The sequence below is a fragment of the Indicator indicator genome, chromosome 16, assembly GCF_027791375.1.
Source record: "Indicator indicator isolate 239-I01 chromosome 16, UM_Iind_1.1, whole genome shotgun sequence".
NCBI classification, from domain to species: Eukaryota; Metazoa; Chordata; class Aves; order Piciformes; family Indicatoridae; genus Indicator; species Indicator indicator.
This window is the reverse complement of record NC_072025.1, coordinates 20720962-20863433: the sequence shown is the minus strand read 5'-3', so window position 1 is coordinate 20863433 and position 142472 is coordinate 20720962. Positions and strand designations below refer to the sequence as shown.

Below are 142472 nucleotides of genomic sequence, written 5' to 3'. Positions count from 1 at the left end.
ACCACTTTTACTCAATACACTTTACTGATTTCCCTGTTCTCAACTGCATAATAATGCTTAAAATACCCTGAGAAGGTGCTTTTCACTGGCTACAATTATGGACACTTTCAGGACACTGCACTTCAGAGCTGACCCCCCCACCAAGGATATTAAGGATGGAGACACCCAACAAGAAGGGGAGGCAGAAATGAGAAGAGGATTTGCAGCTTTAGGTCCTCAGGTACTCTGGGGTGAAAAAGAGCAAGAAGGGCTTAAGTTTCCAGAGGGCTGGAGAAAGTACATTTTGTACAGAGACAAACAAAGGGAGAGAGACACAGCTAGGTCAAATGTGTCTATACTTGCTCCTTCCTTGTAAGCACCAGGGGAGCAGAAACTTCTTGGCAAGTTGGTCCCCCTCCCCCATGGTGGCTTTGAACTTCCCTGAGTGCTGCAGTCACAGGTTGGTCACACTGTCATAGGATGCCCAGCACCATCTCACAGGGGTGAACAGCTGACCTGCCTCCGTGGAGAGGCTTTTTGTCAGCAAGGCTCTGGAGCACATCCTTCCCTTCCCTTCTCTCCAGGGAGAGACAGAACTGTGCACTGATTTGGAAAAGGAGAGGCACCCAAAAAAAAAAAATTAAAAAAAAAAAATCAGCTAACTGCTTTTGGTTAGTAATGTGGAAAGAGGAGCCTGGCCAGCTCTTACAAAAGACACTTCTGACACTGATCTCCCAAACAGGAACAGGCTTGTTCTGGCTGTATGTGCAGGCACACACACCCACACACACAGATGTGAGGAGAAAACTCAGATCTCCTGGGCTGCAGCCACCAGCATTAGCCCAGCCTCCATCACTGCAACCCACCCCTCTGCCTGATGCTTGCACCGGAAGACCAACACTGAAGGGAACTCACCCTCATGGGTTGGGCCCAGAAAAGTAGGGAGAAAGAGTGGTGAGAGCCTGGAACGGGTTGTCCTGGGAGGTGGTTGGGGCCCCATCCCTGGAGGTGTTTAAGGCCAGGCTGGATGAGGCTCTGGCCAGCCTGATCTAGTTGTAGGTGTCCCTGCCCATGGCAGGGGGGTTGGAACTGGATGATTCTTGTGGTCCCTTCCAACCCTGACTGATTCTATGATTCTAAGAGATGAGAGTCCCCACCAGCAAACCAGACAGTCAAATGAATTGCCCTTTTCAAGAGTTGTGAGTGCTCCAAGTGCAAATCCCTCAGAGTTTGTGACAATGGATTCCACCACCCCCCACAGCCTATTAATAAAATAAAATAGCAATTCTGAGAATAATGGCCTATTATATGGAGTCTTAAAATGACAGAGCAATCAAAAGGAAGGTGAAATATAGGGCTGGGGGAATCAGATCTGGGGAGGGGTTGGAACCTCCCTGCATATCACGATAGATTGAGTGGTTTCTCAGACAGAAAAAACATCAAACAAGAGCAGCTTTGCCTTCTTTAATCCATCAAATGCACATTTTCAATTTGTTCCCAGTGCACATATGTCAATTGTTTGCACAGCTCACCAGAATTGCCCTGCTCTGCCACCTAAGCCTGCAAAAGAGACAGGTTGGACATCCCGACCTCCCACCCCTCCTACGTTGCAGCTGTCACAAGGTTGGCAGTGGGACAGGTGGCACCAGGGACAGCAAGGAGCCCACAGCACATGTTGGGCTCTTCCACTGTTAGAGCAGGTAGGCAATAGCACATCCTTTAGTATTTTGCCCAATAGAAGGTGCATAGAAAAACTGAATTTAAAGAAAAGCTTAAAAAAGGGTTGGAGATCAAAACTTTCTTGCCTGATGTTTTTGCTGTCCTTGGTGTGGTCTCTATGGAACCAAACTAGAGCCAAGTCTGTGTTTTATCTATTTTTTTTTTCTGCTTTTGTAGGAATTCCACAGGATCATAGGATGTTAGGGGTTGGAAGGGACCTCTGAAGATCAAGTCCAACCCCCCCTGCCAGAGCAGGACCACGGAATCTAACACAGGTCACACAGAGACACATCCAGATGGATCTTGAAAGTCTCCAGAGGAGACTCCACAACCTCTCTGGGCAGCCTGCTCCAGTGCTCTGTAATCCTCACAGTGAAGAAGTTCCTCCTCATGTTGAGGTGGAACCTCCTGTGCTGGAGTTTATATCCATTGCCCTTTGTCCCATCACAGGGCACAAGTGAGCAGAGTCTGTCCCCTTCCTCTTGACACCCAGCCCTCATACATTTATGAACATGTATTAAATCCCCTCTCAGTCTTCTCTTCCCCAGACTAAAAAGCCCCAGGGCTCTCAGCCTCTCCTCATAAGGCACATTGGAAATTTAAGAACTGTTGTCAGAAAAGTTAATACTTTTATTCTTTTCCTTTTTCATCTAATGATGATACTTTTCTTCCTTCTTTCCTTCTATTTTATCTTCCTTTCGTTTTCCCTCATCATTACCTAAAGGTTGAATTATCCAGCAAAGTCCTTCTCCATTATACAACCTCTAACAACAACAACAAAAAAAAAACCCTCTAATCCCTCTTTACATCCAGCCACTAGTGCAAAAATTGCTTATGTGACTTAATGATGCTCCTTCATGCTTCATTAACTTTTATCAGTGTGGAAATCAGGATTGGTTCTGTGTTCTGCAAACCTGTCACTGGAGATGAGCTTGGGAGAGCAGAAGTTGTTTCTGGCTTCCTTGGTGCCATGGGGTTTGCTGCCATTGATTTCAGGGGTGTCAGAAACATCACCCAGGGAGATTTCTAGCAATAGGCTGCTGAGTCTGATCCAGCCCCAATTAGCAGCTGCTTGATAATTGTTTACATTGGAGAGCTATGAAGTAAATTGGGGGCCCTGATCCAATGAACCATAAAAATAAATAATAACCATAAAGCTACGTCTGCACTATAAAATCTCACCCAGTGATTGCCAGTAATGATGCCTGTTATTTATATCTGCTACCTGGCTGGGGAGGGCTCTGAGCTGAGATACTCAACAGCATCTCTTAGCCATCTTTATGGGAAGGTGAAGGGTTGAGCAGGCACTATTATCCTGCCTTGCCCCCAGTGTCACCCAAATCAGGGCTGAGATGTTGTGATTAGATCAGTCATTGTGTCCCTGCCCATGGGGGCTTTCCCACAGGCAGCTTTCAAGCACTTTCACAAAGTTCCAGGAGTTAGCTTCAGCCTCTCCTCAAGCCCTAAATGACCTGCTGAACATGGTGCCAAGTCGAGGAAATATCTTCAGGTTTGCTTTACACACATCACTGGAACAAAACATAACCCCAGTCAAAGAGACTTTTTGCTTTGAGTCACTTTTCCCACTGCCTTATCTTCACTATTGCTTTAACAAACAAACATGTTAAAAAAGAATAAAAAAAAAAAAACATATCTGCCAAAATCATTTCCAAATTAGAACCTGCTGAGTTATAATTGCCTTTTCCCAGAAAGCAGCATGTGACAACTCACTTGAGTCAACCTGGGCTTGTAAAAAAATTATCCTGATCTTTGCCAAACCCTGGTTGTGGTTGGTTCTTAATAAACCACCAGGCAGGGAACAACTTCATGCTCATTTTAAAACTTCAGGACTGAAAACCACAGAAATTTGGGCTTCCCTTACCAGCTCTTTGGCCAGTTCCTGTGCAACTCAGTAGAACTGAGACCCCAGAAAGGCTTTCAGTGTCTTACTTAAGGTCCAGCCCTACGGACCTTTGTGTATCAAACTTCCATTGCCTTTGAACTGCAAAGGAAATGCTCAGAAGTTTTCTTAGAGCTACTCTAGATTGTACAAAAGGGGAACTTGAATGCTTTCCTACCCCTACCAAGCTTAATATAGCAGTGTTTGCAAAGAGAAGATGACAGAGTATGAAGTTATCATTTGCAAACAGCCTATTGATGTTTTCTCCAGAGCAGCCAATTTCATACACCACCAAGTCCTTGCCCATGTTCTATGTAATTAATGCAACACTCAAATGACATTTTATTTAATCAAGACAGAGCAGATCTTCTCTTTCAGCTGAAAGAAACACTGAAGTTATAATGAAAACAAGTTGATTTATCAACTACCAGCAATTTCTCTGTGTTTCTGGTGGGCCCTGAAAGCCATATGGAGCTGATGCCTTTGCTTTATACCTGCTTGCTCCATGTCTGACAGCCCTAGTGACAGGACAGTCAGGCAGTGAAAACTCCTCAGAATAGAGAAGTATTTCATTTTTATTACAGTTATTCACAAAGATTGTAACTAATTTTGCCCTTTTTAATCTCCTTTTCCCCAAGTAAAAGTGTGTTTTCATGTAAATTAAATAAAAAACCATTGTCAAAGGAGATCTGACCCTCTGGTCCTGCATCCTGACTCCAAAGGGGACCAGCCCCAGCTGTTTCAGGAAGGTTTGCTCCCAGTCCTTCCTGTAACAAGCCAGTTTGCATCCTTAAACAGCAGGGCTTCCCTCCCCTCCAAGCTTTCACAGGAGACCACTCAAATGTTTTACACTATGTTTTCAGAAAGGAACTGCAGTTCATAAGCAGTGGGCTCACTTTTCTGGGCAGCAAAAGAGCTGCCTCTTGAACCCCAAGGTGTTTACAGCCTTCTCTGACCTGGTCAACAGAGGACACATTACAGCAGAGACATCTACATCTGCCATGTCCTAGCCAAGACTCCTCAAGGAAAGTTCAGCTGCCTTCATACTGTATGTAAAGCACCACAGCTCCTTCTCTGGGGGCACTGCTGGAGTTGCCATTCTGCTTTCTAATGAGGGAAGAAAGTGGACACTGCTCAGCATAGGGAAGAGAAGGCTCCATTGGGACCTTAGAGCTGCCTTCCAACTCCTGAAGGGATCCTGCAGAGGGACTTTTCATCAGGGTGTCTAGAGACAGGACAGGGGGGAATGGTTTGAAGCTGAGGGAGAGTAGGGTTAGACTGGAGCTGAGGAAGAAGTTCTTCAGTATGAGGGTGGTGAGGCTCTGGAACAGGCTGCCCAGGGAGGTTGTGGCTGCCTCCTCCTTGGGGGTTTTCAAGGCCAGGTTGGACGAATCTAGTTAAGAGGCATCCCAGCCCATGGTGGTGATGTTGGAGCAGATGGTCTCTAAGGTCCCTTTCCAACCTGAGCCATTCTATGATTGTAAACTTGCTCCTTTGTCTGCTTCTTGTAAGTTAAAGCACAGCTGCAAAATTTGGGAGCAGAAAAAAGGGAGGAGGGGAAAAAAAAAAAAGAAAAAAAAAAACAACCACACCACACTGAAAACAAACCTCTCACCACACACATCCAAAATATAAATATTCCTGGCTAGTAAATGTCACTTGACACTCACATCAAACCTGTCATCAGCTCAAGTGTTTAAAAGGAAAAAAAAAAAACACTGCTGGGATTGGCTTCACAAATCTGTCCCTAGTACTAATTTCCAAGTAAGCTTTCTATATTAATTATGCCTAAGTATGCCACAATGACACATTAAATTTGCATGCAAAAACCTGGTAAAAGCCTGAACAAGCCAAGACTTCTGAGAAGGCACCACACAGAAGAGAAATGGATTGTTTTAAGTAACTACCCACTGCTGAGCTGGGGCACAGAACACCCTGGGAAGCAGCAAAACTGCTGGAGAGAAGTGAAAACATCTTGAGAACAACACTTTTGGGTCCTGCTAATGTTGGAACAAATGAGTAAACATCTCTTGAGGTTGGTATAAGGTAGCTCTGGGGTTAGTCAAATAAATCCAAGCACATACAAGTGCTGTGTCCAGGTCTGGTGTCCCCAGCATAAGGGGGACACAGAGGTGTTGGAGCAATTCCAGAGGATGGCCACAAAGATGATCCAAGGGCTGGAGCACCTCTGCCATGAGGATAGGCTGAGGGAGCTGGGGATGTCCAGTCTGGAGAACATACCAGAGGCACCTTAGAGCTGCCTTCCAATAGCTGAAGGGATCCTCCAGGAAGGCTGCAGAGGGACTTTTCAACAGGGTGTCTAGAGACAGGACAAGGGGGAATGGTTTGAAGCTGAGGGAGAGTAGGGTTAGACTGGATCTGAGGAAGAAGTTCTTCAGTATGAGGGTGGTGAGACTCTGGAACATGTTGCCCAGGGAGGCTGTGGCTACCTCCTCCCTAAGGGTGTTGAAGGCCAGGCTGGATGAGGCCTTGAGCAGCTGAGTCTAGTTGAGAGGTGTCCCTGCCCATGGTGGGGAGGTTGGAGCAGATGATCCCTTAGGTCTCTTCCAACCTAATCCATTCTGTGATATTTGCCTACTCTGGGGGTCCCTGGAGGTTGGAGCTTTTTCTACCTTGGTCACAGCTGTAACAAGCACATGGAAAATGCAGGGAGCAGAAACCACTCCAGTTGCCCAGAGGTTAAGCAGCTGCAGGGACTATCCACAGCTCAGTGAAGCTCTAAATCAAGCTGGCAAATACTGGCCCTGTTGTGATTTACATGGACCTTCCCAGAGAGCACCAGGATGTTTTTTACCTCATAACAGATACCATCAATGTGAAGCAAATTGCTTGCATAATTATGCATATTTGCACAGTGCTGTCAGCTGCAGCTGATGTCATTTGTCAGTTAGCTTTCTTCTCTTTTTTTCATCAATGGAAGCTCAGGTTTTTTATTTGTGACTCATTGTGCAGCATTTATTTTCTGCTGTTCCACTCTAGGTGTACTTTTAACACTTCCTTTATTACTACAGACTTGTCTTATGAGGATGGGGTGGAAAATGCATCTGGCTGAATTCAGCCTTCCCACTCCATGGAAAGTTGTCATTAATTATCATTTATGTGTCATATTAATCCCATGATGCTATTATTTATAAGGCAATCAATCACCCACACAGCAGTTACAAAAGGATCAAATCTTATCATGCCCTGATGAATCAGAGTTGAGTATATTTTAGGTTTCCCATAATCTGCTGGCACAGGCTACTTTCAAGCAAGGTGCTGTTTACTTTTAAATGAGTAAGGAACAAACATCAGGAGCCCATAGAAGGAACAAGAGGAGCTTCAAACCATTCCCCCTTGGCCTGTTGCTAGACATCCTTATGAAAAGTCCCTCTTCAGCCTTCCTGTGGCCTCAACACCCCATCCACGTTTGGTCATGTTATCAGAAAGATGCTTTCCCATGGCATGAAATTACAGGAAGTACACAAGAACGAGGCTGGCACAGGGTGGGGAGGACCTGTGCTATGTATTTCAGGAGATGACAAGCTGCAAGAAGGTAGCCTGCTCAGATCTGCCATTAGGTCAAGCTTCACCCAAGCCACACCAATTTGGAAAGGTGAGGGATGAAGGATCCTGGCTCTGGCCCATCATAAGCCGCATGGTTTGCTGGTTCTCATCCCACTTTGTTAGCCTTACAAAACAAAAATGTGGTGTGAAAAGCCAAAGTGTGGCAACAAGGGGACACATGGGAGCTGCCTACTTGGCTTTAAAAGCAAGCAGCTGCTGAAAACCAGGCTGTACCTGCAGCTCATGGACAACAGTCAGTTCACTGGGGACTGAAGAGGGCATGAAGCCTTTGACCTGCAGGTCACCACAGATGGATTTTTGTGAACCAAGTTCCTGCCTGGTTGTTGTTTGCATTTTGAAGTAAAATAAATAGGGGGGGGGGGGGGGGGAAATCTCACTCCAGCTCTTAGCTGCCCACCACAGCCTGACAGTCACCTTTCAGCTCTCAACAGCAACTCCATCAGCAGCTCTGCAGCTTTGGGAAGAACAAAACCTGCAGCCCAAGTGAGAGACGTGCTGGGGTCACCACACCCCAGCTCACTGCAACCACAGCCACAAAATTGTTCCCTGAAACCAGCTTAATACCCACAGTAAAAGCCTGAAATCCATTACTGTGATCCTAAGGGAAGTAGATCCAGTGGAAGACCCCCATCAAGTCAAGGTGGAGCAGGACTAGGAAGGTGGGAGGATGTGTGCAGAGCCCCAGCCCATAGTACATAAGCCTTCATCCTACAACATCAGCAAGCTGGATCCTCCAGCCCCCTTTTAGGTACGGGCTGCAAGGTCCTGGCAGGGACCTGGGAGCCCTGCTGGGACTCAGGGAGCCCTGTCCAGACCCTCCATGAATATCACACATTTAGGACTTGTTGCACCAACCTCACACACCCACCATAGAACCATAGAATTGTTAGGGCTGGAAGGGACCTCAAAGATCATCCAGTTCCAACCCCCCTGCCAAGGGCAGGGACACCTCACTCCAGATCAGGTTGCTCAGAGCCACATCCAGCCTGGCTGCAAAAACCTCCAGGGATGAGGCTTCCACCACCTCCCTGGGCAACCTGTGCCAGTGTCTCACCACCCTCATGGTGTAAAACTTCTTCCTCACATCCAATCTGAATCTACCCATTTCTAGTTTTGCTCCATTCCCCCCAATCCTGTCACTCCCTGACACCCTAAAAAGTCCATCCCCAGCTTTCTTGTAGCCCCCTTAAGATGCTGGAAGGCCACAAGGAGGTCTCCTTGCACTCACTCTGAAACCTGAGGAAGAAAACCCCTTGCTGCTCTCCCAGTGCATCCATGACTGATCTCCAGAGAAAGGCATGGACAATTAAGAGGATCTGTCAGTAAATGACTATCTCATGGCTCTGAACACACATTTTAGTTCACAGCTTTGGCAACCCAGGAGTGTTTGGGAAATACATTACACTGCTGCTCTGTCCCACCCCCAGCTTGTTTACCTAGCAAGCATGCTTAATAAGGAGCCTGATAAAAAGGCCATGGTTAGAGAGCACCCTGAAATCATGGTGTTGATCATGATTTACTGGGGAGGGGAGGAAGTAAGGCAGGCTTGAATTGAAAGCCAAACCAGAGCTCATTATGGACACAATAAACAGGACAAAGACAAAGGCACTCAGCTCCATCCCATACCTGGGATGAAGGATCTCATGCCAGAGCTCCTCGTGCTCAGTGGGTAGCTTCACATTTCCATGTGGATGCCTGGCAGTAGAAACATTCCACACATGACCTTGCCACACAGTGTGCTTGCTTTGGCCTATTTGTTCCCTTCTGAGCAGCACCACAACAGTGCACTGAACTTTCTTCAGACCACTGCATCCCAGCACAGGGGAGGTATTGCCTGACCAGCAGGCAGAACCACAGGAGTCCCAGGCAGCACATTTGGATCTAAATCTGGTCTACAACAGCATACATTGATCAGGTGAAGCAACAGGAGCTCTCCTTGAATCAGATTTCAGATTCAATTACTTGAGAAATTCATCCATCACTTCCTATCATCCCTGATGTTGCCTTCAAGACTTCCATGAATCCAGGGGTTTGGCACAGCATGAGCCAGGCTCTGGGGTGCAAGCACACAGACATGGCCCCTAGAGACTCAGCCAAGAGGTCTCATCCCCTTTCCATCCATCACCCACTCCAGTGCCCTACCATGCGAACAAGCTTGCCACTCCTCACTTGTTCCCAGCCCACAGAGGTGCAGTGCAGGGAAGTCACTGGTAACTGGAAATTAATGAAATCTTTCCCCTAGAAGCTTCCAGCAGGAAGCACTACAGAGCACAGCAAACTTCTGGCACACTCTGGTCTTTCATGAGTGGTCAGCCCAGCAAGGACATTTGGCTGATGAGCAAGTTCAAGCTCACCTCTGGCCAACCCTTACACTGACTCAAACCCAGGTTCCCCAACTGCTCTCCCCACCCATCCAAGTAACCAACCACTTTGTCATCCCCCAGGAGCCCTCCAGTACTCATTTCAAGCTTCCCACCCGTTTTTCAAACCAAGCTTAGTTCTTCCTGAATAATTCCGACAACTACAACAAAAAAATTATCCACAGAAGTCCCAATATCTTAGCATCTGGAGTGAAAATCTCCTTTAGGTGTGCATGGCCCAGAAGAGGACCCTCAGGTTTGATAGAATTCATGGTACAACTGGGCTGTCAAAACCTAAGAGAAGCTGCACTGCTCCTCAGGTCAATGCCATTGTCTCATACCACTTTTTCCCAGGAAAAGGGGGGAGGGTATAAAGTCAACAAGAGCAAAAGCACAGACAGGTCTTTTGTCTGAGCTGCCTGGCATTGTGCAGCCAGATGTAGAGTTTAAAGCAAAAGGCTTTTATGACTGCCTCACCGAAGCAGGCTCAGATGCTTAGGTAAGACATAAGAAAAAGAGGTTTTCCCTGCCTGCTTTTACTCCTGGAAGGAAAGAGAGGGTGACTTTATTTCATTTTGCCTATAAATGAGCTGCACTCCCTGGCTAAGGGCTAACAGCTGCCCAGACCAAAGGCAAACCTGACAGCAAGTCAAGTAAACCAGAGCTGACATCACTGCTTCTTTGCAAGCCTGACTTGCAAAATCACAACTGCCTGCACACTGCAAGCTTGGAGGGGTCCCTCTCCTCCCACACACAGCCATGCACCCACCTCATGCCCTGCCAGTACACAAGTGTCAGCAGAAACAGATCTGAACTGAAATTTAGTGAATCCAGCTAATTCATTATTTGAAAGACTTATGTGCTTCAGTTCTGTTTCATCTTGATGGTTGGGTTGAGTTTTGGGGTTTTATTTTTTTCCTTCCAAGCCAAGCACACCAGATGGCCAATACCACTCTCATTGCTAGGTACTAATCAGCCACTTCCATATGATATTTGCCATGAAGAATTAATACAATTAGGTCAGGATGTAAAGACATCACATTATTCATGGCAATGAGCCCAGATTTGCTTTTTTTTCCTCCTGCCACTGCCTGCAGCCTGGCTGAGGTCAGAATCCAGGTCCCTTTTTTGCTGCAGTGAGCTGAGCTGCTCCAGGTCTCATTGCATAGCACTTTTGCAGCTGCAACTCTTGTTGCCCTTTTATAAGAGATAGAACCAAACCCAGCCTCAAAAGGAACTCTTGCTAAGGGATCTCCAAGCACATGATTAACAGAAGGATGATGTCCTTGCAATCTCTCTCACTTTTCCAAGTTTTATTTTCCCTTTCAGTCACTATGAAGGAGATGAGCAACATGAATGTGAGAAGCACTGGGCAGGCTTTGCCTGGCCAAGCCCTTGGAGCTGGGAGCTCATGAGAGCAAGGACTGATGCCATGCACCTCATCATGGTGCTCCTTCCTGACTGGTCACCCAAAAATCAGTGGCTCAGCTACTTGTCACTGCTTCATTATTAATTTTTCTAAACCATTGATTTTTTTTTTTTTTTGCCTTCCTTTTATTTTTCATATCTAAGTAACTGAAACATGAAAATCATTTCCTGTGGCAAAGGTTCTCTTGGCAAGCTTGTCTAGGAAGGATAGTTCCTCTCTGTTCCCCTTCCAGGGCACATTCCCAGTTCATACCCACAATGAGTTTGACTTTAAGGGTCCTCCTTCCCGAGGTTCAAAGCTGTGAGCAAAGGCAGGACTTCTTAGTGATATATGGGGCACCAAGTCTGGATCCTTCACTCTGATAAACATACAAGGCTTGGCTTTGGCCAAGCTGCTTGCTTGTTTTCCTATGCCTTAGATTCCCTGCCCCTACCAAGAGTTCAAGCCAAAAAATCAAAACTATTCTGTGCAGTGAGGCAAAGATGGAAGCAAAAAGCCCTGAGACTGCAGCACACAATGGAAGTCAGCCTGGGAGCTGCTCCCGAGCAGCCAAGGGGCCAGGATGACTGGTGAGTCCCACACAGGGCTGCTCTGCCATGCCCACAGCTCATTTCCAAGCTGTCTCACACTGTGGTCAATCCCTGCAGGCCTTCCTGGGAGGCAAAGCCCCTCCTGCAAGCCAGGCCATGGCTCTGCTCTGCTTCCTCTGGCTACTTACAATTCCAGACATCTGTGTTTACTCCATGACCCATAACAGAGGGTTGTTTTCCCTGGAAGGGCTCCATCACTGCCTCTCTCCTGGTGCCTACCATGTGTCCATTTACATTTTTTTTTTCCAAGGAAGGTCTGTGTGCTGCTATTTTAAGCACCTTCCACGTGCTAGAGGCAATCCATGCTTTGGGACACACGGCAGGGACTGCAGAAATATTTCCTCTTGGTCCAAGGAGAGGGGAAAAAAAAAAAAGCCCAACATAATAGTGCTTCAAAGACCCCATTCCCTATGTACAACAAAGCACACAAGGCAGACAGTACTTAAAAAGAATGTGCTTTTGGCACCACACAAAGTGAAAACCCTTCAGAGAGTCAGAAAGCTTAACAAGTCAATCAGCTCATCTACTGCAAGGCAATCTCTAAGGCAAAATATACTCCTTGTAACTGCACCTCATGCTGTTACACAAGGAGAATGGGACCTGCTTGCCTGATCCCTGGATGGAGCACACTAGCCAAAAATCAATGGACATGGACCTAAATCCCAAACCTGTTTCTCAACAGACAGCTCAGCCACAACCTTCATAGCTGGTCCCACTTCCAGCTGCCACGCATGGATCCTCTCAGGGCTGCCAGCCCTCAAATCTTGCAGCTGAACACTCTTCTGTTTTCCTTCTGCATGAAAACAGGATGACCAAGTTGTCATCTCATCACTTGCCCTGTGGCAAGACACTAAGGGACACTAACTCACTGATCAGGACCCAGCCTCCTCCTTCACATTCACATAAATGCTTTCTCATGCTCTATCATTTTCATTTTGTGACTCTCAGGGGGGAAAAAAGATTGGTGGAAAGTGTTTGTTATTAGTACCATTATGAGATAGTAGGAGGGCTTAGAAGGCACAGGTAGCAACAGGGGCTCAGAGGAGTGGATAGGAGGAGGCAGGAAGGAGAAGGAGCTTGCAAGCAGCCTGCAGAGCAGCTTGTGGAGGAGGGCAGTGCCAGATCCCCACAACCCCTTCCAGCATGGAAGTGGGAGTTTGTTTCCTTCCTGCAGGCTTCAACTCCATTTTTCCCTGCACTGGTATTTCCTCATCACCCTGACAGCTGGGAGGTGCTTGGCTAGGACTGGAGCCCATCACAGAGGCCAAACCCCAAACCAGCACGTGTGTGCACCCTCCCTTATCCCAGTGGAGCAGGGAGGGGGTCAGCCCAGGAGAGGGTGGGGTATGGGGCAGAAGAGACTTTGAAGGCTGACAGCCTCAGGTGTGAGCGTGTGACTGCAGACATTCCTGCAAAGCAGGAGCAAGAGATTTGTTACCTGGAGAGGGCTGGTGCTTGATGAGTGATATCTTCATCCAGCTGTCCAAGAGGCAAGTTATTCTGCCTGCAGGCAGCTCCTGCTTCAGCAGGGCCAAGAGCCCACATGCAAGACTTCTAAGGTCCTTAAGCCATCTGTGCAAGAGGGAGAGGACTGAAGGGGGGAGGGAGTAGCTGGGGAAAGGGTGCCTCTAAGGGTGCCTCTCCTGCTTGTGTCAGCTGGTGGGGAAATGTGGAAGGTCTTGCAGAGCTCCTGCCTGCCTGCACACTGCGCAGCATGGGACCTGCAGGGACGTGTTCCCCTCCTAAGGAGCTCATCTCACTGCTCTGGCAGTCAGCCCTTGGAGGGGGGATTGCTGAGCAGCTACAGCTCTGGAGAGCAGAGAGAGTGGGACATATGGAGTTTGCAACATTTTTCTGCTTTCCAGAAGGTTTTTGGTTTGGTTTTGTTTCTCCACCAGTAGAGATACATTCCTCTGGATCAAGAATGCCAGGCTGATGAGGATAAGCCTGGGTTTGTGAGGAACCTGCCCAAGACAAGTAAGGAGTACCCCATGCACTGCTGGATGAAAATTAGAGGGAGGATTTTGGAAAAGAAGATTTGGGTATGTCATGGTAAGGAGCAAGAGCCTGAGGGAAAGGCCATGATGCAGGAGAGATGGGCTCTGAGGTTTCATCCCACCCATACAGCCAGATGGTCCTGCAGCCCTAGAGAAATGAGCACATTACCCTGTGCTCTGCTCTCCTTATCTGTAAATCCAGGCTGGTTCATTACCACTGCATTTTTAGAGTCAACACATGAGCTTTAATTTATTAGTGCCCATAAAACCCTTTGCATTCCAGGGTGGGAGTTTTCTGCAGCAGAAACCTCACTGCTGCCTTCTGCTGCCAAAGCACGCCTGTCATCTCGTGGTATTCACCAGACCACAGCAAGACACTTCCTTGGGTAGCACCAAAGTGAGATTTTCCTAGGAGGTAGTTCATTTTTCCTTCCTCTCTCATGGGTCTTGGGCATTACAAAACACACCTCAGAGAACCCCACCTCCCGAAACATATACACTCATCTGCAAGACTTGCAACTTAGAAGATCCTTCTTTCACAGCCCAAAGCTTGGCACCTCTGGTGCAAGTGGAAGCAAGACCACTCACCAGTGCTGGGGGGTTCCTTCTCGTCCCAGAGGAGGCCTGGACCTTGGTGGGAACAAGATGATGGCTCCTGATGCTTCACAAGAGCACATATTGCTTGGCCATCAGACAGGAACAACCTCCATTCACTCCCTACCCAACCTGGATTTCAGTTATGGGATTGCACTCTTGTCTTTCCCCTGCAAAGTCTGGGAAGGGTAGAACCCTGGGATGTTAAGAAGAGGCAGGCAGGCAGATAGGCCAAAGAAAAATCACAGTAAGAGACACAAAAAGGCACTCCCCACTCGCTGTGCTCAGTTGGAGCTGCTCAGGAATACATCCAGGTTTGGCTAATCCCCTTGCAGAAGCACAGCTTCTGAAGGGCCTTGAGGCAAGATAGCTTCAGCTATCAGAATGAAACCCAACCACACTCCATCTCCCCACCTGAGGGCATGTCAGTATTACACTGGCTTCTGGAGTTCCAGGGTTCTGGCTCAGCAATGTGGAGGAGAGGAAAATGGATGATCCTGCATCTTGTCTGAAAGCTGTTAGCCCAGAGGGGGTTTCCTAAGTCTACACCAGGAAGAGGAGTGAAGATAGTGCCATGGGAAAGGGTAGTTCCTGGTATTTGCACTCAGCCTTACTGGAAATTTGCTTTCAGGCTGGACCCAGAAGCCATTGCCACCACATGGGGAGAAGCAGGGGACTAGGGCAGAGGAAAGACCCTGTGAGCATCATGAAAGGAGCCAGGGAGAGCCTGGTGCTCTACAGCTGCATGCCAGTTACAGGTTTTCTGCTCCTGAACATTCCCATTTCTTTTCCAGTAAAAATACTTCCACTTGCTGCAGTCCCCTCAAAGTCATGCTGGAGGCTCAAGGAACCCAGAGGAGCCCAGGACAAGTCACCCCCCAGCCAAATTCCCCACGGACCACTGCAAAGGGGTTAAAAGGCTTCGCATATGGCTCTCATTGCTTCTCCTTTTATCCTGGTCATGCCCAGCAGGCAAAGGAGAGCTGGAGGAGGTGGGGAGAAGGAAGGGGGTTTGGAAGAAGGTTAAACTTGAAGGAGGAGGGAAATAGCCTGGCCATGGCTTTTTTACCACAGCCAGCAAGAATGCTGTTGGCTGCCTCAGGGGACTATTAGGGGACTATGGTGACTTTCATCTCCAGGTCACTAGTTCAAATCTGGTCCAAGTCAGGGGACAACAAAGGTATTATGTGAAATTAATTGCTGGTCTCAAGTCCAATTCCTAGTACATGTGTGCCCATTTCAGTAAAACTTGCACCAGCTAAAGGCCAACTCAAGCAGAGGGGCAGAGAAATGAAGGGTGATGAAGCTCCTGCCTCAGCCCCAAATGGAAACCTGCTGAAGGCAAAGGTCAGTGCAGTCAAAGAGCACTTCTTGTCCCTGCTCTCTCACTTACAGAGCTATTGTCCTCTCACCACATATGCTTTTGGGGAGAAAGAATTTCAAGAGAAAGAATTTCAAGACATCTCTGAGTTACTGACTCAGGACATGTGAAGTAACCCCTAACATGGGGCTGGAATCTTTCTTTCCCAAAGTAAAATGTCTGAGACAAGGATGGTTGAGATTTTGCACAGCTGTCAGCACAGCAGCTCCTCACCCACGAGCACAGGAATAAGTGGGGACTGCAGAACCCCTCACTGCTTTGAACAGTCACTGGGCAGCAGTGCTTCTGGCTCCCAGTGAGAATCAGTGCTCTCACTTCTTTGCAAAGAAAGTGAATGAAAACCTTTGAAGAAAGCCACTTATTAAGGTGTTTAAAAACAAAACTGAATACCAAAATGCTTTTAAAACTCACATTCAAAGTTCAAATGCTGAATCAGTTCCCTGCTCTGTTGCAGAAAACTATCAGACACAAGAAGGTCCACAGCAAATTGTCCATGTTAGCAAACCAACAGTTCAAACCAGCTGGGTGTCTGATGGTACCTCCACACCCTGGGTGGGACACATCATGAACCTGCTTTAGCTGTTCCCAGGGCTTCTGAGAGCTGCCAGGAAACATTTGTACTGGACACAGCAGGGCATTTTGTAACCTTCCTGGAGAGTGTACTTCCAGACATGGGATGAGCAATGTCTTCAAGAAACCCCAGCATTTACTTCCCACTTTTAAACTGGGCAACACACAGCTCTGCCCAATCCACAACTGGAACAGGCAGTCAAGGAGGGACAGCTCTCCATCCCCTGCACAGACTCACCCCCAGCTGATGTTCACCCATGACACACACCAGCTCCCTCCTAGCAGCAATACTTTGTTTAATTTCTCTGCTGACAATGACAGCAGATGGTCTCAGCTGGGAAATGTTGCCTGCCCCTAGAGTTCCAGCTGCATCTCTCCTGACTGCTCGCCTCTCCCAATTAGAAGCAAATCTGCCTCCTGTCAGGCAGCAGTTCATTCTGCCCCTGCAGCCCACCCCATACTGGCTCCCATTTAAAAATAAAAGATTGCCTTTTCTGAGCTGCTTATTGCTGCCTGCACTGACAATAATTCTGTGGAAATTGGTCGTTGCCACTGCTGATGGCCATTAGCATGCTGACCTGCTCTGACTTCCCCATCAGCCTTGAATATCAAATCAGTGATTAACGACTTCCAGTAATGACCCTGCCAGGAGCATCCCTGTGTTTCTCCAGGAAGGTACCCTCTGAACTGGATCATTACAGGAGCTTATCGTTTGTCAGCAGTTTAAAAGCTGATAAGTCAGCAGCTCGGGGATGAGACGGAGCTGACTTCCTTGATGTCTGTTGTTACCTTTCCTTTTCCACCAGCAGAGGCAGATAAAATTCATATAGCTATGGCCAGTCATATGACCAAACTCTTGTGTGGTCAACACCATCTGAGAGAACAGCATGAAGACAATTCCTCCCTACTTGCCTATTTCTGAAGCCCCTTCTGAAAGCATCTCACCTTGACCACCTAAGGCTGTGATTCAAAAGCGACATCAAGTCCATTTGCTGCTCAGTTGTAGCTCAAAGGTATGATTAAAAGAATTTGAGAGCACAAATCCAATTAAAAAAAATAAAAATTCATTTTTCCACCTGCAAAATTGTTGGCAGATCCATTGTGACAGTTTGGGCACCTATATTACATTCTGTGGTGCATTAAGCAACATCTGGCTTCCTGCACACCTGCTTCCCCAGTACACCGGTGTAAAACCAGGGCAAGTTCTGTACCTGCCAACAGGTGATCCAGATCAGATGTATCACCAACTGGTCCAATGCACAAAGCCAGTCCTAATGAGTGTGAAACTAAAGCTTCAGAGGCAGGGCACTGGGCAAACTAGACCTTTGGTCTGCCCAGGTACCTTAGCTGCTCTTAGAAGAGTGAAGCTTTAACAATACAACAAATCCAGGGCCAGAAATCCAAATCAGAGGCAATACAACCATGCTAACAAAAACTTCCAGTCAACCCTTTGATACCTTTACAAGGGCTTACTAAATAGTTCCCTGCAGCTACATCAAGACCAAGAACTGTAAGGAGCAGGTGAGCCATGCTTGGAAGCTGCCTTCACATCTGCAATGCTTTATGATCCTGGAAAGAAAGAGAGGAAGAGGAGATACTGTAATGAGGTTATTACTAGTGCCTGGCACTGCAGCCAAGCTGTACAGTGCCTGCTGCACTCTTTCCCCCTACAGGAAAGGGAAGCCCTCTGTGTGAAGGGTTTAAAGGGCTCTGTAACGAGACATCAAAGGTACCCTTTTTCAATGCAGAGAGCCATGGATCAACGTGGCAAGCAAAGGGGAAACTTCCAGCCTTTTCAGCAAAACAAAAGCTAAATCAACTGCAGAGAGTCTTCACCACCAGATGTGCCTTCTGTGCTTACAGTCTTGATCATTCTGGTAGAACAGAGCTAACACAGACTTGCTGCAATGCTTTTGGGTGCCTCAGTTTCCTTCTGATTTGCAGAAGATTAACTCTGACAGGCTCAAAGGCAACCCAAAGTTCCAATTTCCTTTGGATCCATCTATTCTGACTGTGAGCAACAGCTTTGCCAACCAGATCCCAGGAGGAAGGAAACCATCTTATTTGAAGGCACATTCACTTCAGTGTTACCAGCATGCTCAGAGACATACACAAAAAGAGCTGCACTCCCCTGACCCTGTTTCTCCACACAACACTGACACATGGAGCCAAATACTTCCCACAGCAGCAGCAAGTACAGAGCTATCCTAAGCTCAAGGAGCATCCTCATGCTAGCACACAGACATATCTTACTGCAGGCTCCAAGGAGCCTACCTTCCAACCTCTGCAAGTCACATAGACATCTCTGCATCTTGCAGCTGCATCCAAGCAAGAAAGGACCCAAAGCCATAACACCACCCTCTCTACAGCCTCTAGCTTCCACACACTTCCTTCCTAGCCCCTCTTGCTTGTTGGAGAAAGGAGCAGCAGACACAGAAAGATGGAGCTTGAGTTTTCCTTACGAGTAGTTGAACAAGTAAACACTCATGAGGAAGCCCTTACCCAGAGAAACGTTCTTCTATCCATTTTTTTTTTTTTGCCCAACACACAGCTGTCTTCGTGTTGTATTTCAGTCCTTCCACCTGCTTCATAGCAAATTTCCAAATCACAGTAACCAAAAGGCAAAAAGGAAAAAAAAAAAAAAAAAAAGTAACAAAAAACCATGCCTCTTTTAAGCAAGAGCTATTTCCTTTTCCAGCCTCCCTTTAGCAAGTTCAGGGAGGAATGCTCCAAGGATCCAATCAAAGCTTCTTATCAGTTAGGTTAATTGGCACCCACCTGAGCCTGTCTCCCAGTTGTGACCCATTAACAATCAAGTAAGACAACCCCAGGCCCTGCTCTCCTCACTCTCTCAAGTCTCCTCTCTGTCAGTGCACAAGTCTGTGCACACACCCTCTCATGGCTGTGTGGTTGTCCATCCATCAAGCTTCTGGAAAGGCTGGGATGATGACAATGAGTGTAATGAGCAGGCCATGTTCTCAGGGAGCTTTGCACATAGCTGCTCTCCTAGCATTTAAATTATGGAACTAGCCTTGCTCCCATGTCATGGATAGGCCAACACCACCTTTCAGAGGGAAAGGGAGAGATTTGGGAAGTGTGGAGTGCTCCCACAAAGAGCTAGATTGCTCTTGGTTCCATCAGGTGGGGGACCAGTCTCTGGAACCTTCCACTATGTGCTAGGTGCAATACCCCATTGACTGTGAGAACAGCACCTCCAATTTTCATGGCCCTGGGTAGACCTAAGTCAGCTTTTCAAGGGCTTTTGTTGTTTTATCTAATCATAAGGGTCAAAAAGAAAATAAGAGCAACATGGGAAACAACAGAGCTTGATAATCTTCTTTAACTTTCAAAGTCTTGATTCACTTTGGTTGGCTGTTTGGAGATAATATTTTGGGTCACTAAGACACAGCTGGGTGAGGCAGGGAGCTGGCACCTGTGTCCTCTCCTCTGCCACTTCCACAGCAGCCTCCTCTACAGGGTCCCCTAAGGCTGCAGTCCCTGTTCAACCACATAGCCCTGGGGGCTGGAGAAACCAGCCCTCATCTCTCCTTTCCTTGCCACAAGCCTCACTTCATGCTGTCAGCATTGTGCTGACCCTCCTCCAGCTGCTCCCTAACTGCATCCTAAATCCCCTGTCAAACCCAAAGGAAAACAGTGCTTGGTCTTTCTGCCCAGAAAGTTTGATCTAAATCCACCTTCCTGCCTAAATCAACGTTCAGGACCTGTGTCTTGCTTGGTTGTGCAGCCCTGAACAAACCAAAGCTGCCAGGCAGCAGCACATGCTCCCTCCTTGCTCTCCTCAGTGATGTATTTTATGCCACACATCTCCAAACAGTACACCAGCGTTTGGTCTGGTTTTAACATATACATTAAAATATCCATGCCTGCATTTCAATGTGTATGTAAAAGCAGGGGGACATGGAAAGGAAAACCTGTCAGCTGACCTAACAACTCACAGCCAGCCAGAAAGCATTTCTTCTTCCATCTTTCTGGGGTCAGTGCACATCTGACTTTGAAGTAATAAACAGTACAGACATTTTCCAGCCATCCCTGAAGGAGGATGCAGCAGGAGATTGGCTTAGTGAACTAGTTTTTCTCTCTGCTGCTCATGTTCTGGGTGAAACTGCAGCAGTACTTCCAGAAAAATCATCTGTTCCCAGGCAAAAATCACTTTCTTCTCCCCTTCTGTCCTCTGCTGTTCCAGGAGGTTCAGGGAAGTCACCTCAGCACCAAGTAACAGTGCCACCAATCCCACTGCTGCAATCCAGCTCACAGCAGAGGAGGAACCAGCTCTGCCCTGAGAGATGGGCTCTCTGCCTCTGCCTGGTGCATGGATACCATCTGTCTTCAGTGGCTGAAGTCATTTACTTCCAATTTTCGAGGTGTTTGCACTAATGATACTAATTTATGTCCAGCATATCAGACTCCTAGGGATTCTTGTTGGGATTGACCTTCTGATCACTCCCCCTTTTAAGCCTGAATGTATTCTGCTCATGTTTTGACATCAACACCATTATGCCTGAAGCCTGTAGTGACTGTTACTGCTGCTTTTATGAGCCACCTCCTAACTGACCATTTGTCCTGCCTTCCCAGATGCTGGACTCCCCATCACCATGGGCATCATCCTGCAACTGGTCAGCCACGCACAACCTGCTCATGTCTGCAGTGCCTTGGTGGTCCTGGGCATGATGTGCAGGGGATGTGGATGTGTTCAGGATGCCCCAGACCTCCTAAGCAGAGACAATGGTGAATCATGAAGTCAGAGAGCTCATTCACAGGTAACAGACTCTCTCCATCAAGACCTCTCTCAAGAGTTTTGCACCAAACCATGAATCAGGGAGTGCTAACTCAGACAAGGAGAAGTACAGCAGCTTGCACAACAGACCTGAGATCTCCCCCACCCTGGGCTTTGTGGGCTCCACTTTCTCCATCCTGTACAAATAATAAAAGATGACTAGACAGATGGCCTGGAAGGAAGAATCTCCTGAGATCTCTGGCCATCCTCAACACTTACTCTTTCAGCAATCTCAGGAAAGTCATTTAACTATCCCACCTCTGCTTTCCCTCCTGTAGCACAGCTCATCTGTCACACAAAGGTTCCCACCAATGCAGCTCATCTTGCAGGTGACTGTGAGCAATGCACTCCACTTTGCTCTCTCCCAGCTGCATAGTGACCAGCATGAGCCTGAATCTCCTCATGTAGCACGTCTGAGACTTCATTTCTACTCATGGCAAAGCAGCAGCATCATCTTCTGGAATCACAGAATGGTCTGGGTTGGAAGGGACCTCCAAAAGTCATCTAGTCAAACCTTTTCTGCAGCCAGCAGGGGCATCATCAACTAGATCAGGTTGCCCAGAGCCCTGTTGAGCCTCACCTTGAATATCTCCAGGGATGGGGCCCCATTTAGCCCCTCCTAAAAATGAGCTAAATTGTCACCCAACCCAGCAATGGAAAAAAAAAAAAAAAAACAGGTTGTACATATGGTTTCCTTCCATGTGTGTATTGGGTAGTGAGGAATAAGTTTCCCCTTCTTGGATGGGAGGTAGAAAATTATTTCTACTCTTCTCCTGAAAGACTTTCCAGTGTTTTGTTTTGGTTTTGTTTTTTTCCAAAGAGGAATAATTTCACCTACTGCTGAGCCACAGCTTTTTCTAGGACTAACTTGGGCAGAGAGCTGGATGAAAACTCATCACACAGTTCCTCCCAAGGGGAGAAACAGGTGAAGGGGCCATCCATCACCACATCAAAGCGGAGCTCAGCCCTTTGTAGTGCCCCTGAATGAGCCTCGTTTTGTCCTCCTAACAAGTGGGTCCTGCGCGGAGCTGGCCGCATTGATTCTCCAGCGGCTGCTTTTAACGGCCGCGGCAAAACCAATCAGCTTGATGGCATCGATGGCTTTTGAGACGTTGACTAAGGATCTCTGGAGGGCGGAGGAGACAATACAACCTGGAAAGCTTTCCTTCCTTTCAGCCTGCCCTGCGCTTCCCCTCTCGCCTTGTTCTCCCTCTCCTCTTTATTAAGCCGCTTTTGTGGGGCTTTCACCCATTCTCTCCCCTAGTGAAAAAGTCCAAGCGAGTGAATCTCCTCCTCCTCTTTTTTTTTTTTTTACTTCCTTTTTTTTCCCCCCTCCTTTTCTATCATCCTTTTTCAAAGTAGATCTTGGGAGGGTTGGCAGGGCTTTCAGTGCATCGGGGTCCCTGCCATGCCGCTTTGTTGGCTGCCCCAGCATTGTGCTTCCCAAGGCAGTGCAGGTGCAGCAGGGTTTTGTCCGGGTGTTAAACGCCGGCTAATTAGCTGGAAGGAGGCGAATGGGGATTGCGGTGCTAGCATTCATTACACAGAGACATTCAGGTTCCACAGGAACTGGGATCTGCCCAGTTAGTGCAATCCCGGCTTGTTTCTGCCCGCACTGCAAGACAGGAGAGGCTGTGGGATGCAGGATCACACCCCATGTGGGTTCACTCAGCTCCTCTCCACTTGTATTTGCCACTATCTGGGAAGTTATCTCTGGTGGGGAGAATAAATTGTCATCAGCTCTCTACAGCACTCCCACACCCTGGGAACGGTGAAAGGAGACATTGGCTCAGGAAGCTGAGGAAAGGCACAAAGCCCTGTAAAAGATACCCAGATAATCTGCATGCAAAATACTGCAGAGAGCCCTGGCATCGAGGGCTAATGAGTGGGGGTCTGCCCTGGCTGCAGCAGTTTCTCTTTGCAAGCTCCTATAATGCACACCATATGCATTCAGCCTGGATGTTTAGTTTGAAAGACAAGAGCCTTCACTTGGTTTCATCTGTCACTAAAAATGAGAAAGAAGCAGCATACAGCAAGCAAAAGCAGGAATACTTTGATCCAAACCCAGTAACAGATATGAGTTTCACCCTGGGTATTAGTGTATGATAGCTCCAAGGTGTTTGGCACCAGTACCCTTCAGAGCTGCACTTGAACACACACCAAGTGGATCTCACTGATGGGCCAGGCCCAGAAGCCAGGGCATGAATCTCTGGTAGAAAGAAAATTAGAAAGGGAGGTGAGGGTTGTATGTCCCCTTGGGTCCCCTGACCTTGCATTTCCAGAGTGAGACTTGCTCCTTATGCACATCTCCCATCTGTAAGCCCAGCCAGGTCAGAGCAAATTCCATGCTGATTTAGCAGCGTTTTACATTTACTTTGGATTCACTTTGTGCTGGTGTGAATAACTGCATAAGGATCAGGCAATCAGAGGAGCAAAGAGGTGCAAGTAAAGCAAAATAAACCATCCAAAAATCTGTGAAGGAGCAGTCCCAAAAAGTCAGGGATTTTTGATCTGCAGATGTTATGCATCCATATCAAATCTCACTCCAGGCAAAAGCTGCTCAGACAACTCTGCTGCAGTTCAGGTTGAAATTAAAGGTCTCAATACTGCATTTCCCTGTCAAGCAAAGGACACTTTTGCAAAGCTGGTGTTTGTAGGAGCTCTCCACAAAGGGTTTCAGGCACCATTAAATATTCCTGGCACCATTTTCAGCCATGTGTCCCAGAGACACTTAACTCTGTATTTAATTCAGGTTTAATAGGCTGCGATTATGTTAAATAAATACCAGCTGAACTGATTATTTAATACATAGTTATAGCTCTTTAACAGCCATGCAACTGACTGTTACATCTCAATAAATGCGTGGTTTCCATCGATCTCCTAGTATTTTATTTCACATCCCATAATTTTCCTGTATAACTCTTGGCCCTTCAAAGCATTGCTGGGGGTCTCTCCAGCCCTGCCACACTGATCTCTGCAGCAGCAGCAAGAACATGCTGAAGAGCTGCTGCCTTCCCAGCGACTCATCTCAGGGTAGGTTACCACCAGCAGCTTCTTTCCACCTCTTCCTTGAATTTTCAGGTGATTCAAGGGACTTATTGCAGGTTAGGTCACTACAACCAGCTTCTTTCCACCTCTTCCCTACATTTTCAGGTGATGCAGGGGACTTATTGCAGATTAGGTCACCATAATCAGCTTCCTTCCACCTCTTCCTTGCATTTGCAGGTGATGCAGGGGACTCATCACAGGTTAGGTCACCATAATCAGCTTCTTTCCACAGCTTCCTTGCATTTGCAGGTGATGCAGGGGACTCATCACAGGTTAGGTCACCACAACCAGCTTCTTTCCACCTCTTCCTTGCATTTTCAGGTGAGGCAGGGGATGTATCACAGGTTAGGTCACCACAATCAGCTTCTTTCCACCTCCTCACATTTTCAGGTGATGCAAAAATCCTTCTTCACATCCCTTCCAGCCTTGCCCAGCTGCTCAGGGCTAGTGAAGCAGCTGCCTCCCTCCACCCCAGCGTTGGCCTCCTCACAGGAAGTCAGAGATCACTCTGCTCTCAACAGGCTGTAAAGAGTTTAAAGCTTCAAGAGGCTCTAGAAATGCATAATCTGGATTTTTATCCTTTAAAATTCATAGCTGCTTGCCCACTGATGCTTCCCAACCACTCTCTGTGTTTTTCTCCTCGTTATCAGCCTGCCTGCAGCTCCTCTGAAGGCATTTACTCAGCTAAGAGGCATGGTTACTGCAGGGCCATCAGGCATGGGAGATGATCAGAACAATATATAAATAAGAAGTTGTTTTTAAAACCTGCCCACTCCCTGCAAGGCAGCCGACTGACTAACAAGCTGATATTAAAAGCACATTTGCTGAGGGCTGACAACTGCAGGAGGGATACACACAGCTCCTGCCACAGAGCTGTTTACCCTAACTAATCACTTAGCTCCTCCAAAGACAGCATCACCATCAAAATGATACATACCTGCATTTAATTACTTTCCAGCCTTACTACCAACAGAATGAGGTTTTAATGGCTACCTTTTACACAGGCTTTTACCCAAGCATCCACAGAAATCACGAGCAATGCCATTTCCATGTATTATAACCACTGGATTTCCATGCCCTGCCAGAAATATTAGGGTGTGCAGTAAAGAAGGAGTGATTTGTCTGATTTGTTGTATGTCATTGGAAGGTCAGCCAGCCTGAAAAATACAGATGTCATTTGAAAAGTGGCACAGGGGGGAGGAAAAAAAAAAGAAGAAAAAAAAAAAGAATGAAAAAACACAGGGGGGTTTTCACTATGCATGCAGTGCTGCCTACCGTTTCAGAATAATAAATAAGTAAATAAAAAGACAAACCCCTCCACATTCCTGGTTGTTGTGAGCTGCTCTTTCCTATTCAGACCCCAGCCCACTGAAGCCAGTAGTTATAAATGCTCAAGAGCTAATAAACACTTCTCAGGGTTTAGCAGTGGAGAACCACATGGCAAGGAATAGACAATTCTTTGTTGTCATTGTACATAACCCCTTCCTTAAAATGCCCTGACATGACTCTCAGGCAATAAATCCTTTCCTTTGCCAATGTGCTAAAGCTATCTATGGACTATTAAAGCTTTTTTTTTTTCTTTCTCTCCCCCTCCTCCCCCCCCATATTCCATATCCCTGGGACAATTTTATTCACAAGCAAGCACACGTGCATGTGAAAAGAAATGTAGCTCTTGTCCTTCTGAGTAATTCCTTTTGCAAGTTAATACTTCTCAGAGCAAGAGGTGATGTCTCATCCTCATCCAGTCAGCACAGCCTTTATTTGCTCTGTATTTTCCTGACACAGTCACAGAGCCCTGCACTGCTCCATCCTATGGCAGAGGCATTAATTCACTACTTCCTGCATTATACAATCCCCACTTCCTTTCCAGTTTTCTCACTCTAATGATGCTATAATAAAAAACAGAGGGAGTAATGAAATTGGGAAACAGTGTAATTTCTAGCTGGCAGAGGGAGTTGCTGGAGTAGAGTACAGCTCTGGAGGCTGCTTTGCTACTAGCTTATTAGATGAGGGGATTTGAAGAGCTTCTGAATGACTACTTGTGAACTGCCAGAGTGGTGTCACTGGATCTCAGCAGAGCCAGGGCTGGCTCAGTGATGGCCAAAGCCAGGTAAACCACAGAATGAACAGCTGGGAGTTCTGTTCCACATGGATGGAGAAATTCCCTCAAATGGGAATTACTTCAGGCAGAGTGAAAACTGCTGTGTGCTCCAAAACGAGGAGTCCGAGACGCAACCAGGCTCTCCCGTTCCTCTTGCTGCACACCTGCCCTGTCGCTGGGCACGGGCTCTGCTCCAGGGCAGCTACTCCTGATTGCACTGGGATAAACAGGATCTGAATCAGGACATTAAAATGAAGGTTTTAATGAGCAATTTGGAGATAACATTTCCTTTCAACACACCCAGAGACACACCCTGCCCCATACACTCTGCCCCTCAGCTGATTTTCAACACTGCATTCATGCACCCACGACAACTCCTTATACAGGAACTGCCTTGTCCCAAAGGAAGTCCTCATGGTACAGTTAAAGATACTGATCTTCTGGCTGCCTTCAGTTTCCAGAACATCTAGTACCCAGAACACTTGGGAAATGCTGCAGTATCCTTCAAACCTTACCTGTGGGCTGAGTTTGTCACTGGAGATGTTATCCAGCCAACCTGAAATGCAACAGAGTTTTGTGAGCTCAGGACTGGGGGTGCCTCAGAGTTGCACCTACAGTTACTGCTGGATGTCACTGAGAGCAGAGAACTTGGTGATTTAAAGAAAACCCAGGCATTTCCCACCCACAGCATCCCTCAGCACTCTCCAGCCATAGGAAAGGAGATGGTAGCTTGGAAGCTTTTCTCAGCCAAGCAGAAGAAATACCCTCCTGCTTCTACTGCACAGCCACAGAAGCAAACATGAGGAAGGGAATGTTGTCTTCAGACACAGTGACATGATATAAATCTGGCTTGTAGATGCGCAGCCTTCTAAACCAGGAATGGAGAAGCTCAGCAGGTACCAGTGGAAGGCAGACCATGCAGGAGACTGCTGTTTCAAGGTCTCTACTCCCTGGGCCCCCCAAGCTGAACCCCCCAAGCTCACTTACCTCTTCCATCAGCTCCCCCCAGCTGCCCAATTTTATGCCTCACCTTCCACCACAGGAGAACATTTAGCTTCAGGGCAGGCCTGGTATCACTCTTCTCCAGAGAAGCAGGGGGGTTTCAGAGGAAAACAACTGCTCAGCTCTGCAGAAAATAGGACAAAAATCACAAGATGGGAGATCTCTTTTCTGGACACCAGCTGGAGCACCCTTCATGTCAGGGTGGGACCAACCGCACATCTCCTTAAGGAAGAACCAGGCAGAGGGAAAGGGAGAACGTGGGATCTCAAACAAGCTTTGAGAGCTCCCTCTGAGTGGCCAGACTTTTGTCTCATCCCAAGACACCTCACATGGGAGAAAACAAGAGAGAGTAACTCTGTTCAGCCACCTCCAATGAAACAGGAGCCTGCAGCTGAGCCCTTCAGTGCTGCCTCAGAGCTCCTGCAATTAGAGAGAGCTTTGGGGGCAATAAACAGCACCCAGCTGGTTGCAGCACAGCCCCCAGCAGTTGGGTTTCAGTGTCTGGAGTCTTTTAAAACTTTACAAGCATGGACTTAACAGGGAGTTGCATTTACACAGGTGATGGTAAACTGCAGCTGGGAGGAAGGGGTGGCTGGAGTGCATGGTGTTGGATGGATCCAGAGACAGCAGATCTCTTGCTGGTCAAAAGATGGTTGAAATTAGATGCAGCCAACTCTGATTTCCAGCATGGGTGGAGCTGAGCTCCTGGGAAGCAGGAGGGCTGCATACCTGGTGTCAATGCAAAGAAAATTGGCCTCATGCACCCCCTTCCTGCAGTAAGGGAGGAATGGATGTCACCATGCACCCCATCACCCAGACCCCCTCATTTGGCTGTCAGCACTCTCCAAAGGGCTGTGCACCTGCAGCAATGGCTACAGGAGAGATTATTCCCTGTACTAGGAAGCAGATCCCAGACAGCATCAGGTACTCAGGACAGCAAACAGAAATGTGCATCATCCGGCTTTCCTCCCAGGGGAATTCCATGCCACCACTCCTGCTTTTCAGTCCAACAGCTGTCACCCAAACCTGCCAGCATTTCCAAGCACAGCCATGAAGGGAAAGGCAGTTGCTTGATGCAGCACTATTCCAAAACTCTGCCCAAATGCATGATGGATCCAGTGGCTGAGTATTTTGACCTTCAAAACTCTCCCTCAGCTCCTCCAGAGTCCATAGGCAGATATGATGGAGGGGCATGTGGGCAGAGATAGGTGTCTGGTGGCTGATGGTATCAGGTTGCACAATTTGCTTTTAATTTATATCTCTCCTCCCACATTGCACCTCCTGGGGGGAATAAAGTAGATCTGTAGATTAAAACAATGGCTTCAGGGTGGGAGAGGTGTAGAGAACACACAGTCCTCTTCTCACAACACACATCAGCCTCTGCTAAATACCTGAACAAACACCAGCAGCTCCTGTGGGCTTCAGACTATCATTTGAGCTAGGAAGTGATGCAGGTAGCCTAAGAAGTTAGAACCCAACTAGAACTGGGAAATCCAGGACTGTACTAAACCACAAGCCTGGGCTAAAGGGATGCTCAGGCATGCCAAGAGTCAAGGAACTAGAGACAGGGCAGGTGCGATACAGCAAGAAGGTCAGAGCAAAGCTCAGTCACATTGGATCATCCTGCAAACTCCTGGGCTCTTTTGGGAGGGGGGACTCTGAACAATGAAAGCCAGCCTGGCATAGCAGAGTGGGTTGGCTGGGAGCAGGGACAGCCACACTGGGAAGCTGAAACTGGCCATTAGGACAAAACAACCAGGAGCAAGACCCAGGAGAACAGCTACACAGAATGGCACATTGCAAAGGCAAGAGCAGCTGGTGGGACTGGCCAACACCTCTGCCAGCAGCTGGGACTGCCTAGTCCCAGGCCTGACAAGACTGTCTGAAATTAGTTCACAACAGGACAATCTTTTCCAGACTTTGATTTATCCAGACAATCTCTTCTCTCCACTTGTCAGCCACAGTTTGTTGTGTTTCATTTACAGCTCCTTCTACTCTGCAAAACACAAGCTGCTCTTGTCTTTGCAGGCATTGGCAGCCTGTGGTAGTTAATCCTGAGAAGCTGGCCATTTTCTCAGCTTTTGCAGACAGTCACACCTGACATCTGCAGACCGAACCTCCTTTGGATGCTCTTATCACCAGACTTCACTGCAGCCATACTCAGCTGTCCTGCCTGTGCAGGCTCAGCCCTCAGGCAGCAGCAGCTTTCCTCTGAAGTTATCCTTTGCACAGACATCAGCAGCTCACCTTGGTCCCACGTGAGCAGAAGGATACTGGCACTGCCCTCCACCTTCATGTGTGTGGCCACCAGTTGGCATGGGCATAGGAATACTACTAGATTCAGTGCCACTGGTAAAGGATCTCTTTGTCCCTTCAGCATCTCTGCCTCCTCACCACAGCATCACAGAATGGCAGGGGTTGGAAGGGACCTCTGGAGCTTATCTAATCCAAACCTCCTGCTAAAGCAGGTGTGCCTAAACCAGGCTGCACAGGGCTGTGTCCAGCTGGGTTCTGAACTTCTCTGGTCAGCCTGCTCCAGTGCTCCTGCAGCCTCAAAGAAACATCTCCAGAGGTTCAACTGAAACCTCCTGTGTTCTAGTTTGCACCCATTGCCCCTTGCCCACCACTGAGAATAGCCCATCCCCATCCTTTTAGATATTTATATATACACTTGTAAGATCCCCTCTCAGTCTTGTGTTTTCCAGGCTAAACAGCCCCAGGTGTCTCAGCCTCTCCTTGTCAGAGAGAAGCTCCAGTCCCCTCACTACCCTCATGGCTCTCTGCAGTAGTTCCTTATCTCTCTTGAACTGGGGAGCCCAGAACTGGACACATCCTCCAGGTGCAGCCTCACCAGGGCAGAGCAGAGGGGAAGGAGAACTGGTCTGAAGTCCTGTAAGGATGGGAAGCCAGCATGGGGAAGAGTCCCACATCAATCAAATGTTCATCCTGTTTGATTTCATTGCAAGGTCTCTGCTCACACCAAGGCTTGGGTAGGATCCAAATGCTTATTATTTCCAGGGTAAATACTAATTAGGATAAACATAATCACCTTAAAGAGTTAGGGAAAAATATTCAAAATCATCTTAACTGGAGCACTACTCACCCCCAGTGACTAATGGAGAGAAGAAGGAGACCTTTTCATTGCTTTTCCTCCCACTGCTTGCAGGCACAGCCTGGTCCTGTGAGAAAACCATGGCCATCCATCCCAGCACATGAAACCCTGACAACTGGTTTGGCTCTCTACCTTGTTACAAAGCACAACAAGACTACAGCCAGAAATGAAGGGCAGCCTGAGACCAGCAGTGTTATTTGAGCTCCAGAAAGTAACTGCTGCTTAGAAATAAAATAGAAATGTTCAGAAATAAGACAAAACAAACAAACAGAGCAGCATCAGTACCTTATGACATGGTTCAATGGTCAACAGCTGGACTCTATGATCTTACAGGTCTTTTCCAACCAAAACAATTCTATGGTTCCATGGATGCCCATCCAGCAGGTGAACAAACCACCTGAGGGAGCTGGCTCTGCAAGAGGATGGGCAGCCCCAGGGGCCCAGGACAACACCCAGGCAAAGGGAACAAAACTGGAATTTAAGCAGAGCTGGCCAGGAGGTCAGACTGAATCAAGTAACAGTGGTCCCTCTCAGTCTTGTGCTTGGTGAATGTCAAATCCCAAGAAGCAAGTCTCCTGATGTGGAGGACCCCCAGGCTTTCAGGTTTGCTTCATGGATGAGTGAGCCTCAGGAGAGGTAGGAAGGGGTCAGCCACACTCTGTGCAAGATAAGGTTGATATCCAGCACTTCCATTTGATTACTCAAATCTAGCAACTCCAGGAAACCCTTAGAAACTTCTCCCTGAAGTATCTCCACTAGTTACCTAGAAACCTAGACTGAGTTTTATGAGCAGAAACTATGTTGGGAGGCATGTTTGCCTCATCTGCTTTAAAAAAGGAGCTATTTTCCCCACCCAGCAATTTCATTAGCTGAGAACTATTTATGGGCTTTAACTATTCTTCCCTCCTTTGCAGTGTGGATTTCCCAGTCACAAGAACATCCCTAGCCCCTTTCACTTCCAGCACTATGGCCTCACCCAGAGGTAATCTGTCCAAGCTTCTGTGGTATCTAAAGGGCTTTCTGGGAATAAGAAGCCCTTTATGAGCCTAATACCTCTGCATGTTGTCTTTATGCCTCAGAAAAACCTACTCGCAAGATGGATTTTGCCTGGGAGGGGAAGCCCTCCCAAACCCACTGGGATTAAATTCCAGACCATAATTGAACCCAGTGAGTTTCTCAGCTGATTGTCCTCTCCTTTTGTCCCAGGATCTTGCTGAGCTTTCTTTGCAGCCTGCTTGCTGGATATCAGGGCGCAAAGAGCCCAGCAGCCAGCACATGCTCCTTGTGCAGCAAGCAGGGCTTTCTCCTTTCATTCATCATTTATGGGCTGCAGGAGCAACTGCCCAACCCTAGTGCCTCTCCTTAACAAAGCCAAAGGGGCTCAGTGGCAGGGGAGGAGGCAGCCTGTTAGCCTTTCACCTCTGGAGGCCTCTGCTCAAACCCTGGTTCAGGTTACCAAAGAAAGCGACTCTGATGGGCTCCCAGCCACCATCTGCAGGGCTCAGCTCCCTCCCCCAGCAGGCAGGGCAGATGAGATGTGCTACACACCACAACTCCACCCCAGCACCCCATGACCCTGCACAGGATGCCACACTGGGGGCTTTGCTTCCAGGGGGCACTGACTGGACTGATGGTTTCATGGCTACAAATTGCCCCAGCTCTTAGGAACATGGCAAAGGCAAGCAGCATCCATGGCAGCACAAGGTGAAGGTGAGGGCAGCCTGGGTGGCATTGCTCCATTTATTGGATTTCCCTTAGGTTTGCCACTTTTTCCTCCCTGGTCTAACTAGACCAGCTTAAAATTTACTGCCACTTGCTCTGTCATTCCACTTCTCTCTCTGACAGATGATGCAGATAAACTAGGTTTTCTTTTTTTTTCCCTGTACTTTTAACTATAAAAACATTAGAATCATCACTTTACATAGGGAGGAATCTGTTTTCTGTGAAGCTGAGCTGATGGGAGCTTTCTTTCTTCAATTACACCAGGAAAAAGCAAAAAATTTGTTCTGAAAGAAAGGGAAAAAAAAGAAAAACAAAAACAAAGACCAACCAGGACCCAAAAATCATCTCAAGCTCTTCAGACTGTTCCTGGAGACAAGACTGAGCTTGACACAAATGTATTTTTACAGAGGAAAGGTTTTACTATTCTTCCTTAAATTCAACCATAACTATCAGGAGTGAGTTTCTGCAACAACCTTCCAGGAAGAGTATCAGGGACAAAAAAACAACCTCAGAGTTGAAGGTAGAGCAGTTTAATGACAGTTTAAGATGTGGCTGCCAACAGGAGAACTTAGTTTTAAAATTTATCTGGGTTGTGGTCTGCTTAGGGATTGTTTGCATCTACAAAATGCTCTGGTTTGGTCAAGGTGAAGCTGAGGTGTTCTTCCAAACCAGATGACCTCCTAGCATTCTCCCTCCTTCCAGGGACAGCAGACTTCCTGTCACTTTCAAGTGTTCTGCTTCTGAGCTATATGAAAATTGGGGTCACTGAGGTTGGAGGTATGGTGAGGGGAAGCATTCAGATGCAAGCAGCAGCACCAATGAGGGACAGGGTGCAGGAGGACAGATAGAAGTGGGCTGCCTAAATGAACCACCAGGTTTGTCTCTTCACCCACTCTCAAGGCCAGATCCAGCTACCATCCATAGATCAGTTCCCACACCTGTTTTAGGTGAAGCCAGTCACTCCCTGCTACATCAAGCACACCAGAGTTAGTCCTCCCTCCATCACCTACCTCCAGGGGCTTAGCAACTGCTCCTGTAAGACCTTCATGACCTGTGCAAGCTCAAACCTTACTCATCCCACCGTGGGTCCTACTCATCAGACAACAGACAACCTAAAGCCTAAAGACCTAAAGACTTTGTGTTCTGTGTGAACAGAAAGTCTGTGAGTTTGGGGGTCTGGGCCTTTGAAGCCACCCATGAAGACCATGAAGGCCATGAAGACACCCCATGGGGGCTGAGCATGGACCAGTGAGTTTCCCCTGCCTTGGCTCACGTCCCTGCTGTTTTGCAGGAGGTAGGGACCACCGTGGCTGTCAAGCAGATAGAAGCCACTGGTGCTATTTTCACTTCAGCTATTTCTTTTTCCCTTCATGAAGGCAAAAAGCAAATAGAAGGCTCCCTGCACCTGGTGAGGAAGGGCTGTTTGTTTAGACAGCCAAATGAAGTCATCGCTGAGAAATGATGCCCTTGCACCCCCTGTCTTACTCACTTGCCAGAAACCATAATGGAGTGAAATGACCCAGCACCAGCCACAGCTGTCTGATGAGCAAGGAATGCTTCTGCCTCCTCCTCCTTCATCTCTTCTAACAAAACTCTCCTTATCGTTGCCATTTAACATCAAAAACAAACAAACAACAACAAATCTCCCTAGGATGAAAGGGAGGTAGAAATCACTGCCCTATGAATTTGCTCTGCAATTTGCCCTGGGAACCTTCTAATGAAAGCTACAGCACCTGAGCCTGCCCTGCTGTGGGGTCTGGCCAAGGACTACAGCAACCCCCAGCCAGAGCAAAGCTGCTTTAAAAGCAGCTCCATGCCTTAACACCACTCTGCTCCTCAAGACAAATGGAAAACTAAGCATTTTTAATTTGCATTTTAAAACAAAGGCTTCTAATATCCAGACCATTAACTTGGTTATGAGGCTTTCACAGCAAAAAACTTGTTACCCACTATGTGTTTTGTTGTCATTAAGATATATTAAATACTATTAATTGTGATGCCTTCTATTATGCTGTTTGGAGACTTGCCACCAGCCCACTTCCACCCAACCTGGATTACGCTGTGAACCTTGGAGGCATTTTAAACACCTCGTGCAAAATTCATGAAGGTGAAGAGAAGCCTCTCTGTATTCCCAACATCTTGAGGGGCTGGGGAGCCTTCCTGCAACCCAACTTCTTTCAGCACTGATCCCTAGCAGCTCTATCCGACCAGCCAAGCCCCCCGCTCCAGCCCCCCTCAAGCCCAGATGATTACCACACTTTATCTGCACCTTCCTTCTAATGAATATAGGCTCAGGGACATCTCATGCATTATTTACCAAGGTGTGCTTATTATGATTGCAATGATTTAAGGCAGTTTGTTCCAGGCACAGCTCTGAGTGATTGCGATCAATAGAAGAAACAAGAACAAGCCAATCTGCATGGAACAACAGCCCTGCTCCTCAGGGGCTGCGCTTCCCTGCTCCTCAGGGGCTGCGCTTCCCTGCTTAACCCTTCCCAGCCCGGCAGCAGAAGAGGCCAGCACTTGTTTGATAAGACACACACAGCTGCTTACCCTCTCTCTTGCCCTCCCTACCTCAGTCAAGGGCAAGAGGCATTCAAAGAGGTTGTGCAGCTCCTTTGTTTCTTGGGGCAGGATCCCACACTCTGCACAGCATCCCCCGTGGTATTCAATATGTACCTTGGATGTGGCTGTAATCTGCTTATTAGCATATGTCACATCTCCACCTCCAGGCCTCATAGACCAAGCCTCCATCTCTTTTCCCAGATACAGATTTAGAAACAGCAGCTTCTGCTGCTAGGTGTGGATAGCTCAGGTTCAACCCTCAAGGATGACTAAGGAGGCAGGTATGAAGCAGTTACTGTAAACAAGAAGCTGGATAATGATCCTTCCTCAGCAAGAACCAGAAGGAGGAAGAGAGGGATGAGGAGCAGTTTTATGTATTTTCTGGGACCAACAGAGAGGTCCCAATTCTTTGCACCTGACACCTCCTAATGTTCAGAAGTATGGTTCAGAATCCCCCCTGTGCCCCTTGGGAGCTGACCAGATCTCTGAATCAATCAGGACTACACAGTGGTGCTGCTGCACCACAACTGTGTGAGGTCTCAGGTGCCCCAAACTTCTCCTGTGTACCACAGCTAGCACCTCTGGGCAGGGTAGCTCAAGGAGGGTGGTTTTAAAGGCAGCCAGTAAAAACTGCCTTAGATTTATCCCAAAACTCCTCACACAAGGTGAGGCTGGAGATAGCTTTCCCTGCTGAGTAGACAGCTGACCTCTGCTCCTATGCAACCATGGGAGCTTTGGATGGGACCCGACACACAGGAAATATATTCATTACTTCAAAGGGGAAGCAAACAGGATGTCTGGACAAAGCACCAAATAAAAGGCTAATGACACAAATGGATATTTAATACAATGACTTCCTCTGATTATCCTATAAGGAAACACTTCAAACGCTGTCCATTTCGTACATCCTGCAGCATTCCAATATGCTTCAGAGGCTGGGAGGGAATTTTCCACACCATGCACTGGGCAGGTGGGGCTGTGCTCTTACCTGCCCACTTCAGATAGGATGGTGCAGCACACACAGCCTGCCTGAGCTGCTGGGGGTCCCAGGATGCTCTGTCAAGCAGCAAGATAGCAGCACCCTTCCTCCTCCCCATCACCTGCTCGGCATCCCCAGCATGGGGAGAAGGGTGACGAGGCATTGCTGAGGTGGCTCTTCACATTACAAAGCTATCCCTGGTGACAGAGAGGAGACCAGAGTTACATTTTCCCCTCTACTCTATTCCTGTCATAGGCAACAAAGCATCAGGAGCTGAAGGTAACACCAGCACTGGGATATCACCACTTGGGTTCAGTCCCCAGACTCTATCTCTCCGACTGTCCCACAGCCTGAGCTATCCCCAGGACAACTAGTGGGGAGGGGGTCACTGAACAAAGTTGAACTGAAATCCTTACCTGGATGAAGCCAAGACAGGATTTCATTAGCTTAGCACTTGTTCCACATGCTGGTGTTGATCTCTGGAGAAAAGACAACTGAAGCCTTTTGCTTGATGGCAACTGGGGGGGAGAAGAGACAAGAACGAAACAGTTCATCTGAAAAATTGTTTCCAGAGTCACCATGACCTGATGATTGCTTTGGGTTAAACTAAATCCAACCCAGCATAATTGGCCAAGAGGCCAGAGACAGCAATATGTAAGAGAATTAAGATTAGATCCCTGGTTTTGATTTTTTTTTTTTTTTTGCTATAGAGAGAAGCTTGAGAAAAAAAAAAAAAAACTCTGCAAAATTACTTCTGATTTCTCTTTGATTTTTTTATGTGAAAAATGCAAAGAGAGAATTGAGCTCTATATGGTTACTGAATAGCAAAATGATGACACCATTAGGAACACAAAGCTGAAATGATTGAGGACAGTTCCTTTCTAGTTTAAACTGGTAGGTTTTGTTAACAGCTATTTCATTCCAGCACTGTGTTTAAAAGAGGTCATTGTTAATATTTTGATTAAGTTCATAAACATTATTCAGCAAACCTACCTCTACAGAGCCAAGGAAGACCTCCTAACAAAACCAGAAGAGAATGCTTGACAGTCCTAAAAAAAAGCCAAAAAATCTAAGACAGGGAAATACACAGAAGGAAAAAAAAATAAGGGAAAAAGAACAGGAAAAATCCCTCAGCTTGAGTAATCTTTAGCCATTCCAGCAAAATTAAATACATAAATAAAATGAAGACTAATTAAACAGCAAATTTCATTATAGGCTGTTTTCAAGCCACTGTTGTTCCAGTAAAGGAAATCTATAGTCTGGGGAAGACAAGGAATATTTTTCTAACGCTTTTTGAAGTCTGATTTTCTTCCAGCAGTTTATACACTGTTTTCTGGGTTGAGTCCACTGGAAAAAGGAGTAAAAAATTTAAATTAAAAATCCAAACAGAACTAAATCCTCTTCTTCATTTCTTAGCAGCAGCATCCTTGGAATAAAACTTGTTTTCCTGATGCAATAAAGACAGTTTTGACCAGTACAGCCATTGCTGGTAATAATCAGACCCTGGTATCTCTGTACATGGTGTGAATTATAGTTATTTCTGTATCAGTGATGCAAGAGCAGTTTTCTAACCATCTTGAGTTGTTCCTAAGCTCAAGGGAAAGAGGTTCATTCAATCCCATCTTTACTGTACAGCTGCTTCAGGAAAGAAGCCAGTTAGTGTTCCATTCCAGGCCAAGAAAAATAATTTCTAGGGATGAGATAAGGCAGAATTTGATCCTGTGCTTACAGCTCCCATTCCAAGCAAGGCCAAGCTAACAGACCTGTGGGAAAGCCTGGGTGTCTTGCAGAGCATAGGTGTCAAGGAGAAGACAGCCTGCCCCAAAGGGCTAACCTTCCTCCCTAACACCCTTTGTGGAGCAACACAAGTGATTAACTGGTCTCATTATTTAATAGCTCCAAGCTCCTTATTGATTCCCACCTACTGCTGACATGAAGAAACTACAATTAGCTGCAGCCAGTTTTCACCCTGGGACAAGGCTGCTTGCAGCAATCTTCCTCAGGCAGAGGGAGAGCCTACAGCCCCAGTAGCTGCTCAAGTAGGCCAACACCAGCGGAGAAATCGAGGTGCAAAATCAGGAAACCACCTTCATTCGGATTCAAGGCCACCTCCTTCTCCCACAAGAGCCCTAGACTCCCCTGCCTCCTCCAGCCTGGGAAATAACCTCCTCTTCCTTCACAAACAACCCATTTCAACAGGCAGCAGCTGATGCTTGGCCACTTATTCACATCCACCTCCAGCTGCTGGCTGATCACCCAGCAGAGGAGGTTAAGTGTCACTGGAGCTGAGCAGCAAGATTGGACCTGCCCTTCTCCAGCTGCATCCGTTGTGCTCTTGGGGCTGGGCCAGGCTCAAGACAGAGGATCTGATGGGGTGGAAAAGGAAATTCTGTGCATTCCTTCTCCGTAGCCCACATGCCAAGAGAAATGCAGCGATGAGCAGCCAGACCGGAGCACTCCTCTGGGGTCTCCCTTCTAGCTGCAGAAACTGCAGTGTGACAAAAGCAACCTGATTGAGCTGGGTCCAGGGAAACTAGGCTGCTGGGGTTATGAAATCATCCCCACTCCAGTGCAAGAAGTGAAATGTTAGGAGGAGCATAAATCCTGGGATACGCCCTCCAAGGACTGAATTCTGGCTTAGGAAAAACACCTGCTCTGAACTGTTCTAAGCATGAGACTTTAATTTACTTTGACCTTTTTGTGTTTCTCCTTAGACAGGCACAAAAATATAGTCCTCAGAAAAATTTCTGCCTGGAAATGATGGTCCTTTTTCCCCAAGTCCTTGTCTTCCAGAAATATGCTGCTAGGAACAAGTGAACTGCCTGTTGGGGAGGGGGGAGCACATTCTGCAGGGGGAATTCTCTCAGTGCTCATCCATGCTCATACCAGCTATATCCTAACAAACACAACTGTAATGAACTCAAAACACAACAGCATGAAAATCCAACATAAATGCAATGTGACCTTGGTAATTAACAGTTGAAAAATCCGACTTTGGGGTTCCTGCTCCCTCCTGCTGGTGCATTATGAGGCTTGCAAATGGAAATCTCCCATGAGCAGAGTCATGGTGGCTAATCACAGTGCCCTGACAAATGTTGGTGTGAGCAGGGTCCCTTCATTGCCCTATCTGCCTTAGGGGTTTTTGAGGGGATTGTTCTCCATCCTCACAACAGCACCAGCTTCATTATTTCATCCCCTAAAGCTCTGTGCAGTTTTCTGGGGTGCCCCACATTCAGATCATGTCCTTTCAGGAACCATGCACCCCAGTTAATTTTAATCCCACAGCAGTGGTGGGGATGAAGACTATAAAGGACAGATGAAGTACATCACTGTTGTAAGAAGTGCTGGAGAAGGGTCTGCTCAATGGCCATGCCTAAGGGTGCCTGTCAGGTATCCAGAGTACAATCAGACCTTTAAAACTTCCAGCATGAGGAAGTTGGAGCCAATAATGCTCATGCCACAGGGTGAGAAGATTCATCCTTTCTAAAATATAACCTGTGCCTTCCCACTCAAGTCATTGGCCAGTACCACCATGGCTCCATTCCATCCGTGGTTTCTGGCTTGGATGGGACATCAGCTCTGGCCTGGGATAGTTTGGAGAAAGCTCACAGTCAGGTTTGAGTCCAGGTATTTCTGGCAAATCCACCTCTGATTCAGCAACAACATTGGGTGTGGAGGCCTGGCTTTGGAAAGCTCACCAGCTCAGCTAAAATCACTAGGGACCAGAATAAATCTGAGAGGTGGTGCCAACAGCCAAGTGAAACAAACTGCTCCGAGGAGTCTTCCAGGAAGATGGTCAAGCTGTACTGGCATTGACCACACAATGTTTTCTTCACCACAAAAGCAATGCTTCTGCCATTGCTGCCACTAATTTCACTCCATTGCTTGTACAACAGCTCCTGTCTTTGGACATCTGTTTCCTGTAAGGGTTTCTAGCAGTTCCATTTGCACTCACTTGGAGCCACGTGGCAGGTGACTCAGATATACTCAGTGGTCACCTCTAGTTGCTGCTAGGACTCCTATCTTAGGAACAGTTTCAAGCTGAGATGACTCAGAGCTTGAGAAGGTCAGGCTGGGGGCACAGGTCCCATAAGAGAAATGGGTCACAGAGCAGTGGAGAATCCAAGTGTGCAGGCAGTGGTTGGTAGGGATGTCACAGGGGACCCTTTGTCCATCCAAGGGCCTAGTTAACAGCTGTAGCTGATGCCAGTAGCAATGCTCCATAATTCATGCTGGCTAAATGGCTTTGGGGGTTTAAACTTGCTTGCTCCAATGCCTCTTTCAGCTGGGTATGATCCTCTCAACAGCCTGCCTAAAACATCTCAAAGCTGTCTCCTACAAACAGAAGTTAGTCTCCATTCAGTGCTGATTCCTGCTAAAGCACTGCTCAAAACTCAAACCTTGTCCCTCCAGCCTGAATGGCCAATGTCAAACTCTGGGATAAGTATCAGCAACAACCTGTGTGCCACAGGCAGAGCAGAAACCTCCTCAGGAAGCATAATGCCTGTGGGTGCAGCAGACAGAGCTCCTTCTGGGCTGGCACAGGGTTTCAAGGACAAGGGACAAGCTTTTCTTCCACGTTTCTTCCCAGGAAATGGTTGTGACCAAGGAACAGCCTGGCAGTACATGTGCTGAGGGTAAACAGCTGTGCTCCTTTTAACACACTGCAAGCAGGGCTACTATAACAAGGACCAAACTCTGTGTCCTAAAAAGGTTTCTCCAGCCCTATGTCCTCTGGTCCTATTCCTTTGACCTTGCCTTTCTGACATGAACACATACCACACATTTTTCAAAAAGCAACCAGCAAAATGAGACATTTCATCTGCATTTGATCCTCCCTGGGAGAAAAGAGAACAAAAACTCCTAATGCACCTTAATCCCATTACCAGAGCACTGCTGAAAGATGGATGATATTTGGGATAGTACCACTTGCAAGGGACAGGAAAGACTATGAAGGAAAGTCTTATGAAGGCTCCCACAGCCCACCCCAGCAGTGGCTGCCTAGCAGTGAAGCAATTCTCAAGTATCATTTGTCCAGCATAAATCAATCCATGGCAAGGTTTGTTTGTGATCACAAAGTACCATGGCTCAGACTCCATGACATACCTGTGTGACATGGCAAACCAGGCAGGGAGGTGGCCCAGTGGTTTGGGTGATGGACAGCAAATGCACACTGTTCTGCACATGTTGAGTCAAATCCCCCCTCATCTGCAAGCCTTCTGTCTCCATCTCAGCAAAAAAAAGCTAGAATGAGACAACAGTCTGGAGAAGGCTCCACGGAGACCTTATTGTGGCCTTCCAGTATCTTAAGGGGGCCTACAAGAAAGCTGGGGAAGGACTTTTTAGAGTGTCAGGTAGTGAATAGGACTGGGGGGGGAATGGGGAAAAAATAGAAATGGGTAGATTCAGATTGGATGTTAGGAAGAAATTCTTCCCCATGAGGGTGGTGAGACACTGGAATGGGTTGCCCAGGGAGGATGGTGTAAGCCTCATCCCTGGAGGTTTTTAAGGCCAGGCTGGATGTGGCTGTGAGCAACCTGATGTAGCGTGAGGGTGTCCCTGCCCATGGCAGGGGGGTTGGAACTGGATGATCCTTGAGGTGCCTTCCAACCCTGACAATTCTATGGTTATATGATTCTATGAACTTGCATCCATGGGACCTTCAGGAGGCATTTATCCAAGGGAGAAGAAACCCTCTAGCAAATAGGATGAAATATAACTAAGCACAGTCTAGCTGAAGGGTGACAGCTCCCAGGGGAGGAAGGGAGAACGGAGCAGCAATTTCCATCCTGGGGCTGGGGCAGGTGGCAGCAGCAGCCGCAGGGCTGTGTACAGACTTGTCCTCATTTTTGTCCTTTGACCTTCTGCCCCCCTCAGCAGCTGAGCCTTGTTTACTGGCATTTTGGCAGCCCATCTCCTGTTTCCATTAACCCTCGGAGGATAGAGGAACAGGTTTGTAACACTGGGTGGTTTGGTGCTCTGCAGCATGAGCTGCTCTCAGGCAACACCACGGGGAGAGGCTGAGCCAGTGTTTATTGATGGGGGAAGCATGGAGACAGCAACCTGACATGGGCTTGCTGCTTTGTCTGCTGCACAGCACACTGGGAAGGACAGAGAACTGATGACTCTGAAGTCACCAGCTTTGCCTTCAGTGTTGCACATCTTGGGGAGAGCTTTCACTGTTCTGATGATTAGACAGAGGGTGTCAAAAGCAGCCCCGCTCTGCCTTCAGGCTGTGTTTATTCAGCACAGAGATGAGACATTTTCAGAATTCCTCCATCAAGTCTGACCTTGTAAGAGAACAAAATCCAAAGGACCTGTCCCCCTCCTGCAAATGACACCACGAAGACTTCAGTGGTCCTGGATAACCATGCCCCATGGGTTAAATCCAAGAGTTTAACATAAAAACAAAGGAGAAATATTGTCCTGCTGACAATAAGAGCCACTGAATCCAACTGATCTGAGCCATGTCTGGCTAAACAGATCAGAGATGAATGATAACTGCTACAGGCAAGAAGGGACCTCTCCTGTGCTCCTTGCTGTTTCTGATAACACTGCAGTTACTACAGCATGGCTGGCACCCAAGCTCAGGGTTGTTTGTGAAGACAGTCCTGAGACAATCCTGAGCCAGCCCAGCTATGAGCCAGAGCAGTGCTGCACCATGAATGCCCAAATAAACCCTGCTCCAGGGGGCCTGCAGCTAGGAGAAGCCTCCCCAAGTCCTCACATTTTCAATCCATAGTGAGAAATGAGCTCTGCTTACCTGCAAGATCATCAAGTTTTAGAGATACTTACATTTATGGAGTTTGCCTTTTCCCTTTTTCTTGATGGAATCTATTGTTAGCCACAAGGAAGAAATTCCTTCTTTGCAACACTGCCAACTGCAAGCCATCAGCCCTTGGTTTGGAGACATCCCATTAACCATTTTACAAGATAAATGCTGAGCCTAGTGACAAGCTGCCACATGGTTGTTCAGGACAGACAGACAGACAGACTGTATCTCCTTTTACTCTGCAAGTGTTTCAGTCCAGCTGCAGTCAGTCAGCCTGGCTTAGCTGTGGGTATATATTTGTCACAGAGGGACCTGAAGGATAGTGAAGGGCACAGATTCATCATTATTCCTGCAAGTACAAGTTCAGCCTCCCCACCCTGTGCCTGGGCATTACCAAATGCCACAAAGAACGAACCGAGGATTGAAAGGACCCCTCGGTCCCTGCAGTGTCCTGCTTTGCTGCTGGTCCTGGGGACTGCGTGCTGCCCTTCTCTTTGTCTGTGATGAGACTCGGCAGGTGGTGAGCCGCTCGCTGGACCAGACAGCAGCCTTCCCTGCAGCCCCGCAAGCGTCAGGGTGCTGATGAATATCCATCTAATTGGAATTAGGCATTCTCCAGCCCAGCCCTCCAAGTGGAGAAATTAGCTAGTTTATTCCAATAAAGATGCTAATATGGGGAGCTTTGTGAAGGGCGAGAAATTCCCATTGTCATTCAGAAGCAATTTGTAGCGGATCTGAAGCCTTTGTAAAGGTGATGTGCTGGTGGCTGGGTTTGTATAATACCCGTGCCCGAAATTCACAGCTGAGCATTCTTCCCCTCCATATGCTTCAGTGCTGCCCAATTTGTATTCCCTGGGTGAGGAGGCGCTGGAGCGGAGCTGCGACTGGGAGCAAGTCACCTGCAGCAGCGAGGGGAGGGCGGCTGGTCCCGAGCATGGGGGACAGCACAGCCGCGCATGGTAGGGGCTCCACGCTGGCCTGATGAGGATGCCAGGCTAACCTCTCTGTCGGTGTGGGCAGCAAACGAACTGAAATTAGCTTCTTTGGGGGAGGAAGGTCTTAGATGCCTTCAGCTGGTAGTATTCATCATTTAATGCTTCTCTGGGGTCTTCATGCCATTTTGCTGGCATTGAACCCCTCCATGCAGCTCCTTTGCTTTTTGGAGCTCCAACCTCCAATACTATTTCTAGAGTTAAACCATCAGCCCTGGATGTGACTGAGGCTGAAGTTACCTCCATCTCTCCAGCACAACATCAAAATCCTTAGCTGAATTTTCCAATTGAATTTTCCTCCAACACTCTCTCTTCAGATGTAGCCTTCTGATCTGAATACTACACAGGCTGGTGCCTTGCATGAGGCACCTGAACTACCTATGGAAGCTTTAGTTCTCCAAACTGCTTGGCAGGTGATTAAAGTTTCACTGACCTTCTAGCCAGCGCTAGGTCTCTGCAGCAAACCTTATCAGCATTTTAGGGATTTTAGCACTTTTGCAAGCTGCAGCCTAAATTCACATAAAACCCAAATGCCTCCCTAAGCTGCTCTTTGCAGATTGCTCTAGGAGATATAACGATAGCAAAATGTTTCTCTAACAGCTGCCTGGAAATGGAGGTAGAAATCTGTACCACGGAGAGGGACTATTTTTGCTGAGGGGGGCATCCTCTGGCACTGACCTTATATCCTTTGCTCTTTCCATCTCGTGATGCAAAGCTGAGGAATGAATCACAGAATGACAGCAGAAGCCATGAGCAGCTGGAGCTGCTCCCCCAGAAGCCCAGATGCACTTGACTCCTGTCCATCTCTCTGTCTCTGTGGCCTTATCTGTGCGAAGCCTGGCACTGAATGCAATGTTTGCTGCGGACTGCAGCGCTCCGTCGAGTCCATAAAACTGACAGGGCCTGCTCTGCTATAAATGTCCTGCTAGGGCCCCCACTCAGGCAGGTATTTCAACTTGTGCCTAAATTTAAACGTGAGATGGCTCTGCTGAACCCGAGGGACCGCTCCCATGCCTGCTGCAAATACCTTGAGGTCAGATGGCTTAGGAGCACAGGCAAGGGGGGAGGAATATTTCCATCTGCTCAGGATCATGCTTTTGCCCACAAGCCCTGGCCCCACTTAGAAAAGGACACAGCTGACCAGGTCAGAGTCCATAAATGCTCACTCTTAGCCATGGTGAGAAGGACTCCTTGGCTGTGCCGCTGCTGATGGGTTTGTTCCCAGAGGTGTGAAGCTCAACGGCCTTTTCCACAGCATCTGTGCCAGATCTTCACATTTTTCACCAGGGACTCTGGCAGACAAGCAATGTGCCCACACACAGCTCTCCGGCAGCAGTGAACTGCTGGTGTGGCAGAATTACAAATTCCCTGTTGAACCAAGGCTTAAATATTTTTTTTTTCTAACAATACCTGGCAACAGAGAGGACTTCTGGTGTTTCTCATCAGCCATGCTGTGCATTTACTGCTCAGGCTGCAGTAGAACTGATCTCAGGTTTTGATGCTTCAAGCAAGTATCAATTTAAGAGATAGAAGAATATTAATAAATGGCTGAATGGGAAAAAAGGAGCCTTGGTCCCCAGCCAGGGTAGCTGATGCATCTAGGAGATTTTGCTTGGCTGTGAAGCCTGGCTTGCCATGGGTCTCTTGTGTGACCAGAGCACAGATGAGGATCATACAGAGTAGGAGAGCAGTCTTGGCTGAGCTCAACTTTATGCTCTGAAACAAGCTAAATTCAGCTCTAAACCCCCTTGAGCAGGGATTACAGAATCTGTTTGCAATCACTAAGCACTACACAGTTGTAACTGTACACTTCTTATCTTATTTGCAATGTTGATATGAACTTTAATGAAAAGGAGAGAGGGGGGGATTGTTTCTCAGACATTTTGGCCAGCTCTGAAGCAATGCTTTGCATTATCTCCCCTGAAAGGATATCTCTATTAGAACAATAGATTTGGTTGTTTTTTTTAACCTCTTGAAAAATGCTGTGAAGATAGTATTTTATTTTTGGTTTCCAGTTGGCTTCATTTGCTACATGAGGCTCAGAACTGGGGAGCTGGTTTTGATGGTCCTTAATCAGGATGGAGCCATGGCACCTTCCTCCCAAATTCCACAGGGAAAGAAGCAGAGAGGAACCAATTTTACTGAAATGTCCCAAAGAGGTAGGCCTGGCCCAAGCCAAGGAAAAGTATAAAGATCAGAACAGAGACCAAACAGCACATGCTGACAGCACCTCCACACCTCCCACCTCTCACAGAGAGGGGAAAGGAAAGGCTATGTGCTCCAGGCAGCAAACATCCAGCCTTGCAATCTACCCTACATGGGTTCACTGCCTGACTCCAGGCTACAGACATCCACGTTCTCCCCATGGTGAAGAAACTCCATACAGAGCTAAATGCACCCAAGAAAATGCAGGCTCTGTCACCTGCCTAGGGGTCAGGTCTCACCATCTTCTGTGGGTAACACTGTATAGATGTGAGTAGCCTTGTGGCACTGGAAGGACAAACACATCTCTGCTCCCCAGCCCTTCCTCTCCTCCGTTCCTCATGCTTCAGCTCTGCAGTTTAGGCTCTTGGGGACTCTGTTTTGGTTTAGCCCATGATGCATGAATGCAGGAAAGAGGCTGAAGGGAAAAGATGTCCTTCCCCAGGCACATGGTCCCTATGAGGCACTTCCTAGTGCCACCATCAGCCCTACCAAGGCAGCTGGGCTGTCACCTCCTGAATGACGCCATTGTTCCTGCCTCCAAAATAAAACAGACATGGGAGGCGTTTCCACCCAAAGAAAGCCAGTTTCCACTGGTGACTTCTCCCTGCTTGCTTGAGAATCCTCCCTCCCTTTCAGGGCCCCTGTAGCTTTCCTTTGTGCCTCTTCTAGGATGAAAAGAGGTAGTCATTGATTGTATTAATAATTCAGAGCCTAATCTCACGGACGGGTGTTCGCGACCCATGAGGTGGCAATCTTTCATCTTGAGATCAGGATCAGCCATATCTTTTAGAGGTCAAGGAAGATGGCTGCAGTGTGGAAAACGCCTTCAAAATAATAGTTTTAGGCAACTCTCATGCATGGATGAGGATGGCAAATGCAAAGCTCCTGAGTCTCATACTCTCCACTGGCCCTGCAAAGGTTGTGATGTCCACAAACCCTTGAAGATTACTTTCACCAGCTTCAGGGAGCTGTGGAATAGTCTCTGCCACATGCTCCAACAACATTCCCCAGGTCACCTGAACTCTCCTGCCCCTCAGGACAGCCGCCTGCCTACTGTTGCACTACCACCCCTCTTCTCCCATGGCCAAGCTCCTCCTTTAACTGCCTACTCAGTTGTGTTGTCTTACTCATTTCTGGTAGGACAAAGTGTGCTGGCACTACTTGCTTGGTTTGGTTTGTGGCCAAACTGTGCGGGGAGAGAAGCAAATTCACCTTTGGTATAAGAGGGTGAAACTGGTCACAGGCACTAAACTGAGGATTGCCAGGACAGGCAAAAGTAAATCTTAAATATTTTGGATGTAATTTTCCCCTGGCTGTACTTAACACACCAGGAGCAAATTTACACCAGTGCTCTTTGGAGCCTATCTAAAAGTCCATTCTCCATGGAGTCCTCCTCTTCTCCTATGACCAGCTGTTATCCGCTGCATCTACACCAGTGCCCTGGCAGCTGGGTGTTGCTCCCAGCCCCATGGGTGAAGCTCAAGCAGCAGGGTGCCCTCGGAAGGGCTACACCGGCACCCACGCTCTGCACCTTGCTGGGGGTTTATGGCGGAAACGGCAGGTCGAAGGCATGCACCTTGTACCTGGAACTGAAGGTGCCAACTCCTGCTGCAATGCCAAAGATTAACGGCGTGCTGATAAGAGCTGGGGGAAGTGGTCGGCGGAGACTTCTGAGAGCTCCCTCTAAGTGCCGGCTGTGCTTTGCTGGGAATCTCCCGCTCCGGGGCTGCCGGTTCCCAACAGGAACCAGGCTCAGCACCAATTTGCTGCTGCGACGATGCTCTGCTGCTGTTACCAAGGCACTTCCAGTGTCCTGTGCATTAGCATTTCTGCTCTCTTGTGCTTTGTCTTCTCGGGGAAGCACTTCCACGGGACAGCCACAGACGATGCGTTTGTGGCGGCAGTCCCCTTGCCCGAACAGTGGTGGCACAGTCCCCAAGTGCTCAGATTAGTAACGCTCCAGTGTACAGCATTTTACAGTCCGGGACTCCAGCCCAACCCACTGTGCACACCTGCAGGAAGGCCTGGGCTTGCCATCCCTTCTTCCCCCTCCTCTTTGTCTAGTGCCTTCACTTGGGCTCCTCTGAATAAGCAGTTTACCTTCTCCCAGGCAGGGCTTGTGCCTGGTTTCCTGTCTGTGCAGCATCCCAGGCCTGACAGAAGCAGCTCTGTCTGTACTACAGTGTCCAGACACCACAGTATCCAGAACTGTGAACTGATTTGCAAATAATTATTATGGAAGGAAGCCCTGCCTTCCAGAGCTGATAATTTATCTGGTATACATCAAGCTTTCCCCAGCCTTTTCTCTGTTCTTGCTTTAACAATTCATCCCCAAACACGTCATTCCTTTGTCAGGACTATACACCCACAGTATCCACATTTAAGAGAAGGACCTCTTTGATGGCAGGGTTTCTGTAGCAGGGCTGTTTAGATTTGTTGTGATTAAATCACATCCATTTTCCAATTTGTACCTAACACACACTCAAATCCCTCCTTAAGCCTGATATGTACAGGCACATTCTGTCTTTGCTGCTGACTTAATCAAGCAGCAGAGCTGCTGTGTGCTCTCTGCAATTGTCTCTTGCACAGGAAAGAGAAAAAAAAAAAGAGGACAAGGAAGAAAGAAACACTTTGCAAAAGGCTGCTATTATCCACGCACTACGGCGACAGCATATTTAGTGTGTTTGTGGCTCTGGGGCTGCAGTAATTAATTGTGTGTCTGACACTGGCTGGCACAGCCTTGCACCCAGAGCTTTCCCACCACAGCAGCAGAAAAGCAGGCACCCCAGTACCCACGGATGCCAAAATCAGACCCCCTCCCCCAGGCCTCTGGGGGAAATGGGTGCTCAGTCCAGATTTGCTGGGGGAGGCTGGAAGGGAGGGAAGGCTGCCCAGCTGCCGAATGCTAGGCAATGATGGGTGCAGGGATGGCTACAATGAGGGGCTGTTAGGGCAGCCTGGGGAGCTCCATCCCTCTCCCAGCCCCTGTCCTCGCTGCAATTCCCCATCAAGAGCAAGATGCTGTCAGCGCCTACACATGCCTCAGTCGCTGGAAAGGGGGTGTCACCCCAAACCCCTCTTCCCCTGCATACCCTCCCGCTGCAGGTGGAGCATCTGGGAGGGAGTGTACCCTGCAAGCTCCCTTCCACCTCCCCCAGCCCTGGTTGCATGCACAGGGAAAGTGGGTGCTGAGGCTGGGGAGCGGGGAGGGGCGGGGGAGGGGGATTGCAGCCAGGACACCCCCCCAGCTCCCTCTCCGCCTGGCCGGGGGCTGCGCCTGCCCTCCCTCCGCCGCTGCCTGCTAACGCCGCTGCTCAGCGTGTGCAGAGGGAAGGAGGGAGGGGGAAAGGAGCGAGGGAGGGGACCTCCCTATCTGGCTCTATCTCCTCCGCTGCCTCTCACATGCTCCGGGGAGGGTGATGAGGCTCCCCGTGTCCCGCTGAGTGAGGCTGCGCTGCACCCCGCCGGGGCTGCCCAGCGGAGGGCAGGGGGGGGCTGCCTGCGCCCTGCGGTCAGCCTTCCTTCCCCCTTCCCCCCCCCTCCCCCCCCCCGGCCCTCGCCTCTGCTGTCTTTGGTTGGTTTTTTACCGGCTTATTTTATTTTATCTAGTTTGATTTTATTTAGTTTGATTTGATTTGGATTTATTTGATTTGATTTTATCTTTGTTTTATTTACCCCACCTGGAAAAAAAAAAAAAAGAAAGAAAGAAAAAACCCAACAAAGCTGCCGCTCCCCGCACCGACCCCCGCGGCGGGCTGGAGAGGCTGATGCGGCCGCTAAGGTAAGCGGGGGTGGGGGGCTGCGCGGGCCCCCCCCCGACTCCCTGCATGGCCCTTCCTCCGCGGGACCTGTTGAGGCTGTCGCTCTCGGACCCCGGCTGCCTCCTCCCTCCCTCCCATCCGAGCCCTTCCGATAAGAAGCTTCGATTATTCCTTCCCCTTTTCTCTGCCCAGCTCGCTCCCTCCGTCCGGCTTGACACCAGCCTGGCGTGCATGCGGGTGTTCATTTACCCTCCCTTCGGGTGGCTGCCACTCAAAATGCGCCCTGCTGGGCCAAGTCAGTCTAATAATTCCTTGCAGCCCAATACCCTCCACCCGTTATTTGCCCCTTCCCGTTGGGTAGCTCATCACGGGGCTGATGGCGCTTATCGAGATCGGAGCGCTTCGATTGCAGAAACAAAGCTTCCCCATCCCTCCCGCTGGGTTGCGAAGCGCTGGGGTGTAGACAAGCTCCGAGGGAAAGAAGGGGATGACAGCTGGACAGATGTGGGGCATTGGCAGGGATGGCCGCATCTGTGTGCAGGGAGAGGATGGGTCGCTGGAGCATGGCTGGCCGGGGGAAGACTTTGCTGCTGGTGGGCTGAGGCCATCAGTGACTAGCCCATAACCTCAGCCAGCAGCCGGGGAGGGGGTCAAATAACAGCCCTCAGCTCAGAACAGTGCAGAGGCACCAGTCAGAGGGGCCCCCTGTTGAGGCTTGCTTCCACTCTTGGGACTTGCACGTTGCCCTCCCTAAACATTCTATAGGTTTAAGGAAGCCGGGCTGTGTTTGCAAGACAGGTGCTTTGTGTTGTGGTGTGGTTGCAAGGCACGAGATGAAAGTTTGGTGTTGTTTTGATGTGATTCTTGATTGCTGCCTGTTGGAGTAATTGCATCGCAATTGCTCAGAGGTAGAATCAATTTCCCCAAATTGAGATTTTAATGGGAGCTCGCAAGCTGCTGTTATGTCATGTGGTTACAGGCGGCGTTGGATTGCATTTATTTTATAAACTGGATACTTTTGCAGACGGTGCAGGGATAACAGCACCACCCAGTGGGGCCCAGCCCAGCCCCAACCCCGGCTCCAGCCCAGCAACCCCAGCCTAGTGTAGTCCTAGCCCAGCCCCAGCTCCAACCCCAGCTCCAGCTCTGCCCCAAATCCAGCCCTGAGTGGGACACACCCAAGACAACTGCACAGAAACACCTGGTTTCATTTATCGAAATGCCTATAGAGATTCTGGATTAAAGTTCTTTGGTGTTTTAGGTTGGTTTTTGTTTTTTTTTTTTTTTCCCTGAGAAGGAATCTCTCAGATGTTCAGGAAAAACTTTTCAGTCAGCTGATGACACTATCACTTCGTGTTTCATGACTGAGACCCCAGGAAAGGTGTCCTGCAGTGAGTTACATTTCTGGCCACTACTGTCAGGAATTGACAGAAGAGGAACTGGGAAAGGTGGTTGGGTCTCACAGGTTGTGTTTTTTTTTCCATAGGGTGTTTCAAACACCCCATTCTCAAAGGGCTGAATATGTAGATCTACAAACACTTGATGCCATCTGCCACCTTCAAATGAGATCCAGGAGATGTCCTTAGCTGACCTGTGGGTTAGAGGGGGAGAATTAGGGAGCTGTGTTTGCTCCAGATACCAGTAGCTTTTAAAATCAGGAGAGACTGTCCCATTACACAGACTTGTTTCTGTCTCTGCTGATGAACACCCAAGTTCTCTGCAGTTCTGTGCTGTTCACTTTTTGGCAGTTCAGACTTATCCATCTTTTCTGCTGAGCTGACATTTGGCCATTCGAACTTGCTCTTGGGAGCCTCCCCAGCACAGTGCGTTTTTATTTCTTTTTAGAAGGGAGCCCAGATGTGAAGAAGATACACTAAAGAGATACTGCTTGATATTTACCCCAACCAGGAGACTGGGCCAGGAAGACCAGCTCCCTGCAGAGAACTAAATATACAGATGGTGAATTCCAGCCAGCCCTCCAAACACTGCCGAACAAGGGATGGTTACAGGCTCCCATGTGTAGGAGTCAGGCCTCACCCCACAGGGCTTTGCTAGCAAGGGAAAGGGAGAGACACGAATGAATGCCACCAGTCAAAGTTGACATGACGAACTCCTATTTGCCTGAAAATATGCCTGCTTGTTTTGCTTTCTGTCATGGGTGAGACTGGAAGTTTTCTACCAGACCATCTTTCCCTGGTCCAGCCTGGCTGGTTGTGAGCATTAAGAGATGACTTTTATGGCTGTGAGCATGGAGCAGGCATTTTGAAGAGAGGGCCCACAGCAAGGATATGCTCAGTGACTTCAGCTGGGGCTGCTCTGAGTTAATCTGTGGATGCAAAGATGCAAGTCAACAAAGCATTGTTTTATGTATTGGTGTGACAAAGCTGTATTTTATTCTACCTTCAACCCACTGGCCTCTTGTTACTCAGCCAGGTTGGTGTGTCTGATGTTCATGGGGGCAGCTGTGGGGAGGTAGGTTAGCTGCACCAGCAAATTCTTCTCTGTTCTTTGCTACACATAAGTGAGTTGGTTTCCAAAGCCCAGCTCCATGCCATCATCTCTGCCTGTCCCATTACTGTGAAAGTTGAGAGCAGGGCACTAGTAAGACCTTGGAGGACACCTTTCCTGTCAGCTGCTTTACCAGGTGTTGTACTGCAAGGCAACAGGTTAGGAAAGAAGGGGGGTTAGGTGCATATTTGGCATCTTCAAAGTGCACAGCTCAGGGAGAGCACCTACTTGTGCTGTCAGCCAGGGAAAGTGTAAAATTATTTTAAAAAAACCCTGAATTATGAGTAAAAGGAAGGTTTTTAAAGTGAACTGCAGCATTTTTCAGTATTGCAAACATTAGATGTGTGGCTGCTACTGAAGAAAGATGAATAGTGTTTTGGATTGGGGGTTTTTTTTTTGTTGCTTCTTCTTCAGAGTTTTTTTTTTTTTTTTCTTTAGTGAGAGACTTGTTCAGAGCACAGGTGTTTGGTTTTAATTCCACAAGCATTTTGGGATCAGTTGTCAAACCTTCCCAGAAAACAGTCTGGGGGTTTCCACTACAAACACAGTTTCTTCCACTTTTAGTGAGCAATTTGGTTTTTGCTGTTCACCCCAACCCCTACCATTGCAGAATGTTTCAGGATTGGGTTCCTTATCCCAGCCAGGCCACAGGCAGTGTTCACTGAACACCTTGTCCCAAGGCAGAACAGGCAAAGGCATGTGCTGAAGCTGTGTGAAGGTAGCTGTGTGAAGAGTGGCCACACAGAAAGTTCATGGGTGAGTCAGGAGCCCTGACATCCATTCCTCTAACTGCTAGTTCCAGTCCTCAGCATACCCATGTTTACTATTTTCACCATATAATTACAGGTAGTGAATAATTCTATTAGGAAGGCCGTAAGGGGAAGGATCATCTGTAAACCTTAGGGCTCCAATTAGACACGTTCATTCAGCCCCATGGCATGACGCAGGGCAGAGGGGGGAAAAAAGTTCAGATGAGTGATCCCAGCTGAGTTTCCCCTGGGAACTGGGAATCTTCCCACTTGTCCTACAGATACCTCCGAGAAGGCTGTCGGCTAACCCCGGCTGTGATTTGCATGCCATCCCTCCGTAACGACACCGAGCACAGGAATTAACGTTAGTGTGTGTGACCACGGAGACGCCTTTGCCCCTGGAACGGAGCCGCTGCAGCCCAGGCTCTGCTGTGCCTCCGAGGTGTTTGCATTTTAGCGGTGGGTGGTTTCCCGCACGCTGTTTGTGAAGAGCGGCGGGTTCGGCGCTGCCGAAACGGGGAGCCCCCAGCTGGATTTGCAGAAGGAAAAGAAGCTGGGGAAAACATGGTCACTCTGTGTTTGCAAGCCTAAGACAGCCCCACCAAGCAAGGCAGAGATCTGCATTTCATGCAGCCTGCGATTCGAGCAAGCAGTTTAAAGCCTTTGATTTGGCTAATCAGAAAAGGGGAAGGTTCTTTGAAAAACGTGGAAGGAGGAGCAGGATTTCAGAGTCACACCTTATTTGGGGCCTTTTCCTGCTCTGCAGTTACGGTTTGGACACATCTGTTGTTTTCTCCAGCGAAATCCGCTGCTTTGATCGGTGCCAAGAACAGCAATCCCATTTGCAATGCATGATGCAACTGAGCAAAAGCAAGGAGAAATTTGTCCAAACTGGAGCCAGGGGCATCAGGCTGTTGCTTTATGGCAGCGCAGTTTTCCCTACACCAAAGGCAGAAGCTTCAGCAAGGGTCCCATTTAAAAAAGAATGCTTCAAAAGTGGATTCCAGTCCTATTGTTGCCCTGTGGCAGTTTGCCACAAAACGGCAATACCAAAGTGGTACTTCAGGTCAAAAGCACCAAAGCAGCCTCACTGCAGCTATTTAGCAGCTGGATTTTAAAAGTTCCTAGTTCAGATGGTTTTTTTGAGTTAAATAGATCATGCTCTGTCTCACCAGCCAGGATAACAGCAGAAGTGATGCTTTTCAGATTGAAATAAAAGCGAAAGTTGCATTGCAACAGCACATGGTGCAAGCAAGAGGAAAGGATTTGGGGTCTGAAATGCCATCCCCTGGATCTCTGTCCCCTGCTTGGCTCTCTGCAGCTCATGGACCCTCTCCCACCCACCCCACCCCACCCCCAGGCTCCTTCCAGCTTCCCCAGGCCCCTTGCATCTCCAGCTGCCTACACATCCCATCAGCAGGCATTTCTTCTTGGGTGGTAACAGCAGCTGGCAGGGTTTGGACATATTTGCCCCTGTTTGACATCCCCCACAAAGAGGTGCTTCGAGTAGGCGTTCCTCCCACACTGCCTTAGCTACAGGTCTGGATCCGGCCTGCCAGCTTTCATCTTCTGCCCAGCTCAGCCCCGTCTGGCAGCTCTTCTGCACACAGAGCTCCTTCTGACTTTAGTGGACATCACTTGAGTGCAGCTGTAGGAGGATCAGGACCAAGACAGATCTCCGGTCAAGCAAGCAAGGCCTCAGGATTTTTGGATCCCATCTGGGTCCCAGATGGAAAAGTTACAGCATTTGAATTCCAGTTGCAGGCTGGATAAAGCCCCAGTGAAGCTCCTCCTTCATTTGGAAGCAAGGGGGCTCAGATCCTGAGAAATAGATAAGTGTTGTTAGATCCCTTCATGGATGTTTATTCATGGATGTTTACTCCCATCTCCTCTGCCTTGCTTCACCTTCCATGGGAGATTTGTTGTAGCTGGATCACAGATTCAAGTCTGCAACAGAGGAGGTGACAGAATCTTCTTGGAAGCATCAAGCTATCATCACTCCAGAAAGTAACCTTATGAGTGGTGGTAAGGCAGATGGGAAGGGGATTTCCAAGGACAGCTAGAAGCAAAGTCAAGGAGGCCTACACCAAGCTGTAGGAAGAAAGACCTGGTGCTGCTAGAGGGCATTTACAGAACTGGGAGAAGAATTGTATAGGATCCCCAAGTGAAAAGGAGATGAAACATTAGGATGGCAAGGGGGCACTCAGTCGAAGGAGAGCTGAGTGTAACAGGGAAGTTAGAGGATATTAATTAAGCATATTACACCCACGAGCACTCTCATTCAGAAGTGAAGTTATTTTAGTTTACTGTGGCTAAAACATCCTTCATGAGAAATTTGTTAAGGGGATGCCTTCCTCCTGGCCTAGCCCCTTTCTTGGGCGGAGCAGACCCATGGTGGGGCTGCAGATCCAGCCTGCCTATATTCTTATGCTGTGGCATCGCAGTAGGCAGAGCAGAGCAGGATTCTGAAGCCCAGTAGGCAATGTCTGTGTGTTCCAAGCTGCTGCTCTGTCTACACAGTCAATGAGCAGAGAGAATGCTCTTAGGACTGCCCTGAGGGATATAACCTGCCCAAGGGATGCTTACAAAGAGTGATGCTAGGGCAATTGTACCAACACAATGGTGAGACCTTCTCTCAGTGAAGCTGAACATTCAGGTCTATACATGGGCTGGTGGTACAGACTAGGTTGTTGCAGAGGTCCTGAGAGACCATAGCTACACCTTAGTCCCCTCCATCAGTACTCAGTGGGCTGGCAGCTGGATTTGAGGAGCCTTGGCAGTTGTTCCCTTCTAGAGAAGTGTCGATCTAATGATAAATGACATTTGCTGTTTCTGAGTCACCAGGGTTTATTTCATCTCTGCCAGTGCCTGTGCAGGTGAATGACCTGGAAAGGTTGTGAAATGCTCACACCTACCTGGCAGCCAGGGCTGGAGTGGCATGGCAGAGCTCCTTGTACAGAGAGGACCATATCTCAGTGAGCTGGGGGCTACAGCATGGCTCTGAATCCCTGCTCTGTCCAGCATCTCCTGCCTCAGTTTCCCCCCTTTGCCATACAATGGCCTTTTTGCCCCAGATGGCTTCATTTCGAGCAACTCCAAAGCACTCTAGTTAGGCGCATGGGAGAGAAGCAGGGAGGGCATGCTGCGTGTCGAGACCTTAAGAGGGTATGAAGAAGCCCTTCTCCCAAGTCGCAATGGAGCTACCATGCATGGCTGGGAGAGACAGCGCAATGTCCCAAGAGCCCTTCCCGCAGCCCACACTGCGTGAGACCGCTCCCCTCACGGGAGGGTTTGGTGGCTCAACCCCCATCAGTAACACCCTCGCCCGGGTCTCCGAGGCTCTCCCCTGCCCGCTGCCCGCCATGGCCGCGGCGCTCGGCAGCCGTTCCCCGCCCCTTCCCCGCCGCCAGAGCAGCATGGCCGGGGAGGCGGGCGGAGGGGAGGAGGCGCAGGCAGAGGATGCCGGCATTGGAAGGCAGCCGGGATGATTGATGGTTTGGGCTGTTTTGTAATGGGAGGGGAAGGCGAGGAGGAGGAGGAGAAGGAGAAAAAAGTCTGTGTAATCTTGCAGTGCGGGGGCCACCGGAGCGCGGAGCTGGGGCCGTCCGTCCCTGCATCGCTCCGCGCAGCCATGTGGGGCTTTTAATTTTGGTTTTGTTTTGGTTTTTTTTCTTCAATTCTTTTCTTTCGATTCATTTATTTTTCCCTTTTGTTTGTGTGTTTGTTTTTCTGGTTGTGTTGTTCGTGTTTTGGTTCGTTTTTTTTTTTCTTTCTTCTTTTTTCTTTCTCTTTTTCTTTTTTTTTTTTTTTTTTTTTTTTAATACTCTTCTTCCAGGGAGAGGATAGTGGTTAAAGCTCGAGCTGGATGGATGGGTATGGGGAGAGGGGCAGGATCCACAGCCCTGGGACTTTTCCAAATCCTCCCTGTCTTTCTCTGCATCTTCCCTTCAGGTAAGGAACAGCCTCTTTATTTTGAAGCATTTTTCCTTGTATTTCTCGCAGCCCTTGGATAGCCACCTCCGTTGCCCCTGTCTCTGGGCCTCTTTCTCTCTCCCTCTCTTTGCAGCAGTTTGCCACATGTTTAAAATTCGCAAGTGGGGCTCAGTTTTGGGGTGGTGTGTGCCCCCCCCCCCCTTCCCATTCCCTTTTCCATAAGCAGTTAAACGGTGGGTATTTTTCCTTGACCTCATCTTCTTTGTCTCACTGCTGCCTCATCCCACAAGGAAGGAGATGGTCGAAATCAAAGCAATCCCCGGCGAAGGTTGTTTCTGACAGCGTCAGGCAGGTTGCGTTGTCCTCCCGTTCCCGGCTGTGCCTTGAAAGGAAGTGGGGGGGACGGGAAGGGACCCACACATGAACACTCTAGATGCCAGACTTTTTTCCTTGAGTGCACTGGGGGGTCCCCGTTCCAAGCCCCCCGGTAAGGGAAAAGCCAGACCTTGCGAAGGAGTTGCGAAGGAGTTGCGAAGGAGGTGAAGGGGGTCGTTGCTTTGTGATTTGGGATGATCGGATGTCCGGGGGGTGGGGGGGCTCACGGCCGCAGGGAGCGGGGAGCGTAGCTCCCGGGCTCACCTGGGGCAGGCAGTGCGGCGGAGGATGCGCGGGCGGCACGGAACGGGCTCCCCCCGATCCCCGCTGCACCTTCCCCGGCCTCCGGCGGGAGGTTTGAGGGGGGCTTAGCGCCATTATTTCGTTGGGAAACTTTCCCCGACCAGGCCCTGGGAGCTGTTGTGCTCTCCGAGAGCGGGATGGCAACCAAATGGTCCGGCAAAGCATCGGCTCCCCTGGGCGAGCCCTTCCCCGCTCACCCCCGGCCGCTCGCACCTATGGTTGGGCTCGGCCTCCCCCCTCCCCATCCCCAGTTTGTTTGTATTGTGTCAGAAAAGGAGAGAATTTCAGAATTACAGCTGAAAACGCCATCTGTTTCCAATGAATCCCCCATAGTTTTTCACAATGTTTTTGGCAGATCTCTGCCTGCAAATTCCTTCAAGCCCTGAGTGCTTGTTTTTGTTGGGGGAGGGGAAACCCAGTCCACAGAGGCGGATTTGTTCCTTCCAAAACTCTCCAGTTTCTTTACCTCCTTTTTTTTTTTCTTTTTTTTCATTTGCGCGGGGGGGGGGGGGGGGGGGGGGGGGGAAGGAGCAAGCAGGGGAAAGAAAAGCCCTAAAGCTTAAACCTCCCCGTTTATCTTTTTAGTTTAGCAAAGCTTTCTTCCTTTTCTCTTTTTTTAAATATATTAATTTTTTCATCGCCTCTGCCTTTCTTTTGCATAACCGTAGGTGAAGCAGTCTTGCACACACATGCAGCAAATAAATAACTGCTTCATGCCCTTCCTTCCCCCCTTGCTCTCCCAGCCCTGCTGAAGGAAAGCGAAGCCTTTTCAGCACTACCCTTAGCACTGAGGTGTCGCTCTGCACCCCACTTTTCCCAGGGACTTCCCAGCAGGCTGGAGGCTGAACCCCTTTTTCCCTTTTTTTTTTTTTTTTTAACCCTGGGAACTCTGGAGCTGCTCCCATGTGTGTTGCTTAACGCCCTTTTCGGAGCGTTTTGAGTTGCAAAGCGTCGAGGCCGTGAGATTTACGGTGCAAGAAAGAACTTGATAGGAGATCTGGCTGCCTGCTTTGTTTGATTCTGCCTTCAGCAGTCAAATAAGGTGCAAAGAACTGGCAGAACGAGGCAATCTGGAGCCCGCGGGAGCGGGGCGCAGGCGGAGACGGTGCTCCCCGTGTGCAGGGGCTGGGAGCACGCCGGGGGCTTTCGGCTAAAGCTTTTTTGGGGTGGGAAGCTAGGAAAAAAGGGGGAGGATTTATTCCTTGCCGTATCCTTTGCCCCTTTTTTCCCTGTGCTTCCTGGGAATTGGCTGATTCCCGGCAGGTTCCCAGGCCTGAGGAAGCTTTGCCACCCCTCCTGAGAGCCCTGAGTGAGCGGGGCTGCTGGAGGCTGCCCAAGTGGGTGCTCGGCGTGTCAGATCAGTGCCTTGCTGAGTCCTGCCCTATTTATTTATTTGCTTAAACTCCCCCCTACGCACACACTCTGGGCTGGATTCCCGCTTGTGCTGCTCTCACACCAATGGCTTCACCCTGCCGCCTCTTGGGCGGCCCCCACCATCCAGCACTCTTGGGCTGGGAGCACTGGAGTGGGTCCCCTCTGTGTGGGTCAGGGTGACCACTGAGCATAGGGCAGCTGGGGAGGGAGGCTTGAGCACAGCAGGCCGCTGCTGACAGTTTCCCCCAGCAGAAGTCCTGCTCAAGGCTTACACCAAGGCCCAGTGTTGGATGCTCGTGGGTTCTCTCTCCTGGCTGGGACCCTGATTTCCTGGGGTGCTTGACAGACAGCCCCTTGTGCCTCCCAGCACAGGCTGTGCTCAGTTTTCTTGCAAAAAAATCCTTTGGTACTCTTTTGTACTTCCAAAATCTGGCCATGGCTATTTTGCTGCAAATGCCAAGCTTTGCTGTCTCCCTCATCCTCTACTTTGCTTTGGCTTTGCTGTTTCAAAAGAAATTGGGATTTCCTGCCCTTGGTCCAGCTGGGCAATGCAGTTGATTCCAGAAAAGGGTCCTTCCCTGCTGGAGGTGTACCGGCTGGGTTGATAAATGGCTTTTGTCTCAGCGGCAGGGAGGGATGTGATTGCAGCATTAAGCTGAAATTGAGAAGGGGGGCTTAGAGGCTGTTAAAACAACACCTCCCCAGTGCTGTGAACGGGGAGCGGGGCTGGGGGCCAGGGAAGGTGGCGGCAGGGAAGGAGTGCGCCTGTGTGGGATGTTGTCAGGGCAGAGAAGAAGGGAGGGATTCAGATGTAAACCTAGAAATATTCTGGCTTCCCTATTTTGTTGCTTTTGCTTGGAGCCCCTCTCATACTTTAGAAGAAGTTCTCTGCATTGCTAGCAAGGTTCCATGCTAGGGCTGGAAGACAGTGCCTTGATTTAGTGTAGATGGGGTGGATGTGTTGCTTTTTTCCATAGAAAATCCCAAAATTCCTTTCCAATGGTGACTGGGAACAGGGGGATACTAATAGTGACTGGGGTAATTGTGGCCACGGCTGAGGTTTCCTTCTTTGTGGCCTGAACAGCTGTGCACATGAAAGTGCTCGCAGGGCTGGGCAGCCATAAAAACTTCCTAACCTAGGGGCTCTGCTGAGTCTCTGCACCAACCTGCTGTCCCCAGAGAGCTGGGCTGCAGTGCTGGATCAGGCCCTGGCGACGACAAGTTTTGTGGTCTCTCTTCTGGCTCCCTGGTGGGTGCATCCCATAAAGTAACCCTAGGCTTTGGCAGAGCAGTACATGGCCCGGGCAAGCCCCTCCTCAGCCCATCCATCAGTCTTTCAGGGGAACCCACAGCTGGGCCCTACAGCTCTCAAGGGATGACTAATGGAACAGCAAGGAAGAGCTTGCTTAGGCTGTGCTTTTCCCAGGAAAGGTTGGACCAGATGATCCTTGAGATCCCTTTCAGCCTGATACTCTGTAATTCAATGAAAGTCAAAGGCATGGGTTTGGTCTATATGGATGAATTTGATTGCATTTGATATGCTTTTCCCATTGGAGCAGACACCGAACTTGGAATAAGGGAGAGTGTGGGAACCCAGGACCAAAAGAGCATTGGTGTCCCAAGTGGTTTGGAGGAGGCCACGGAGAACTGAAGGCTGCTGCAAGCCAGAAGTGGGATTTTGAGGAGGATGGAGGATGTTTTGAGATGCAGCTGTGGTGAGACAAGATGAGGGAGTACCCTGGCCTTTTTCCGGCTGTCCTGACAAATCCTGTCTGGATGCTGCAGATCCAGAGTGAGCTGTGCAGGCAAGGCCCTGAGCACAGCACCCAGAGTGCACTTGTAGGAGGAGAGCCTATAAATGCCTTTAAAAAGCTTTGTCCCCTACACTTGGTAACTGCTGGCATGAGAAGAAGAGGATATTTATTCCCTTGTCCGTGAGCTCTCAAAATAACAGGGCGTTCGATTGTAGCCTCAAGATTGCTTTGCACTCAAGTGCAGCCCGGCTGAGTAAATCACTGCTTCACCAGCTGAAATTCCTGCAGCAAGGGGGAGAATTGAATTATGGCCAACTGCAAAACCAGATGCCATCCCCTTGATGAAGTCATCGGGCTCTTACTGCGGGAGAACTAGCTGGCTCCTACACACACGCAGCCCTCGTAGGCGCAGACTGAGCTGCTCTGTCTAACGGCCTGGCCGTGCTGTGTGGGGCAGCTGGAGGCTGGCGTCCCTGCAAGATGCAAGAACAGTAAGTCCTTCAGGATGGAGCCCCAGAAGAGTCTTGAGTCCCACTTTCTGTTGCAGGATCATCCAGGGGAGTTTGCCATTTAGTTCCCAGAGAGCAGAGCTGTTCCTGCCTGTACAGGGTTTTTATGGGTCAGGCAGAGAGCAAGCTTCACTTGAGCCTGAAGTATTTTCTCCTCCCTCAGTTTCCTTTTCTTCCTGGACAGCTGTTGACTTTGGTCTCCAAAGCCCTAGTAATGATCTATGACATTCTGGTTTTCAGACAAGCTACCTTTTTTTTCTTGCTGTGTGACACATTCCAGCCAGCACTTTTTCTGAGATGACAAGGATGTGTGGCAGGACATTCTAGGGTTGGATCCTGGCTCCAGGCTTTGCCAGCCCACAGTGATGCGAGAGCATCACAGTGGCATGAGAGCATCACTGTGCTGGGAATGAGAGGGTGGAGAGCTGGTGGGGGGGTGGGGTGTTTCTGTTAGAAAGTTACTTTCTTCTCTGAAAACTAAGCCCTGAGCTCAGCAGGGGCTATCCATCAGATGCATTTTAAAATAAATAAACCTCCGAAGGTCTGTGGCTGTGATAGAGGAACAGATCTTGTGGCATCTATGGAGAGCAAGTCTGGTGCTGGGTGGGAGGCTAGCCTGCAGGAGGGGTTCCACAGTGTTCTCAGGTGCAGCTCCAGCACTAGTTGGGTGCCTGGTGGGCTCGTGGGGCTGCTGTTTGCCAGGCGGGCAGCTGCCACCCCACGCCCTGCATGCAAGCCCACGCCTCTGACGGAGCTGCCGCAGTTTTTTGGCAGGCCTTTAATTGTATAAATTTGCCTCATCCAGATTTATGTGCTCCGGGCTTTTCTCCATCTCCTCGTTTCGTGTCTCATTTACCTCTGCGTTTGAAGGGTTGAAATTTCACAAGAGCACAGCGGGGATGATTATTCCTAGAGGGAATCCACACCTGTGAGCAGAAAGCGTTTCCCTGCCAGCCCTGCCGCGGCCTGGGTGAGGGGGAGGAGGGTGAGGGACCCGCTGCTACACCTGGGGGGCCCCGGGCGCTGGTGGGTGGCAGCCCTGCCTTCAAAGGCACCCTGGGAAAACAGCTTTGGCGTGGGGAGAGTGATGCCTGCTGGAAACTTGAAACACTCGGTGATGGGGGTGGCTGGCAGAGGTGGCCTTGTCTGGGTAAGGCTGTTTCAGAGGGATGGCAACATGGGTGGTGTTGGCTGCAGGAGGACGTGGAGGGTGATGCTTCATGCAGGGGATAGGAGGGTGAATCCAGCTCTCTTCCTGTTGGGCTTGTCTTGGGAGAAAGCCTTCACATCCTCATCTGTAACAGGGAACAGCTCCCCTCAAGATTTGCTGGCTCTTGAGGATTGTGGGTGAAAGCAGCTGGGTGCTCCCCAGCTGTAAAAGTCAGGTGTGCAGCTCCAGCACTGCTTTCCAGCCCACAGCACGCTGTGGCGGGGAGCCAGCTTTGTTAGCGCCCTTCTGCAGATGGAGAATCAGAGAAGATCACTTCCCTCCCTCCCTTTGTCCTCCATACACCAGCTCAAGGTGGAGCAAAACCTGCATCCTCTGAACCATCTGCTGGAGCTGCTTCCTCCCAGCAGATGAAAGCTCAACAGTTGCGGCAAAGGCAACACTGAAGCCCGAATCCCAGGACTGGAGTTTGAAGAGCAAAGTCAGCAGCACTGCTGTTGGTTCATCCTTTCAGCCCATCATGCCTTCTGAATTTCCCGGGATTTTTCTAGTAATTCTCAGAGCACCATCACCAGCCACTCCTGGCTAGGAGCTCCACAGTCGATGGCCTTTCTGATGGTGTCTGCTCAGCTTTTTCCCTGCCTGAGGACATAGAGGTGAGGCTGGAAGAGCAGTGCTGGCAGAGGGGGCTGGGGAGAGCTGCATTCATCCCCGCTAAGCATGCCGGGTCAACGGTAAGCTGACTCTCCCAGCCAGAAGAGCTGACTAAGTGACAGGAACAATCAAGGGCTCCTTCGGCAGCATCCAGCGGTTCCTGCTGTAGTTCGTGAAGACACTGACTCTGCTCTTTTCCTGCCTCTGCCTGCCCCATGTCTCTGTGATGCCCGGAAAATAGAGATGGGGGACTCTGAACTCGGTGCTGGGGACAAAAGGGAGTTGGCTGAGGCAGGTCTGCCGGATGCTTTAGTGATTGACACAGGTTGAAACGAGAAAACTCCTTTTTTTTGCTTGAAAGAACTGAAGAAAGCCTTGCTCCAGCATCCTCTTGAGCAAGACAAGGACTGGTTTTAAAGAAGCTGCATGGATGTGGCACTTGGAACCATGGTTTAGTTGTCAGGTGGTGTTAAGTATTAGGTAATAGGTTGGACTTGATGATCTCTTTTCCAATCTGGTTGATTCTATGATTGGGGGATGCTCTCAGATACATCTAGAGTCACTCTATCAGCACGTCCTTTGCCTGGATGTAATGCATCTGCTGCTTTTGCCGGTAAAAGAGAGCACAAAACCTGGGCTCCGGCATGGAAGGTGGCTCCTTGGAGCCAACTTCTCCATGCACGCCCTTGCAAAATATGAGCTCCAGCTCTTTAAGAGAGTCAGGTTTATTTTTCTCCCTCAGTTCCCTCCTCTCAGTCCTTCCCCCACTTCAGTGCAACTGAAACCTGATCTAATCCCTTTGCACATGGGTAATTTATTGGTCTATTGGGCTTTTCTTGATGGCAAATTGCATTGTCTTTCTTCCTGGGTTGAGGCTTTGGAGCAGTTTGCTGCATTCCTGCAGCTTTTTTCTCAGGGCTGATCTTTCACACCCCCTCTGAGCACAGTCAAATCAGTTTTATTGGACCTCTTTGTTATGCAAACAAGGCAATAATAACCAGGCTATTATTCTGCAAGATTGTGCTTGATTAACAGTTCAAAGGAGGTCGCTGGAAGAGCCTGTCCGCTGCCATCCCGCACAAATCCTTTCACCAAGCTTGGGTCAGGTGGCCCTTGGGTCTTCCTCACCCCACGGTGCCCTGTGGGGCTGCAGGAGGGCTGCCCCTGCCCGTGACACCCCATCCATCAGGGCTGTGGACAGCACTGATGGGCTTGTTTCTCTCCCTGGTGTGAGAGGCGCCGCTTGATATGTGTCGTAAAGCAGAATCACGGAATGGTTCGAGTTGGAAGGGACTTCTAAAGGTCGTCTAGTTCCAACCTGCCTTCCACTAGACCAGGCTGCTTAAAGCCCTGTCCAAACTGTCCCTGAACACTTCCAGGGATGGGGCATCAACCACCTCTGGGCAGTCTATTCTGTTGTTTCACCACCTTCATTGTAAAAAAAGTTCGCCTTTTTTATCTGTCTGGTCTCCCAGCCCATGCAGGCATCAAGATGTGAGTCCAGCATGGCCAGACTTGCCCACTGGGGAAGTGCAATAGGCTGGACACAGAGTCCAGCCAGATGTCTTTCATCCCCTCTGGTTTTGTTTTGGATTCCTAAAACCTTGCTGGAAGAGGTGTCATCAGCCAGGTTTTTAAGGAGCAATGTGATCTTTCTTTCTTTCTTTTTCATTTTTTTCCCTTCTCTCTCTTTTTTTTTTTTCCCCCTTTTTAAGACTCCTCTGGGGTGGTTTTGGTGCTGGTGGTGGCTGCTGTCTGCCTGGGAGCTGGAGCAGCCCACATCTTGAAGCTGGCAGATGTCGCTGGTATTTAGCACCTCTGAGAATTGTGCCTTTCGTTACCGAGGTGTCAGCATAAATATGTTTATTTAGATTACTTAAATAAATATGTGTTTAGGAGCCTAAGCCTAGGTGCTCAGATCTGAGGCCAAAGGTAGTTAGGTTTTACTGTGTTCTCCAAAAAAGCTTTTGAGTGCATGTGTGAGGCTTGCAGGCTGACACTTCAGTCCATACATTGGGGTGGGCACGGGGTGATGTATTTGCATCACGTGGGGGTGATGAAATACTTTCCAACCCGTTAGTGACCAAGAGGATATTAAACAACATCTCCTAGCACTGAACACTTGAGAACTAACAGGTCTGGTTAACATGCACCCAAGAGTCTTAAAAGAACTGGCTTTTGTTTACTGAATACTTTTGCTTTTGCTTACCTCAAGTACTGCATCCAGTTCTGGTGTCCCCAGCGTAAGAAGGATGCAGAACTGTTGGAGTGAGTCCAGAGGAGGGACACAAAAATGATCCAAAGGCTGGAGCACCTCTGCTATGAAGATAGGCCGAGAGAGCTGGGCGTGTTGAGCCTGGAGAAGAGAAGATGCCAGGGGGACCTTAGAGCTGCCTTCCAGTATCTGAAGGGGATCCTACAGGAAGGCTGCAGAGGGACTTTTCATCAGGGTGTCTAGAGGCAGGACAAGGGGGAATGGTTTGAAGCTGAGGGAGAGTAGGGTTAGACTGGAGTTGAGGAAGTTCTTCAGTAGGAAGGTGGTGAGACTCTGGAATAAGCTGCCCAGGGAGGTTGTGGATGACTCCTCTAGGGTTGTTCAAGGCCAGGCTGGATGAGGCCTTGAGCAGATGAGTCTAGTTGGGAGGTGTCCCTGCCCATGGTGGGGAGGTTGGAGGAGATGATCTCTAAGGTCCCTTCCAACCTGAGCCATTCTAGGATTCTATGAAATTAGTTTCCAGATTCTCTCTGCTACAGAAGTTGCAGGAGAAGAGATTAATTGTTTTGGGTCTTTTTTTTTTGTGCTAATTTTCTGTAAAAGCATGATTTGCTGAACTGAAGTCCAGGTGACCTGACCCCAACTGGAAGGAAAATAGGGGGCAGTGATAATTAAAAGGCTGTTAGTTAGATGTGTCTGTGTGTAATATGTTTGAACACTTAATTTAACAGCATACAATATAACACAGCAGTGACAATGATCTTAAAGGTCCTTTTCATCCAAAATGATTCCATGACAGGGACAGAGCAGCAGGACCTCACTTGTGTGATACCCCAGACTCCTAAGCAAGTGAGAACACGGGATGGTTCCTGGCTTGGAGGAGCAGCACTTTGGAGACTGGGAGTTCCTCAAAAGGTCACAGCACATAGAATCATAGAATTGTTGGGGTTGGAAGGGACCTCAAGGATCATACAGTTCCAAACCCCCTGCCATGGACAGGGGCAGCTCACACTAGACCGGGTTGCTCAGAGCCACATCCAGGCTGGCCTTAAAATAAGCTTCTGTGGTGCCCACTGTGGTACAGTGTCCCAGGGAAAGAGGTGACCTCTGGAGAGCAGTGAGCTGTCCCATACCAGTGTGGCCCATCAGGTGGGAGGTTTTGCAGGAAACAAGCCTGCAGGGAGGGGGGGAAGGTTTGATGGTGGGGCTGGGCAAACACCTTCCAGTGAGGACTTTAAAGTGCAAACCATTTAGCTTATCTAGAGGATTGACAAGTGACTTGATTAGGGCATGTAATATCTTTGTGGGAAACAGGCTGGTTACTAACGGACCTTTTACTGGGTCTTTTCATGTGCTTACAATGAAGGCAGATAAAATCCACTTAGAACCAAGACCCGTGTTTTGTAAAGGTGATAAACTCCTGAAACAGCCCATGAGGAGAGGAGGGGTGGCTCTCCAGACCCTGCAGACCAGGGAAGTCCTCATGGGAGGTGTACCTGAACAAGCTTGGGGCACCAGGCTACATGTGGGTGACGGGGTTGCTTAGCCCAGGTGGTTGAACGATTTTTTCTGGCTTTAAACTTTCTGAAACCAGGTTGGATGGGGCCTTGAGTAACCTGGTCTAGTTGAGAAGTGTCCCTGCCCATGGCAGGGAGGTTGGATTAGATGATCTCTTAAGGTCTTTTCCAACCTAAGCCATTCTATGAAACCATTGGTTTCAAGATATTGAAGGAAATTTTGTCTCCGGTTTGAGTGGCACCAAACCCTTGAAAGGAAAAGATGATGGAGAGGCTGGGAGGTGGCTGGGCTAGGAGGGGTTGAAAGACTCTTTGTGATGGACAAGGGTGGTGGCATCATTCAGACCCCAGGCTATCTTAGAGATCCCAGGAGAGCCTCGCTGGGTTCCTGCTTGAGAGGATTTGTTTCTGTGCTAAGTCATCTGTGGCTGAAAAACAGATCCATTGTGAGTCGATGGAAAATAGATTATGCAGAATTGAATAAACATCATTTTTTGGCCTGGCTACAGATGAGCCTGCAGCGCTGTGCCAAGGCTGCTGCCAGAGGGGAGGAGGCAAGGCATGCCCGTTGGAAGGGGAAGAGGGTCCTGTTTGCTCAGCCTTTATCAGGTGTGGTCAGGGTTTGCCAAAGCTGATGGCCACTGCTGTGGCTGGGAAGAGGTGTGTGGGAAAGGTGAGGTGTGAGCAGCACCCCTGGCACACCCCTGTGCCCCGGCAGCACCTGGCTTTGGAAACCTGGCCTTATATGGGGCCTTGAGCGAAAGGAGCTGCTGCCAGGACCCAGTGATAGCATCTTAAAGAGGAACACTCCCCCTTCAGGCCTCGGGAGGATGGAGATGGGCTTCCCTGCCCTCCCTTTGCTTGGGAGTTCTTTAACTCAGTACCTTATAAAGTTCTGTGTGACCCTGGGCAGTGCACAGTGAGGGACGCTCAGCACCAGGGTGCCGGGGAGCTGTTTGGCAGCAGCTGTCTGTAGGCTGCCACTGTTTATGCCTGCATCTGCTGATCCCAGAGAATGGAGCATGTCCTTAAGGAGCAACACACTGTGGCTTTACTCCTATTGAAATGTCCTTTCTGCACAGCAGCTGAAGGGCTGTAACAGCCAGAGTGGTGCTCACAGGGTGAGGTGCTTTGCACAGAGTGTCTGGGTGCCTTACCAAGCTGCCAGGTGAAATTGGGATGTGTGGGTGCTGTGTGTCCAGGGACGTGTCCTGTAGCTCCTCCTGGGGCTTTGTTGTCTGCAGTGACAGCATGTTCAGCTGCATGCATCCCCAAGGCATCCTGGAGCTGTACATTAGCATAACTACTAGGAGTGGAGTGATTTTAATTGCCTGATGCCACAACTGTTTGGGATAACCAGCAGTGGTGGCACTGGTCACACTCCTGCAGGCTTTTTTTGACTCCTGTCTTCCACTGGGAGGCTCCTGGCAAAGCTACACTTGCATCTTTCATCAGAGGGGGCAAGATGCAATTTCCTTCTTTTCCACCCTGACAAACCCACATCCACCCCAGGAATGCCACTGCTTGCATTGCCCCTGCCCTTGAACGTGCTGGCTCCTGTCACTCCCCACCGTGCTACTGTGTGCCATCATCCCCTGCACTGAATGCCATCCAGAACACAGGAGGCTCCACCTCGACACAAGGAGACACTTCTTTACAGTGAGGGTGATGGAGTACTGGAACAGGCTGCCCAGGGAGGTTGTGGAGCCTCCTTCCCTGGATGTGTTCCTGTGTCATGTGCTCTAGGTGATCCTGCTTTGACAGGGTGGTTGGACTCAATCCTCTCTAGAGCTTTCTTCCAATCCCTAACATTCTGTGGTTCTGCGTACAGGGAGCTTGAGTTTGTGTGAGGGAACAGCCTCAAGCTCCAACAGGGCAGGTTGAGACTGGACAGTAGGAAGAATTTTTTTTCCAGCAAGAGTGGTCAGGCATTGGAATAAGCTGCCCAGGTGGAGTCACCAATCCTGGATGTAGGTGGTTTGGATGTGGTGCTTGGGGATATGGTTTAGGGGTGAACCTTGTAGAGTAGGGTTCTCAGTTGAGCTTGATGATCTTGAGAGTCTTTTCCAACCTGAATGTTGCTGTGATTCTGTGATTCAGAGTTATGGTTGATCTTGACAATCTTAAGGCCTTTTCCAACCTGGCAATTCTATGATGAGTTAAATGCTTTCCACAGTGCTTCTTGCAGGTTTAAGTGGGCTGCTGCCAAGACAAAACAGTTCTCAGTGCTGTTGCTAGCATCTGAGCTTATTAAACATGAATTTTAAAGCTGTGAGGAACCTGTCACCATTTCCTATTTGCACTTCACTCTTCTTGGAAAGGGAGAGGAGACAAGCTTGTTCCTTAAAGCTGGGCTGCTTAGTGTTTTATAACTTGGTCTCCTGTTCTGATTTTCCAGCACCAACTGTGTTTAGGTTTCCAACACTGTGATGTTTAAAACACACTGCTTTCCCTGTAACAATACTGGGTTTTGTAACTTTCTTTTTAAACAAATGTGAAATGGTTTTGGCACAGATACCTTGCCAGCCTCCTTCTAAACAAACCCTGAGACAGGAGCATGCATGCACGCCTGCAAGAGGCACTGCAAAAGCATCTGGTGATGGTGGGGCTTTGCTTCTTGGCCTTCTGCTGCCTTATGTGCCTTGAGCCCATCCTGTCTCCAAACCCTCAGAGGGGGTTGATTAGGAGGACAGGAAGGAAAACACAGTGAATTTTAAGCAGTGTGAGCCTGGGTTCACGCAGCAAGGCTCCAGACTGCTATAGGCAGAGCAGTGCCTGTGCCATGTTCAGCAGTGGCTGTGTGTTTCTCACACAGCTGCTTTCCAGTCTGTTCTAGGGAAGCCACTGCCCCAAGGAACAGATGCTGAGGGTGGGGGAAATAAGATCCAAATTTTCTTTGCCCTTCCTCTGCCTTGCCAGGGAGCACTGGGGCTCTGTTGAGCCCAGCAGAGGCAAGGCCCTGCCTTTATCTCCACGTGGGCAACGCAAGGCGGGTGCGAAGGGGAGGGCTCAGCTGGCATCCCCACACCCTGCCACGCCGGTTTTTCTCCTCCACCTCTTGTTCTCTCTCAGTGGGCCATGATGGGGAACAGACTCCCAGGGCTGGGCAGAGCCACACAGTGCTCAGAAAACAGGGGGTTTGGCTCCTGCTTCTTTGCAGGGGGCACAGGGACATGGGCAGGTGCTGTTCCTAGCACTGCTGTGGCTCTGAGGGTGGTGGGGTGGCTGCTGGCTCTGCTGCAGCATTGGTCACGGCACAAATCTTGTTCTAACCTCTGCAAACTGGCATGTGGTGGGGGCACAACAGTCATGCCAGGGCTGGGTTTCCCCATGCCCGCAGAGGAGGAAGTGGGAGGCAGACAGATTTTTGCCCTGGTAGAGCTCAATCTGGATACAAGGCACAGACGCAGCACAGAGCTTTGAATATCAGAGCCTAACAAGGCACTGAAACCCCCCTTGCCTCTCTCCCCACATTAATGGTCCTGCCTTATGTCTGCTAATGAATACATCCTATTCTCCCACACCCTGGCTTTCCCCTCCAGGAGCATTCATCTGAATGCTGGGTGCTCTGACCCTTCTTGGTTTAAACTGGGGCAAATCCTGTCGGTTTCTTTGACTTTGATGCATGAGAATCGGGTCATGAGAGTTGGGTCACGTCTGGTGGGCAAGGCCATGTCACGCGCTAGAGCCAGTGTCATGGGTTTGGGCTGCAGGAGGGAGTCCTGATCTCTTGCTGGGGGTGAAGCTACTGTCATGGGTTTGGGCTGCAGGAGGAAGATGCTAACTTGTTGCTGGGGGTGAAGCTACTCTCATGGGTTTAGGCTGTGGGACAAGAGCCCAAACTGTACCTCGCTGGGGGTAGGCTTGGATGTCCTCCGTGCGGGCACGCAAGCATTGATTGACCACCTTGTGCTTCCCTGCCCTCCCACAGTGACATCTCCATGCAAGATCCTCAAGTGCAACTCTGAGTTCTGGGCAGCCACGTCGGGCTCCCACGGTCCGGGCACGGAGGAGGCTCCCGAGTTCTGCACGGCGCTGCGCTCCTACGCGCACTGCACCCGCCGCACCGCCCGCACCTGCAGGGGAGACCTCGCCTACCACTCCGCCGTGCATGGCATAGAGGATCTGATGGTGCAGCACAACTGCTCCAAGGATGGCCCCACGTCCCAGCCCCGCCTCCGAACGCTGCCCCCCGGCGACAGCCAGGAGCGCTCCGACAGCCCCGAGATCTGCCACTACGAGAAGAGCTTCCACAAGCACTCGGCCACCCCCAACTATACCCACTGTGGGCTCTTCGGGGACCCCCACCTCAGGACTTTCACAGACACTTTCCAAACCTGCAAGGTGCAAGGGGCTTGGCCGCTTATAGACAATAACTACCTGAACGTCCAGGTCACCAACACGCCGGTGCTGCCTGGCTCCACCGCCACCGCCACCAGCAAGGTGAGCCTGGGGCATGGCCCCGTGAGCAGAGCGGGCAGGGGCAGAGGTGCTTCTGAACAGCTTTTCCTTTCTACCAGCTCTCTCCTCCACCATTTGCACTTCTCCTCTGAATTTGAGTGTTTGGCCCCAAATATCAGATGCCCATCCTTCCTTTGTCCCCAGATATCAGATGCCCATCCTTCCTTTGTCCCCAGATATCAGATGCCCACCTTTTCTTTGTCCCCACCTTCACTTAATTTGCTTGTGGTTTCTTGCTGAGCACATTCAGCCCCATCGTGGGTAGCAGGCTGAGATCTGCATCTCAAAGGTCCCTCTGAGCCATGGCCAGAGTGGGGGGGGTTGCAAATTAAGAGGGCTCCCACCTGGGAGACTCTGGTTGCAGCCAGACCAGGAATGATGTGACACCTTGTGGGGGATACCCAAGGTTTAAGCAAATCCAGGACTGCCCTCCATGGAGGCACCAGCTCACAGGGAAAAGCCTGGAGGGAGCTGAGATCCTCACGTTGCCTTTCCCTCTGCCCAGGCTTATAATTGTCTCTGTGGTTTGCAGCCAAGTCAAGACGTTCTGTGGGGCACAGTCTGTTCTGGAGGTGCTTTGTCAGCCTAAATAAACATCCTGAAGGTACAGGGCAAACACTGAGAAAACCTAAGTGAAAAAATCTGCTGCTGTGGGTACAGCACGACTTGAGACATGGCCTCAGCTTCAGGAGAGACCTGGAGCTGCTCAACTGTTAGGATGCTTTTTGGTGCACAAGCTCTGAAGCTAACATGGCACTTTTTGTGCTGAAAATGGAGGCTCAGCAGGAGACAGCCTCTTGCTTTTGGAAGGTGTCCTGTTGCACTGTGTCTGGGAGTTCTGCTTCTCCCTGCCTGTGCAGAGAGAAGCAGATGTAGGACAGGGACTGCTTTGGGCTCTGGATGTGACCTTTTGCAAGGAAGTGTGGCTTGAGGAAAGTGGTGCTTGAGGACCAGCTGGATCCCAGGATCACTCTTTTCAGCTGTTACCTGCCTCACGGGCTTGTGGTGAGGAGGGATTAGTCATGAGATGTGCAGCATGAGCTGTGGGAAGTTACTTGGTCACTGCTAGAGGACCATGTGCTGCTGGAAGGGGTGGGAGCCTCTCAGTGCCTGGGGCTCTTTGTGGTTTTGCATCGTGTTCTCTGCTTTACCCTGGGCTGGACCCAGAGGTGGTAGCAGGGGGTCCATGCAAGGGGTAGTCCAGCCTGAAACCCAGGGCAAGGTGGTGCTTCAGGACATGAGTTGTTAAGGGATAGCAGGGCTGACACAGGCCTGGGAACATCTGGGCACTCAGTGGAGGAGCGGGTGGGAGAGTGGGACATTGCCAGGGCTCTGGACAGCTCTGGACTCCTCACTAGCAGAGGGGCTGGGACCTACCCTCGTACTCAGCCCAGTCCTTGGAGAGCCTCAGTTTGTTGGGGCCATGTGGCTTACTGCTTCTCCCTCTTGGAAGTAGGTGCAAGAGGAAGAAGAGGTCTGCAAGAGGTGAGAGAGGAAGCATCATTTGCATAGGAAGAAGTGCCAGTTGCTCTTCCTTCCATGCAAACTCCACTCATTCTCCTCATCAAGCCTTCCTCCCAAAGTCAGGTCAGCAGTGGAAGAGGAAGTGCTATGAGGTCCTTCCTGCAGCAAGGGACCTGTGTTTGAGCCCACCAAGGGTGTAGAACTGTGTTGGGCTCAGTCCACACCCAAATCACCCCCAGAAGCGGCTGCCCGCTCCAGCATGGGGCACATGTGTGTGGCTGTGTGCTGAGAGAGAGTACAAAGTGTTCTGGGGCCCAGAGTAGAGGTCTGTTGGTCAGTGAGTGTCCAGGGACAGGAAGGGGTCCAGCCTTATGATCTAAATGCCATGGGAGCCAGAGAAGCTGCACCTAAGGTAGGCCAGGCTCATCCCCCTCTGCCATCTGCCAGGCCCTGAAGGCAAGACAGTGCTGCATGTGTGGGCATGCCACTGCAGGTCTGTGAGGAACCGTGCTCCACCCAGCTCCAGCTACAAAGGAGCTCCTGTCTTGGGCCTGGAGATAACAGGATGGATCTAAGTACCTTCAGTCCAGCTTCTGGGTCTTGACTCCAGGTGGTGCCTTCAGTCTGACCTCTGAGTCTTGACTCCAGGTGGTACCTTCAGTCTGACCTCTGAGTCTTGACTCCAGGTGGTACCTTCAGTCTGACCTCTGGGTCTTGACTCCAGGTGGTACCTTCAGTCTGACCTCTGAGTCTTGACTTCAGGTGGTGCCTTCAGTCCAGCCTCTGAGTCTTGACTCCAGGTGGTACCTTCAGTCTGACCTCCATACACAGTGTCCCCATCCCTGTCCTGAATCAAGGTGGCCATGTCTGGGTGAACTTCAGGATGAAGCAGCTGGCCATGATCTGCAGGCTGTGCTCCTGGCTCTGCTGAGCAGATACCTCCTTCAGCTCCCATGCTGCTCCAGGTGGTGGCCATACGCTCCAAGACAGTCATTGCTCGTCCTTACCCTGCTGCTTTCTTGCCTCCCCCCACAGCTCACCATCATCTTCAAGAGCTTCCAGGAGTGTGTGGACCAGAAAGTGTACCAGGCGGAGATGGACGAGCTGCCCGCTGCCTTTGCTGACGGCTCCAAGAACGGCGGCGACAAGCACGGAGCCAACAGCCTGAAGATCACCGAGAAGGTGTCAGGGCAGCACATCGAGATCCAGGCCAAGTACATCGGCACCACCATCGTGGTGCGGCAGGTGGGCCGGTACCTCACCTTCGCCGTGCGCATGCCGGAGGAGGTGGTCAACGCCGTGGAGGACCGGGACAGCCAGGGCCTCTACCTGTGCCTGCGCGGCTGTCCTCTCAACCAGCAGATTGACTTCCAGGCCGTCCGCTCGGCTCAGACCACCGAGGGTCGTGCTCGGCGGAAGGGGCCCAGCCTGCCGGCCCCCCCTGAGGCCTTCACCTATGAAACGGCCACGGCCAAGTGCAGGGAAAAGCTGCCCGTGGAGGACCTCTACTTCCAGTCCTGCGTCTTTGACCTCCTCACCACCGGGGACGTCAACTTCATGCTGGCTGCTTACTATGCCTTCGAGGACGTGAAGATGCTTCACTCCAACAAAGACAAGCTGCACCTCTACGAGAGGACACGGGAGCTGGCCCCAGGCAGCGCCGCTCCCTCGGGTGCCTCCACCGCCCTCTGGGTGCTGCTGCTGTGCTTGAGTCAGTGTTGGTTGTGCTTGTTGTAGAGGCTTGCTCCTTCACGCCGTGGGAAGGGCAGCAGGAGGGAACCAGGATGAGATGGCGGTGCGGGACAGCCGGAGGTTGGATGTCAGAGCTGTGTGGGGTGTCCTCAGACCTCGGCTCCTCCAGCTGGCACCAGGCTCTCCACCTTCCCGGCTCATGCATGGGAAGAACGTGCTGCCGGCGGGACCAGTCAGGAGATCTTGCTGGACTGTGTCTTGCCTGGACCTTCCTCACCACCTCTTCCTCCCAGTAGCGTGGGTGCTGAGGAGTCCCCACCTCCTTGCAGCGCTCCCCCGGGTCCCAGAAATGCAAATGGCCGCTGTGACACTGGTGTGCACGGATGTGGCTTTGTCCCTGGAGAACAGAGCTCATGAGGAGGACACCGAGCAGTGAGCCAGGGCCAAGGCTGGCCAGCAGAGCAGGGCTGGGTTCCTGCTGGCTGCGGCCATGCTCTGCGTTTCGGGCATGTCCTGCTCTCCCCATGGCCTCCTTGTTGCAGAAGGTGATGCACTGGGCTGGAACAGTGGGGAATGGCCCCATGCTTGCCTGGCCACCAGTGCCAGGCATCTTCTGGGTGGAAGGAGGACATGTTCCTCAAGCCTCAGCTTGTGTTTGCTGTAGTTAAAAGGGCATCTCCTGTTGGCAGCCAGTTCGTTGAGCTGATTCACTCAGTAGTTTTATTCCTGGCTCCCTTATCTCTGCCTGGACCCACTGAGGACTCTTGATGGCAACAGGAGAAACCTGGCCAGTATTCAAGTGGTTTCTGCAACTTCTGCCCAGTGCTGGATGAGGCCCTTGCACCATTTGCTCTCCAGTGCCCTCAAACTGGGAGCAGGGAGGCTGCTCAGTGGGAGAGCCAAGCTGCAGCTCCCCCCAGCCCTGCACCCACTCCTGCCTGTGGCTCGGCCAGGCCCCGGGATGGAGCAGGAGCGTTGTGCTCTGTTTGTTTGCTGCTAGGTCCCTGCTCCGCTCCTCATCCTGTGAGGCTGTGACTTGCAACCCCATTGCAGACCAGTTGCACCTTAAGACCTTCTGGGCTTGAATCAGAAATGGGGCAATGTTAGAAATCCAGCCAGGAGACGGGATGCAGCAGAGGACCCCTCTGGCTGCCTCCAAATGTCTGTTCCCTGCCTCAAAACCATTGATAACCATCTTCCTCCACCACATAGTGCTGCCCATCTCCTCCTCTCCATGTTACTCTGTGATTCACCTCATCAGTCACTGAACAAACAGCAAGACCACTTTTGGTCTGCATCTTGGAGACCTCCTGATAAATTTTCCCTCCTTTCCTCAGGGGGAACTTCCCAGAAACAAGCCCCAGAACACATCACTCTTGGGGACATCTCCTGCTCTCAAAGGGAGGTCTCTGGGCATGATAAGACAAGCTTAGCACCAAAAGAGGTGGGAACAGGCTACGTTTGGCAGCCTGAACTGGTGCCAAGAGGCAGTCTGGTGTAAATACTCAACGTGACTTAATTCATTGTGTCCTAACAGCTCTAGAGCCCGTTTGTAAAGCAGCAGAGAAATGCAAGATTGTGTCCATGGATGTAATTTATATTGTCTCTTTAATATATAGAGCCCTGGCATTGATCTCGTGTGACTGTACAGATGAAGAGATGTAATTGGTTTTTAAATGTTTAAGGAAAGAAAAGAAAACAAAAAGATGTGTTTACTACTTTGCTCCTTGCTTTGTTTGCTGGTGCCCCAGGTCTGCTGTTTAGGGAGATTTGGAAATGAGGATAGCAAGAGTTTGGAGATGCTGAGAAGAGCAACCACTGGACCATGGCACAGGACAGTTTAATCTCCCAGTGCACTAAGTACTCAGCCAAGCTGATTTGGACTTCTTGCTCATTTTATTCAAGAAAGAACCAAGGTTTTTATTTCCCATGAAATCCAAAAATGCAGGTTTGGAAAGCCAAAATTTGTCACTGGGTCAGAGGGAGACCTTTGGTTCTTGGCTGTGTTAACCCATAGGTAACAGCAGCTGTGCAGTGCTTCCCTCTGAAGAGAGGATGCTTGCAAGAGGACAGAGGAAGAGGTTTAAACTAGAAAAGGGGAGATTTAGACAAGATAGAAGAAAGACATTGTTCACAAAGAGGGTGGTGAGACAGTGCCACAGGTTGCCCACAGAGGTGCTGGATGCCCCATCCCAGTTCAGATGGAGCACTAAACAACCTGCTCAAGCTGAAGATGTCCCTGCCTAATGCAGGGGGCTGGACTGGATGACCTTTAGAAGTCCTTTCCGACCCAAAGCATTCTAAGCTAGACTGTGCCACCAAGTCACTACTTCCCCCAAGAGCTCCCTGTCCTGTAGAGCAATCCTCCTGCAGCACAATGTGCTGTGCTTTAGGGGGTAATGTGCAGCCAAGGAAAGCTTCTCTGATCATGGTGTGGTTCAGTCCCACTGTCCAGTGGTGGCCAGCTGCCATACAGTGGCTGGGGCATCCCTTTTTTTTGTTTGTTTTGTTTTTTTTTTTTTTAGAAGCAAACAGTGAAGCACTTTATTTTGGTTATGTTTGACCCAGTTCTGGTTTAAAGGTGAAGTGTGGCCAAGAAAGACCCAATACTTGGAAACAAACAAGCAAATACATAGGCAAAGGGGGGAGGGAAGGGGAGGAGAAACCCTTCCCCCACCTCCTCCCTGTGTTGAGACCCACAGGAGTGTCACCACCTGTATATACTGTAAATTATTTATTGAAACACAAGTAAAGTTTGAGGGTTTTTGACAAAGAATGAGTGGGTCTTGTTTTGTTCCCCACGTGCTGAGCCCTGCTGCCCTCTTCCTGCAGCTTCCTTCCACCTCTGGCCCTTGGGGAGTTGATTTCTGCCCTGAATTCTCCTGAGAATTTCACTCTTGAGTTTTTATCTCTCTACCACCAGATGAAAAGAATAAAAAAGGGGGTGGGGGAGGGAGAGAGATAATAAATTTACTGGAGGTGTGCAGCAATGGAGGCCAAGCCTGTATGGTCACTTTCCCCCTGCTCTCCTCCTCAGCAGCTGGGATCTGTACCCTCGAAATTTCCCCTGTCAATAGTGCCTTCCTTTCTTGGGCACTGCTCTCGGCCCGGCTGGGTCTGTTACTGCCCTCTAATGAGGGAAACCTGCAAATGTTAGTGCTCATTTTCATCTTCTGAAAGGCTGAAGGACTCCTCCCTACCCTAGCAGCTGGGGCCAGGAAGATGATGAGGCTGAGCTGGACACCAAGTGCAAACAGACATTGTTTGGGCAAAGCCATGGAGAGACACCCAGCACCAGAGATTTGAGAGCCAGCCTCCCCCTCTTTTGGAGCCCTGAAGTACCAGGAGCTTTCAGAAAGAGCCAAAGCCACTCCTGCCACCGCTTACACCAGCTCACAGGAGCTTGGCTTCAGCCAAGTCCTCAGTCGCAAAATCCACCCAGAGTGCAGGGAGATGAGGGATGTGCCTTGCTTGCTGCCCTGCCAGCAGGTCACCAATGGTCTCCCGCTCACCAGCCTTGGGCAGCCAGCAAGCAGCAAGAGCACACTCACATCTGGGGAGAACAAGTGCTGTTGTGAGGGGATAACAACCCCTTACGGACCAGGATGTCCCACCCTTGTTAGTCATGTGGCAGGTGAGTGATGAAGACACAGGCCATGAAGGGACACTATGGCATCTCTGACAGGTTCAAGTTGCTCCCCAGGTCATGGTCCATGGGTGATGGGGGTGCAGCCCCAGCTTCTGTGGGCAGTCCCTGAGGGCACCAAGGTCCAGTTCCATCTTACCCTTTTGAACCACATCATCCTGTGATGGGGAGCTGCTCAAAGTGCCACAAATTTTTATCTGTCTTTGGTCTCAGTCCAGAGCTTTGTCTTCCTCAGAGCTTTGCATCCAACCCGTCGGTGTGAGCAAGGGCAGGGTGGCCACCCAGCTGCTCCTCATACCAGCTGTCTGGGAACAACCCCAACTGCAGAACGTTGTTCACCAGAAAAATGGGGCTTTGCTGGGACCTGGCTGCTCTCTAGAGGGTCCAGCAGCTCTGGCACAGCATAAAGCAAAGGACACTTCTCGGCCTCCCCATTGCCTTCTGGGCTGGCTGGGAGCCTGCTCCCTGCCCCTGCACAACAGCTTTGCCAACCAGCCTGGGTAATGGTTCCCCTCACTGAGATGGACCAGTGGCAGTGACCACAGCTCCAGCCTGTGCAATGTGGACACAGCCCAGGCTGAGCCCCTGGTCCTGGCCAGCACTCTGGGATAGCCACAGAGCCACATGGGCCAAGACCTAGTGGCAGATACAGGGCTGTGGGACCAGCTGGGCCTAAGGAGCTGTAGGAGCTTGGTTCACACCAAGGGGATGTTTTCCCATCAGCTTTATTGAGGCCTCAGGATTTAACTGCTTGCAGCATGGCGCTGTTGGCAGGGGAGTGCTGGGGATCAGCTGTGCCAGGGAGCAGATCCCAGTGTCCCCCCAATGTCCATATCCTTACCAGCTCCATTGCTCCAGCTCCTCAGGCCTCTGCTTCTCCAGCTTTCCTGCAGGTAAGAGATGAAGGCAGTGCTGAATTAGAAGGATCACCTGCCTTGGGTGGGTTCATATCCCTGTGCTCCAGGCAGGGACACCCAGAGCAGCTCCCCATAGTCCCTGTGCCTCCCTGCAGCTGAGCCCCCTCCCTGCCACAGCCCCCCCTGCTAGCAGCTGGTCACTCTTTCCATTAGGAAATCCATTTTGGGGATAATGTAACTCAGCTGTGAAATTTCACTCCTGGCTGAAACTTGGCTCAGCAGCAGAGAGGCTGGGGAAGGGCTGGACGCAGTGGCTCCAGGTGTGAAAAGTCCTGCTCACAATGAGCTCTTGTAACGTGGGAGAAATGGCTCCAGTCCCTGCACCCTGTCCTGCCCTGTGGGCCTCACTGTGAACGGATGGAAGGTAAAGACCAAAGCAGCCCACAGGATGCCATCACATCCCACCCAGGGAGAGGGGAGAGGCACATCCCGCTCAGCAGGGGCTAGGGACGGAAGAGAGAACTCAACTGATGCAGCAGGAGCAGCACTTACCCTAGAGAAAGAGGACTTCTCCCCGGAAGACACCCACAAGAGATGGAGGATGGATAAAGACATAAACTTCGGTACCACCCCAATGAAATCCCAGTGGAAAGGGGCAAGGAAATTCATAGCTTCACTTGATCGGGTGGAAATTCCCATCCAAAGGGGTTTCCAAGTCTCTGTCACCACAAGACTGTGAACTATGTAAAGCAGCCAAGAAGAACATGCTAAATCCTGCAGGGTGAAAACACCCATCCCGGCATGCCCCTGGCTGGCAGGAAGGGCCCTGTGAGCCCGGAACAAACCCCAGCTGAGACCTCACCTGGAACACTGCCTCCAGCTCAGAGCCCTCACCACTGTGAGGACATGGACGTGATAGAGCAGGGTCCAGAGGAGGGCCAGGAAAATGGTCAGAGCGTTGGAGCATCTCTGCTGCAAGGACAGGCTGAGGGAGCTGGGGGTGTTCAGCCTGGAGAAGGCTCCAGGGAGGCATAATAGCAGCCTGCCAGTACCAGAGAGGAGCTAAAAGAAGGCTGCAGAGGGACTCTTTGCAAAGGCCTGCAGTGACAGGACCAGGGACAATGGTTTGAAATGAGAGGAGATTCAGATTGGATATTAGGAACAAGTTCTTCACCATGAGGGTGATGGAACACTGCAATGGGTTGCCCAGGGAGGTGGTTGAGATCCCAGTCCCAGGAGATATTCAAGGTGAGGCTCGACAGGGCTCTGGGCAACCTGATCTAGTTGAGGATGTCTCCACTGACTGCAGAGGGGGTTGGAGTGGATGACTTTTAGAGGTCCCTTCCAACCCAGGCCATTTTATGATTTCGTTTTCTATGTGCTGGCAACAGGACATCATCTGCATGATTCTAATTCTGTGCTCCCACCCCCCCACCCCACCCCATCCCCACCTCCCAGACACAAGCCACTGGCCCGGTTCTGAAAATCTCAGTAACACTTTTTAATATACAAGAATCAAAAGTACAGCAGTTTTACAAGGTAGGAAAATTTCATACATACTATATAAACAACATATTTACAGCAGAAATCACTAGGACAGTGGCTTTTTTTTTTAATTATTTTTTTCTTCACAAATATAAATTAATTACTGGGTTTGTGGGGTTTTTTTTTTTTTTAGTCAATAGGTTTAAAAGTCCACATTTTTTTACAGTAAGAGTCCTTCTCTCCCCAGCGAGGGGAGGTGGAGGTCAGGAAGAAATGGGTGAAAGTAGAGCAGGATTTTGTGTGGATCACTTAGAACTGTTCCCAGAAAGGACTTCGGAGCGCTGCTAAGTATCCGTTTGAGTTGGGCCTGTCCCTGCAGCAGCTTTCAGTCTGCAGGGTTTCCATCCTGTGAATTCACAACTTTCCACCATTTCCAAAGCAGTCAGGCTGAAAAACTCTTTTTGTCTTAAAAATCAAACCCCAGCAAGTTGCTACTTTTCCTCTGCAAAGAGCAGAGAGCCGATCCCACAGCCGCTTCAGAAGGAAGAGCTGAGCCAGATGCTGCCACAAACACGGCAGGGACGTTTGTGACTGTGGACCTGTCCCCTCCAATCCCACCTGCACCCAAGTGACTGTGTCTGGTTATGGTCCCTGTGTTGTGCGTGTGCTCAGGGAGCATTTTCTCCTAAATCTAGTCCTGCAGCTTCATTAAAGACAAAGCCAGTGAAGACTCCACCCACCACAAGAGTGTGACTTCAGTGCCAGGCTAACAGGACAGCAGGGACAGCTCTTTGGAGGACATGGGTGAAGCTTTTTGCTGTTGCATAAGAAGGAAAACCCCAACCCACCTCACTGCTGGAGCTTGGGATGTGCAGAATCCCCCATGTTTGGACACAGAAAATGCCTCTTGCTGGGGTGGGGTTCCAAGTTTTCCTGCACCAACTGTTAAGACTGGTCTGGCCAGTACTGCCTTTTGCTACAAGTGTATGGCACAAACTTTCCACCATGATAGCACTACTTGGTGAACAAAAAGAGCAATTCTTTATGCCCCTCTGAGGTTTCTTCCATTTTCCCATTAAAAGCTAATACCTCTGAAAAGAAAGGACCTCTTTGTTGAATACCACCACAGCAAGCGTGCCTGCAATCACAGCTTAGTGAGAAACACCTCCCATCACCTGGCAGCTCCAAGGGGGGCTGTGGAAGACTTGCCTTCACCTCCTCCTGAGCAGGTAAACACTTTCTGGGGGCAGTGCAGTGCCCCTGAGGAAGAAAAACTGCCCTGCCTTTGGGGAACATTCTGTAAAATAAAAGGGGATAAGGGGAGCAAACCGCAGCTTGGGTGCCCCCTTACAGCAGTGGGCTCAGCAAGGAGTGAAGGCAGCAAACTGCAAGGGATGCACTGCATGGAGGGGGGACAGGGGACATTAGTGTTGGCTTGTGTGCACCTTCCAAGGTGCTGGCTGCAGTCAGGAAGCCAGCCCTGAACAGCCATCTCCCTTCAGTCTTCTGGGGAAAGGACATCACAGCTTATTAGGATCAGATACTGGCAGTTTAATAGGAGGCCCAGCTCCTGTCCCCCAGCAAAAAGAGGAGTCTGGAACAGGCTTGTCTTGAATACTGAGCTCTGGGAGGTGGCACATCCCCTGACACCATGCTCTGGGCAGCCCGGCTGTCAGGAGAGCTTTGTGGTCTCTGGGGATGTGACTCTACAAAGACCTGGGACCTGACAAACAATCACCCAAGCCTCTTCTGACCCTCTCACCATGCCAGTCTCCAGGCTGGACACTGTGGCTCAAATACTTGGAGGAGTGTATGCTCTGAACTCCACTGTGCTGGGCTGCAGACTCCTCTCTTCCCTCTGCCATGCTGGGCTCCTGAGACACTTGCTCCAAGGATTTTTAGAACCCAGTCCTGAATTCCTCATTCTCTCCCTGCTCACTCAGGTGTTAAGTCCCCAGGCACATTTCCAATTTAGACAGAGAGAAGGTCTTTCAGAGCAGGTACCTTTAGCAATTCAGAGCTACTTCTGATTGCTGGGTTGGTGGCAGGAAGGGAACTGTTCCCTGAGCAGGGATCAGTCCTCTGGATTCCTCTTTAAATCTGCTCTACCAACTCTTATCCTTTGGGTTTCAGCAGAGAAGCACAGAGAGAAATGACTTGCCCAAAGACTGGAGCACTTCAGTGGCAAAGAGATTAGGAATTTCAGGATCCCCAGATGCCCAGAGCCATCTTTTGACCTTGCAGCTTCCAGACAGCATCTGTTAGCTTCTCTACCATCCAAGATGCTCGTGTCAGGAGGGAAGAGGAGTTCTGTTAAGATAAATACTGTTCTCACCCCAATTTCTTTCCTGTTGGTTAGAAGTGAACTAAGCCTTTACTAAAGGAGTCTGTCTTTCTTTTTTTCCTTTTTTTCACATATCCCAAAGCCCCTCAGAGCCAAGATTTGCCAGTTCCAGCCCTGGAAATGGGAGGAAGATCCACCACACCTCTTCTGTTGCAGGGGACACAACAGCAATCAAAGCAGAGCCAGTTTCTTGAAATGGATAAAGACACAGAAATGGTAACATGGCCAGGAAAGCAATAGATTGTCACCAGCATAGCTCCAACTCCTTTGGAGTCACTCTGCAGGGACATGGAGTTCCTCTTTCAGCCAAGCTTGACTGTTGAGGGACTCTCCTGTCCCTCCTTCAACCAAGCTTGGCAGATAAGGGACACTTGTGTCCCTCCCCTCAAATATATCCTCTCATTGCCCTATGCTGGTTACACACCAAGGCCAGCCCAGTCCAACCAGTTTATCCCCAATCCCAAAGCAGCATCTGTCAGGTAACATCAAGTCAGAGCAGGCACACAACCTTCTCCACCATCCTAAGCAGCACGGATCCACCTTCTTGGTTTGGGGAAACACTGGCTGGGGAGAATTCCCTTGGGTCCATCAGACAAGGAAAAGCAAAACTAAGAATGAGACAGAGAAAGGCTGTTTCCGATGATCAGTTGTAGAAGAGGGGAAAGGAAACGGGAATCCAAACAAGAACCAAGAGTTAGGGAATCTCTTCCTCCACCTACTCCCTCAAAATCCTCCTTGACCCAGCAAGATGATAGCAGCATGTTCAGATTTTCTGGTTGCTGGCCTGGAGAAAGCAGCTGCTCCTGCATCAGACCAAGCGTTTCAGATGTCCGCTTCGCCCCTCTCCGCCACTCTACACTTTCCGAATGTTCCAGTTATAGTCTGGGTTGTTTTTCTGTTCCAAGGACCTGTCCAGAGGTGACCTGTGATCGAGAGGTGACTTGGAATCGTGGGGGGATTTCTGAGAGGGCGGAGAGCGAGGGTCCGACATGGCAGAGTGAGGCGGAGGGAGTGGCTGTTTGTAATCTGCCGATTTGTCTGTGTGGAAGGACCGGTAGTGGTCCGAGGGTCCCTGGCCATGGTAGCCCATGGGGGGCCTGTGGTCAGACATCCGTCGGAAATCCTGCTGGTGGTAGTTCTGGGGCCTGAACTCATCGGATCGTCGACGCTTGGAATCGTGGTGGTGCCTGCAGAGAGATAACAAGGGGGAAAGCCTGGGCACCCCTGCTGGGAGCACCTCCCATGGATCACAGCATCACAGGATGTTAAGTGTAGGAAGGGACTGCTGGAGATCTGGGAGTCCAACCCCCCCTGCCAGAGCAGGACCGTAGAATCCAGCACAGGTCACACAGGAACACAGATGAATCTTGAAAGTCTCCCGAGAAGGAGACTCTACAAACTCTCTGAGGAGCCTGTTCCAGTGCTCTGTGACCCTCACAGTAAAGAAGTTCTTCCTCATGCTGAGGTGGAACTTCCTGTGCTATACTTTCCATCCATTGCCTCTTGTCCTATCACAGGGCACAAGTGAGTGGAGGCTGTCCCTGTCCCTTCCTTCCTGACACTCACCCCTCAGATATTTATAGACATTTATTAGATCCCCTCTCAGTCTTCTCCTCTCGAGACTAAACAGCCCCAGGACTCTCAGCCTTTCCTTCTAAGGCAGCACTGCAGTCCCTTAATCACCCTCATAGCCCTCCATTGGATTCTCCAAGTAGATCCCTGTCCTTCTTGAACTGGGAAGCCTAGAGCTGGATGCAGCATTCCAAGTTGGGCCTCACTAGGGCAGAGCAGAGGTGGAGAAGAACCTCCCTCAATCTGCTGGACACACTCTTCTTAACGCACCTCAGGATACCATTTGCCCTCTTGACCACCAGGGCACATTGCTGTCCCATGGAGAACTTCTTGTCCCCCAGGACTCCCAGGTGCTTCTCCACGAGACACAGGGTGGTTACCTGTCGTAGTAGTCCCGGTGGCCTCTGTGGTCTCGGTCGCTGTTGTACTGCTCGTAGGGCCTCTTGCGGGAGAGGTTGTTTGGTCTGTAGTTGCCCGAGCTGCGGTGGGGCTCCCCGCGAGACCGCCGGTCCCCATAGTGGTGGTCCTTGTACCAGTGCTGCTCGTACTGGTGGTGCCGTTCCCCGCCCCACATCTGGTTGCTGTTGCCACCGTAGTTGAACTTTCGATCCCTCTGCCATTCTCCTCGGTCTGCAGTGAGGAAAGCACCACTGGTGAGGGTCTTCCATGCTTTGCTATGAACCCACTGTTTGCTGGCAACTCTTGCTGTGCCCCTTTGTCTCCTCCCTGGCATTCCCTGTCACATCCCTTCTGGCCTAAGCCATTTTAAGGTCATTACTCCAGCAAACCTTGCTCTGTCCTCACACTCTTTCCATCACTGCCACATCGAGTTTTCTACTTCAGTAACAAGTCAGTGCAGCAGTAACAGATGTCCCATTTCATCACCTTTAAACCTGCCCTGCCATAAGCCCCAGAAGCCTTTGTGTCCAACAGCAAACAGCCATTAGGTTAAGAAGGGAAGGCTGCTCCTGGCCTGCCAGTGCTCACCTGTGTTGCTGAAATGCCTCTTGTTTGGATGGCCGTAGTTGTCACGTGGGTGCCCATGCATCTGCTGCTGGGCATGGGAAGGGGGCAAGTGGATCTTCTGGGAGTGAGGGTTGTGAGGCACGTGAGACTGGGACATCACAGAGTCGCGGCTGGAGCCCGAGGGCTCTGGGCGGAACGGCTTCTTCATGCTGCACATGTCCTCCTTCTTCTTTTGCTCCTGCAAGGTACAAGAGAGGGCTACAGCTCAAGAGCCCTCCCACCACAAGATTGACACTACAAGAGCAGCAGTCTTGCCTGGCAGGCTCTGGATTTTGCTGCAGACTCCCCAGGCTGTGGATAACAACACACCTCTGAGGATTTGGTGAACAACCTGTGCCCAAGCACGGCACAAACAGCAGTGGAACAAATATGGTGTGGAGGAGCTGCACAGGTTTGCCCCATGTGGCTGTTTTTACTTCCTCTCTTTACAGGGCAGAACTCCCAGGCTTTTCACTCTAAAGGTCAACTCAGCACAATGTGCCACATCAAGCAACTTTTTTTTCTTGGTCAGGACAGCCAGGACAAAGTGACCAGTAGTGCTAGGTGAAGGGAGAAATGCCACGAGAGAGGAGGCAAAGGCAACCAGACTGTGCAGATGTTCAGGAAAATCACAGGCTGCCAATAGCAATAAAGAAAGCCCATGGTAAGAGGCAGAAAGTTCTGACACTTCAAGAGGGACAAGTCTCAGAGAAAAGACACTTCAAGGTCTCACCTCCTCTTCCTGTGATCTTTTCTTATGAGCCATCTTGTAGAGTTTGTGCAGTTTTCTGGCATCAAATTCTGTGAATTTGGACACAAATATCCATAGGTTCCTGGAAGGATGTGAACATGTTCTGTTAATTGCTACATCAGCAGTTTAACTGGCAATCACTTTCATATCGGCATCAAATCAGCTCTGCCTCTCTGGAAAAAGAATCTCAACCCAGCTCAGGACAGGATGATTAAGAGAGCTGGGAACAAGTTGAGATCTTCAAAGTAAGATAAAGAAGTTTGAACTGATTTATCGAAATTATCTCTGAAATTGATCAAAATTAAAGCAGTGCAACCTGCAGGCAAAATCCTCACCTGAGACTGGTCATGGTCTGAGTGGGCTAGAGAACACCAGACTGCACAGCTTAAATAAGAGGCAAATTTCACACTCACCCACATCAAAGCCAGCAGCCTATGACTACCATGTTAAACATCATAGACCAACCAAAGAAAGCAGAATGGTCCCTCACCTTCTCCACAGCTTGATATGATCCTGGTCACTGTAGGCTTTAAGGCACTCAGAGATGCGGTCCCCAATCTTTAGGAGGCAGTTGCGTGTGTGCTCCAGCTGCTCTTGAACTGTCAGTCCCTTATCAGGCTTGTCAAGCTGCTTCAGGGCTTTTTTGACTGGTCTCATCCTTTCCTTGCACTTGAAAAAGCAACAGAGAGCACAAAGGGATTCATTTGGCACAGGGCTCTCTACTGTTCCCTTGGTAATCAGACAGAGCTGCATCAGCATGAAGTATTAGCTTTGTCTGATCATTAGACAAGGAGAAATCAGCTCTGGAAACAGCAATATGTTAGACATGCAGCAACAAAGCATAGAGAGGCTCAGGTTGGAGGGGACCTCAGACATCATCTACACCAGGCATCCACAACCTCCCTGGGCAGCCTATTCCAAAGTCTCACCACCTTCACACTTTAAGAACTTCTTCCCAAGATCCAGTCTAAAGTTAATCTCCCTCAGCTTCAAACCATTCCCCTGACAGGGTGTCCTGTCTCTAGACACCCTCATGAAAAGTCCCTCTGCAGCCTTTCTGGAGGATCCCTTCATGTACTGGAAGGCAGCTCTAAGGTCCCCCTGGAGTCTTCTGTAGGCTGAACACCCCCAGCTCCCTCAGCCTATCCTCATAGCAGAGGTGTTCCAGCCCTTTGATCATCTTTGTGGTCCTCCTCTGGGCTCGCTCCCACAGCTCTGTGTCCTTCTTGGCCACCTGCTTTTAGAGAGGGGCAATTTGCTTTGCAAACTGTAACCACACAGTCTGGTCTTGCAGGGACCCCACAGCAGGCTGGGAAGCGTAGCCAAGCACTGGCACACTGAACCAACCAACAGCCCCAGCTACACGAGTGCTCACTCCACATCCTTCCCTGTCCCTCTCAGCTGTGGTCACTTCAATCAACAGAAGTGACCTTTACACTCCAAGCTTTGACCCAAACTGAAAGACTTAAGCTGAAAGCCCCACCTTTGTCAGCTGTGTACACCAACACTAAGCACAGTCGGTAAGGCAGACAGGTTCCTACTGCCTAACTGGACCTTTCGTGCATCATAGTTGAATTAAAAAAGCAGAAAAAACTAACAGAGGCCATGCAGCAATTTTGCATTTGCATCTAGAGAACTGTTTTAAGAGGGGTATTTATTTCAGCATTGTCCTGTGCAAGTCAGGCCAAGGAGACTGTCATGACAACTTGTACCAAAAGGCTATTTTTACTGCCAGCCTTGCAGGCACATTTGCTGCAAGAGCATTTAAACAGCTAAGGAAGTGCTTACAGCTCAAGCAAATCCAGACCTCCTACAGCCATACAAGGTCACCCTCAAAACTCCCCTGTACTTCCCTGCCTGAAAGAGCCCCAGCGGCTCCTTGGCTGTCACATAAGGCTGCAGGGTCTTCTGTAACTCATGGCTGCCAAAGGAATGTTGGGAGCTTATGAGCTTAAGAAGAGAGCCCTTCTGCATGCTCTGTTGAGATGCTGCCCTTTTCTACCCTGGCAGCATTGGGTAACAGGTAAGCAAACCCTGGCTCCCCTGCTGGGCTCTCTGCAGTGCTGGAGGAAGTTACTTACTATGCTGAATGTCTCCTGGTCCAGGTCGTCATCCTCATCTTCTCCAATGGGGATGGGTTCACTGCCTGCAGTAATGTGGACAGGACCTTGCGACCTCTTCCCTTTACTTCCAGATTTGGCTTCACTACCTTTAGGCTTTACAAGGACAAATTACACACATCACATGATGAGCCAGCCTGCAGGATCCCAAGTGATCCACGCTATTGTGAAACCTGGGCACTGCTCCTACAGCTTTCCTCCCGAGCTCTCAAACCATGTAGCTGCAATGTCTCTGTTTAGCTTTATGTCACCCCTGAGAGAGTAGAGAGAACCCAGAGCCAGCATTTTGGACATGAATATGGTTTTCATTCTCATGGGGAGGACACCAGCACTGAAGGCTTGGAAGACAGGTTAAGCTCAAGAATATCTGTCTTGCAAAGGACATGTCTCTGAGGATCTGCAACTTCATGTGATGCTTCTAGTCCACAGACTCTCTGGAAAGCAACCTCACATTGTGGTCTGTAGTCTACAACATACCATTGATGTTGAAACACTCCTTCTGGTGAGTTCTGGACAGTGACAAGGACACCTCACAGTCCTGATGGTGTGGCCAGTTGGGTTATTTGGGGCGAGTTTAAACTAAAGGGGAATACAGACAAGGAGCTGCCAACCCTGTGATAAATCACAGCTGAACAGAACTTTGATGTGAGTGCTCTGGGCCCTCCCCCCACTCTTCTTCAACATCAGCTACCTGGCTGTCTAAGAGACAGTTGTACTTTAAAGGCAACCTGACAAAAATCTCTTCCTTTTTTGCTCACATCCCATCAAGCTCTAGGATACATTTATTGCCTTTTCTGCTTTTTATTGCAGTTCTTCACAATAAGAACTCAGGAGGGATGAAAAATGGATAAGAGCTCACCCCACAGGGCTTTACTGATGTCCCTTCACACAGAGCCTTTAATGAATCATAAGTCTTACAGGTTGCTCAGAGTTCCTTATCTCCTAACTGCTCCTGAGAGTACCACGTACCTTCTCCTTTTTGTCTTTTGACTTCTTTTTCTCTTTATCACTTTCCTTTTCTTTCTTAGTGCTTGTCTGTTTTTCCTTGTTCTCTTTGTTCTCTTTCTTCTTCTGTTTCTTTTTCACTGGGCTCTTTTCCAAGCCATCCTCCTAGAAAATCAGTCAGAGCACAAAGCTGGAGTCCCTCACCTCACAAACACTTCCACCCATAAAACGCACATCCTTGAAAGGCAAGCCATTTTTGAGGGCCATCCAACTTTGCCCTCACACCTCTTTAAGCAGACAGCAAGCCCTGCTCAACCAGCTGCAATCCACCCAACCCCTGACAAAAGGACATAAAAACCAGAGGAGCCCCAGTCTGTAGCTAGCTGGCAAGCTGCAGATAGGCACCGCTGGCCTGTGCCAGCTGCGCTGGAGAACGTGCAGCCCCTGAGGTAGATACTGATCAGCACATGAACAAAAAGCCTTAGACTCCAAGCCAAACCACTCAAAGGCAACAGCATGACCTTGCTAGACGACAGCTTCACCATTGGCTGGTGTACTGAAAAGAAGAGGGAAACAATCCCTCTTTCTCTCCTTTATAAGGGCAACAAACTTTGTCCTGAGACAACCTTTTCTTAAGGCGCTATGTGGATGTGTGTGGCCATTCTGGGATCCCCCAAAACACTTCAAGCACTAAGCTAAAGGAGTGGGTGGGAAAGGTCCTTCTTCCACCCCAACAGCTGTATGCATGTTTTAGTGAATTTCCCAGTCTCCTGTGGAATGCACCTGAGGTCCCCCAACCCCACAGGATGTCTCCTAGGGGTGCTTCTCAAGGTGAGTTTCTGCAGTAACAACACAGCTCAAGGAAACTCATCCACCAAGTTGACTCACCTTGACTTCACCTTCTTCTGACTGGTTGTCTGAGTGCCTAGGAGGAGAGAGCTCATTCCCATGCTCATCTTTGACTTTGGGAGCCTTGTTCTCTTTCTTTACTCGTGGTTTTCTCTTCTTTAGCTTGCCCTGGTGAAAACACAGGACAAGTGAGGTCAAGTGAATAGCCACAGCTATTTCCTGGGGACATAACCCACCTCCTTAACATCATGCAAACAACTGCAGGTCCTGCAGGGTGGCAAGAACCCTGATGAGCCCAAGTCCTTCAATAAGTGTAATAATTGCCTGCCCCCTATTAATTGCCATTTCAGTATCACAATGCAGTCAGACAACAGACAAGTCCACATTCCTTCACAGAGATGATTGGGAGTGACCTGGGAACATAGGGCTGTCCCCAGGACAGGAGTTCATCCTGAAACCTCCAAAATCAAAAAGCGACTTCTCACCTCTTCCCCATCTTTCATGTTTTCTTTCTTGTCCAGATCTTTCTTCAGCAGTTTCAGTAGATAATCAACTCGGGTCTGGAGCTGCTTTCCCTGAGGTTTCTTATCTGACTCAACAGGTAGGATCTTTGATAAAGAAGTAAAAGAAAAATTCAAATACACCCACAGTCACCTATCAAACCCTGACAAAAGAGATACTAGCAGCAGTCCTTCCAAGGCCCAACAAAGGGTTGGCAATGCTGCACCTTCTAGGGGAATAATAAGGTTCAAGCATTTCTTCTAGCTCCTGCATAGACCTTTCCTGTGCAGCCAAAAACAAAGCTCCTACCAAGCACCCCTCCCCTGGGCCTTTTGCAGCAGTAAAAGGACCCCAAGGCAGCTCCCTAGAGTCTCTACGATCCTTTTGTACTTGTGCCACAAAGAAGGAAAATAAACCCAGACTTTTCCTTTTCAAACCATCTTTGGGATCTTTAGTTCCTTTGAACAGAGTCAACTCTCTTTGACACATCAGATTTGCTTGTGACAGCTGTGTCACAGCAGGCTGGTCCCCTCTGGCAACCTGAGACTTTGCTGCAGCAACAAGACAGATGTGGAATTTTTGGTGGAAAACAAGGCTGCCAGGTGCCACTCCATGGAGGAAGAATCTCAGCTTGCCAACTAGGTTCCCTTCATACTTCATTGGAGGCTCGGTGGTGTGTTTCAGGAAACTGCTTTCATTGTAAAATGCCTTCCTTGCAGGAGGGCTCTCAGCCACAGCCTGATCTTTGCTAAAAACACTAGCAGGGAATGTAGCAAAGCTGGTGTAGAGATTCCCCATGTTCCTCAGCCCTGTGTTGCAGCTCTCTCTCCTTCCATTGTGCAGACACAACAAACAGCAGCTTGTTTTTAACCTGGATCATCTCAGCATGGCCCCCATGAACAGTTCTTATGGGGATGACTGAGGAACAGAGGAACTAGATGGAGGCTTTCCAGCTGGCTTTGCTGCCATAGCCAGTCATGTAACTATACCATCAAAGCCAACACAGGCCAGCCTTGACATAAGCAGTGTCAAACCTGTGAAACATTATTTCCACACCAGAAACTGAGACTCAGCTTCTTGTGAGATGCTGAAGGAAATATGAAGTCAGCCCTGCCCCCTCTACACCGTGCATGTAACCACACGTGGCAGCATTACCAGTTTCTTCCTCCATCTTTTCAGTGTGGTTTATATGGTAATGTTCAGAGGAAAAAAAAATAAAAACTGCCAATCAAATAACACAACTCTGCTTTCCACCAAGCATGCAACATTCCTCCGAGGTCACCATTTTCCTATTATTTATTATTATTTTTGGAGTGGTTACAAACATAAACAGCTGTTCCTGGAGTAAAGCAAAACATCTTCCCCATGAACGCTGCCACAGGCCCGACGCAAGCAGCGAGCAAAGCAACCTACCTTATCAGACAACTTCAGCTCTGGATCTGTTTTAATTAGCTCCCAGTTTCCATAGCCATGCTCATAAATTCCCACCAACAAGCGAGAATCCTCCTCCACTCCCCAGTCCACATCAAAATGGGCAGCTTTGACACGGCATGTCAGGCGGTACCTGAAGGCATTTCAAACAGGAGCTGCTTTTAGTGCTGTGGAGGATGAAGCACATCCACAGATCTAGGCCCTTCTCCTTCCACTACAAAAAGCCAAACTCCCTCAGTCTCTTTCTCCATTGCCTTCTTAGCCAAACTCACTTCTTTCTTTCCTCTGGGTCCGCAGGAATGGATTTATGCAGCATTTCAAACTCCTCTTCATGCTGGATGATGGATTTCACATTGACTTGGACACCAGAGATCTTGATAGTAGGACCTCTTCTTTTCCCAGGCCCCTTCCCTGCTCAACAATAAAACACAGCAACTAAGAGAACTCTTACAGAAAGAAGTTCCTCCTTGAAAACGTCTAGACACAGAGAGATCAACATCTTGCCTGCAACCTCTTATTCAAACCTAAGACTGTCAGCTGTGGCAGGTCCAGAAAAAATAAAAAGAATTTTTCAACTAAGTCACATCTGCAACCCAAACACCTACCAGGATAATTTTCTTTAGCACCCAAGTAAGCTGGAGATGTTTCTTCAGTAGTTTTGTTCAGCTGCAACAGGCAGAAACCCAATGGAATATCCAGCCCAGATCTCTGTACCTCTAAAGCAAGAGCAGGAACAGCCATGGAGTGGCTGATGATGCCAGCTCTGGGATGTGCTGATTGTGGATCCAGCTTTACCATGGAGCACCAATTTGAATCCCAGCCCCAGGGGCAGTTAAAATACTATCTGCTTTGCCTTGTGGCTCAGCATTAAACAAACTGATGACTTCAGCTTCTCCCCATGAAAACTTACATTCAGCAGAAGCCAGGAGACCCAAATGGCACTTTGCAGTCTGAGCACAAGACTGAGGAGCTGCCTGGCAGAGATGGGACAGTTTAAGGGTTTGCTTGTTCTTTGCTTTTAAGTCACAGTGGAGCAAGCCTCCCTGTCCAACAAGGGAACAGGTTTCTCACCAGCTGCACGGAATGCCCCTAAACCCATCACAATCAGCACACAACCCTCTTGCTCACCTTCACTTGGATTTTCTTTCAGCTGCTCCTCATATTCCTGCATAGCTGACACACAGCTGTTGTGGATGAGCTCCCCTAACCGTTTCAGATCAGCCACAGACTTATCCACCAGCTCAGCATCCCGGGCAATGCACTCCAGCCTGGGAAAGGGGGAAAACCTGTTTGATAAAATATATCTCCTGCCAGGCACTCCCTCAGCAATTGTGTCAGAGCTTCTAATAGTCAGTGGTGTCTATGTGTGAAGGTACCAAACACACACGAGTCAAGTTCCTGCAGGAAACAATTGTAGTCTTTTTTAAGTCTACCAGTTGCAGTATGGTGCAGATGTAGTACAACTGGTCCAATCCTTTGGATTTTTCAGTGTTGAATGTGAAGGTGAAAGCTGTCTATCTTGGGCACCACAGCCCAAGTCACTCTGTGTCCATCCAGTGTTACTTCATGCTTTCCCACTGCCACATTAACTCCATTTGATGGTCAAAAGCTGCCATCTGCTGTCCCTTTTGCTTGGCTGAAGTTAGGAACGCCAAGGCTCCACACACAAGCCTTGTGTTTCACAACAGAAGAATCCAGCCAGCTGAAACAACACAGTCATGTCTCATACAACATATGCCAGGCTCCCTGCCTCAATTCTGAGACCTCAGCAAGGGCTACAGCTTCCCAGACCCAGCACATGTGCCCATCTCCCTTCCTGCCTCCCATCTGGCTCTGCAGACCCACACTTGAGGATGTTGTGTGCGCCTCTCCCCACTTCCCTTCAAGAGGGAAAGATGCTCCCAACCCAGTCTTACAACTAGTATGCATAGAGAAGCTTGGCAAGCATTTTGGGTAGCATTTGCTGTTCAGACAGCTGCTCCCTCTCCTTTCTAGGCAGAGAGGAAATGCCCCAAGGGCCAGACTGTGCCAGCAGGATGATGCTGTGTGCAGCCCTCTGCCACTACTGCTCTAGCTGCTTCTCAGCCAGCACTCATCAGCATCCATCAACTGAGACATGAGGGACTGTATGGCAGTTTTGGGTTGCTGATCACACGACAGCAAGGCTTTGTGCTGCCTGTGGAGGTTATATCAAACACCCAGAGCAATGTGGGTGTGGCTAGAAATACAATGTCCCCCCAGGATAACCCTCTGGAGCAGGGCCAGGCTGTGACTTACCGTTCAAGAGGCAACCCAAACTTCTTGTAAGCCTTGATAAACCTAATGAAAAAAAGAAAAGAACAAAGAAAGCAAAAACTAAACCAACTGCCATAAAAAGTGGGTTCAATATCACAAATATTAAATATATCACAAGTATTAATTGCAGACTGCCACATTATCAACCTTGCATTCCACACTGATTAGCTAAGCATCACTCAAAGACTGGGAAGCCAAATCCATTAACCCTCACAAAGAGTTTTGTGACCTTGGCTGGAGAAGAAGATGACATTATTATGAATGGTGGATGTTTGACAGATGAGGGAAAAAGAGGAGAGTCATAACTGTAGTGTAAAAAAGATGGAAAGAAAGCTTTGGCTCACACCATGTTGGTAATAATTAACTTCATTTTTCCCCAGAAGAAAAGAGGCATTAAATCAATGTCATTAGGAAGTTTAACGCTCAGGCTGTAACAGCCCATCACAGGAGAGCCAAATGTGGTACAATCCATCAGAGAGGTTTGCAGACAAGGGTTGTTATTTATTTTTATGTCTTATTTTTGTTGTGAAAATCACTGCCATGGCCAACACACGACTTCAGGGCAAGAGTCAGACACCATTGTTGCAATTGAGCAGTGCCTTGTGCTGGGAGCAGACCCAATGGCTTTAGCTACTTCAATTAGTTATTTTTTTCCTTCTCTTTTTTTTTCATCTTTTGCTTTTTCAACCCTTTCTGCTATATCACAATAACCTAAACAGCTGCTTTAGTTCACATTGCAACACCTCCTTCCTCCTCTATGGTTTTAGAGCTGAATATGGGACAACTACTGCAATCCAAAATAGTCTGACCACTACCTGTTTAAAAGTACATCAGAACTCAGAGTCAAGGAAAGCTCCCAGCCCTCTCTTTTCAATAAGACAAAGATTTTTGAGAAGGGCTCAAGAGTTAGAAGACACAAGAAGAAAACAATGCTCTGGAATTCAGCCCTCAGCTGACTTCAGGGACAGAGTGAAGAAGAGAATTCACAACCACTGGGATCCACAGGACCAGTGTTTCTCATGGGGTTATTTTGCCAGAGCTTGTCTTCCACTTGAACCTTTAATCAGCAGGACTACTGCCAGAAAAACATCAGGAAGGCCACCAGAGTCCTTGGCTTCTCCTGCTCTGTATTTCATGGGACTTAAGACCACAGGTGTTACAGGGAATTAACCCAATCCACTTGGCCCAGGAAGTGCAGTTAAAACAAGGATAATTTTAGGAAGGTAGTAGTTGCACTGCAGCCTGGCTGAAGACAATCCAGACCAGAACGTTCAGGTCAGCAGCTGACAGTGAAGTGAATCACACAAAGGTGCAGAAGCTGGCCCAATGAACCAGCTCTGCATAAGCCTCTGATGGTGCTTACAGGGGACCACCTCCTGGACTAATGTGGGGCTTTCTCCACCTGCATGGGATTTCTAGATCTGTTTGCTGAACTGTCTCTTGTGCTTGGCACTGACCTCCTGATTTCAGCATCAGTAAATCCTTCCACAGTGTCTTTCCTGACACTGCGAGGACGCCCCCTGCGCTTTGGTCTCTTCTCGTCGTCGGTATCGTCGGTCTCACTTTCTGATCCAGATGATCTCTGAAGCCTTCTCTTGGTTTCTGCATCTGATTCACTGTCATTTGTCTGAGCCTGCATGTACCAGAAAAAGAGCAGTACACTTAACAACTGCTAATGTGTCAACCTTTTCTGTCCCTCCCATGCAGTGGCACTAGTTCACTCTCAGACTGTAAAACACCTTGGCATCTCTTCCTGAAGATGCAGAAGTTCACAAAACCAACACAGAGAGGCTGAACATCCTTGCAGTTTCCAGGTTCTGGTGGTTATCCTTCCTTTAGAGGATTCTAGCCAGCAGTTTCACAGTTGTATTTTGATTTACTGAGGTATGAGATACATTAAACCCCACTGATTACTGTAATTTTGTGACACAGCCCCTTAGGTGTGACACCTCAGAAATCAATCTAGGACTATCCATTATGAATTGTCCTTCTCTCTAGTTTTCACTTTCAATGTTTTCCCCCAGATTATTCCAGAGAACAATTCATAACCCCTTAAAGTCCCATATCCCAGAAAACTTTCCTTGCACAGCCTGCCTTCTGTTGGACTGGGGTAGATCCCATTATCTAGAAAAGAACTTGGGAAGGCACCATCTCTCTTTTGCACTGCAAGACACACATTTAGATCTAGGGATCTAGAGAGACCAAGGGAAAAAACTGCCAGAAAATGGCATCACCTGCAGTAAAATCTGCATTATACACTTGGATATTTTGCCTTGTGCTCACTACAGGTTCTTTTTGTTTTGTCTGCTAAGGCAAGGTGAACTGTACCAAGTCCAGCGTGGGCCCTCACACTACATTACAAACCGTGGGCCCAAGGCATGATGCCAACAAGAGGTTTACCTCTGTGCCTCACTCCTGAACAGCTCGGGAGAAGAGAAAGCAGCACTGGGATGGCAGGAAGGCTTCCCTTGCCTGTTGCCTTTGCCAGCTCTCATCTCCTGCCTCTCAGTTCCTCAAGCTGGGCTGTACCTTTTTAGTGGAGCTCCGGATTCGAGGCAGCATGTAGATTTCCTCCAATTCTTTCTGCCTTTCTTCCTCCTCCACCTTTTTCCTCTGCTCCTCTGGAATAATATCATCCCAGTCCTTCTGGGACCGCTCGTCCAGCTCTGTCTCCTCTTCCTCCATGGTTGCAAAGTTGGCTACCTTTTGTAAGCAAAAGGAACACTTTCAGAAATCCTCTCCCCTGGCAGGAACATCCCAGAGCTGTCTGCTAAGCCTCAACTCCTTCCCCATAGGAATTTTGCCAACATTTCCATAACTACTTTATAATTGATCCCTATGTCACTGCATTCCTGGTTCCTTGCCATGTCTTTGGGCTAACAGCTTTTGAGGAAGTACGTGCAGTTTAAGAAGTACCGCTGAGCCTCTCTTGAGTTATTGGGTTTGCTTCCAAATTTGGTAAATTCTGCATTTTGTCCACAGCCTTCCAAATCAACTTGTTTGAAATTAAATCAATAGCTCCATATCTCCCCAGCTACCAAATCCAGGCAACCCCCTCAGCAAACTGCTTTGTACAGGTCACGTCTCACCAGGCCTGATTTGTCCTCTTTGTTACTGACAGTGGCAAGAAGGGAGAAGTCACAATCCTGCACCCCACCAGAGAGCTGCAGGGTCCATACCTTGAACTGGGAGAGGAGCTCGTCAGTAGCACTGGTGGACACTTCGTTCTCCCGTGTTTCAGCCAGGCGCAGGATCTCATCAATGTCCATCTCCTGCCAGCCAGAAAGAGAGAGTCATAAAGAGGAGGGTGCTGAGCACAGCAGGAAATAAGAGGCTTTAAGAACAGCCTCGTGGGGTGCAAAGCTGCACGTGCACCTTGCTGATAGGCGCTAAATAAAGTGCAAATATCTGCGGGGTGTCATCAGAGAGGGCAGGGGTGGTACAAAAGAGTATAAACAAGGGTGATACGATTAGAAGAAAAAGAACATCAAGGCTGAGCTGCAGGGAAAATTTCCAGAGGGAGATACATTAACTGTGGGCTGTTTGCCTCAGGGGAAGCTCTGCTGCTCAGGCTGTGAAGAGAATTGGTCAAAGCACTCAGCACTAAACTCTCAAGCAGCTATGAGGCAAGGAGGGAGCGACCTACTTGACTTTGCTGTGCTGACTCCTGTCTCTCTATGAGAACAACCAAAAAAGGATGCTGAAGAAGTGCTCTGAGGAGGCAGGGAGAGAAGTTCTCAGCAGGCTGGGCTCTGACTAGCTAATGAAGCCTTGGGAGCCAAGGCACTTTCTTGGTGGCCACTGCCATTTAACCCCAAACAACAAAGTGCTCTCTCCTCAGTCCTCTGATCCCCCAACCCCAGAACTCTCTTTTTTCAGCTTCTGCAGACTCAGACATGCTCTGTTCACTGACCTGCTCTCATGCACTGAGCAAGTACAAAGAGGGAACAAACACACCTGATCCCCCATGCATGCACACCTGCAGAGGACTACAGACAGCTAAGTGATTTCAATTTCAAACTACCTGAGGCTCTGACTCTTCCCCTTCAAGCTCCTTGAAGAGATCTTCAGCTCCAAACTTCAGAATAGCTGTCAGCTCTTCCTTGTTGAAAGGATTTGAGCTGCAAGAACAAGGAGGAAAATGTGATTTGAGCTGTTAAGTCAGCACTGCTAGAGCACAAAACCATACCAAAGTTTTGCCTAATTAAAGCAAGAGGGACATTTGCTACTCAGCACTACAAAAAGCTTTTTTATTCATCTCTTTCCTGCTCTAGCGCAAACACTACTGTAAAGGGAACAATGGCTATCTGCTGAGGTGGAAATGAGGAGAGTCTGAGGTCACTGCCAAACTGTTCTACCATCATCACCAGGTTCCCTCAGACCAGGATGATTTCTAGAAGGAAGACAGAAGGAAAAACAGGTAATGCATTAAAACCAGGATTTTTTTCTGATCATGTTCATGCTGTGTGTCCAAACTAAGAGCAGCCTAAGCCACATGTGGAAGCTGCCATTGTTTATTAGCCTCTGGCCCTCCATCCTATTGAATAAATACTGTGAGACACCAGCAAGTGAAGCTGGTTCTGCCTCCTGACACAATCACAGAATCTCAGAATGTTAAGGGCTGAAAGGGGCCTTGAAAGATCATCCAGTCCAACCCACCTGCCAGAGCAGGATCACCTAGAGTAGATCACACAGGAATGTATTCAGGTGGGTCTCGAATATTTCCAGAGAGAGAGACTCCACAACCTTCCCTGGACAGCCTGTTCCAGTGTTCTGTCACTCTGACAGTGAAACAAATGTTTCTTCCTGTTTCCACGGAACTTCTTATGCCTCAGCTTCCACCATTGCCCCTTGTGCTGTCGTTGGGCATCACCCAGCAGAGCCTGGCTCCATCCTCTGGGCACTAACCCTGCACATTGTTAAACATTAAATGAGGTCACCCTTAGTCTCCTCCTCTCCCAGCTAAAGAGCCCTCAGTTCCCTCAGTCTCTCCTCATAAGGAAGATGTTCCACTCCCTTCAGCATCTTTGTGGCTCGGCACTGGACTCTTTCAAGCAGCTCCCTGAGGTCCTTCTTGAACTGAGGGGCCCAGAACTGGACATAATATTCCAGCTGCGACCTCAGCAGTGCAGAGTAGATCACTTACTTGGACCTCCCAGAGTAGATCACTTACTTGGATCTCCCAGAGTTGTTGTCCAGCACGGTCCGGCCAGTGGTGTCCATGCGCTGGATCACCAAATGATCCAGCACCATCTTCTTCTTGGCCCTCTCAATGATCTCCTCCTCTACCGTACCCTTTGTCACCAGGCGGTAAATGTTCACCTGAAGGACAAGAAGAGAACAGATCTATTTCCTGCACCTGACCATGCTCTGCTGACACAGCAATGCATCCCTCACTGGTTTCACAGCAGACTAGTCTGCTGATGCCCTTCATGCACAGATGTCTCTTTTTTTAGACTAAAAGCCATCAGATGCTCTTTATGTCTCAGGGGGATCAGCTAAATTCAGGCTGGTTAAGACAGATCCTGCAGTGTGGATAAGCACAGAGTAAAAATCTTCTGAAACAATTATTCTAAATCCAAACTAGCACCAAACATTTCACACATGTAATAGAATCCTGGTAAAAGTGGATGTTCTATTTCATAGAATGGCTTAGGTTGGAAGGGACCTCAGAGATCATCTGCTCCAACCTATCCACCATGGGCAGGGACACCTCTCAATTAGACTCAGCTGCTCAAGGCCTCATCCAGCCTGGCCTTGAACACCCCCAGGGAGGAGGCAGCCACAGTCTCCCTAGGCAGCCTATTCCAGAGTCCCACCACCTTTGTACTCCAAATTTTTCAGGGCAAGAAAGATCAGAGTCCCCTAGCAGAAAAGTGCAATGCCATGGGTTGGGTTCATGGTTTTGAACCATGCCAGGATTCAAAGCCTACAGAAAAGACCTGGGACTTAGCAAATTTGGGCTGATTTTTTTTTGTTTCCTGGCTTTTACATGAGTTTTGCCTGAGTTGGGGGGCAAAAAGACCACATTTTCAGAAGGTCTGGGAGCCTGTTTAGATGGCCACACTGAAAGCACAGAGAAAACAAGCCAGGCAACTCTTCCAACCTGCTTCTTTTGTCCAATCCGGTGAGCTCGAGCCTGAGCCTGAAGATCATTTTGTGGGTTCCAGTCTGAATCAAAGATCACAACAGTGTCAGCAGAGGCCAGGTTAATTCCCAGCCCTCCAGCTCGTGTTGACAACAAGAAACAGAAGTCCTGGAGGAAAGAAAAAAGCATCCATGAGCTAACTGTCAACATAAAATAACAGTGGTGACTTCAAAGCTGTTCAAGGAAAGGGAGGGAGGGCTCTGTTGCACTCATAGAGAAAGAGGATTTCCTTCCCACACGCCCTGCTCACGCAGGCTCAGCACCACTGGACTTTAAGGTGAGGCAGTGCTGGCAGGGGTGAAACTTGTGCTATTCCAGGAAGGGCCTGGCATGCATCCTTATGGTTCAGCAACACTAACAGCTCAGGGTAAGGGCACCTTGGAGTCACTTTTGAAGGTCAGAGCATGCTGCCCACCACACTCCTACAAAGGCAGAAGCAAACATGTACTTTTTGTTGCCTGAAGCCTGCTGGGGCTGAGATCAGCAACTACAGACTGAGTCACTGCTCAAGTGCATGGGGTGCCAGGTTAGAGCCAGGATGTCTGATCCCCCAGGAAAGGGGAAAGGGCAGATCCTGTAGGCATTCGTGCTCCTTTCCCACTCACTGTCTCCTCACTTGTGTCAACTTTCCAACCACCATGAAGCACTGAACTGTACCTCCTGTGTCAGCCAACAATCCTCCTCCAGCCCAGGCTTCTGGAGTGAGCAGAGGTATTTGTCCCAGTTGGGCTGACTGTGGCACAGAATGAGTGCCTCACACCAGTCACTGTGAGTCAGCAAGCTCAGAAGAGAGGCTCAAGATACCCTCTCCTGTTATGCTGGAATCTTTGCTGCCTGCCAACACCTAAAATCCCCCTTTTGACTCAGCCATTTCATATCCCAAACCAGCTTCAGACTGGAGGAATCATTCAGTAACCATCTCATTTCCTGGACCATGGGAAGAGAATTGCTAAATTCTGGCTCTCCCCAGCCTCTTTGGGACATTCTGGAGATGACACCTGCACATTCTTTGGATGTAGGACATTTAAAATAAGAAACCTGTCTAGCAGCAAAACCTGCTAGATCTGTGTCTGGGGTCCTGTAAAAAGAAACGACCTCAACTAATTCCCCCCTGGCAGTCCCCTGTGGTTCATCCCATAAATGCCCACTGCTCAAGCAGCCCACCCAGACCCTCCTGAAGCAGGGCAGCCCCAGCTGTGGTACCTCAGAGCCATCAGCGTTGAAGTGGTCCAGCGCCTGCTTTCGGATCTCCCCTTTGATCGAGCCGTCCAAGCGCTGGAAAATTCAACAATAATGAGAAAAGAGAGAAGGTAAAGGAGCCCTGAGGAACTGCTGCATCCAACTTCTGGGAGCCTTACAGCCCCCTGCCCTGCCTGCAGCATTTAATAATTAAAAATAACTGCCAATTAAAAAGAAGTGCCCTGCCTTAACCCGTGGTGTCGCGAGGGCAGGAGGGTGACACTGCAGCTCTCGTTACAGGCTGCCTGCCAGGCATTCTCTCCTCTGGGTTTATCACAGGACAGAGCCCAAAGCAGAGGCCTGCCTGTGTGTTTTGCAGAGCCACACTGAAATGCAGGGACTTCCCAGCTCCCTCCAGTGTATTTCAGTAAGTGCAACCCACAATCCCAGCCCACAACTTGTGGGAAACTCAGCAATTCCCATTGCCCAGGCTCTCTCTCTGTGGCCCTGGATTTTCAGTGAACCCCATTGTTATGCACACTGATGTCTCTCACCTGAAAAGGGTAGTGTTTGATAGTCAGGTACTCTGCCAAGATGTCCAGCATCCTCACCATCTGGGAGAAGATCAGCACCCTGTTGCCTCTCTCCCGCAGCCTGGTCAGCAGCTTGTCCAAGAGAATCAGCTTCCCACTGCTCCTGACCAGAGACTGAAGGAGTAATGGTCATTCCAGCTGATGCCTTCCAACTTTACCTTATCTACACAGATGTGGCTCTTTTGGGGCCATGCTTCTCCTGCACACCTCTAATCAAATTATCTGGATTTACCCAAAGGTATCATCCAAAATAGATCTTCTATTGCACCTCCCACTCAGGATGGAGACAAAGCATTGCCTACAGTGCAAGGTCACAGCAGGACATTTGGTGGCTCAGCCTTAGCTGTGAGGACTGTTTGTAATGGAAAAGCAGCAGATGCTAAAGCTTCACCAGATATTATCTTGGTGGGAGGATAGGAAAAAGGGGAAAGTTAAGAAAAACCAATGGTAACCGAAGGCACTGCTCACCTGCAGGGTCTCAAGGCCATTCTCTCTCTCATTTTCCTCAGGAGGTTTAATAAGGTAGCAATGGTTGCAGCACTTTTTCAACTCCATCACAATGTTCAGGAAACCAGATGTGCTCCCCCTTGTTCCCTTGGAAAGAGCTTTATAGTTTCTTGTCAAAATCCACCTGCAGGCAAGAAAGTGAAAACTCTAAATCCTTTCACAGTGCAGAGTGGGCATGCTGGAGCCTCAGAAGAACAAAACCTTTAGGAGTGTCTTGTTCAGGCATCAATCTACTTCTCCCCCTCCATCTCTCTTCACTTCTAGAGGATACTGTTGGATCCTGACCAGAAATCCCAACCTTACATTCCTGTTGGTATTACTACAGTATTAAACAGCAGCACAGTTTTGTGGGGAGCTTTATTCTCCCAGGAAAGATACAGCCTCTGTCCTGCAAAGCAGACTGGCTGAATCATATCACTCTAAAAAAGCATCTCCAGTGGCCTTAGAGATGTTTTTTCAGAAGGAAAAACATCAACTACCCTACCTAACATTCCTACTGTGAAGCTCCTGGAGCTACAGGTGATGGCTGTGACATTGCATTCTGAAGGCCACAGTACACTGAGCACACAGAAAGATGTGCCCATTTCTCCTGGCACTCCCAGGAACTTCAGAAGTGACTCACTTGTAATACTGCTTCTGCAAAGCAGACATCTCCACACGAAGGATCTGCTCCACTTTGGCTGGCAAAGATTTCTCCACATCCTTCTTCACTCTGCGTAGGAGAAATGGCTCCAGGACCTTGTGAAGGCTCTGGTAGCCATTCTCTCTACCTTTCCCGTGATCCTCTTCAAAATCCTCCCAGAACTCAAACCTAGCAACAGAAATGAGAAGCAGGGAGGGTCAGAGTACCTCTGGTCTTATCACATCAAAACAGCAGCTACTGCCCTGCTGCACAAGACAGATCATTGCCAAGAGGCAATGGTTTCAAAGTAGAGAAGAGCAGATTTAGATTGGATGTTAGGAACAAATTCTGCACCATGAGGGTGGTGGAACACTGCAACAGGTTGCCCAGGGAGGTAGATGAGGCTCCATTCCTGGAGATATTCAAGGTGAGGCTCGACAGGGCTCTGGACAACCTGATCTAGTTGAGGATGTCCCTGCTGACTGCAGAGGAGCTTGGACTGGATGACCCTTGGAGGTCCCTTCCAACCCAGACCATCCTGTCATTCTGTAATAGCAGTCAAGCATTGTTTTATCGAGTTTTGGGACATGCTTGTCTTAGCCTCAGCAATGCCAGCAGCACCTTTTGTTTTCAAGAGAACAAAACATTTGTGATAATGTGGCCAGGAGCACAAGCAGCTAAGACAGCACTGTCCTTGAGCAATACTCCCATAAAATGGTTGGGGAGTTTGGCTGCACCACAACGTACTGCAAGCCTCAGAAATGGTTGAGATGATTACTTAAAACAAGTTCAGCTTTTTAGAGGTGGCTCTCAGACAGCTCTAAGACAGATTTGAAAGGCATGGATTAGGTTTCCCTACTCAATTTGCTGCCAGAAATACTCCTTCTACTAGTCATTTAACCTCTGGTTTTCCCTACTAATGTTTGTACCACTTTCATCACTTCATCCCCACTGAGCTGAACTCAGGGATTTAATTTAGGGGTTTCTGCCACTTTGCACTCCCTTGAGTCTATTTAACAGACAGGAATGGACACAGAGGGATTTGGAAGGACCACAAGGACACTTACTTCTCCGGCATGATGAAATGCAGCAGGGACCAGAGCTCTTTGAGCGAATTCTGAAGTGGGGTGCCAGTGATCAGCAGCCTGTGGTTGGACTTGAAATCAATCAATGTTTTGTAAAGCAAGGAGTCATCATTTTTCAAGCGATGGGCTTCATCCACGCCCAGGAAGGCCCAGTTAATACTTCCCAGAACGGCCTGGAGCAAAAGAAGAAAGCAAAAATAGGATCCAAGGAGATGCTGGGTCAGACAAGCCCCACCAGTTTGCACATGCTTGTGTCTCCATGGCCAGAAAGCACTGCAGTTTGTGCCTTCCAGGATGCCCTGCTCCAGCCCTGGTGCTGGACACACCACCAAAGGAACTGGGTCCACAAGAGTTCCTCTTAATAAAATACGGGACCAGGATGCCTACACTGCTTTTGCCTCACTGGAAAGGAGAGGTGAAAAGCAGCCATGCTGTGCAGAGCTCCTGCACTTCACTGCAATGTTTTGTCCTCTCAACTAGTCTAAAATTAAATCAGGCCAAATCCAGCTACTGCCCTGCTTGGTCTTACAAGTGAAAAGAGTAACACAAGAGTGAAGAGCACAAGAGAGAAGACACTGCAATGAGTGTCCTGCATCCCCTCTGCATTACTCGCAAGCAAAAGCAAATGGTAGTGTAGGTCCTCTGTCACCACAGAGGGAAGAGGTGAAACCCACCAGTTGGGGGCTGGCTCCCCGCTTTGTAAGCAAGAGAAAAGCGTTAAGAAAAGTGTGTCCAGCAGGTCTAAGGAGGTTCTCCTCCCCCTCTACTCTGCCCTGGTGAGATCACACCTGGAATACCGTGTCCAGTTTTGGACTCCCCGAGTCAAGAGAAACAGGGATCTGCTGGAGAGACTCCAACAGAGAACTACAAGGATGATTGTGGGAACATCTCTACCATGAAGAAAGACTGAGACCCCTGGGGCTGTTTAGTCTGGAGAAAAGAAGGCTGAGAGGAGATCTTATTAGCATCTACAAATATCTGAGGGGTGGGTGTCAAGATGAAGCTGCAAGGCTCTTTTTGGTGGTGCTCACAAAGAACAACAGGTACAAGCTGGAACCCTGGAGGTTCCACCTCAACATGAGGACACACTTCTGTATGGTGAGGTTGGTGGAGCACTACAGCAGGTTGCCCAGAGAGGTTGTGGACTCTTCTTCTCTGGAGACTTTTAAACCCCACCTAGATTTATTCCTGTGTGACCTGCCCTAGGTGATCCTGCTTTGGTGGGGGGTTGGACTCGATGATCTCTGGAGGTCCCTTCCAAACCCTAACATTCTGTGATTCTGTAAAAGACATCCTTGGACTATTGCCCACCTTATCCTTGAGGAGGATCTCATATGTTGTGATAAGTGCATTGAATTTCAACCTTTTGGACTGAGAGTGGATCCACTCATATTCACGGATCTGTGAGAGGAGACAGAAGTTAACATTCAGTTCACATTACTGAAAGGGAAGAGATAACAATTGTTATTCTGGTGTAGCTGTGGCCAGGGACTCCAACCAAGTCCAAACCTCTGATGTTCAAGGTGCTATTTGAGGAGCTGAGGGTGCCCAAGAAGCAGTTCACCTTAGTGCCCACATGGTTCAGTTGTGTCATACAGCCTGCTGCTGTGACAGTGCCCTCATCTGCCAGGTGAATGCAGCATCTCCCCAGTGACAGCACTACAGTCCCTTCAGTTGCTTTCCACACCACCAGAACCCACACCCTTTGCTTTCTGACACTCACCATGTTCCTGCTCATCAGGTCTCCGATGTAAACCACCACATTTATCTCAGGTGCCCACACTTCAAACTCTCTCTGCCATGAGGTGAGAGTGGACAAGGGCACCACCACCAGGAACGGGCCATAGAGTTGATGCTGATGGAAGAGGTATGACAGGAAAGATATTGTCTGAATTGTCTTGCCCAGGCCCATTTCATCAGCCAGGATCACACTGTTGTTCCTGAGAAAGAAGAGAACAAACCTAAGTGCTGTCTGAGTGCATGCTTCCACCACTGCTCACTCACTGTGTACCAGCATGAAGAGCAACCCGCGACAGGGACAGAAAGGGGGCAGTGCAAACACATTGATCTGAAGCCTGCACGTGGCAAACAGCTTTCAAAAAGGAACACTCCCAACTGGCTGGCACGGACAAAGGCTAAGGAAGAGGGGAGTCAGTGGCCCCATTTTAGGACATCTCTCAAAGGCTTCATCACTGTGTAAGCATGCCAAGCCAGGAACCTCTTTTTTCAGTTAGGGCAATGGAAAATAAAGGCTGATACATGCCATGCTCACACAGCAGCCAAATCCAGCATGTGAGCAGGCCCAAGCAGGCAAAATGGGGTTTGTTTTTGCACAAGGTTTCTTGAGTTCATGCCCCAGATAGTTCCTGCTTGCAGTGTCTGCAAGGCAACTGGGCATGATCACATCTGAAATCCTGCAAGCTGCAGAAGCAGGATGGGTGAAGACCTCACTTGAACACAATAGGGTCAGATCCCACTGGGGCAAAACCAGGAGACAAAACGCATGTCACAGAGCATCTGTACATACTTGCACCACGAGTGAGCAAGCCAGTTGAGGCCCTCCAGCTGGTAATCTCGCAGCTCTAGGTTCTCACCACCAATGTAAGAAGGTTGTTTCTTCAGGGCAACAAACCTTGGCCTCTGCTTCAACACCTGGAAAAGAAGATGCTGTGAGCCCACTGAAGAAAAATACCAGGCAAGGCTGAAAACCCAGCAATGTCTGGCTATGTTTATTTGTTCAAGTCCATCCACATTTTCCTAGACAGTGCTTATGCCTGCAGTCCACAAAACCACTCCACGGTGTTCTGCTTTGCCTGCTGTCCTCTGGTTCTGAGAGCTGGGAGGCCCCTGAAGAGCACAGAAAGCTGAACATGAGATGCAACAAGCTCCACTTTCTTTTTTTTATCCTCATGTTTTCCTTTCAAACATCTCTGTCCCTTTCTCCACTACATCAGCATGTTGCATCTTTTCCCAGGTGTGGGTTTTTTTTCATCCAACTGACATTAAAACTTTGCATTTCTGCAGAAGCTCCATCTGAGGAGGAAGCACTTTGCAAGATTAACTAAGCCTCCCACTCCCCAGGGGGACATAATGTTCTCAATGTACCCAGACTAAAGGAAAGCAAAAGGGGGTTCATGTCTCTGCCTTTTAAAGCACAAGAACAGCAAACAACCACTGGTGGGAGGCTGGGAAAATGTTCTCTGACATTTATCCTGACAAAACTTCACATTCCCACTGCTTGTGTCATCAGCCAGCCTGGAGAAAGCCAGCAAGAGGAGAGAAGAGAAGAGAAGGAAGCCAACCTTGCAGTCCCGGGTAGGAATTGTTTTGGAGTTGTTCCGATTGTTGAAGCTGTCGATGCAGTGCTGGAATTTCTTGCTTATCAGAGCCTCATCTTCCCAGCTGCACTCAGCATAGGGCAACCCCATCCACTTACACAGGTATTCAGGGTCGTTTGAGGATGTTTTGCGACTGTTTGCTGCAAAATAGACCATAAAAAAAGCCTCAGCAGCTGTGGTTGTATGGCTGAACCACAAGCATGGCTCATAGGGCAGCCTGAACCACCCAGACGACCACAAGACAGGTCTTGGCTGGCAGAATAAGCTTAAAGGAACCGGAAAATGTTCCTTTACCTGGAAAATCCGAATGTCCCATTGCAGACTTGCTGGTCTTCACAGCTGTGTTTGGAGAGAGAAGGGAAGGAAGGGTTTGGAGCGCCAGCCGCCAGCAGAGGGAGCAGGGCAGGCAGGCTGCCGCTGCCCTGCACCCCAGGTGCTTGTGTAGGCATCCTGTGGGGCTAGGTTAAGCAGCCCTCCGAGCCAATTCCCAACGCCACTGGCTGCCAGCACCTCTGACCCACAGGGCTGTGATTGTACTGAGAGTGCTCAGTAAGCCCTGACTTTATTTTCCATATATAATCTTGAAAATCTAACCCCTGAGCTGCCTCACACTCTAAACACATCCTCAACCACGTCATGGGAAGTGGTCCTCACAAAACTCTGAGGCTGCACTGCTGCTTTGGCTGCAAACCCCTGGCAACCAAAGGCAGGAAGGCAAAGAACTTCAGCAGCAGCAGCTTCAACATCTCTTTGTACTCTCCAGGCAGGGAGAGTGATTTGTATGGCCTGTGATCACAAATCTGTAAACATGGATCTCTTCTGTTCAAAGCCCCGAATGTCACACACTGCAATACATCTAGCACTAGCTTTTCTCCAAAGATACCGGAGGAGAAGGTGGAAGAGAGCATCACGCACTCATTCTGCTATCACCAGAGATGAAAGATCCCATGCCTTACTTCACCCCTTTGCAAGAGTGTTGGGTTCACTTACCAATGACTCTCTCCACTATTTGATACTGTTTGTTCAGCTCTGAAGCTAGCTCCTGTTGGCAGTTGAAATATTCTACATCTTCAGGTGATACCTTGCCCAGCCTGGATGCAAAAACAAAAAAAATCCAAACCAAAAAAAACACTATAATGCTTCTGTCGTAATACTTAGGGGCCATAGATGGAAATTCTACTTTCCTACATGGTTCTGTCACTGAGACAAGCCACTGAAGCAGACTACTGCTTAGATGACATCTCCTAAAGCTTCCTATCATTATAAATCATGACTGAGAAGCAAGTGTCTCAGATGTTCATACTTTCTCCCTGTCAAATGATGCCTCACTCTGCTGCAGGAATGAGTTTCCAAGCCAGGCTCAGAGACTGAATCTGCTGCTCCAGCTTGTTCACTTTAGAAACACACCATAGATCCTCCTCTCAGAGTTCCTGAGGAGGTCAGGCACAAACTGATGAAAAACTTGCACAGAGACAAGCCCATAATTAACAGGAGTCAATAAGGCTGCAAAGCCCTTATGTTGCTTCCTGGGCCAGGTACATCTGAGCACCATTCATATGTCGCCAGCTAAGCAATTCTCAAGCCTAGGAAGTGGCAACATTGTCGACTTCATGCCTCTTTCTATGACTTTCAACACCACAGCCACAGCCATCACCTTTAAGAGAGGTGATGTTCATCAGTAGGCAAAGAGAGATGTGAATGTTGTGCACCAAACCCCAGTGCTTTGAATGCCACTTGCTTTGCAAGAAGAAATCAAACATTTTCTGTCACGACTCTGCAAACCTCTGGCTAAAAAAAGATTTGCCCAAGACCAAACGACTGTTTGGAATAAAGCATACCATTGCTTGATCTCCTCCTCTTTTTTCTTGAAGTTCTCAAGCTTTTTCAGGCCCTTCACTTTCTGCTGCTGCAAGGACTCCTCACTCTCCCACGTGCTATGGATGTATGACCAGCCTTTCCATTTGATCAGGTACTGAACCTCTCCCTCGTCCTTCTCAGGATCGAAGTCGGCGCTGGGGTTGCCGTTGGCTTCGGTTGCATACACTGTGGTGGAAGCACCAGTGGCTGCAGGAGAAATCAGCCTGCAGTCAGTGCCTTTGTTACCAGGCACTGGACATCAACTGCATTAGGGCAGAAAGTTATTTTTCTAATACATCTTTTGTGTCAGCACAAAGAACATCCTACAGATCCTGCAAGCCACTAAGACAGGCACACAAAAAGTTCTCTGTACAACAAAATCTTTTTCAACCTCTCTATCAGAAATGCTTCAAATATAATTGAAAGGTCTTTTGCAAACATTCAACCACCATTCAGTTTGACAAAACCCCTTTTGTCAGGCTCTGAGAACAAAACAGCAGCTTTATTTTCATGATGGCTTTGTCAATGGAGCTATGAAAAAGTGACTCTACTGGAAGATCTATTTTATATCTCAAAGAAGAGAGAAGCAAGAATTGCAGAACAATGAATGCAGCGTTCAAATGCCTGCAATGCCAAATAAAACCTGCCAAGCACATAAACTTGACATTTGAGGTTTTTCAATGCTTAATTTTACAAAAGCTGCTAGAAGACATAAATAAGAGGCACTGAGGAAAGGGGGAAGAGCAGAGAAACAACACTTGGCCCCACTTTGAAGTTGTAAAAGCACTGCACCAGCTCAAGAGAGGCTGTGAGTGCATGTGATTGACATCAGCAATAAAGGCCTTTTCCAGAGCTACACACCTCCTTTTTTCCCAAGCCTGATGTCCAGGACTTTCTCAATAGTTTCACTGTTGTCTTGCTGTTCATCAGCTCCTTCCCCAGTCATCTCTATCAGGTCATCAGAATCCGTCTCAAAATCATCATCTTCTTTGTAACTGAAAGAGGTCAAAACCAAATTGGTCCAAAAGCCCTTGACTCTTCCTAGTCCAGACACACATAGAAGGGCATGGAGTAGAGCAAGCCTTCTCCAGCATCTTCCCTGGCCTCCAGTGCATGCCAGTCAGTGTTATTCCCTGAGACACTCCGATAGCTACACTTTATCAGATTACAGAATCAGAGAATGTTAGGGGTTGGAAGGGACCTCCAGAGATCATCGAGTCCAACTGCCCTGCCAAAGCAGGATCACCCAGGGCAGGGCACACAGGAACACATCCAGGTGGGTTTGGAAAGTCTCCAGAGAAGGAGACTCTCACAATCTCTCTGGGCAGCCTGCTCCAGGGCTCCACCAACCTCACCATACAGAAGTATCTCCTCATGTTGAGGTGGAACCCCCTGGGTTCCAGCTTGTACCCCCCTTGCTCCTTGTCCTGTCACTGGGCACCACCAAAAAGAGCCTGGCAGCTTCATCCTGACACCCACCCCTCAGATATTTACAGACATTGACCAGATCCCCTCTCAGCCTTCTCCTCTCAATACTAATTAACACTAACTTATCCATATATTTTTTTCTGACCTTGGCTTCATGAGGAGATGGAACAATCCCAACAGCAGAAGCAAGACCATGGACAGTGGCAGATTTGAACAGTGGAGGTTGCAGAGCATTGAAAGGCTGCACGGGTGCCTACACTGCCCTAGGAACGACATTTCTTCTCTCTGATGAACATCTAACCACTACAAAGTATTCTTCAGATGGCTCTCTGCAAGTCCCTTGTTAGGACAGCCAAGAGATGAGAAGGTATACTGGGGAAGGGATAATGCTTTAGCTCCATCACGTCTCAAAGCTCTGTCTCAAGGAATTGTCCATCAGCCAGTCTCACACAACTGGTCCAGTCTCTCACAGCTCCTTTTACTCCTTTTCATCTATTATTTGCAATTTGTAGTCTCAGAGTGCTTTAGAAATATTATGAAAAGCTCCTCACATTTCTCTAAGGGAGCCTGGTAAATATTTCCCCTTTTACAGACAGCAAAAGAAGGTATGGAGAAGTCAGATGTTCACAGAATGAGCCAGTCAAAAGAACCTCTCAGACAACAGATATCTGCAGGGCCTAGGAGAGTCTCTCTACAGAGTAAGACAGGTACTCAGAGCCCAGAGCAGGGAATTTGGGGTGCCCCTCTTCCCCAGGCAGCCAGCTCTCATCACCCAGCAACCCCACACTTTTTGATACCTGACATTTTTGGAGGCTCTTCGTCGAGTTTGTCTCTTGGGGGTCTCATCATCTTCGTCATCATCGTCATCTTCAGATGACTCTGGTTTCTTTCTCTTCTTGCCACACTGGCGTTTGTGAGGCTTTTTAACACTGGTCTTGGCCACTGTTCTAAAATGAGAAGTCATAAAACCATAATCCAGCACGTTTCACCCAAACATCCACCTCAGCAAGTCATTAAGGAAGCAAGAATCTCAAGTCTCAGACTCCTAGGGCTTTAGACTGCTCCAACTGCATAGAAACCACTGCATCACTCACTGGAGCATGAAATGGGGAGACAAGAGAGTAACCAGCTCCTAGATTTACTAGGTCATAAATAAAGGTAATACTGCAGGGGAAAAAAAAGAGCCCACATTCTTTAGCACCAAAGAGAAATCATCTCTCCAGCACAGGCAGGAAAAGAGACAGCCCGAGCCACCAACTCCTTACCTCCTCTGGGCAGGTCTCCTCGCTTTAATTTTCTTCGGTTCAGGCTCACTCTCTCCACTAGTGCCCTGTTCCCCTCCATCTTCATCCTCTTCTTCACCAGAGATGTCTCTTTTCCATTTATTTCTACAGTCAGAAATGTAGGTCAGGAAGGGCAACCATATTTCAACCCAAATCCCTGGCTAAGCTGACATCCAAGCCATACTAGCAGGCCATAACCATGAGCAAAAGGTGCAAACTTCACTCTTGGTTGTTCAGTGCAATGGATGAGGGATTTTATGGTGTGATTCTTTGCTTTTAGCAAGAGGCCTGAGTCACCTAAGTTTTAGTTCACATACTGGCAGTCTGTCTTGAGTGCCTTTGAACACATACTGCAGCAGTGCTTGTGGCAGGGCCGTGCTTCTTACAACGGGGTGGCAATGGCTTTGGTTTATCTATTTTTCTTTTTCCATTTCTGCTTTTCTGCAGTGAGCTGGAAAGGTCTTAAGAGAAGTGCTCACTTTCACTCATGGAGTATAAACCACAACATGCTCAGTTACATGATCTCCTCCTAGCCTGGAAAATGGAGCAAAGAAGCCTCCTGACATCTAAATTCAGGCAATTAAAGCTTCCAAGCATGAAACCAAATCACATCGTACCATTAGTGGAAGGAAGCACGTTTGCTGTGGGCAATTCAGAACAATGCTGCAGCTCCAAAATGCCCTTTGAAGGAGCAAGAGAGGGTGTCCTCTCTCCAAGAGGATGTGGAGACTACTCTCCTTGCTCAGGAGAGGTCCCTATTACCACAGCCCTCCCTGTGTCTGATTAGTTTTCCTCCCGCACCGATGTGTGCAACTGAATGAAAAACTGAGAGACAAGAAACAGAAGAGCACAGGATTTTGTGGCTGTGTTTAAAGTTTTCTCCAGCAGGCACCTTACACTTCAGTTCACTTCAGTGTGTGGAAAAACTAAAAAGTACTTATTAGATGGGAAAAGGCAGTAAAATCTGACTGTAAGTTAACTCAGCCACAGTGATCAGACACCCAAAATATCCTTTGTGGAAATCCTTTTCTTTTAGCAGGTACCACTGATACAAGAGGATGACAACTTGGCATTTTATTCTCTGCTAATCAAAAAGGTGGGTGGAAACTGAACTATTTTAGGAACAAGTTCTTTACCATGAGGGTAGTGAAACACTGGAACAGGTTACCCAGGGAGGTGGTTGAGGCCCAGTCCCTGGAGATATTCAGGTGAGGCTCAACAGGGCTCTGGGCAAACTGATCTAGTTGACGATGTCCCTGCTGACTGCAGAGGGGGTTGGTCTTAGACGACCTTTAGAAGTCCCTTCCAAACCAGACTATTCTGTGATTTTATTTTAAGTATCTATGAAGGAGAATAAGTAGAAGGACTAAGAGCAGTAAGGGAACCTGACTTGTTCAGATTCCATCACAGGCAAAGTGGGAAAACAGAAACAAAAGCAAAGTTGGGAAATTGTATCCAATATTCACCCTTCAATTTCAGTCACCCAGAGTATTATCACTGGAAATACTAATCAATTTCTTTTGCAAGCTCTCCAAGCTGACAACACCTATCAAAGAACCCAGCTGTGGAGAACAAACCAAACCAGAGTGTCACCATTCCAAACCCTCTCCCTAGAAACTTACGTTTTTTTCATTTGCTTCTGGCCTCTTCTTTTTGGGCTCTCATTTTCAGATTCACTACTTGCCTTTAATTGAAAAGAAAGAAAATCAGGTTGTAGGCTTCAGCTCTGGACTGTCTCTCTTCAAGGATGCAACTCAAACACATGCATGTGGTCTGAGCTCAGGCAGAGCCCCACTGCTCTTTCACTGCAGCACAGGAAGGAAGCTTTGGTGCGACTGTGCAGGTTCCCAGCACCATTCCCTCTGCAATGCCTGAGCTGCAGGGTTAATGCTGCTGTACTCTCAGCATGGAGAAGGTATCTCTCTGCAGAAAGGTTGGAGAGCTCTACTACATCTGTCCTGGAGTCCCTTAGCTCAAGATGCATGAGGCTGCAACCCCCCTCCCCCTCATCATCAACCTCCAGGACCTGGCAGATGCCACCTTAGCAGCTGCAGTGTCCAGGCAGACCTGCAGTGTGTGCAACACTCCATGGATTACAAACCCACAGGTGAATTTAGCTCACCAAACCCTGCCCTGCAGCCTAGTGAGAGCTCAGCTGCTGGTACCTCTGCCCATGGTGCAAGGTAAGCATCACTTCTGTCTGATGCTCAAGAGCCAGGCTGCAGCATAACTTTGTGCTTTCTGGCCAGCATCTGCAGGGCCTGCTGCAGTGCTAAGGCTCAGCTATTCTACATGCCTTGGAACTGAGAGGGCAGTGGCTGAACATACTCTGGTGAGCACCCAGACCTCCCATTTCAGCAGTTTTTTTCAGGTTTAGTTTCTGTGACTGCAGAAACTTTGGCAGCCACACAGATGCACCACGATCTCTGCTTTCATTACAGACACTTTCTATAAGGAAGGAAATGCTTATAAAAAGACAATGTTCTCATCACAAGAGTGTCCTTGCTCCCCTGAGGACCTGACTGGCTCAGAGCCATGCCCCTGCTGCTTTCCTCCTAATCCTCCAGTCTCCACCAGTGAAGTCTCTCTGGTTAAATAGATCAGAAGATATTCTAACTACCTGCTGTGCTACTTTAAATGTGGGGGTCATTAACTGCTACAGACCAAGACAGCTACAAAAAAATATCCTTAGGCAGGCTGGACGAGACTCCATTTTCACAAAACCTAGTCAGCATAAAAGCAGATTTACACTAGTAACACCCCTCAGCAAACAGACCACTTTGTCTTGTACACTGGTCCCAGAAAACTGAGAGCAGCTCTTTGAGGTTTCTAAAGGAGTATTAAAATGATAGAAGTATCCTCCAAACCTTGCTTGCTCTACACATTTACTGGAAACCTTCCCCTTCATTCTGCTTTCTGCAGCAGTAATCAGCTCTAGCTCTAGGTAATGCCTACCCAACACCTCAGGTACCTCAGTTTGCATCTCCTGCTGTACCACCGCCCTCCTGGATACAGTCAGCAAAGCCTACCAGCAAAGCCTCACAGTTTTGTGAGAAGGCGTGAGCTGCAACATGAAAAAGTTGAGGCTCTGGAGAGCCAAGGTCTACCCCTTTGCTTTCTTTATTTCCATTCTGCAGCTTCCCTTCCACTAGCAGAAACTTCCCTCTTGCTTGCATCCCTGTTTCCATTTAAAGACACAGAAATCCTTCCTGCCACATCAGACCAGCAGCTTTGCTGAATTTTAGCTGTGACACAGGAACACCTTTTGCACCACTTCTTACTCTGAATGTCTCTTCATCCACCTGTCTCACAGCCCTGCAGAAGAGCTCATCTCCTTCACCAAGTATCCAGGAAGCAAGCGACTGGCAAACAGCGCAGAGCACCCTGCCTGCCCTTGCAACACAAGCTAAGCATTCCACAGATTGCAGTTTCAACAGGCCAAGTTTCAGAAGTCCTCACTTCTCTTTTTTCATCTCTTCTCTGCCCTGTGAGGCACGCTGCTTTGTTATGACAATCCTGGCACGTTTTTGTGAGAGCTATCCCTCAAAGCATGTCTACTTTCTGCTGCCTTTTGGCAAACCCCAAGCAAAGAGAGGTGGGTTTGTCTTCTGCTCTACGTCAGACAAGATCACATTTGGAGAAACCCAAATAGAACCTTTGGCTCTTTGAAACTAACTCCAAAATCTTTGCCAAAATCCCATTTTAAAGTCTCTAGTGTCCATTTTCCTAATGCCTCTGCTCTGTTTCTGCCTCTACAAAGCCAATTTCATCTCTTAATGACTCTTCTTTCCCTCCCTTCTTCCTGCCTTGAAAAAAAATGTAACTTGTGACTGCAATTCAGCTGCCCTCAGTTACATCTTTCAAAGACATCATTGTCTTTTTTGGCTGTATGTCAAGGCCAGCTCGATCTCCTCTGACACAGCCAGTCCCCAGCCTGAGTCATCTGCCTGCCTTGTGCTCCCACACCCTCCCTGCACGGGTGCTGGGAAGCGCTGTGCCTGCAGCAGCCACCTGTGACTCAGCCTCTCCTCGCTGCTCCCTCGCCTACCGCTGACCTGTGTCTCACCAGCTCCTCCTGTCATGCTGTCCCTGGTGTGCCAAGCTCCAGTCCCTGGCCAAAAGCTGCCTTTCATCATTTCATACAGAACTACTAATCACTTTTTTAAAAAATAAAAGCAGAAGCACATTTTAGCAACCTCTTAATTCTGCTTAAATCCACATTTCATGATCCAGCTGCAAAACTCTGTGCTGACTTCTATGCTCCTTCTCTCTCTCTAGAGACATTCAAAACCCACCTGAATGTGCTCCTGTGTGACCTACTCTAGGTGACCCTGCTCTGGCAGGAGGGTTGGACTCAATGATCTTTGGAGGTCCCTTCCAACCTCTAACACTCTGTGACTCTGTGACTTGCTCAAATCAGCCCAAGGGTGAGATTTGCACCTCTGCCTTGGACTCCTGTTACACCCCATTATCAACATCAACCCACAGGCTCTGCCTGATGGTCAGTTCCTCAGTTAAGGAAGTGTAGATGATAACCAGAGAGCTGGGAGCATGCCACATCCAGAATATGCAGCTGAGGTGCCAGCTGCACTGCAGCCTGCCACTCACTGTCACCAGGAAGCAGCCTGAGTGGGCAATCACATGCAATTTGAATTTTAGTATTGTCACTTCCCTGAATGACACAAGCTAAACTGATAAAATCCATCTCCAGGCTCCACCAGGGCTTTTGTCAGCCCAGTAAGATACTGGGCAACACACAGCTCGCTCTCAGAGCCTGAGTATCAGCACTGGCAAAGTTCTACTGGGCTCAGGCTGCCCCTCTGGGGTGCTGCTGCTGTGGCCAAAGGGAAGGTGACTTGCCTCCTGTGGTTCCCCCTTTCTCTACTGTGCCAATCACTGCTTCCAGCTGGACTAGAAACTGGTCTCTTATGATCTGCTTTCCCCAGCTCCAGCTGAAGGGATTAGCCTTCCCCCTCCCATCTAATTTCATCTTTTTCTCCCTCAGCACACAAAATGTGCATGTTTTTACTCAAGTCATTATCAATGGAGCAACACTGTTCAGAACCCAGTGATGCTGCACACACAGCACCAAGCAAAGCAATGCTGCAGCAGCTTTCAAGTTCTGGTCTTATAGGTTGTCCATGAGTGTCCTCACCACTAGCCCAGGGCAGGAGAAATGGAGACTTAAGAGTCATGGGCATGTTCCATGTGAGCCTCCTGAGCTCATGTTGCCTACTAGGAGAGATGAAGATGCTTAAAGGAAGGCAAGAAGTGTTTCAGACTAACGTTGAAGTGGGGATTTGCTCATTTCAAGCTTCACAGAGGCCAAAGCTGGAGAACCTCAGCTCACCAGGTTAGTTTTATTATGTCTGCTGAACTCTCTCTCAGCAATACTAGTAGCAGCATGTGAACTTTGAGCAAAGACACGAGGTAAAGCACTGATCAAAATGTAAATGAGCAGAAGCTGGTTTTCAGTAATCAAACCAACTCTACTTTGGGAACACCTCTGGTGTGTGACTTGTGGCCTCTCTCACCATGCCACTGATCACTGACTTCAACCTCAAACTACCCTTTCAATGACAAAAAGCTTGTGTCTGCTTTGGGCACATTTATTTCTCAGCTGCCCTAGAATACTCTAAAAGGCACCTGGCTCTGCATGTCTCACTTCCCCTGGCTGAAACCTGAGGCTGATTTATGAACTGCAAAGAAAAGACATGGGTCAAGTACTGATTTGACTACAAAATTCACATGTGCTCTTATTCCTGGAGACAGCTCTAAGCCCTCCCAGCAGTTCTGTACCCCTATGCAAAAACTGCCCTTTCACTTTGATTTCTGCCCATGTCTCGGTATTGATCACCATTTATCACCCTCTCAACTACAGCTCAGAGACCTACACCACACGCTTGGTGGCCTCTGGGTAGTTCCCAAGCTCTGAGAAGTAAATAATTTCTAACACAGAAATAACTCTGCCCAAACTGCTGGTCTCAAGAGGACAGCGTTGAGAATGAGCAGTGCCCCCAAAACTGAACCACCTCCACCTACGTGCCACCTTCCCCGGCCCAGGGTGAGTCATGGGGCAGCACAGGGGAGGTATGATGATGGCTGGTTCTTGTTCTCTGAGCCTGCCAGGAAGCTGCCCGGGCGATGCTGTTTGCTAACACTGCAGAGAAGCGTTAGGGAAGAAGGCAATTAAAAGCTCCTAGACACTGTGCTGGAAGTCCCAAGCAGCAAGCAACAAGAGGAGGTCACTGGCGACAGGCTTAACCCTGTAAAGGTAAAAAGCAGTTTTAAGAGGTGTCAGGCGCCTTGGGTTTCTGCCAGCTCCAGCAGCAGCAAGGAGTGCTCAGCACCATGCAGGCTCGAGCTAGGCTATTTCCTCCCTCTTGGCGTTTAGGTCTTCCAAAAGCAAGACTGTCCACATCCTCCTGCTCTTTGTGAGGCCCCAGCACTGTGCTCCTGACATGTCACACCCTCCGTCAGACTCTGCTGCAGATGGGAGTCACCCTACAGGGATCAGTCAGCATTGCTTTGGGGGAAAGAGAGGGGAAGGGAGTGTGCCAATTCTGGTAATTTTGGCTTGCTGTTTCACAAAGGGGGCAGTGGGACCATTTGGAGGACTTGAATTTTTTTGTTTTGGTTTGGGTTTGGTTTTTTTTTGTTTTTTACAATATTTTGTGGTATAGCAAAGTTTTTACATCTCAGATCAAGTTAATGTTTTGGTTTTTTCTTTTTTTTTTCTTTTTTGTTAAACTTTATCGTACCTTAAGTAGTAGGAAATAAAGATGTTGAAAAAGAAAACAACATTTGCAAAACCACGTAATATTGTAAAACAAAAAAAAGGTTGGGACTTACCTGAGCCCCTAAGAGGGCACTCGGGTCTGCAGCGGAGGTCTGTGGTGGGTGTGACATCGCCAGCACAGTGCATGCCAGGGCATCGCACAGAGAGGCGGCCGGCGAGCCTGGCCCTTGCAGAACTTGAAAAGGAAAACAAAAGCTAAGTCAATGATGTGCCCCGAGCCCCTTCCTAACCTGCTGCTAGGTGGGACATCCAGCACAGGAGTCTGAGAGGGGCACAGGTGATGACACTGGGGGTGCCACAAGGTTCAGAGGTAAGGCAGCAGAGGAAGGAGCTGGAGATGTGTGTGTGCCACGCGACTCGGAGCCCTCTGGCATCCAAATGTGTGTTTTGAAAGTGAAGCACAAACATCCTGACCATCAAGAGAGCACCACTGGACTTTTGCTCTGCTCAGAATCTGCCCCTCTTATCTTCAGGTTCCCAACATCATGTTTTCGCACCTTGCTGTAAGCTCCAAGCTTTACTTTTGGCCTAAGCCTCTCCCTCGTTTTCTTTCCCCTCTGCTACAGCTACTCAACCTTTCTGAAGACCTGCAGATGAAAACGCAGGAAGTCTGCTGGATGCAAACGAAGGTGGCAGCTTAATCCTACATCTTCTTAAAAAAAAGAAGGCTTGTCTGCCAGACTCTGACCACCATCACCTCCAAATGAAGCATAAAAGACTCCCCTACTATTCACTCAAAAAACAGTGGATGGTTCATAAAGCTGAGCACACACAAATGCAGTTATCAGCATGATCCATTCCAGGACGGGCAACAACAGCTCTTTTGTCATGACGAGGTGTTTCTGGGAAGTTTCCTTTATTCCTAGTTGGATTTGTGTTGTGTTTTGGTGTTTGTTTTGTTTGGGTTTTTTCCCACACAGACTCATTCTCTCCAGGATGTTTCTACAGCAGAGCATGACTTGCTTTATGCCCCACTGCAGCAATCAGATCAGTGCATGCAGATCTCAGTGTCCTGCTGACTCCAGAGCTCTATGGCCAAGCAGATCCGACTGGAGGACTGAGACCTTAACTGTAAAAGGTCCAACATCCATGCATCAAGCTAGGACTCGGTGGTTACAAGGCAATGCAAATGAGACCTGCCTTTGCTCTTTGGGATTGCTTGGCTTGGTATGTTCAGTAATCCCTCATCTTTTGTTTTTTCCTTACCTCATCCTTTATATTAAATCGCGACGGCTCTTGTCTGCTTCGGTTTGACCTCCTAACCCCATAAACATCAGGATATTCTTCCCACATCTGCAAAATAAACAGACCATCAGACGGCCTGCTTCGTCCTCCTTACTTCTGACATTTTAGAAGTTTGATGGTGAATGTCTGGGTTTGTTTCGTTGTTGCTGTTTTTAATAAACATAAAACCATTAGGGAATTAGCAACCAGCATAGGGGCACTTTAAAGAACTGGCTGAAAAGGGCTCATGAGTATTTTGGGGATATGTGGTAACACTCTAAAGCACTGTGTTTTATCTCAGCTTTACAGTGCTCCATCTTTCCACCAGGGTAAAAATTACTCTCCAGCTCATTCAGGCTGAAGGACAGAGTGTTGATAGCCAGTCCTCTACAAGCGAAGGTGCTGAAGGTAAGGCAGCAACACCTCGCATGTAGAATGAATGGACTTCCTGACTCGAAAGTCCACTGTCGTTAGCAGCTTCCATCATGATTCCTTTCCATAGGGAATACTTCATCAGCTGCCTGACATTGCCAGTAGCACCTTCAAAAGCATATTCTGTGGCCCAACCTGGCTGGCAAGGCAGAGGTGCTGCTAGTTCTACTGCTGAAGGCCCTGATACGAATGTGGCCATGGATGTGCAGAGACAGCTACTGGGAATGGTTGTGCTCCACTTGCTGTAACCAGGCCCTAAACAGTTTACACAGTATGTAACAGCATGCACTTGTTCTTGCTGGATAGACAGGAGGAGAAGGGGGAGACAAGAACTGATGCCTAGAGGGTTATGAATGCAGAGCTGTGTTGGCGACACAGGACACCGGAAGATTCCCAGGGCACATACAACCAACCAACGTGTCTCTCAAACACCTACACCAACAACCCTTCTCTCCCTCAGCAGAGCTTATCTTCTTACAGTTTTCTAAACTTATTCATTCCCCTTCAACTTCTCTCCCTCCAGTCATCAAGTGTCTCTAAAAGCCACTGGCAGAAAAAGGAAATCAAAACACAGTGCCAGATGCTGCAGTGACTTGGGATTCAGAGTCTGATGAATACAAGGCTCCAGCCCAGCTTTTCTTTGTGCTACTGTTAAAGGAGTAATGGGATAACACTGCCACAGACAGATTGCAAAGGTGTTTATCTGCTGGGCAGGGAGATAAATTCACATGAAACAAAACCTCAAAATAGTCCCCAAACCATCTGAAGAACTTGACTCAAGTTTTGGATGAGGGATTTACTCCCATTGCATAACTGAATAGCACCCAACGCAAATTAACCTCCCTCTTATGGGTGTATCTAGACAGAAATACCAAATAAACAGTATCATAATTAATTGCCTTGGTTATTCAAGGGGAACAGGTATCAACGTGTCTAGGTAAGACCTAGCTAAGGAAAACACCCATTAACAGAGAAATTAATGAAGGGAGAGGCTTTCTTATTAGAGAGTGCCCTGACCTTTTCATGTTTCATCCATGCTGTGTGTGGCTATGCTCCCTCACAGGGTAATTTTGATGTTTATTGTTAGGGACATGCTCTTAGAAGCCCAGAGGAAAAGAAAACTTCCTTCAATCCCTGCTTATCAACCATAAAACAGAAATATGGTGTCACCACAGCTGCCCTACAAGCACATCCTTCCTTGCCAGTCTGAACACATGAGATTTAGCCATGACCTGAGCTGGCAGCCTAACAATTTGTGATAGAGAGAAGCTGTCAACAAAATCCTTTACTTCTCCCTTGCAAGTAGGTGGGGAGCACAGGCTGCAAGCACTGCCCTTCCTTCTCAGTCTTTACATGCATAGCAACCTTCTCCATACAACTCACTCTCACGAGCAAGCTGTGCAAGTGCAAACCACAGATAAGAAAAACGGGAGACTTACACACCACAAACAAATCTGACCTAAGCTTTTTTTTTCTTCCTTCCAACTTCACCAACTTTCTGTCTCCAAATGGGTAATTCAGCTCCTCTTTCTCACCACCTCACACTACAATCTATGAACTCAGGTGTCTCCACCCCTCAGGTAAAGCAGGTACCCAAGACACAGCTGGGGAGGTGCCAAGCAGGACAACACCACACACATCAGACACTTGCAATTCCTTTCCCTCCTAGGAAGCACCAGGTGGAGGGCAAACCTGGCTATTGAGAGGGATAATGCTAGAGGTTAGCTGGGAAGCCGCAGAGGAAAAAAAACACATCAAAGAACCACTATTCTGGACATAATAAATAATATAAATGAAAACCTTTTTTTCCTCTTCCTCTTTTTTTTGCTTTGTGTTTTTCCAAGAAGGAAGACAGCAAGAGAAAAATCAATGTGGTCCAAATCCTAGACAAGATTTCTCCTGATTATATATTACATGAGTAAGCTTTATTGCCTCTGGGGGACAGGAGAGACAGGGAAGAGGAGTGAAAAGACAGAGACAGGATGAAATGACAAGGTTGTGTAGTGATGACAGATATCCACCCCTCCTTCACACCAGTCAGTCCCATCACTATCTACCTGGTGCCCAAAGGGTTGTTCCATCAAACACACAAGCTCCTGCTAACAAGGATGATACCAGCAAGGCACTAGGACAGACCAAAGAGCCACCCATTGACTTGGGGATACCAGAGTTTGGAAGCTGTTTGGTCAATTTGCAAAGGGGCAGGGAAACTGAAGACAGCTTTGTTAAGGTCCTGCTCCCTGCCCTTTCATGGTGGGTACAAGGGTAACATGGCTGTGCAGAGCAGCAGGGGCAATACCTTCTTAACATCTGCTATCCTTTCCTTCTTAGAGGCTGGTTTTTCTTTGGTTTCAGGAGGGGTCTGCTGGGATTTCGAACATGTTGATTCACTTTCAGATTCAGATTGACTCTCAGAGGACTCCGAGCTGCTGTTTGACTCGCTGCCCTGTTCGCTTTCAGACTGGCTTGCAGAGTCAGAGCCAGAGGCTTCTTCAGATGCCGAGTGACTGATGGTAGAGAAAGAAGAGATTACATTTTGACTGTACTGACACAGCCTAGAAATACGCAGCAAGCAAACCTGAGCCATGTCCAAGCTACAGCAAGAGGCTTGGCATAGCCTAAACGCAAGTGGGAACTGTGTGGCCCCAAACAGACCCCCTGCACTGGCACACTGAAGCAGGAGCAATTCCTTTCCAGGACAGGCATTGAACAAAATCACTGTCCAGTATCTTCTGCACAGATTTCTGAACAAGTCTGGAAGAGACCAGCACAAAAGACTGTATGCATAATACTATATATTATAGTGAATATCACGCTTCTTGCAGAAAGAATAAATTCAGCAACAGAGCAGGAGAAGGACCTTATACAGGCATGTGCTGGGGCAATTCCCCTTTGAAGGATTACACCAATGCTGGGCAGACTGCATTCCTCAAGTAGTAAATAATAACAGGGTAAAACTTGAGATAGGTGTGTTGGGGTTTTATTTCTTTAGGTTACAGTGTGTTAATACACAGAACATTCACTTAAATGCAGGCTCCTGCATAAAACGAGAGGCCAAACTATTTTAGGTGGCCAAAATACTCAAATACCTTTTTGCCCAATCACCCCAACACCTACTTTCTCGTTTAAAACTCAGTTAAACAGAAAACTCATTACAAAGTATAACGCACAGGACAGTAAAAGAGCACTACAAATCCCACTCTGTCACACACCAAAACGCAGAGTGACAACAAGGAGGCTGCAAACGTTTGGAGCAAGGGGCGTTGTCTTTCCAAGCCAGCTGCTGAGCTGTAGCTGGATGTTTCTGTAATACTTAAGGGCATGTACCATGAATAAAAAAGAGTCAGGAAAACTTTGCAGAGGGAATCCAGACTTTTAATTTACCTCCTTTGGTACTAAATGACAAAAGTAGCAAGAGGTGTGGAAGGCTGTCCCGAGACTTCACCATTCGAGAAAGAATACAAAGAAAATAAAAAGAGGGAACACCACAAGGAGAGGTACAGACAGTTGGGCAGAAATCTGTCACTGGACTGGGCTACGGCTATCAGGTACATCCGTATGCAAACAGGGCTCATTAACACCGCGTTAGTAAGTTTTCTGCTCTCAGATAAAGCCTCCGAGGGTCTCTGAGGAAGGGGAGCGGGTGGGCCCCGGCAGCTCTGCAGCGGTGGACAAGTCCTGAGGTCCCGGCTGCCGTCTCGCCGGGAGCGGGCAGAGGGCAGCAGCCGAGCAGGGCGGGATCTGGCTGCAGCAATCCCTGCGGCGCAGGGCAGGGCGCGCCGCCAGGCTCCCGGCCGCCATTTTACACCCGGGCCTCTTCCACCATCTTGCGAGTCCCCTGCGGTGCCGGTTGCTGCTCTGGGGCTGTACAAGTCCCGCCGTGTAAGAGCGTAGCACGTGCAGGGAAAAAAACATTGGTGCAGTGAGAATTTTTAAGCCCGAAGGACTAGAAACTAAGCTTTTTCAGCGTGGAAGGTGAACGACTGCATTGCTGGTTTCATTGTCCATGCAGGGTTTCGAAGGAGATCTAGGTGTCTCATCGCTTCCTCCTAGAAGGGCTGGAAAATCAAGTTGAACTACCACCCTTCCAGGCCACCCAGTCACTGCTGTCTCCTACGATGTCCCATTGCTGATACCTTGTGACTTCTCCTTGCTCGCCTGCTGCCCTGCAGCTCTCTGAACAGCTTGGCATTGAGCACATCCACACAGCTGCTGGCATCTGCTCCCCATGTCCCGCTCAAAAGCATCACTTTGCCACCAAGCCTACTTACAGCAAGTGAAGGACCTTCGCTTGAAGAATGTTGACAGTTACAGGGTTTGTTTTCAATAAAACCAAAGGACCTTTATTAGCAAACACTGCCATACCACTCGAGGAAAGGGTGCTGCAGCAGCTCTGGGGACAGCTGGTTTCCACAGGCAGGGCTTGGCAGGACACAATTCCATAGAGCCTTCTGTAGGGATGGAGACTTGACCTCCATGAAAAGAAGGTGATCTGTAGGCATCCAAACCTCTACTATCATGATCCAAAACTGCTGAATCGTGTTGGCATCCCATGTTCCACAGTGATGCAAGAAAGAGGAAGACACTTTTCTTCAATCATATTTATTAGCAGTAACTGGAATAATTTATAACAGCCCAGACTAGACTGAGACCAGACAGCTTTGGCAGTATTTGCTTAAGGGCAGAGCAGTAATTACTGCCTTCCTCCCACTCCCAAGGCCCTAAGCTTTATTTCAAGGGTACAGGGACAAAGCCTTTCTGCATATCAACAGCATGTGCTTTATCCACAACATTAACTGGACACTCTAATTCTGGGTTTTTGGTTGGTTGGTGGTTTTTGTCAGGATAAGAAGTGTGTTATCTGAAAAGAGAGCAACTTCTTAGTGACAACATGGCACACACATCTCCAGATATCTACTTGCCTTACTGAGGAAAAAGATTTAGATGAGAAGTATGTCTTTTTGAAGGCTGTGACAAATAATTCTTTTTAAGTAAGCAACCTGCTACCAAGGCAAAAGGATATGTGCTTGATGAAAAGACAACTTAAAAGGCTAATTCCATAAAGTAATCCTATCACCAGGACAATCAGGAAGCACTCCTTCCTTCACCACGGAGTATAAAGGATTTGTGACATTATAGATCAAGTCAGGCTTTACCCTGTACATAACGGGAGATTTGAGTCCTCTTTTCAGAAGCTATTTTGGGCATATGCCCTGTTTTAATGTATCTAAGTTAACATCCAGACGAAACCTACTTTCAATTAAACTGTGAGTGGGGGATAAGCTATAAATGCCAGTTACAAAAATCATGATTCAACCACTTTACTGTCCTCCAAATCCATCAGAGAAACACTCTGAACACAAAGAAAGCTATAGCTGCACCGTTGGGAACTCCCTCAAAGTGAGACATTCCTGTAAAAACAGAGATCTGCTTAGACTGAGCCAAGTATGTTCCTCTGGTTTCTAAGAAATACTTCAGGCTATAATTCTGCTTTAATTAAGAGCCTGCTCCTGACTTGAGGGAAAAGAAAACCAAATCATCCCTTACTAAGAAGGACGTGTTGGTTCCAAGAAATAAGTAGCTGAACAGCAGTGATAAGACCCTTTACAATCAAACATCAAAGTTTACAAGGCAATTAATTACAGCAAGCCTGAAGCCTCCAGCCTTAGCATTTAATATTTCACATATGACTTCATTTTATGGATAATTTTTGCTAACAGAAAAAATAATAATAAAAAAGAAATTATAAGCTCTCAACAAGTACAAACAGCAGTTATGGTTCCAGAAGGTGCAAGACAAGATGAAAACCCAACACACAATTCACATCTGAAAAGGAAATTGCTCCAAGTGGGACTGTTCAATGCAACACTTTAAAATCTGTCTTTGATGGACAGAACTTGAATTTAACCAAGGAGACAAAGTAGCATTAACAACTCAGGACCCTCCCACAAGCCAAGCTCCTCCTAGCTCTAAGAACTCCAAAGCTAAGTTCATTTTGCAAGCTGAGCACCTGTGAAAACACCCCGGGCAGGCTCAAGGACAGCCTCTCCCCTTTCTGACCAATCCTCACTCTACAGTCCACGTTTCCAGTACTCACCTCATGCTTATGCCAGCTCTGACGAGGCTGCTGAACATCTCCAGGGCCGCTGGAACTTCAATACCCGTCAGAAGGCTAGCCCAGAGTCAAACTGGTCTCTGCCGGCTTAGTAAGCAAGCCGCTCCAGGAACCGGGAACACTACGTCTGGCAGCACAGCCGAGATGCAGAGGAGAAAATGGGCAAACAAGTCCCAATTTTGGGGCACCAGCAAGCCAGCTGCAAGCCAAGCCAGTCAAGTTTGGCCACCTCTGACTCCTCAACGTCCCTCTGTGGCAGAGCCAAGCCAACTGCCAGCTTGCTCAAAACATTCCAACTCCATGGCAACCTCGGAACCACAGGTCAGCCCACTGGACCTGCTGAAACAGACACAGGGCACAGCAGCAGGCAGCCATGCTGCACTCTGAAGGGAGTAGGATGTCTTCTCAAGATCAGATCTATCTGTTGGATTTAAGTCTACCAGGAAAATAGCAGCTCTTCAAGCCAGGGCTGCCAGCCACACCCATCCACCAGTGGCACTGGCCGTTGCTTTACTCCAAAGCACAGCCCAAAGCCAACGCAGGCAACCAATTTGCAGCTGTTTTAAGTGAGGTGTCTTCCTAAAGTCACCTACACACAAACCATCGTGCACACAAAGGGATAGTGACAAACCACAGAAGATGCTAACACACCAGCTCAGCAGAATACCCTGTTGTTCATCACTATTTCCTTTGAATGTTTGATCTATAAATGTGAGCCTTTATTACTATATTACGTTATTATATATAAACATGTATGAAATGCCTACATGTATTGCAAATAGAAAACAGCACCACCAGTCAACCTTGATGCATGCACTCTAGGCTGTAAAAAAAGCACCAAATCACATCTCATCTCATCTCTAAGCTAAACAAGCCAGGGAGAGAAACAAAAGAATGATTGTGGCTGCAGATCATCTAATGAAGAGGGGACAATATTTGATAAAGGGGGATAATAAGTGGACAACAGAGGACCAAGAGCTTCATGGAATCCAGCCCTTTCCTTGGGGAAGGAAAAAAAAACAAAGGCAAATGCTCAGCCATAAAGACATAGAGACAGTACAGGGAGGTTGCAGACTGTGATACTGCAGATAAATTCAATTCCTGGCTTCTTGAGTTCCCTTCATTTTATTCTGCAACTCTGTTAAGGAGAGTGATTGGTGCTTGCCTGTCTCCCAAGGCAGAGATTTGCTGAGTGAGAAGCACTGAGAAGGGTCAATCAGTGAAAGAGCTTTTCCCAACTTATTTCCTGCAGGCAAAAGTGGAAGTGGGGGGAAGGGATGGAATAAAAATATTCCTGCTACTCTACTAACCCTAGCCATACCCCCTTAGGATGAATTTCTAACATGATCTGCCTCAAAGCAGGAACTTAAACTAGAATGTACTAAACACAGAACTGAGTCTCAAACAACTCTGAATAATCACAATATAGTTAGCCCAGCTCTAGGCAGGCTTCCAAGTGGCACAAAAAACACTCTCAAGGTTACAGGGTTGCCCCTGCCAGATAACATGTACTTCAAAAAAATATTTTCCCTACCTCATTTTGGGACTGACTACTTTTCCTGTCAAATAGGGAAGGGAGGATTCCCATGGAGAATATACTCTTCCACATGTGGCTGCAAACCTTGCTGGTGGAGGTTGGTCGTTAATTACATTGGCACAGCACTAGGCACAACAGGACCATGGTGCTTCTGCAACTGGGGGATTACACACTCGGCAGGGACCCTACCCAAATAACCATGGGATCTGGGTTGTGCCAGCCTGGCTCAAAGGAAGGGACAGGGAGGAAGCAGAGGGCAATCACATGCAGTGGCCACTGCTCCTTGCCCCAGCACAGGGCTCCCAAATGCCAAAGGCAGAGAAGCCCCCAGCACACAGCAAGCTAAATATATCCCTTACTCCTCTGCTGCAGCTCCCTGCAAAGCACGTTGGGCTATCTTGAATGATAAGCATTTTCCGAAAGTGTTTTTTTTTTTTCCTCCACTACAAAGACTCTGCATTCCGCTTGCATAAGCAAGTAAAGCCAGCAGTTCATTCAGGATTGGGAGAGCTGGCTCCCTGCTCTCTGATCTTTCAGCGCTGAAATGCTTCAGATGTTTAGTGGGGAAAAAAAAAACAAAACAAAACACAAAACACAACAGCACAGGGACAAAAGGAGTCAAAACCCATCTGCTTGATTAAGGAGGCCATTGAGAATGTCCAAAGGTAGCATCCTTCCCTTCACCTGCACAGAAAGGGAAGGACAATTGCAGTTGTCAGGGGTTTGAAAAGGGATCATCTCCCCCTCCCCTGGAAGGCGGGGAGTGCTCGGTGCTCCACATCCACCACCGCAGGAGGACCTGGGCTGGCTCCTAGCAGCTGGGTGATGAGCCCAGGGGCACACACCTTCCCACAAGGGTTAACTCCCTGTGCCCTCTGCCACGCCAGTCACAGCCTCTTGTCAGCTGTCACAGCAGAGGACAGCTCGTCTAAAACTCAAAGGCAGCACAAAGGGAACTGCACATGGGCACCATCGGACTTCTCCTCAAGAACATGCAGATGTAGGAGGGGGATGACTGGCAGCACACACACGATTTTGGTTTAAATTAGTACAGAAAGGGTGGTGGGTTTTTTTCTCCCTTAACGAACGTTTACAAACTTCTTTTAAGACCTAATAGATTAAACAAATGCAGTACTGTGGAAATGTAGAACCCAAAATCGTTAACAAGCACACACAGATGCACAAACTTCCAGATAACCTGCACCTCAGAAGAAGGGAGCCTGACCTGGCGCGAGGGTTTTATTCAAAGTGACTGTTAATAGCTGGTTTTAACAGATTTAAGGCTCATCATTAAGCCTCAGTTTTAGACAACACATGGCATTCAAAGCTTTCAGCTGATGACAACTCTGTAGTTACAGCAGAGGTTCCTCTCCCTGAAAGAGACGCAATCAACGCCTATAATTAATATATTAGCAACTCCATTCAGTCATATCTACCTCGCAAGAACACATATAGTTGCAACAGGACTTCTTCCTACAGAGCCAAGTGCTCTGGAGTCAGTGGATTCTTGACATTGCAACGTATTTGTTCATAACCGGGGTCAAGGTTCCTAAGCAATGAAGTGTTCAGCATCCCATCCCTGCCGAAGCACCCGGTGCTTGGCAAGCATGCTCCTCAGGCGCAAGCATGCTCCTCAGGCACAAGTATGCTCCACAGGAGCCCTGCCAAGATGAAACACTCTGCAAGCCTCACCAGCACAGTATCAAAAGGGAATCCGAGATCATTGTTTCAAACTTTTTGGTTTTTTTTAACCTTAAGAAGTTCAAGGCTAGGAAAACTTAACTACAGCCTGGACTGACTCAGCCCACAGAAAAATAAATATAAAGCGAGCTGTATGTTGAAAAGGAGAATTTAGCAGTGGTGCTTCATAGGCAGTAACGTAGTAAGAGCTACTGCACATTTGGAAAGACTCCCATCAACGTTTTGCTTCCTTTCATAGCCAAAAGACACTCCCTGCTCCAAGAAAAATGAGGCTTTAATGTTGTGACAGACTTCCAAAAGCCTCATTACAAGTCACTAGAAGTGGATTTTTCATTTAAGTCTTTTTTTTTTTTTTTGCATTCAAGGATCCTTTACAGGATCTAAAGACACAGTTTACAAGCACATCACCTGTTGAATGAGCACCCTCAAATGGCATTTCAGCACACGTTGTTCCTTAAAAGCATCTAAGATCCCATGCAAGTAGAAGAGCAGAAGCTTTGCTGAAAGCCTGCTTATATCTAATTATGGTAATCCAGGCCTTCCCCTCCTGCAGTGATGTTCTTGCTTGCATTTATTTTCATCAAAGGAAAGAGAATGCAGAACAGAATCTTCCTCCATCCACTATCGCTGCCTCCAGAAGCTGAATTTCAGCTAGGGACAACGGGAGATTTAGAAGCAATTCTCCATCTTCAGAACTTGACAGCCTAGTATAATTCTTGTTGTCTGTGACAGGAAACAAGATACAGTGGATGCACACACACACCTCCAGGTTATGTGTTAGGAGAAGATGCAATTTCAGCATAAGCTGCCAAACCCACCCAAAGCAGGCCCCCTTTAACTGTCTCAGGTTCAAGAGCAGCAAGGCCATGGCATCAGAAGCTTCATTCCAGGCCCTACACTTCTGTTCACAGTCCCAAGTACTTTACCATGTAGCTAGTCTCACTGCATCTGCCATTGGTACCCTCATCTGCTGGTGATAAAGTCTGGGGAAACAGACAGGTCAGTATAAAAATTCCTCAGAGACAGGATTAGCAACTCAATAACCTGCTAATCATGTAAACAGCTTTCTGAAAGGAGTAGTGAAACATGGAAACAAAGGTGGAAACTGCTTTCTCACCATACCAAATTGGAGAGATTAAAATTAAGCCTTCCAGGCCCTACCTTCTCTGAGGAAGTTAAGAGTGGAAAAGTTTGTTTTAATGCAAATGTAAGCATGGTTATTGCAGCCCAACTGCTGCTCCCAAGACACACAGGTGAGATATCACATTCTGAGACGTGCCACACCTTGCAAGTGGTCAGATGTGACCCTGTGGCACTGTAACTTTTTTTTCTCCTCAAGCCGTGGAAGAGTTTGGTTTCAGCTCACATAGGAAATGGGGGAAGGTGCTGATAAGGGCAACTGTTGCCCTCAAAGTAGAGCAGGTGAAACATCAATCCAACAGAAAGCGGAAGAGGCTCTAATCTACAATCTCAGCCACATCAACCCCTCTTGGCTGAGGGCACCGATAAATGCAGGCAGTGGCAGCGTGGGAGCATGCGTGCAAGCACAGGCACACAAGTGCAGCAGAGCACGGTGTGCACATAAGCATTTTGGCAGGGTTACAGAATCATCCGGTGAACTTTTGTCCCTATTTGTTTCCGGTTTTATTCAGTGAAATAACCATGCATTTAGAGAACAGGTAAAATGTTATTAATAGCTGAAGATGTTTAACTAAAACAAACCATGCAGAAAAGATTAAATTATTGCTAAGTGTAGCTTCTTGCTGCTGGAACCTTGTATCGATTCCTGGCAGCAACCACAAAACAGGAAAGAGAAGTTGAAAGTTTCAGAACTGTGTCTTTGTAATTAGATGAGACATTTCCTTGGAGAGGATAATGTGAACCAGAAGTAACAAAGCAAAACAAGAACAATCTCCTTTGTGCTGCACACAGATTACATTACAATTCAAATGAATTCCTTGCACATGATTCCTTTTGTGTCCTCCACTGATCAAGCATTTAAAAAAAAAAAAGTGGGGGAAAGCCTCTGGACGGTTCCATAAAGGGTTAAAAGCTCAAGAAGGAGAAATAATCTAGCTAAAGAATCCAGCAGTACAAGTGAAACTGAGAGACTCAATACATACAGGATGATCACATCAGCTAAAAAAAAAAAAAATCCTGTTTTAAGATTCCAGCAGTACAAATGAAACTGAAAGACTCAACACATACAGGATAATCACAACAGATAAAAAAAATAACCTGTCCAGCCTGGATGAAAAGTTGAAGCCTGTAGATAGCAGCTTTTTAACAAAGGTGTTTAATGCTTCCACTCAGCTGAAAGAAAAATCAGTTGTAAAGTGCATACTGAAAGCAATAATGAGTTTCAGTGATTTGAGCGTGCTGAAAACCGTGATTAAAAAAACCAAACAAACAAAATCAATCAACCCCACAGGTATTCCAGGAATACTACAATATTCAGAAATTCCTTTGGAAATAAGAAAACAAAAAAAGACAAAAAAAGTTAGGGAAAAGGAAAGGAAAAAAAAAGGGGGGGGGGGGAGAAGGAAAGAAAAAAAAGGTGGAAAGGGGAAAAAAAAAAAAAGGAAAAAAAGTGGGGGGGAAGGGGAGAGACAAAAAGCAAAAGGAAAAATATAAAAGCTGCACCAAAAATAACCCCGCTCTTTTTCAAGCCGCTCGCTTCTCAAAATAGCCTACGCTATTAAAAATATTTAAAATATTAAAGAAAAAGCATAAGAGCCTGCAGCCCTCAGGCGAGGGAAGCGAGGGCCGGCGGCCGCAGGGCCCCGCTAGCAGCGCAGCCCGGTAGAGCCGCGGGCTGGCGGGCGTGGGAGAGGCCGCGCGACGCGCGCAGCCATTACGCGCAGCCATTACGCGCAGCCATTAGGCGCCGCCATGGCTCTGCCCCCGCAGCAGCCGCCGCCGCCGCCCGCCCCGCCGCCTGTTACCAGGCGAGCGCAGCCAATCGCCGTCCCCAAGCAGCACAAGCTGGCCTTTGAACTCCCCAGCAGCAACTTCCTGCTGCTTTTAGAGTACACACAGTGCAATGCAGTATGTCTGTCAGCTATGCGGCACAAAGGAACAGCCATTTTGTGACTCAACTGGACCCGCACCAAAATGCCAGCCGGTGCAGCCTCTCCTTCCCCTTCTGCGGGGAATCGGGGCTTTCTGAGCGCCACCGAAACCGCGAAGGGCCGCTCGCCGCTTTTACAGGCGGCCAGGAAAGGACAATTTTTGTTTAACGCCTTCGTTTCTCTCCTCCCCACCCCCGCCAGATCCTCTTTCGCATGTAACTACATCTTCATAAAATGGCTGCCAGCAAAAGCAGGGTGTTCTGCTCTGCGAGGGCTGCAGCACACGCTGCAGAGCACTTTGCCTCTGGGAGGTGGCTGCATCCAAAAACCCCACCATTGCACACCTCAGACTTCCCATTCTCTAACAGAAACAGGCTGAGTTGTGACCTACTGAACCTTCCCCCCCCCAAAAAAATACAGTATTTTATTGCTAGAGAAGCCAACAGCTGGATAGAGATGCGTTTGTTCAGCCATGCAGCTTCTGTAGCAGGGACAGTTCCCACACTAGGGTATTCAGGAGGAGGGAGAGCAACTGCAACAGATGCAGGCTAGGAGAAACAAGAGGAACAATGTATCCACAGCAAGGTACTTCTTATTTCCCCCAAGAACTTTCTCCCAGACTTGAGGGGAGGGTCCCCAGCCTGCTCTCACCTCTGAAGCTGACATTAGGGTTGCAACACAAATGTATCCTCACAGCACCTGCCTTTCAGTGAGGGCACACAGAAGATGCTAGCAAACACACCAGGGTTTTGTTCAATTCCCAGATATAACGGCAGTGGTTATTAGTAAGAGCAGCATAGAAACTTTTATCCCAAGTGGAGAAAGTTGCATGAAATGAGCCAGCTTCAACTCCGGAAAGAATTTACAAAGGACACAGGTGTGGCTGTTAATCTAAGCAAGGCACCAAGTACATACCTCAGGTTACAAACTGGAAAGAATTAACACTTATTTCCCTCCCCAGAAATCATTATCCATTTTGGGACAATTCCCAGGTATTTTTGTTTATTCAGCACAGGCATTTGCATTTCCTCAGGCCTGGAAAGGTTAGGAGTCAATTCCAAACATACTTCTCTCCCTAGTCACGGCACTAAGGTGGTGTATAGGAATTTTATTTTCTTCTGCTTTAACACCTTTCTGAAGTCCTGGATTTCTGCTTCTCCAGCCCAGGTGAATGACTTTGGTCATATCCACCCATCTCCACCATCCAGGCCTCATACCAGAGTTCATGTCACAGGACGTCATGTATCTCAATGGATGCTGAGCTGGTATCACAAGTGCGGAGAAAGGTGGCCAGCAGCACGTGAAGTGCAGACACCAGTGGATTTCTGGGCTACAGTAAAGCACAGTGGTGGCTTTACTTCCTAGAAATCATTTCCCCTACGACTTCAAGTCAACCTCAGGAAGTAAAGCCCATTTTACGACATTCAGCTCAGTCACAGCTCAGAAATAAGCTCAACAGGGCTCAGTCACAAATATCCTGTGCTCAATTGTTCCCACACTCTAGGTGAGCGGATGTTACCCACAGCAATTTTATTTTGAGAAAGAACTGTGGAGGGGGAGAGGGGTAACCTTACACACAACAGGTGTTCATGTAAATGGATCAATTATGATAGAGAACCTTTCAATGAAAACACCAAAAGCACACGAGGCACTATGCAAATATAATGCTTCTAAAACCCAAAAAACACTCGATGCTCTTCCCTTCTGTGGAGCTACTGCTAGATGTCTCCAATTTAATCTCTTATTTTGCATAATATTTATAACACCAATAAAATACCTTAATTTAGATTTCCTGGGGAAAAAATTTCTACCTATTATTGCTGATAATCTGCACTTAAAAGCGTATGCGCTTAAATAAACTGAACCATTATTACTTTTTTTAAAATCCACTTTTCAAGCAGCATTTTTGTGCAATAATGTAAGGATAGCAGAGTCTGAAGTGTTTTTAAACTGCATTATTAAAAATCACTCTATATAGGTACTGCATGTAATGCTTCACCACTCCCTGAGGCTAATTGAGGTAATAATCATTTCAAATTAAAACTTACCCATATCCATTTTAGGATTTAAATTTTCACTGCAAATTTAATACATCCAGAAGAGCATCCAAGTTTATGCTGCTAGAAGGTTACAGTAAATTTGGTAATGAGTATTATTCCCACAGTCTTTCAAGTTTGTGTGTTTAAGGAAGGTTAAATACTGAACATCGAGAATACCACTGGAACACCTTGCAAACATCACATAGAGCACATGTGATACACCAGACAGTTCAGAATTTTTTATTCATGTTGGTTAAAAATTACTGAAGACAACACCAGATTCGATTAAAATTAACAAAATGCCAAACTCGAGAGTATTTACACACTAGGAAACAAAAATGCATATATATAGTCCAATTTCCAGTTTAAAAAAAAAGCTGACCCTTTAAATAGAAAGCAAGCAATTCAGTCATTATAAAAATCTGCATTCCCAGCAAACAAGCATTCCCAGTGTGTCACACTTTTCCTACAGCAAGGTTAAGTTTATAAAAATCTGCAAAGATTCTTGTTATTTGACAAAAGTAAATAAAAATACTCCAAGCAAAAAAAAAAATACATTCAACAACGAGCAAAGCGTTTGGAGCCTCTTGTTAACAGTCCCAGTGTGTATTTTATGCTACCAAATGCCATCACCAGCAAGAGAAAATCTGGTTAAATTGTATCAAAATGTTCTAAAATACGTAAACAGTATCAAAGTTCTACAGGCTCGAATAAAATTTGAAGTAAGGGGTATGAGACAAACGGGCACTTTCCAGTTTATATGTTAAAATGAGCTTTTTTTCATTCATGTAACTTTTTCTTGTGTCTATTTACTATAATTTACTACTACACCAGGCTTCTGTATGGCCTTCAGTTAAAGTTTAGACTTCTGAGATTCTTCAAAGAAAAATTTGCCTTGTATGTAAAATGGTGCAATGCAGCAATGGCTAAACCGACAAGGTCATTTTTCACAGCACAAAAAACCTAAAAACCGAAATTCAAAAGCTGGAAAAACATCTTACAGAGCAAAGGGCTACCCTGAATAAAGGTATAGTACCTTTTGACTATGACATGGGCCCTTAAGTCACAACACAACTTTCAGAAATTGCTACCAAAAAAAAAAAAATTAGGGTGTGGCATGCTAACAATCTCAAGGTCATTCCTTAAAAAGGAAGGAAAATCAGTAAAATGTGTTGTATCAAGCATTGACAGTAACCCAAGGCTGTCAAAGTAAACAGGGTATTCACAGGTTTTACCCAAAAAAAAAAAAGTAAGTTGATAGATCATACCTCGATGCATTGCTGTGGACTGAACCCTCCTCTCCTTGGCTTTTGTCCTTATTTCTCATCATCTTTTTATTCTTAAGTATTAAGAGGGGGGGGTCAGGGCTGTCTGTTTGCTTTGAAGTCCTGTGCCCAGGTATTTACTGTCAAAAGTTGAAAGAAAGGTAAGGTCCCAGTTCGTTTCACTGGCTTTCATTATCAGGAACAAAGTCCTGACGCTGCAATGATATTGTTACAACAATACACAACCCCGAGCAACACGGCAAAAAGGGCATTTAAAACAAATAAACGTTTTTAAAACAAAAATCCCAGAACAAACACAGCAGAGGAGCATCCTTCAAACTTTCCCAAAGTAAAGCTGGATGCAAATAATCTCTGTATCTTATTGCGTCATCTTAATACAGCTCAAATCGGTCGAAAATCAAAGTAGTCAAAACGGCAGAAATCTAAAAATTATCATTATTAATTGCTCACCTACCTGATCCGTGCACCGCCGCCAGGACCAAGTCGATATTAGTTTCGGGGAGTGGAAAAACATTAGATCCAAAATATTTTAAGAGTTATAACGATAAAATACAAATTTCAGAGAATGCAAAAAAATATATATTCTAATCCCCAAAAATATGCTGCCGATGAAGCAAAAGAAGCGATAATTAGTACAAAAACGTCCGGGGGAAAAAGCTCATTAGGAGAGCGCACAAAAATGGAGGTACGCCATGGCTTCTAAGCTGGAAAAACAACGACCTGGGCTCTCTCCACGGCTTCTTCTTTCCAGCAAGGCACGAAAAGGGAGCCCTCAAAAGCTGCTTTTCTGCCCGAAAAAGGTCCGCTCGGCCCCCGATTAGTGCCTAGGAGAGGCAAGGAGCTGTGGGGGCCCCCTGAGGCTGCCCGAAAGTTAGGGAAAGTTGCGTAAAGTGTTGGGGAAGGCACGGAGCTGAGCGCGCTCTCTCTAAGGCACAGCCGCCATCTAGAGCTCCTTCCCAGCTCTGAGCTCTCCCTTTGATTGACACTCTCTACATTTACCCCACAACTCAGGTGATGTACCATAGACCCACCCCTTCATTTCTACCAAAAAAAGAGATAGCCTCCACCTAAAGGGTGCCTGCTACCCCTACAGCCCTGGCTTCTTCCAACTACCCCAGATGAAGGGGCACCTTAACCCCATGTGGCTCAGGCACCCTTTTGAAACCAGAAAGAAATGGAATTTGTGCCTTTTGTTTTAAAGATTGCTAAATATTTCAGTGCCTGGGCTAAAATTACTTCCTCCCTGGACAGGAAGTGGTGCTGTTACAAGCCATTTTGAAAGAATGGAAGTGGAGCTGACAGCCATGCAGCCAACAACAACCCACCTTGGGGTTCATCCCACCCAAGGGGTAGCTGTTTTTCAATTCAGGGGCAGTATCCCCAGACAACAGCTCCACTATTTGTCACCCAACACTTGCACTCAAAGCATAGGACAAGAGCACCAGGCGCTCCTAGGAAAGCCCCATGCTGCTTGTCTCCCCCTCCAGCTCAACAGCGCCTCCCTAGTGGTCTTCCCCAACAACAACAGTCCAACAGCTACACCATTTTCATCGGTTATGCGAAGGCACCACTGTAAAATCAGCCCAACAGCACTAAAAGGTGACCCATTTTAACCCATTGATGGTCATTAACAGATTTTCTCCCAACAAATTTAATCCAAAGCCATGTAATAGCCAAGCTGTAGAAATGGAAATCAAGCAACAGCTCCAATACAACATCCTAAAATGAAGAGGATGTACCACTGAGGAACTGGAGGAGACCCAAGGCATCCCCTAGCCATCTCTATTGTGACTACCAATTGTCTTTCCACAAGCAACAGACTCCTTAAAGCACAAGGACATCTTGCATATTGTTAAACATCACAACAAAACAGTCAAATCAAACACTGGGGGACTGCTGAGGGGAAGGAGGTATTGGACTATTTGGGCTTCTATGGGGACATCCATGGCACAGCATCCCAACAGCCTGAAAACACCGGCTTCTACCAGTAGAACAAGATAGTTCTCATCAGTTCCTGCACATGCTTCCCATTCACATGCACCAACAATCTATCACCTTTTCCCATCACAGGGTTAGAGTAGGTACACTCCATTGCCATAATCCATTCCAAAGAATTTCACCCTATAATTATTCACAGAGGACCTAAACAACAAACCATTCCAAACAATTTTGGCTAACACCAAGGAAATCCACTCAACTGAATGGGGATCCCTTTAGGCTGGTCCCAGTCTCCAACTCCGCCATGCCACACATGGCAAAACCAAGCTTGACCAAGCACATATCACCATCATGGCAGGATCAAATAGGTATGAGCAGTTCCTCAGGGGAAAAACTAATATCTACAAAGATAGCTGGGCCAGCCAAATGGTTAAACACACACAATGGGGGTTTTGTTTATTTCAGATTGTGTTTTGCTTGGTTTTAGAAGAGAACACCTAGGTCATCTCAACACCAGGTTTGCCATCTTGGCCCTCCAGCATAAAAACAAAGACAACTATGAAATTCAGATGAAACATACACAGGAAGGCGGCTACAGTTTAACTATGTGATCCAAAAACAGCTTGAAAGGAAATTGATTTTGAACATCAGCACCATTTTAAAATTCGTTTGTAAAAGTTAACATGTCATCCATAGCAATAGCAAAAGTAACTTTTTCCTCAAATACATGGCCCAGTACCACACAGCTAAGTCTACATTAAATAGCAGTGAAGCAGATTGGACACCCAGAACAATTTTAAGACTGCAGGAAGTATGTCATCCAGGAAATCTGTTGAGAAGTTCCTGTACCAATATACAACCAAAGAAGCAGACCTAAAAAAGTTACACAAAACATTCAGGTGCTCCTTTATTGTGGCATTTGCCCAGCCTTCATTTGATACCAACTTCATCTTAAAGTAACTTCAGAAAGTTCAGCAGAAGTAGCCTGACAATAGACTAAGTACTGAAAAGCCCCTAACATTAAGCACCTGAATGAAGAAACGAGCAAATAAAAATTCATTGGAAGTCATGGCAAAGTGAACATAATTTGCAAATGAAAACCACATTTTAAATAAAGTATAGCACACAATTTTACCTTGCCTTTAGTGCTTAAGCAGCTAAAGTATTTCTCATTTTAATAGCAACCCAGAATGTAAACCCACTTCAATATCAACATAACAAAATACTCAGCCAGAAAGGACAAACGCAAAGTGTGAAAGAAACCAAAACCTTTTATTAAGTCAATTAAAAAACATTACATTTTCTCCGAAGGGGCAGCAATAGATCTCTTACCAAATGCATTCTCCTCTTGTGCATACACAACCCAAAAGTCAAATTTTTCCACCCAGTCCTCAAATAGATCCTTCACTGGACGGTCACTGATACAGTCTCCTGATTAATTCAAGTGCAAAGTCCACTTTGATAGGATGATCGCAACCCAGATCTTCTCTGGTTTAATAACACGAGAGTCCATGTTTTAAAATCCTTTTCTTGGACAGACATATTGCACATATGCACCAGTCCACTTCCTCAACCTCTCAATCAACAGTGGAACTGCCATCTTGGTGTCTCATTCGTAGACTCCTTTTGACACTCTTCATGTGATTGGATTCTTTATGGAAAATTAAAAGAAAAATGCTGTTGGAATACAGGTCATATCTTCAAACTAAGGCATTCAACTACTGTACCTTGAAGATAGTTTAAGTATAGCATGTTTCATTCCATATTACACATTCCAGAATATCTACTTTTATCATGAACAAACATTGGCAAATCCAAGAGTCAAAAATTATAAAATTTAACCAAAATTATAAAGAAGTAGGCAAGGAATGATTAGAAGTTCAAGAAACCTTTCAGGCTCCATAAATTCCACTTGAATTTCTCCATAGAGTTAGAAGACCAAAAAATAAATTCAATAGTGAGAAAGATGAAATATTTGCTCTGGCGACCATCTTGATTGGCCTGACCCATTTATTAAAGCTGATGCTACTTAGCTGAAAACCAAGTTTATTACAATAAAGCCAAATGTTTTAACTAGTGCCCATGCTCCTTTCTTAAAGGACATAGGTCCATCACAACCACTGTAACTAGCATGAAAACTGGGTTTCCAAATAGAGATGGTGGCTGAAGACAAGATATTTTACCATGTTAACCCAGTTTTCCGGCTCATGAAAGACATACAATGCAACACCAAACACACAATGGAATGACTGGTTTAGTTACTAGTGAGAAAGGACATGTCAGACTCCAATGAAAATGGTAACAAGTTATACCAGTTGCCTTTAGCAAGGCCACCATACTACTCCTGATCCATGCTTCAACTTCAATCTTCACATAACAGCAACTGAGCCCCACAGGTGACTGTCAAACCAAACTGATCAAATGACTTCCACAAGAAGAAATACAACCCAAATGTCCCCATCTTGACATTTTCTTCAGAGTAAAATAAATTCATGTATTTAAACACTACTCCTCTCTATGTGCAAAAATGAAGTAGAGGAGGTTACTAAATGTTAACATCATTTTCAAACCAATGCTAACTGTAGAAGAGACAGACATGCAAAATAGGTTTTAAAAATGCCTTCATGAGTCTGAGTATCTGCATCACAAAATATCTTTTTTCTTTCAAATGTGTATAGCTTCAATCCCATTTCAGTTTGAAGGCCAACTCCACCACTATGTTTTTGCCTTGGGCAGACTGTCACAAAGGATGCAGAAACTACCCACACTACAGCAAAACCCAGTGGAGCCACCTAGTGGTCTCTGCCTCGCCATTCCAGTTTCCCCACTCCCCTTTCAAAATCATCAGTTACAGCAAACAGCAAGTGGAACCAGTGCAACAAGCCTTGCTCTGACTTTCACAATTGCCTGTGTATCTTGTTTTATATTCCTCTATAGATTTCCTGCTCTAAATACAATGGAAAAGAAGTACAGCATATAGAAAAGTAGAACACAGGATCTGGGACTTCATTTTGCTTTGCATTTTGCAACACGTGTAGTTGTAACAGTGTTCAACCACAGGAGCTTCACACTTCCAGTACCAGAAATCGAACATTCCACTTTACAGAAATTCCTTGTTTCAAGCACTCAACTCATCCTCAGTTCAGACAGGAATTAAATATTTTAAAGACTTCAGTGTTTTTTTTTTTTTCTTTCTTTCTTCCACACTAAACTGAATGATCAGGCTTTTGGGGTTGGTTTGTTCTGGTTTTGGGGTTGGGTATTTTTTTTTGTGAGTGGGGGGTTTTTTGTTTGTTTTGGGTTGTTTTGTTTAGTTCTTACTGGTATACTAGCCCAATTTCAAAGATAATTTGAAGATAAATTAAAGCTCTGAATAATTTTTAAGGCTAATGCCTTGACTGAAATAGCAATACATGAAAAAAATCAAAACACCACAAAGCTGTCCATTATTGTCACAAATACTCACAAGCACTAACATAGGCACAGTGGAAACCCCTTAAGTAAGACAGATCAAATAATTTTTACAGTTACTGTAAGAAGCTTCACACAAGGAAATTTAATTACTGGCATCACCTTTCTCCATCTATTAAAAATGTAATTTAGTTACGTATTAGTCAACCTTGAAAGGCCATTTTCAGTTGGGTTTGCCTTCTGCCTTGGACACTAATGGCATCTGCCAAAAGCAATTTACATGTAAATTTCTCCCTGCTAGGTTCACCTCTGCTTGGTTGTTCCAAAAACTTTGCAAGTAACCACCACATCAATTTTAAACTCTTCTCTTGACCTTGTAAAATAATTAGCAGCAAACAGAACTGAGGATATATTATAATTAAGAACAGACCACAACAGCCCTTGTTCTAAAAGTTATTCATACATCAAAAAGATGCCACAGTAATGGCCCCAAATTGTAATCTCTACAATTTTTCATGTGAAAATCAAGTTTACTCGAGAAGATTTCACAGCATTTATTTATGAATTAAGGCAAATTTTACTAAGAAGTCTCTATAATCTTGCAAACATATATTCCTCCTCCACTAAGATACATGCAGTGACCCTACATCGAAGGTAGCTAGAGCAGATGCCTGTTTTTTCCCTAGATGACTATTTCAATCTTTCTGTAACATCAATTAGACATCATCTCATTTGTGAAGCTTCCATTATCTACTATTTAACATTTTTGTTTCTAAACAACAGTACTTTGGTGGTGATGAAGTCTTGTTAGCCATCTAGTACTTTCATTCTCCTTCAAATCACTGGTAACATATTGAACACTCCCTGTCAACAGACAGGAATCATTCAGGGCCATGTCTTCAGCTTTAATGCAATGGGTCTGAAACACCTGAGTTAAAGTTATCCTCTTCAGGCTTGTTGTTTTGGTTTTTTTCCAATTAATAATTTGCTGCTCTATTACAAGACCACAGCAATGAGACATCTTTTTTGGCCAAAAACATGACATCAGCAATTTCATGTCTACTGAAACCTTGCATTTCTGAAGTGTGAGATTCAAGGTTAGTAACACCATGTACAATAGCCACAAATCAGCACAAGTGGGTAAGACACCAATGCATTTACCAAGCTTCCTGCAGGGAGTTATCTCACATTCTGAGGCTTACACTTAAGAGCCAAGGCAAGGGTGACATGCTGCTAGTAAA

General features: G+C 48.1%; 2 protein-coding genes across 4 annotated transcripts; one reads left to right on the top strand and one right to left on the bottom strand.

Annotated features, from left to right (window-relative positions):
• Nucleotides 1-49149: 49149 nt before the first annotated feature.
• RGMA (repulsive guidance molecule BMP co-receptor a) lies at nucleotides 49150-73882 on the top strand. Its single transcript, XM_054388065.1, has 4 exons — nucleotides 49150-49181; nucleotides 56254-56369; nucleotides 70152-70663; nucleotides 73181-73882. The coding sequence occupies exons 1-4, from the start codon at nucleotides 49168-49170 to the stop codon at nucleotides 73880-73882; spliced, it is 1344 nt and encodes a 447-aa protein (XP_054244040.1). The 5' UTR covers nucleotides 49150-49167.
• Nucleotides 73883-79944: 6062 nt separating this feature from the next.
• On the bottom strand, nucleotides 79945-126654 carry CHD2 (chromodomain helicase DNA binding protein 2). Of its 3 annotated transcripts, XM_054387809.1 has the most exons (38): nucleotides 126231-126654; nucleotides 122433-122640; nucleotides 119684-119770; nucleotides 113301-113362; nucleotides 111661-111783; nucleotides 111193-111342; nucleotides 109829-109962; nucleotides 108949-109174; nucleotides 108101-108201; nucleotides 107405-107449; nucleotides 107075-107250; nucleotides 106300-106424; nucleotides 105496-105712; nucleotides 105084-105173; nucleotides 103755-103945; nucleotides 102688-102876; nucleotides 102027-102189; nucleotides 101520-101672; nucleotides 100990-101061; nucleotides 99745-99894; nucleotides 98812-98960; nucleotides 97663-97759; nucleotides 96818-96910; nucleotides 96168-96341; nucleotides 95096-95271; nucleotides 93621-93662; nucleotides 92472-92611; nucleotides 91616-91754; nucleotides 91326-91476; nucleotides 89897-90019; nucleotides 89451-89579; nucleotides 88587-88727; nucleotides 87579-87713; nucleotides 85988-86166; nucleotides 85480-85579; nucleotides 84729-84945; nucleotides 84122-84371; nucleotides 79945-83356 (listed from the first exon to the last, which is right to left on the bottom strand). In XM_054387809.1, the coding sequence occupies exons 1-38, from the start codon at nucleotides 126266-126268 to the stop codon at nucleotides 83023-83025; spliced, it is 5469 nt and encodes a 1822-aa protein (XP_054243784.1). In that variant the 5' UTR covers nucleotides 126269-126654; the 3' UTR covers nucleotides 79945-83022. The 3 variants fall into 3 exon arrangements, with proteins under 3 accessions (XP_054243784.1, XP_054243785.1, XP_054243786.1); XM_054387810.1 differs by lacking the exon at nucleotides 107405-107449; XM_054387811.1 differs by lacking the exons at nucleotides 119684-119770; nucleotides 122433-122640; nucleotides 126231-126654 and adding an exon at nucleotides 118531-118598.
• Between the last annotated feature and the right edge of the window lie 15818 nt (nucleotides 126655-142472).

Coding starts and splice junctions, on each gene's coding strand:
- CHD2 (XM_054387809.1), bottom strand. CDS start 126,268: ATGTTCAGCAGCCTCGTCAGAGCTGGCATAAGCATGAG. Junction 105,174..105,495: donor ACCTGATGAGCAGGAACATG/GTGAGTGTCAGA, acceptor CTCCTCTCACAG/ATCCGTGAATATGAGTGGAT. Junction 95,272..96,167: donor TCCGGAGCTCCACTAAAAAG/GTACAGCCCAGC, acceptor TGGTACATGCAG/GCTCAGACAAATGACAGTGA.
- RGMA (XM_054388065.1), top strand. Junction 56,370..70,151: donor TCTCTGCATCTTCCCTTCAG/GTAAGGAACAGC, acceptor GCCCTCCCACAG/TGACATCTCCATGCAAGATC. Junction 70,664..73,180: donor CCGCCACCGCCACCAGCAAG/GTGAGCCTGGGG, acceptor CTCCCCCCACAG/CTCACCATCATCTTCAAGAG.